Genomic DNA, 106610 nt, shown 5'->3' with positions numbered 1-106610 from the left:
GGTGCATTTGGATTTTTACATTATGTGACTCTGAATTCTAGAAAAATGAGCAAATGGTGGCAAAGCAGCTGAAGTGTCTTACTGTGATTCCAGAGCTCACGTCCCTGGCAAACCCATGCTGCAGGCTGTAGCAAGATCCTTGGCAGTATTGGTCACACTGGTTGGACAGGGCAGGATCTGCGATGCTGCTTCTGGGAATGTGCTAGGTCCACTGACCAGCCTAGGTTTGGCAAGAACTCCAGTAAAACTACAAAATAAGTGGTCCCTGTACGCTAAAACCTGGATGGAAAGGTAGCCCTAAGTGTGGAGAGACTGCTGATTTCTGGAGTCTGAGAAATGCCTTCCTGAGAAAGCATCTGTTCCTTTTAGAAGAAGGAGGGATTCTTTCACCCACCTCTAGACAAACCCCTTTCTGCGCTCGCTTTGGGAGGGAACTGAGGAATGTGATTTAACACCCTGCTGCACCAGCCGCCGTCAAATCCCGAGCGGCGTTTCCGGGAAGCGGGGAGCCGCCGGAGGAGGGCAAGGGAGGGAGGCACGGTCGTGCCACGGGGGGTTCCGAGGCGGAATCCCGGTGCATCCCCCTCCCCTCCCCGGGAGGTTGCCCTGGCTGCGTCCCCTCGCCGCAGAGCTCCTCCCTCCACTTCAGTCAGCCACCCGGATTTCTTTTTTTTTTTTTTTTTTTAATTTTCTACCTGCGAATTGTTTTTTCGTTTCTTTGCTTTCCATTTATTTGGAAATACAGGAGCGCAGGGCGGGCACCACGCGGTGCCTCTCCGCAGATCCCTCCGGAGAGGCGCTCGCAGCCGCTCCGAGGGCGCGGGCGGCTCCCGGCGCTCCGCGTCCCGGCAGCGGGCGGGCAGGGCCGGCTGGCGGAGGTACCTGGGCTGCGGTGGGGCCGGCATCCCCGCGGTGGGGCCGGGATCCCCGCGGTGGGGCCGGGATCCCCGCGGTGGGGCCGGCATCCCCGCGGTGGGGCCGGCATCCCCGCGGTGGGGCCGGCATCCCCGCGGTGGGGCCGGCATCCCCGCGGTGGGGCCGGCATCCCCGCGGTGGGGCCGGCATCCCCGCACCGGGGCCGGGATCCCCGCACCGGGGCCGGGATCCCCGCGGTGGGGCCGGCATCCCCGCACCGGGGCCGGCATCCCCGCACCGGGGCCGGCATCCCCGCGGTGGGGCCGGCATCCCCGCGGTGGGGCCGGGCTGAGGGGAGGGCAAGGGCGGCCGCCGCCCCCGCGACGCGGCGGGGGTGTCGCTCCGTCTCTGCCGCGGTATTTTGGGGGGATAGTTCGGCGTTTTCTCGCAAATCACACTCATCGTGTGAAGCTTTCTCATCCGGGACGGCAGTGAGATGAGGGAAAGCTTCACTCGCAATTTTGTGTCCATGCGCTTGTTTTTACTTAATTTCTCCCCCGAAAGAAGTGTGAACCCTCCTCGCAGGTTTTCACCATAGGGCTTAAAGTGCTGTGGATATTGGGGTTTTACTGCTATGGGATTTGTTTTGTGTAATTTTTTTGTTTGTTTGGGGGTTTTTTGGGATTTGTTTTTAGTTTTTTTTTCCCCACAGCACTTAAATCGTTCACCTGTTGACCTCGTCTGAAATAAATGGTAACGTGTTTTCTTCTCTCAGCTTACACCCTAAAGAAAGGTGCATGCTTACCCACCCTATAAACAAACAGGTCAGTACCTAAAAGAAGTACGTTTGGTGTTTCAAGTTACGTGGGAAAAGGAATTTCAGCACAGTCATTTTTACTGACGTGCATTTAACTTACTTAAAATGTTGGCATAAAGAAGTAGAGTGTGTTTTCCTTTGCAGGCAGGAATTCTTTTTGCTTGCAGGTAAGGTGAAGCAAATGATCCTTCTTGTGTGCTCACGTGTGGCCCAGTGTAAATTAGTGGGTGTTGGAAGTATGTGTTTATGCAGTTTCTTGCTTCAGGAGGATGTTCTAATAATGGAGGACAATGGGTTTTGATACTCAGTTAACACCTTTTATTTGTCTTTTTGCCAACAAGTGCACAATGATAGCGAGAGTTCCTTACCTTACAACTCTGTTTAAACTGTGGAGTGAGTGAACTTCTCTCTGGTATCTCCACAGATTTCACTAAATGGGCAGATGTGACTGTATTGCCTGGCGTGTGACACTTGGATCTGAGCGTAGCCACAGGTAAACACAGCCCTGTGATTCTGATCCAGTTACGTGGCAAGGCAGCAAAGGTGTCAGCTGTGTGAGGACTTCAAGGGGTCATAGAGTGTAAGGTGCCCTTTTGATACAGAGGCTGTTCTGTAAATCAGGATTTTCAGATTATCTCTGATGAAATTGTCCTGATTGGCAATGGGGCAAGATTGTATGAGAAATGTCTCAAGTGCTCTGCCCTTACCTTACATGCTCCCTCTCAAAAAAGATTTTTGAAAACAGAAAAATCACCTCTGATGAAGAGAAATCCCAGTACCAGGGAAACACATGGGAAATTCAACAAACCAAGGTTTCCATTTTCCATAAATGGGAGCAGAAAATATTTAATCATTCAAGATTTAAGTGTTAAGACTCTAATAGTCATTATTGCTTTGTTTTTTAGTAATGCTTTGGTTTTTCAAAGAGTCATTTGCCCTGCACGTTTTTTCTCTGATGATGACTTGTTTTTTTCCAGCACTGAACATCAGTGCTTTGATCCAGGAGTGACTGGTATATATTAGGTTGTGAGCATATAGTTCTCTTTCAGTCACATTATAATATTATATAGATCTATCCATGTACAATTGAAAGCTAGTGACTTTTTGTCCCCCTGAAGTATTTTATCCAGATGGTTATTCATAAATGTGTAGTTAAGAATCCTCTCTCTCCTTTCAAAAAGGAATTGATCTGTATAAATGCTTCTAATTACTATGTCCTGACATTAAAATATTTTTATTAGTATATTCTGCAATATGTTACACTATAGGTGTTAACATATTTTGTAATGGTGAAATAAAGATTTTATTTTATCATTTGTGCACTGTGTACACGATGTTTCAATGCCTCAGGAGAGTGAAGCAATGAAGAGAAGTAAATAGATCACCAATGTGGCTGTTAATTTTCTCTTTAAAATGACTGATGATTAGGATGATAAAGCTATTACCAAGCTAAGAAAGAAAGTATTGGAAGAGTAGATAGGCAGTAAACAAGAAGTCCATATGGATTTAGAAAAGGGAGCTAATGAATGTAAAAAATGATGTTTTGGAAGTAAGTTGTGTCAAAAGAGTTTCCAAAAGTCAATTTGAAATAGTTTTCACAACAGAAATAGCGAGACAAAGAAGGAAATCTGTAGCCATAGGTAAATCTCAGTGTGAAGCTAATCTTGGAACAAAACAAATTGCTTTCTTCTCCTTTGAATGTGAACACAGATGTTGGACCATGGCTGCAGAGCCCATGGGGTTTAGAAAAGGGAAACTGTATGAGAAGCATTCATTCTGCTGTCTCCCTCAGCTCTTGGGCTCTGGTTGGAGCTAAGGACAAGACCTTGTGTTGCAGGTACAATGGGGCTGACCTAGAGTGCTCTGGCCATGGACTGGAGAGCACCTTTAAGCTCCTGTCCTCAGCACAGGCTGGCACTGGTGATGCTGAAATAGCAGGGCAGTCCTGAGTATGTTCAACAATCAGTATGAAAGAATTAGGAGATGTGAATCAGGATAGATCACATCAGGCTACGTGGATTTTTCTGTGCCAAAACCAATGGTTTCTGGAATAACAAAGGCAGGAAATTTCTCCTTGTTGTGTTCCTCTGACACTTCTAAACTTGCCATATTCCTACAGTTGCCTCTTTCCTCCTCAATCCCTGGGGACCATAAGGATTTTGATATGTGGATTGTCAGTATTCTGAGGTGCTGAATGATCTCTTGGGGTTAAGAGATGTGTGGTCAGGGACATGGAAAAGGATGAGTGCAAGTTCCAGGAAACCTACACCACATTTGTATTCTAGGAAACTTTTCTAGAGGATATGAACATATAAATAGCCTTATTGTTAGTATGCATGTTTCATGCCACCCTGGCGTTTGTCCAACATAACTGTGTTAGATTTACTTAGATTTAGTAACTTTTCATTGCAAAATGTCTGAGTTCAAGTGTGTCTTTTACATTTTATGTGCAGTGCAGAGTGATAATAATAGGAATATGCACACACACACACATTTTATCAGCTGTTAGTGGAAAGATGCCTACATTAATGTTCTTAAAACCTCCTTTTTAATTTACTTTTATTTTTTTCTTGCTGAAGAAGCCTGTATCTCTTGTAGACATCGACGCTGCATCTCTGGCAGAAACATCCAGCTGCACTCGGTGGAGCAGCCGTGCTCAGGTGTGTGCCTGGCCCTGGTTGTGCCTGTGCTGCAGGAGCCCAGGGGAGTGCTGGGCTGCTGCCCACAGCCCGCCTTTGCTCAGGCCTGGGAGCTGGGGAGAAGGCACCTAGAGAAATCACAAATTGAAATCTGGCATCGTTAGCATGACAATACAGACTCAGCCCTCCCAGACAATAAAAAGTTAGTGGTTGCAAAACACCAGGCAGTTCTTGAGGAGGAGATGGAATTTCCACTAGGTGATCCAGTTGATGAAATTAGATTTTATAAGTTTCAACTGATTCAAGGCTTCATGCTTTAAGACAGAATCGCCAAATCCTTTCAAATTCCCTAAATGTTTCTCACTTTGTCATTTCAGGATGCTCACCAGAACCCTGAGTGTTGTTGCCCAAGTGTTCCTCCTTCTAAGCATAGTCCTTGTTATTGCTATTGCAGTGATTCAGATAAATCAGCAACAGATCCTCTCCCCAGGGCTTAAGGTAAGTCTTAGGCAACCTCAGGAAGGAGAACAATGTTTTCAATTTATATTTAATAATGTGCCTTTTAAAACTCATTTTTATGGAGTGATTCAAATGAGCTTACAGCCATAAATTAGTGTTTAATCATATCATCATGGCAAAACTGAAGCTGAGAGAAAAAGAGAATTGGTCAAGGGTCCAGCAAAGCAGAAAAGTATTTATTTCTTGATTCCCTCTCTGTGGCAGCTATCACACAATGTCCTTTTTTTTTTTTTTTTAATTTTGCTAGAGATTGGAAGTATTTTAAAATAATGTTGAAGTGGGAAATACCCAGAGTTTAATTTCTGCCCCTGAGCACAGCTGAGAAGTTTATGCTGACATCTTTGAAAATTGCTTCTGTGTCTCAAAAGCATTTGGGCTCTAATTATGCACTTGATCCTTTACCACGTGTTGAGACTTGCTGGATATTAACAGAAGCAAACTAACTTCTTTAAGGGGAGCAGACCACACTGCAAAAGACAAACTGAAATACTCTGAAGAGCAGGCTTTGCCTTCTGCTGTGGAACATGTGTGCAGGTTCTTCAATGAGAGATGTGCACAACAGAGGAAAAGCTGTAGAAAATACCCTTCTAAGAAACCTGGCATGTAGAGTTCTGGTTTTTTTCCCACGATCCTCTTGTTAGATTTTTCTTTGAAGTCCCTTCTATCTTTCCATCTGCAGGTGTATTTAACTGGATAGTTCACACACTGATAACAATAGGCTAATGCCTCATTGCACTTCATGGGATTATAAACACCTTTGGTCTTGTCTGAATCATTTGATGGTGTGAGAGTCAGACAATGGGATAAAACTGTAATTCTGATACCCATTTTATGTGTTTGTGTGGTGTGGCAGGGGGTGTGTGCTGGGGCCACAGTGCCTCAAGTATGTGCTCTGTCGAGCCCCAGTTGGCTGCTTGCAGTAGCCTCACATCCCACCCATTTCCATGCAAGGCAGGACTGGACTGAAGCCACTATCTAAAAGACAGCCTACACACCTTTTGTGTTTGTCATTAATTCAGTTTCACATCCAGAGTGATAAAACTGTTTACCTTACTCTTTGAGGCAGCATTGGAACCAGCTGGTTTAAGTGGGGAGGTTTGCTTACTGAATCACAGCAGCTTCTGTAGGAAGGCTGCTGTTTCCTCTACTGGGTGTGCCTTGGCTTTGGATTGGAGTTTGGGCTGTAAGCCTGATAATGCAGGTGATGTGGAGGACCCTGAGTTTGATTCCTGAGACACTGAGTTGTCCTCAGTGAATAATTTACGTTTACAAGAAATTCACAGGTAGAAGGAGGACCTTGGTAAGCCAATGAAGCCCTCCAGTACCTGGCTGATATGATGGAGCCTGGAAATGACAGTGTCCTGAACTTAATGGTTGATTGAAATGAATTATGGCAAGAACATGATGAAAGCAGATTTTTTTTTTAATGGCCTTGTTCTTCTGTTACTACTGTTTGTGTTACCTGTGGCATAAAAGCTCTTTCCCAAGATGTATGTTGACAGCATCCATTGTGACACAAGAGATAAATTATATGCTATGCCACTGGTGTTTTAAACTGTTGTTGCAAAATTGAATATTTTGGATCCTTGATTATTTGAGGACTGAAAGAACTCATGACTCACTGATACACACCATGAAGTGAGAAGAGTGATGAAGAAAATACAAACATTCTCAGTTGAGAAGTCTGCAATTGCAACAGTAGTGATGATAGCACTGAATGAAATAGGCCTTTATACCAGTCAAAAAAACCCACCCAAACTGTTTGTCTATTGCTGTTTTGTGAGCCCTAGAGGAAAAAAAACCCACTTCATTATTGTATTTCTTTAATTTGCCCCTCAAAGTGCTACAGTTTTCAATACCTAAATTTTTCATGTCTCTTTTGGCTCTTAGGAAGTGTTTTGCACTGTTTGTGGTGTTGCACTTGATTAAAAATTGTTCCAACTTATGTAGCTGAATTGAAGCATGCATCTAACATGATCCACTCTTGTGACCTCCATCTTCCCTGAATCTGGCTTAGCTTGTTAGCTTCTCTTGGCAGTTTCCAAAGTGATTGGAAGGCAGGTGATCCATCCTAACTGTGCCTTCTTTAAGGGTTTGTGCCTCTCTACATCCTCCTATTGGAATGATACTTAGGCTGAAAAGGTGATTTATCCTGGGGTTTGTACTTGCTTATCTGTTGGGATTACTACTCTTCAGGATGTACCTACAAAGCCATATTTCCATAATAAACATTTAGGTAATTTTATTTTCCCCCCTTTCCTTTTTCTTCTGGACTAGAAAACAGAACTCTGAAGCTTTTCTTGGTTAATGCTGTCTCCCTGTCTTGTCTGACTAATGTAGTCCATTGATTTGATGGTGCAGTACTTGGATATTAAGGAATCACCAGGCCTTTGAGATGATGGAAATACCCAGTGAGACAGTTGGAGGAAGGGAGGGAGAAAAAGTAGTTCTAGTCTTTAATAGCTGCTGGCCTGGGATAAGGGTTTGCCAATGCTCTCACAGTGGATTTCAAAGCAGGAAGGCATTGCTTGCCCTTAAGGAGCAGCCAAAGGTGATTCAACATGCAACCTGGACAAAAATCTAACATCCCTAGAAAATTTTAATCCAGACAGTTTGTCTTTGGCAGCCTGCTAAGACAAGGCTTATAGAATTCTCTCACCTTCTTAAGATATAGCACCCATGCAGTCATTTCTGGTTTTTAAGTTAAAGATTAATCTTGGTCATAACATGTGGCACAATTGTCAGTGGTCACCACTTTCTGAGGCTGCATGGGCCAGTTTGCACACAGTGAACTCACACAAGTTCTGAGGAACTTCATAAGTCACCTTGAAATGGGCCCAAGAGACCTTCTCAAAAAGAGCATCTCTTTTAAGGAAGGAAGAGGCTGTATAGGAAACCTAGAGGAGGAGGCGGGGGCGGGGGGGGAGAAAGAAAATTTTAAAAATTTTCAATCACACAAGTGTACTCACTGTAAGGATCCACTACTCTTTGGGATAGAAATCTCTTGCTTCTAGGAGGCTGGGAAATGCAGGGAAAGGAGGAAGTAGCTAAAACAGCCCAAAGTTAACTTAGGTAAAATACATCCATTATCTTCCAGCTCTCCTTGGGCATAGCTAGCTCTAGAAGTAGCCAAGTTAAAAGCTTATGTTTGGCACTTTAAGCTGACTGAGACTAAATTTAATTAGTAGACCTTAAGCAGATTGACCATTACTGTGCTATGTACCTCCAGGGTGCTCATCTTGCAAGAAGAGGAAATAACACTCAAATTATCTTTGCTAAAATAGTTACTGAAACAGAACCTGATGATGTAGTTTGATAGTATCTGTGGAAGAGTACCTGTGTTGTTTGATAGTATTTGTGGAGGCTTTAATCTTTTAGTGTATCAGGGTAAATATTGTCTGCATAACTATAAATGAAATTTTCATTATCTAACAATCCTCTGGAAAGCAGACTAGACTGGTATTGCTGGTATTCTTTGGGGCCCAGGAGTTTTTAGGATTACAGTAGAAGCTGGGAATAATCAGGTGTGGAAGCTGAATGGTTTGCCACCTGAATCCTTCCCAACTGGACTTTTTGGTCTCCCAGGGAGGCAGTGGGATGAAATGTATCAGCCTGCTACAGGGGCTCTTACTGCTTTGCAGACAGATGGAGGCTCTCATTTTTCAGTACTGTCAGGCTCCTGGGCATCTGTCTGTTTCAAAAGGAAAAAACAGACAGAAAAATGAACCCTATACTGTGTGACTCCTACCAATTAGGTGACTTTGGAAAAGCTAAATATTCTTGCAGGGATCATAAAGAGGACACCAAAATTGCATTTTACTTCCCTTTATGAGATTGCCTTCCAAGTTACTACAGTTTTCTCCTGCCATAAAATATGGGAAAGGGGGAAAGACTGGTCTGGTGAGCAGTGGGGTGGGATGAAGAAACCTGTGCTTTAATCCCAGAGTCCAGGGGACCTGGGGCAAGTTACTTAAATATCTCTCATTTATTTTATATATAATCATGGGGTACCATTGATTCTCCTTCCGTCTGTGCTGTCCTATGCTCTGGCACAGCCTCTTCTCAAGAGCAAACTCTCAGGTGGATTAAACCACTCCAAGGGAGAGGTTTATGGGGCAATTAGGAAAGAACCACACTTGTTACATCATTCATACTGTCGACTGTTTAGGTACTTTACCTCTTTGCTCATAGCTTTATGGATCCCTTGTGCATCCTTGAATCTAAAGCCTGTGCTTAGATATCAAAACCTTCTGTGTTCAGGGAATGGACTGGGATAAAGGAAAATGAACCTGCTCCAAAATCAGGTTTAACACAGTGTTATCTATTTGTCAGTGTGGGTTTTGAATCTGATGCTGAAAGGAGATGAGCATTCTCCATCCCCACTGAATTAATTATTGAAGATATGTAGTATGTTCCTTGGTTTGCAGCCAGGTTCATTCTGTGCTTGGATTCATGCCTAAGCGCCTAACACTCAAATTAATCTCTCTTGTAAATAATACACTGTGCATGCGTTTTCTAAATGTCGGGTGGTGCAGTAAAGTGCAGCTGCACATGGGCATTTAAGCTGTCATTGTTTCTTCATCTAATGTATTCTTTCTTAATCCCCAGTATGGAATAGTCGTTGATGCTGGATCCTCTCGGACTACAGTCTATGTCTATGAGTGGCCAGCAGAAAAAGAAAACAACACGGGAGTAGTGAGCCAAACCTTCAAGTGCAATGTGAAAGGTGAGCTCAAAGCAAAGTTCCTTAGTTGTTTTTAGCCTTCCCCTTCCCCTTGCCCTTCCCCTTCCCCCTGCTGCAGAGGGAAGACTGTCAAGACTATGTCTATATCTGTCTGCATTAGTTCTTTTCCTACTGATACAGTAAGGTGATCTAATCATTGCTCCAGAGAAAGGAAATTGTAACAAAATTTGATTTACTCCATGGCAGTGCATGATTGGTGCAGACAGAATTCAATCTAAAGACAGTAAGAACCTGTAAATGTTCAATCCTTTTGTTTCTTTCAGAATAAAAGTCATATATATTTTTAAATCACTTGGAATAAAAAGAGTTTTAGAATAACAGGAATCTTGCTCTTGTTAGATGTTAATTGTTAATTAAGCTTCTCCACACTACCGAATTAGTAGTAGATTGAGTAATATTGAGTAAAATAGCTAAATTGGCAGAACTATTTCTGACAGGATGTCATTGTTTTATCAAATATGTAGGTGTGGCCTCTGTCTCAGGAATACCTGTGTCTGTGCACAGCTAGAAGATGTCCCACAGGTACCACTGGCTACTTGCCCTGCCTTTTGTCTGAGGTTTTGAATTAATTCCTCACAGACAGACAGTCTAGGCTGACTTCTGATCACACTTTAGTATGGTCAGGCGTTTGTGGATTCCTTCACAGAAACTCCTAGTCAAAATCAGTGACATCTGACTCAGCTTTCAAAGTTATGGAAATTCCATGCATTTTGTGAAGACAGATGGCCAGGTAGGGGAGGGAAATCAGGTTTTTTGTTCTCTGATAATAACTGCAGTGTTCAAAGGGATTATTTTCCTTCTCTCTCAGTCATGATCTCGCAAAGTCTTGCATCCCTCTTTGTGTCTGGAAATAGATGCTGGAGATGTAGTCACAGAGTAGCTGTAGTAGGAAGTAGAAGGCAGTGGTTTCTTAACAGCACCAGCATTTCTATCTTCAGTATTAAACATTTGTGTGGACATTCTCAACAATTCTAGAACAAGCAAGTGTAGCATGAACAGAAGTAATACACTGTCCTTTCTCTAATGATTAAATGTCCTTACAAACTGCTGGAATGGTGGCCAGCCTGCCAAGGGGAGGGGTACACTCTGCTAACTCATGTCTTGACTCATTAGGAATGTTCGCCTTTAGGAATTCTGGTTTGGGAAAAACGCACAGAGAAACTGCATTATTCTTCTTCTCAAAAAAAAAAAAAAACACAAAACAAAACAGCAGTGCCTTGTGAATTTTCTTGAATTGGTTTAATTTTGTTTTAACTCTGGGGAACACAAATAAATTACAAAACAGAGGAGTCCAAATTGCTGTGAACTCTCTAGGTTCATGGCCTTAGCCAGGATCAGCCAAGTACTCCCACATCCCTAAGTGTACAAAATCACCAGGGTTCAGTCTTCTAGTCTTGGATAACTCTGCACTGGAGGAGACAGAGGGCTGGTTCATGGGAGATGTCCCCAGCTAAGCTGTGGGTGACAGTGGTGGACACATCTGTCAGTGTTTCTTTAGTGACCCTCTAACCATAGTCTTAAGCACTTAAACTGGGGGATAGCTCTGGGCATAACAAAAAACAGATTTTCACATACCTTCTGAACTTGAAGGTCAAGTGATCAACTACTCTGTGGTTTTTGTGGTGGTTTTATGACTTCATTTCTGCCTTTATTAAGTACCTCTGCCCTTGTGTATAGGAGCCAGTCCCAAATCAAAATCCTTACTTTATAGTGCAGTTAATCTGTTCTGGAAAGGCTCTAAGCATTGGCAAAGCAGGCAGTTGTCCACAAGAAGATGGTCATTGCCTTGTGACCTGCTCTGTCTGAACACTGGAAAATGGGAAATTGCAGCCACCAAAGGAGTGTGAGGCAATGGCAGCTGCTGAGGATGTTGCTGCTCTGTTTTCCTCTGGTAACAGCTTTCCTTCCAGTTTCAGGCCTAGCCTTAAGACTTTCAGAAAGTCTTACTTCAAAGCCAGGGCTATGAACATCTAATGATGACATGGTAGTGTTTATGTTTAAATTCACACAGTCAAAAAAGGCGTTTTGGAGTGTTGAGTCTGTAAAGGCTTACATATTTTTTCTTCTGTTTCTATCAATGCAATGTGACTGCACATAAATGGTTTTTCATTTCAATGAAGAATTAAATTAAGAATTAAGAAAGGCAGCTAAGAGCCACCTTTTGCTTAGCTTGGGATCAGGTTGTGCAAGACATGGCTGTTGCAGAGGCAGATGGAGTTCTAGCAGTTTTTCTCCATGCAACTTCCTCAGCTAGGGAATTTTAGTAAGGAATGTTTTATTTAAACCTAAGTTGAGCCTCAACAGTCAAGATCCTGATGGCCTTTGGAGTGTTAAGCAAGGCAGAACTTTGATGTTATTGTTCAAATAGCTATGCCTTATGCAGCATGGTGTAACTCTCATTCCTGCTCTTTGAAGGCTTCAGAAATTTAGAAAGCTGTTTACTACTTCATGCACCAGAACAGACTTGTACCTCTATGCATTCAAGAGCCATTTCTGTGCATCTTGAATTGCACAGGCACCACATTGTTTATTCCATAAGCACTCCTAGTTTTCAGCCATCCTACCTTTGTTTGCAGGGTGGGGGGGCATGGGGGAAATGTCTTTCTCTTAACACCTGTTTACTAATTGGGCTAATTTGTAGTTGGCAAAGCAGGATGAAATCTATCTCCTTGTTCTCTTTTAGGCCCTGGCATATCCAGCTATGAGAGTAACCCTGGAGCTCTTGCCAAGCCTCTTGATGACTGTCTGAATAAAGTGAAGGAGAGAATACCAGTTCATCTGCATAAAAACACTTCTGTTTATCTGGGGGCTACAGCTGGCATGAGACTGCTGAGGTATGGCAGAAATTTGAACTACTCTGTATGCATACTAGCAGAGCAATCTGTGAAAACAGAACGTGAAAAATGTATTGGATGCATTTTTACCCACTGGAAATTGGCCATCTTAAAATGAAATGGAGCCCAGCCAATTTAATTTAATAAACCTTTTTGAGAGGGAAAGTGTGTCTGCATAAAACCCCTCTGTTATGCTGTATTGATAAGAAAGTTGCTTTATTTTGGAGAAGGCATGAGTTTAATTTTCTCTTTCACATCTGTCATAAAATACAGTGTTATTTAAATAGATAATGTTTGTGCACATCCATGGCCAGCAAAGGCAGATTGAAGCTAGACACTGCATTCTGAGTGTGGATGTGATCTGATGTGATCCAGCTTTTTGGGGTCTGTCTGTGGCTCTAGCCCTGGTACAAACTGGCTTTATTATATTTGTTCTGTGGCTAAAGAAAACTGGAAGTGAAACTCCAGGGCTATTTTAACCAGAAGCTGTCATATAAACACTCAGTTCACTAAGAATAAAGGTGTATATATACACCCACCCATGAACTTGCATGATAAAGAGTGAAGTTGGTATATACTGAGGGAGTTGCTTGCTGAAAAAATGCTGGATACTGGTTCCCTCTCATAAGCTTCCCCTTTAGGGAAATAATGTCTATTTCATTTAGGTGATTGTAGGAGTTTTCTTGAATTGCTAGTCGGTGAACAATAAACATGAAATTGCCTTTCCAGATGCTCAGTGTCTCATGTTTTGTGAATTGCTTAGGTTGCAAAATGCATCGGCAGCCAATGAAGTCCTTGCAAGCATTCAAAGCTACTTCAGAGCACAACCTTTTGAATTTAGGGGTGCGCAGATCATAACTGGGCCAGAGGAAGGGGTGTATGGATGGATAACAGCCAACTATTTAATGGGCAATTTCTTAGAGGTGTGTGGAAAAAAACTGCATGATTTTCTCTTCACTGTTTCTCTCTTATAAATGAGAAGCTTGAGAGGACATCCCTGTTACAGTGTCATAGTTGCAACTTCTGTTTTCCTCTGAAGTCTCTAACGGGGTCTTTTTGTGGCAGTAATAGGGCAAACATAAATCAAAGAATATGTTGCTATGGGAATGGGATATGGCAAAGGTAAAATTGTTGATCCACAAAAAAGAGCGCTTCTCTAAATTACATTGGGTGTTCTACCTAAAACCAAAAGGTTAGATTGCTCTTAAATGCATTGATATGTTTAGTGTGACAGGTGTTGACTGTCTTGACAGTGGTGCCAACTAAAGATTTTTTATTCTGCTGATTTGCTGTCTCTGCTGCCCTGCTGGTGAAGGAGCCGCCTGGCTTAGGGGTCTCCAAATTGTTTGGCAGTGTTGGCTCACTTGTCTTAAGCAGACAAGACTGTTTGAAGCCCTGAAGGTGGTGAAATATGCCTCAGCTGAGCCAGAAATCATTCATACACAGCTCCTTTCAAGGCTGCTGAAAAGCTGCAGGCTACAAGCAGCGGGCTGCAACACCAACTGTCCTGTGCAGACCAAGTGATACCAATATAAACACAATCATGATGTTCTCAAACTTGGAATAGGGCCAGGCAGGAGCCTCAGAGCAGAGAGGGAGTCAGATGTGTTGGAAGATCCCTTTTTAAGTACAGGTATTTGGTGTGATTTCATTCAGAGCTGTACCAAGATGATCCACATTCACTCATCTGCATTTGTGGCAGGACTGTGCTGCCCTCAGCATCAACAGCACTTCTGCCAGACTGTCTCACCAGAAATGAAATGAATTTCAATCAGTACTGCTGAGTATTGCTAGCTGTCCTGACTGAATGGTTCCTATCAGATCATGGCCATTAAATAAGAAGGAATTACTTGTTGGCGCTGTGAGTGATAGCGCATGGTGAATGTGTTGGTCACTTGCAATGTTAAGAAAACAAATATTGGAATCACCCATTCTGTAAGAGTTTTTATCATTGTGTGCATTTCATGCAACAAGAATGGCATCATGATCTTCAAGGTGGTGTCAGTTTTCTACCACACAAATTTTAATAGTCCAAATATCAAATTACATATGGCAAATTCATAAAAACGGACTGCAAGACACTGTGAAACTGGCTTAGTCTAGAGAGTTCTGTGAAGGAAAATGTGTGGAATATCACTAGTAGAAGAGAGAAATTCTGACCTTTCTTGTGACAATGGGCTCACAGTCAAATTATGTGAGGGATTGTTTATGGGAGTTTTTCACTGTAGAATTTTATTTTGAGTGTATTTGCTAGCCTGTAAACCCCACTGTTTCCCTTCTTGTGTATACATTCATCTCATAATGGTCATTGGGTAAATATTGACACAGATAATCATGGGAAATCTATATTTGGCACTGACTATGTAGATCAAATTTGGGGAATATTTTGGGTAAAGGGAAAAATGCCATCTGAATGGATCAGACTGCAGTTTCACTGGAGGAAATGTGCAGATTAAAGGTCCTTGTTCTTTTGACTTTGATGGAGTCAAAGTCTGACTATTTTGCATTTTTCACGCTATTTTCAGTCTATCTCTGTGATCTCTTAGTATTCTATTCCTTTAATTTTCTTCTTTCTTTGAAATAAGTAAATATTGATACCATTTCCATCCAGATTTGTTCAAGTTCTCCTGGGTATCTGAACTGCAATTCCCTGTGTTCTAGGATAGACATTGCTCTGGCTAGTCGTATGCTTTGGCCATTGTGCTGTCCTATTGAGTGGAACACTGTGCTGCATTCATTCTCCCATCTTTAAAGATCATTTCACTCTTTGAAAGTACATCCCTCTTACATAAAAAAATCTGCACGTTTTCCCCATAGTTTTTTGTTTGTTTTTTTAAAGAGTGGAGGACAAAGAAGAGGGGGAAAGTTTCAAGAAGTAAAGAGTATGAAAGCTTGGGGGGAGAACAAAGAAATGACATTTCTAATTTGCCTTGTTTTTAATTTTACATGTAGAGAAACCTTTGGAGGACATGGGTCCATCCTTACAGAAAAGAGACTATGGGAGCACTGGACCTTGGAGGAGCTTCCACTCAAATTTCATTTATCCCTGAGGACCCTGAGGAGCACTTCAATAGCACCTTGCAAGTGAAGTTGTATGGTTACAACTACAATGTCTACACTCACAGCTACCAGTGCTATGGGAGAGATGAAGCTGAGAAAAGGCTTTTAGCATTGCTGCTCCAGGTCTGTTTAAGACCCTTTGCTATGCTGTTCTTGCAAGTGTTCAGTAATTTTCTGAGCAGGGTCTTGGGCTTGTGTTCTCTTCCCTTTGCTGGAGTTTGGAGACCCCAGTAAAATACATATGTCTGCAGTTTAAAAAGATTCCTGTAGTTCATGCCAAATTAGATCTTTCTTGCTTTTGACTAGTATTTATGGTTTGGGTTTTCTTGTTTGTTTTTGTTTGATTCTTTTCCCTGCAGAAATCAAACACCAGTGCCAATGTGGATAATCCCTGTTACCCTCAAAACTATAATACAGCATTAACGATGAAGGACTTCTTTGGCAGCCTTTGTACACAGTCTCTGAGACCAGCAAATTACTACCCAAACCAGCTTGTGAATTTCCGTGGAACAGGAGACCCAGGTCTGTGCCAGGAGATGGTTTCTTTATTGTTTGACTTCACTGCTTGCAGACACAGAGAAGACTGTCCATTTAATGGAATACGTCAGCCAAAACCTAAAGGGAATTTTGTGGTAGGTTTACAAACACAGTGTGCTTCTTTCTGAGCTGGCTTGCTCTTGATTTCTGTAGTTCTGAAAGTAAACTGTCATCCACTCCTTTTCTATAGGCTTTCTCTGGATTCTACTATACAACTAATGCTTTGAATTTATCTGGGCACTTTTCCCTAGATGACTTCAATTCAAGTATGTGGTTTTTCTGTTCACAGAGCTGGGCGCAGGTAAGAAGGTTGGTTGGTTGGTTGTTGGTGTTGTTGGGATTCTTCTTTTCCATTTTAAACCTCTAAAAGAGGGATCTAAAAATAATATGGACCAGCTATGTGTTCAGAACCTTTCAGAAGGTCTGTATCAATCCAGCATTTATTTTTCCACTGTGCTTCAAACCATGTAGTATTTCTGTCATTCTTAACACTTGGAATAGGTTTCAAAATTTCATTTCAAGTTCTAACCACACTGTAGAGATAACATGGAAATTTTAGAAATCATAACATCCTCAATCTTCAATGTGCAATTTTATGTTTATTTTCATATTTTACTACATAATCTATGTCACTTTTAGAGTCTTTCTGAATCCCTGTATCTAGTTGTCTGCACCTTTACTTGGTGTTTTTGAAAAATGTTACTAACTTCTAATTAGAACCCAAATATCCTTTAGTTACAAAACCCAAAGCATTTGCTTTTTCCATAATTAACTTGCTTTTTTTAAAAAAAACCCTTTTGCTTTCAGCTCCCATTTATGCTACCTAAATTTGAAGAAATATATGCTAGATCCTACTGTTTCTCAGCCAATTTCATTTATTACTTGCTTGTACATGGTTACAACTTCAATGCAGAAACTTGGCCACAGATACATTTTCAAAAGGAGGTGAGTAATAGTAATTTTCTATTACTGTCATTTTAATCCAATGAACTTGAGGAGGAGACATAAGATGCAGCAGCCTGCAAAAACAGAATGGTTGTAAATGGCCTTGGTAAATGACTGTCAAATGTTTGGCATAAGACAAAGCCACTTTTCAAACCTCAGGAGCAATCTCAGCCTGTTTTTCAGGGGTCTCAGCATTACTTGGAGATGCCACATAGATTCTTTTAAAGAGCTTTAAACAAAGATCAACCACTTGTGTTTTAAACATTTCCACAGTATTTTGCTCCAGGCAGTGATCTGCCTAAAACACCTCACCAGACAAGGTCAGTTTGAGCTAGCCCTGCTGAGCTGGAGAGCAGAACTCTGCTTTGCTGCCTCCTGGCAGAGCCTTGGAAGCACTGGCAAAGCCGTTTGGAGTCAGTGAGTGGTGATGAAGCAACGAGGACAGTTTTCATCCTTATCCAGCTCATCCATCTGTGCCATAATCTGGCTCTCTGGAATAAGAATGTATTTTGATGGGGTGTTGCCTTTCAGTTGAGAGAGAAGGCCTACAATATCTGTGTCATAGATGCATTTATTTTCCTCTTTGCTACTGCACAAAGTCTTACTCTAAAATCCTGTCCTGTCTCCTAATGTCCATATAGTTTGGAAATGCTTCAGCACTTGCATGCAAAGCCAACGAAATAATAGGTTGTAGACCTTCATGGTGTATTCTTAAATCCCCTTAGATGCAGGGGATGCTGGCAAGCTGTGAATGAGAAATCAAAAGCAATGTTTTCTGAACCATCATATCTTTTACTTGTGCACTAAGGAATCAAGTAGCATTTTCTTCCCTTATTTTGACCTCTGGTGGACAATCATTAGTAGCTCTGGAGGAGTGTCCAAAGTTGAGCTGTTCCATCAGGAAAACAGCATAGAGTTGACTTTGAGATCTCAATCTCCACTGGGTAAGGGGGTGGGGTGTGGATTTGTCTTGATATTTATATATTGCATTGTCCCCAGCCGATAGGAGCAGCTAGAAACAGCAACATTTTCTTGTATTTAGCCAAGACTATAAAAATACTGAGGAAAACAAACTCTCAAAAGGTGTATTGAAATGAATACCTTTGTTGACTAGATTTTACACTAGGGTAATCATGAAACTCCAAAAGGCAAGACTACATCCTCTTTATTAGATCTGCCCCTACTGAAATAGTAAGATCTAATGATGGCTGATCAGCTAAGCTATCCTAGCGATAGCAGCACAATCATGCTATGACTGGAGGGTGGGTTTTTTGTCTATGCTAGGAGTATACATTTCCTTTTAATTACTGAACCCAACCAATGAAAAGAACCTTGGCCTAATGCTAAGATCTAGGTGAGATCCAGAGCTACATGATTTGCAAAAATTGTAAGTTTTAAACCTCATGATGAGAGGAAGACAGGAGACACTTTACCTTTTGATCCTTTGTTTATCAAGTGCCAGGTCAATGACTTAATGAAAAGGACAGTGGAAAACTGGTAAACTCTGTTGCTCAAACTACAAGTGGGGAAAGACAGCAAAGCAGGAGGACCATGGAACAAATACAAACATACTCTCTTGGCTGTTGTTTCATCTATTTTGAAGTAGTTTTTAATTTATGTTTATTTTTTAAACGGAAGAGCCTAGTTTTGGTTCATTTGTGGGCACAAAAATAAACATGGAACAAAAGATGATAAATAGAGTTTCTGCTTTGGGGACTTTATTCTTACTTACTCTTTGTCCATGCTGGTGAGACTCCTTGTGGGTTGTTTTTGTTTGCTTGATCTCAAATAGCATCCTGGGATTTGGCTAAGGTGAGGGCCTAATTTTAGGAATTGGCATAGTAGTCATGGGGTTTTTTATTTGTTTGTTTAAAATGTGTTTCTTGCACAGAAAATTGCATAACTGGCTCTCTGCATATACACCACACATCTCTGTACCCCTCCAATACCTGTGTCTTGCTTCTTTAGCCCAGTGAATAATTTCATTACCATCCTCTGGAACTACGGAAAAAGGGCAATTTAAAATGGTTCTGTATATTCTTTGTATATTCCACTACAGGTTTCTCATTGCTAATTTAAAGTACAGTTGCCATTAACAGCAGTTGAGCTTTTGAAGTCTATTCTCTTTGAAAATTCCATGGGAATAGGACTCCTCTGTCTTCATTTCAGGTTGGTAACAGCAGCATAGCGTGGTCACTCGGTTACATGTTAAGCCTCACAAACATGATTCCAGCAGAAGGCAAGCTGATCCAGCTACCTCTGAACCCTTCTCTGTTTGCTGGGCTCCTCATCTTCCTCTCGGCTACGGCACTGCTGTGTCTCCTCTACCTCGTTTACTTGTGCATTGTGTCGTATCACCGGAAGAACATCCCTTGCGTTGAACACGTATTTGTTCCAGAATGAATGAACTTGGCTGAAGACAAAACAAAAATGTTATAGTGCTACTAAGCAGGACTTTATTTTGCCCCCCATTTTTTAAAAACAAAGACAGCAAAAATGACTTCTGAACCAGAAGCATAAATAGAGAAGAGGCACAAAGGAATCTGTGATATGGTGAAGTGCTTTTGAAATGTTTTGGTAATTGTTTCTGTAAACCTAATTTGTCCAGTGTGCAGCAGAGAAAGCATGGGCATATATGTCACTTTGCTTTATAAGGGATTGCTTGCCAGGTATGTATTATATTTTTTTGTTTGTTAACTCTGTGCTAACTGGAGCTCAGGCAGTGATGGATTTCGTCACAGTGGCAGTTGTTTAAGATAAAATTAAACAAGTAGCAGCTGTGGGATGTGGGAACATGGTAGCTGTCCTTGTGTGCAGTGCTGACTCTAAAATCCCTGAAGTAATCTAATTTCTGAAACTGGAACAAGCACTGGATAATAACAAGAACTGAAAGGAAGAGCTGTGGCAGAATTGTTTTTATTGCTGTTCCAAGTTGATTGATCCCCATCACAAGAAGGTATAATAAACTGTCAACACCTCTCCGGACTTTTGAGTCTGTCTTAAACAGACCTTTATCTTTTGGTACCATGGAGACTCCAAAACACTTCTGGTCTGATACATAAGATTTGTTTTGGAGGTGGAACAAAATGCTTTCACACTTTAGTAACTGAAGCTAAATTAAAATATCTTATAGTTACCTCCAGAAGACACTGGAGTTTTCAATATTGCTTTCTAACTTTCACGGAAATGGTTTTTATAGCTTCTCATACTGAAACCCTGACCTGTATACCCCACATACTGTTGGTCTCAGACAGTGGCAGTCCGTAGTGATTTGACATGTATGTATTATTTCAGCTGTCTGGACAGAGTCTCAGATCTGAAAATCCCATTAACATGTTAAGCCCTTCTTTCAAAGCCAAGAGGAACAGGAGGCAGTCTCCAGGCCAGCAAAACACCTTTTCTGTGTGGATTCAGGAACGTATTGCTGGAGCTGCAGTCATGGCTCTAGTGCCTTGGTCAGCCTCTCCACTGTCCTCCAGCAGCGCTGGGATCCACCTGGCAGATGCTTCTGCCAAACATTCTGACTCCAGAGCTTTCCTGCAAGTGCTGCTGCCTTCATGTAGCAAACAGCTGGCTGCCCAGCCATTCTTCACCAAACCTCACACTCCCTTAAATCATAGGACTCTCTCAGCTTCATCTATTCCCAGTATTGATTAAGGGATGGATAGGAAAACAGTGGCCAGTATTTTTACCCATAAATAATGTTTTATTTTCAGTCTTTTGTTTCTATGTCACCTTCTTATGTTTGGTTGTGGGGTTGGAGATTTGTTTTCTTTTTTGTTTTTTTTTTGTTTTTTTTTTTTCATAGGCTGACAGATGATTTGAAGGGAGCTAAATATCTTTTTAAATAAAAAAAAGAAAAAAGTGATTTTTCAAGCAGATCAATAGGGCTTTGTCCCTTCTCTATTGATATACTGCTAAGTCTTGTCAGTCTTACTGGAATAGCAATAAGGTAAAAGGTATTATAAGATGATGAAGAGCCCTGTGGCATCCAAGTTATATCTGATAAAGTGTAAAATTTACTTCAGAGTGCATGGACATTAAAGAGGCTGGCATGAGATATTTTGTGTGATGGTTTTGTAACTGCAGTTACAGGTGAAAAAAAACCCAGACATTTGGATGAGAGCATTAAAATGTTTTCTTTAGTTGCCAGATTTCTGTGGAAAATTGTGTTCTGGAATACTTACCCAACAAAACATTTGCTTTGTGAGTGGCAGGGCCATTTAGATGTGGTTTTACACAAATGGAACACACTTGGAAGTTAGTCTCTGTAAAGCTGGTAGCTAAAGAACAAGTAAATTTGTTCAAAAAACATTTGGACTTGCAGATGTACATGGATAGGCCCAGTATCTGTTCAAAGAATCCCCCCTGTGAATCACCTGTTCTTCTTTTTCAGTAGTTCCCTCTTGTCCTTATGTATACAGTCTCCCTCAGTGTCACAGGATACCCACCTGCCCCGTCACACCTCTCCTGGCAGTTTTAGATGGGAAAGCTGAGGGTGTTGAACTTCCAGCCAAGCAGCTTCAGTGACCACAGCCAACTCCTCCCCCGGGTGTGAGGTGGAACCAGATGAACAGGCCAGATCCCTGTCCTGCTGTCTAGAACTGAAAGCATCTCTGGGAGAGACAGGGAAGTTGACAACACTTGGGAATGTGTACAAACCAGAGGTTATTTATCTTTCTACACTATTCAGTGCCTGCTTACAAAGATTAATAAAATTGTGAAAAGTTAAGCCAAGTGTACTTTTCATTTTCAGCATGTCTTAGAGGGTAGTGCCCCCTCTACCATTATTTTCATGCTGGTAGAACAGCTATTGTTAATAGAGAGGGAAGAAATGCTGTTCTAGGGGGTGGAAATTTGCAAGATGCAAAACTGATCCAGGTTCTGAAGTGGACATCTCTCACTGTCTCCTGAATGCCATGTTCTCAGCAAAAAAATCCTGATGGTTAAAAGCAAGCCACTCTTCTTTTTTCAAATATACTATGTATATATAGAAAAGCTGCCTGTTTCACTGATCAGGTCTCCTTTCCTGCTGATAAGGCTTGAAAGCTGTGGTCATTTCACCCCAGCCAGCAACCAAGCCCCAGGCAGCTGCTTGCTCACTCCCCACCAGCAGGATCAGGGTGAGAACGGAAGGGTAAGAGCTGGAAAACTCATGAGCTGAGATAAAGACCATTTAATAGGGAAAGTAAAAGTCGTACAGACAAATAAATAAAAACAAATAATTAATTCATTGTTCCTCATGGGCAGGCTGCCGTTCAGCTGTCTCCAGGAGAGCAGGGCTCCATCATACATAGTGGTTACTTGGGGACACAAATGCTGTCACTCCAAGTGTCCCCCACTTCCTCCTTTATAAACGGATGTCTGGAACATCTCTTTGGTCAGTCTGGGTCACCTGTCCCAGCTATATCTCCTCTCAGCCTCTCATATACTCCCAAATTCCTTGCCAGTGTGGCACTATGGAAAGCAGAAAAGGCCTTGGCTCTGTGTAAGCCCTGCTCAGCCACCACACATCTCCGTATTACCAACCTGTGCTCAGCACAAATGCAGAACACAGCTCCGTGCAAGCCACTGTGAAGAAATGCAACTCTAGCAGCCGGAAGCGGCAGAAGTGCACAAGCCCTTAGAGCAAAGAGCATTGTGACTGAAGCATCGCGGTGTGTCCCACGCCTGGCAGCGCGGGCCGCCGGAGAGGGACAGCGTAACGCAGAGCCGATGGGGGAGGGCGGGAGCTGCGGGCGGCCAGAGGAGAACTGATTTGTCTGGAAGGGACCTCCCGCCGCCCGGCAGCCCGGCAGACGGGCCCAGGGACAGGGCACAGGACAGGCCACCCGCCACAGCAACGGCAACGCGCGCCCGCCGGGACGCCACGGCGCACGCGCGCGGCGGGGCCACGGGCGCGGCGCGCGCCCCCGCGGCCGCCCCGCCCCGCGCACGCGCAGCGGCGGCGCCGAGGCGGCTTCCGGGCGCCGGCGGGCCCGCCCCGCCTCTCCGCTGCCGCCGCCATCATGGTACGTGCGGCCGTGCCCCGCTCCGCCGGGCCCGCCGCGCCCCGCCGCGCCCCGCCTGCCGCCCGGCGCTCGCCCGGCGCTCCCGCCCGCGCCTCCCTGCGCCGGCACCGCGGCGGCGGCGGCGGGGAGCCCGCGCCCGCCTCAGCCCCGCTGGGCCGGGGCCGCGCTCCGCGTGTCGTGCGGGCTCCGGCAGGGCCGGGCTCGGAGCGCCGCCCGGCCGCGGCCCCTTTGCTCCAGCGCTGGGGTTTGGTGCAGTTCGAAAGCTTGAGAGGAGCTGAAGAGAACTTAGGGGAAGGATGGGGTAGGACTGTTTGCAGGAGCATGTGGTGATGGGGCGGGGGGAGAATGGCTTCAAGCCGAAAGAGAGTAGGTTTAGATGAGGTAGTAGGAAAAAATGCTTTACTGTGGGGGTGTTGAAGTACTGGAACAGATTGTCCAGAGAAATTGTGTATGCTCTATCCCTGGAAGTTTTAAAAGACCTGGTTGGATGGAGCTCTGAGCAACCTGGTGAAGTGGAAGATGTCCCTGCCCACAGCAGGGACTAGGTTGGGAGTAGGTGATCTTTAAGGTCTCTGTCCAACCCTAGCCATTCTGTGATTTTTCTGGGGAGCTCTTTTAAACGTTCTCAGAGCCTTGAATCTGAAGATGGCCTTGGCTGTGTTCTCACCTAACTCTGTCCATTCCTCCCCTCCCAGGTGTTCAAGCGCTTTGTGGAGATTGGCAGAGTTGCCTTCATCTCCTTCGGGCCACATGCTGGCAAACTGGTGGCCATCGTGGATGTTATTGACCAAAATAGGGTAAGTTGTGAGTACGGCCCCTGTGTTTCCTCCTTTCTGCCTTAACAGAAGCTTGTATGCTCAGGCTGTGTGTATTGACTTCAGTAGAAATTCTGTTTTCAAATAAGCAATTGATAGAAGGATAGGTTTTAGCAGCTGCTGTACTTGAAACAGCTTTAGGAGCACACTTTTTGCCCGGCAAGTTATAAATCCTCCTCTCTGGTGTGTTTCCTTTGTGTAGCAGTGGAAAAGGGATGTCAGTTTTGAGTCTAACACTTACTAATGAAATGGCATTAATTTATGTGTAAAGTGAATATTTGGGCTAGGGGACTATTCCTGCACCTATCTTAGTTTTGTCTACTTTTTTTTTATTCAGTTTGGTTTTTTTTTGTCAAAGGCAGGCCTTCAGAATTCTTTCTGTTTGAGTGGTACAGGCAAGATTTAACAATCTCTGCTTCTATCTGCATAATACGTGTTTAATTTTTGGATCAGTGTTGTCAAGATACTGTTCATACATTTTTAGGAAGAAGCTGTCTAAATCGAATGCAGTGGGTGCAAACCCCCCATATTTGTTTCCCTTTTTCAGGCACTGGTGGATGGCCCCTGCAGTGGTGTCAGGAGGCAGGCCATGCCCTTCAAGTGCATGCAGCTGACTGACTTTGTCCTGAAGTTCCCACACAGGTGAGCTGGCATCCTTCTTGTCCTGTGTGAAAAAAACTCCCATGCTGTCACTTGATGACTGATCCTTGCTATGTCTAGAAGGTTCAAAGAGTAGTAAAAATTTGGCACACTTTGCTATCATAGATGAATATATTTAGGTTTTCATTGCCAGTGTTGGCTGATAGCTGCTGTTCAGGAGCAAAGGAGGTCTCAGAGCAGTGAAGGCGTCTCAGAGCTCTGTGGTAGATGGTGTGGAGGAAAGCAGTGTCAGTGCTGCTGCAGCTTTGCTTTTGCTGCTGCATAAGTTACTACCTTCAGGCATTAAATGGGCTCCCTGCCTACAGGACAACACTGGAATTGCAGGAGGCTGAACTCATTCTGTTCTTTTAGCTTGGTTAAGGTGTGAATTTCTGTAATTTAGAATCAGAAAAGGGCAGTGCTTCTGATCCTGTAGCAGTGCTAGGGACAGCTGCTCATTTTAACAGTGAAGTAGACTGAGAGCAGATCCCAGAGGTCTGTGATCGGTGGCTTGTCACCTGTGGCCTGTCACATGTGTCCCCCAAGGTTCAGTGCTGGGCCTGGCATTGTTTAATGTTCTCATCAGTGACTTGGATGAAGGGGCAGATTCCTCCTCAGCAAGTTCATTGGTGACACAAAGCTGGAGGGAGTGGCTGATATCCCAGAGTGCTGTGCTGCCATTCAAAAGGATATCAACAAGTTGTAGAGATGGGCATTGGGAAGTTCAGCAAGGGCAGGTGCAGAGTCCTGTACCTGAGCACCTGTACAGGCTTGAGGCCAACTTGCTGGAAAGCAGCTCTGCAGAGAAGGACCTGAGTGTCGTGGTGCACAAGCTGTCCCTGAGCCAGCAGTGTCCTTGTGACCAACAGGGCCAATGGTATCCTGGGGGCATCACAAAGAGTGCAGCCAGCAGGGCGAGGGAGGTGATCCTGTTCTAGCGAAGTGACACCTGGAATGCTGTGTCCAGTTCTGAGCTCCTCAGGACAAGAGAGATGTGGATTTCCTGGAGCTCAGGTGACTGAGCACTGGAACAAGTTGCCCAGAGAGATGATGGAGTCTCCCTCATTGGAGATACTCAGCAACCCCTGGACACAATCCTGTGCCATGTGCTCTGGGATGGCCCTGCTTGAGCAGGGAGGTTGGAGTTCATGACCCCCATGTTTCCTTCCAGCCTGACCCATTCTGTGATTCTGGCAGTTCTAGCACAGCACTTACAGAACATTAATTAGGCCACAGATGCATGTGGCATTTATAAGGTGTCTGAAGTAATGCAGTAGAGTCATCTTTCCTTGAATGAAATCTGGGAGGCCAGCATCAGGGAGAACCTTTTTTAATAAAAACTGTGAATACGATTTTGTGACTGTTCCAATGCAGTGCTCGTCAGAAGTGTGTGCGACTTGCCTGGGAGAAGGAAAATATAAATGAAAAATGGTCAGCGACAAGATGGGCAAAGAAGATTGAGGCTCGAGAAAAGGTAACAGTGTTTAACTGGATGAGGAGTACATGTCCTGCTTCTGCTTTGTAAAATTAGGTACAGTCTAAAGGCTGCACATTTTCAATAGCAGGTTAGGCTTAAAGATAGACAAGGCATAGGTTTTTAACTTACCAGCTTAAACTTAATGTGTTTTAACAGTGGTTATGGTTTTGTTCAGTTATTTCTATAACAGCCTCCTTTTTCTGAAGCCTGGGATGGTGCAAAGGCTTTAAAATTGTGAGCTAGTTCCAGAAGTGCAGCTATTTTAGAGATGATCAGTTACTTTAGGAATGCTTTGTAATGCTGAGTTTTACTACTTGTATATATCTGAGTTTCGTGACTGATTCTTTTCACACAGAAAGCCAAAATGACTGACTTCGATCGCTACAAGGTGATGAAAGCGAAGAAAATGGTAAGTGTTTGAGTGCTGCTTCTTCATGGGGTTAATACTTGTAGCATTCACTTCAGAGTCACATCCAGTGTTAGTAGCTTGCTTACACAGCTGGCTTGGGTTATGGGTGTGAAATGCCTTGAATTTTCCATGCTTTTTTTATGTCACTACTTCCTCTTCTGTAGCTGATCAGACTTGTATAATCCATGTATGTGTCAGTCCTCCCAATTTACAGCTGGGGAAGGAATTGCCTGCTTATAAAATCAAATATTCTACATGGGTTGCTGTTAGTATTTTACCCTCTAATGAAAATCATTACACATGAAATATTGAGATGCCTGAGCTACCAGCCAGAATGATAATGTCCACTTGGTAGATTGGAACAGTTTAGGTGGAATTTGACATTTCAAATATAATACATGGTAAAGGGTGGTAATGAAAAGAGGCAGAATCTTAAAGCTTAGAACTTGAATTAGGCACAATATTTGAACTCCTGCTCTTTTCATTCTGATCAAGTGTTAACGTTTTGTTTGTTTGTTTTTTTTAACAGAGAAACAGAATCATCAAGCATGAAATGAAGAAGCTCCAGAGATTGGCTTCTAAAAAAGGCAAGAAGCCAGGGAAGCCAGGGAAGGCACCAAAGGGCAAAAAGCCAGAGAAGGCACCCAAGGCTAAGAAGCCAGAGAAGGCGCCAGCACCCAAGGCACAGAAGGCACAGAAATAAAATGAACTTCTCATTATGTATAACTGTGTCCTTGTTCTAGTTTTAAAATTACAAACACTTGATTTAAATTTTAATCATACGTTTGTTTTTATTTCTGACCAAGAGTGGTTGTCTGTCTCATTTTTAATGTCCAAGTGTTGGATTCTGTTACACCCCAGGAACATGCAGAAATGCTTTTGCCATGCTGTGCCCAGTGCTCTGTACCCAATTCTAGTTGAAATAATTGCATTTCCCATTATTTGAAGTAGGTCAGATCCTGACATTTAAAAGCAGTCTGTTAATGAAATTGGTTGGGAATGGACAATACTACTTGAACAGTCTTGAGTGCAAAATGTGTGAAAATAATCACACTAACAGTTCTGTATAAATTCAGTCATATGCTGAAAGGATGTGTTCTTGTTAGAATACAAGAATATCAGCGTTTTAAAGACTTGACAAATTGCTGTTCAAACACTAAATTATTTTCTAGAAAACTTCCCGGATTTTTTAAGTAGTGACCTGGAATACTTGGATGCTTCAGATGTCAAGCACCTTAGTTGCCCTGTAAGACAGTTACAGCAATTTGTGATGTGCTAACGAGATGGAATTTGTCGCCATGTATTTCAATATGCTTGCTTTTTGGAATGCTTAAGGGTAAGATTTTGTGTCAAGACCTGAGATTAACTCCAATTCCTTAAACTATGAAGCATATAATTTCCCTATTTAATCAAAACCATCAAGTAAAAGGGAACATGACCTAAAAATTAGTTCATCTGAAACACTGAACTGCTCAATTTAGTCTTTGCATTATAAAATAATGCTTACAAATCTCAGCGTCAGCATGCATGTAATTTCCTTTGTTTCCCCCTGTCGTTTCTTGGCAGGAGATAAATTTTCTTCACATTGATTGGAGAAATCTTGGAAGTCTGAGGTATCTGGTAATTTAAAAGCAAATTATTTTTTCAGTCAAATATAAGTTGGAGGATATTGTATATGTTTTAAAGAATGAAGGTTGTGAGACCTTTATATCGTTATATACATACTTAAAATATATGTTGTCAAGTACACTGATAAGCATATGTTGCTAAAAATGTGTGCTTTAACTATTTACACGGTTAGTGCTACATTATTTCAGCCAGCATTAGGCATACCCAAACACTTAGAAGTATACAGTGTTGTCTTGAGCTACAAAGTTCAAGCACATGGTTGATAGGAAGGGATATAACTGCTAAGTGAAAAAAAAAAAATAATCAGAAATTATGCAAATTGGGACTAAAAGCCATGTTCAAGTGTCTGGAGACCTTGATTTTAAATTGGATTTTGAAGTGATTAAATCCACCTACTCTGAAACTCTCAACTGGAAAGTAACTTCAAAGTTATATCAACCTGGAGGTACTTTAAGGTAAAAGATTTGTCCCTTAGGGTTCTTGATTTTTTTTATGTACTACTGTTAAGCTTGGTTATATAAGACTGGGGGAAAAATGGTAAAAAGTGCCTGTACAGAAAATAGATGTGCCTTCAATCATAAGGAGCTCAGAAATGCTTTTTCTGCAGCATTTACTCATTTTCAAAGGTACTGTCTTCCCCAGAACATCTTTGCCTATGACTGCAATTTATCCAGTGTTTTCATTCCTACCACTTGGCAGCTGCTGAGGCAGCTGAAACTTTTCTACGATATAAGGTGTACAGTAATCCTTGGGAGCTGGGATTGTCCTGGAGAGTGACCTGGTAGCAGTATAAAACGTGGAGAGTTGTGTCTGCCCTAGCACTTCTCCATGAGAGTGGGGCATAAAAGATTTAGGCAGTGCTGGGGAGAGAGAGTGTTCTGTGCTTTAAAAGAAAGCTGGGCTCTAAAACCACACCTAACAAGCAGTATTTCTGTCAAACTACTGTTTTTTAACAATTTGGCCAAAAGGGGGAAAGAGCAATAACAGAATATATCAGATTTTGGTACCTGCACTGTGCATTTCTGACTGGGTGTTCCATTTGAGCAGCATCTGCTGTTTTTTTCAGCAACTCATTAAACCTCTGTGAAACCTGCGTTGTGAGCAAGCCACCTTCCTTTCCGTCCACGGGCATTGTCCAGCCCTCTGGGCTGGTTTTTCCTTTTTGTAAAGCTACGGGGAAAACGAAGAGTGTAGTTGATTTCTGAAGGTTGCCACACGATGGCAACGTTAACTCTTCTAAGGTTGTTCCTAAGGCCAGACAATTGTGCTGCCTTCCCGGGCAAGGAATGGTGCCAAACAAAAAGGATGGCACAAACACTTGAGAGCACTGGACGTGCTTAGCCAATTCTTTACTTTGCCTTTATGGTTGACCAAGGTGTACTTTGCTGGACTATGGATATGCTTCTTATTTTACTTTGTGGAGCTGAGCATAAAGAAATGGCGTCTGCTGTTTATAAAGAGCTTGAAGTCCCTGTGTTTGTTATATCACTTCACACAGAATGTGCAGTGGGCTTGCTAGGGGCAGAGCAGGGCATCTGCCCTATCCCTGAGCTCAGCAGATAATTGCTGTATTTCCTAAACCAATACCAGTACTTGGCAAATCCAGTTCTAATCCCTGTGCTGAAAAGTCTGGGAGATGTGAGCAATTCCTGGAGCAGGATTGCACCCCTTGGCATGATCTGTAGTTAAAAGATGTTAAATCTGTTATTACCATGAACCATCCACAGTTCTGTGCCAACTGATTTGCTGGTGATGCATATTCTTGAAAAATGCTGTATTAGCATGCTTTTGTTTCTTGACTAGCATGTCTGTTACTGTGTTTGGCATCTGAATGTGTTTCAATTTTTTTCATTGAGCTGTAATAGACTTGAAAGAGAAATCTCTGCATTTACTGATTGACTTCTGACAAATCTGGTCTAATTTACAGCTCTATTTAGTCTTGCTTCAATTATAGTGCCCCTTAAATGTTTCCAGCCCCATAAGGTTTCTTTGCTTTTCTCCTGTGCACACTGATAAAGTGTCTCTGAAAGCTCCACGTGCCTGCCTTTTATCGACATGAAGGCATGCTAATTTCTATTCACAGCATTATTGGTATATGAGTAAATACAGCTTGCAAGGAAGTGGTAAGTGGAGCAAATTATAGGGATGACTGTGTGGTCTACTCATTTCAGGTCTTCAGCTTTTTGTTATTCCATGCTATAATTCTGGGGGGACGAAGGGGGGCTGGGTTGGTTTGTTTGGGGATTTAATTTAGGAATTTTTGACGTTGTTTTGAGTTTGAAGCTTCATGTACTATTGTCATACTCAGGTACTTTTGAGTTTGTACTGGGATTTCCTTCACTGAAGCAGAAAGATCATCTTTTACCAGTTTAAACATGACACCCCTGGTTGTCCTGCAGTCCTTGTCCCTACCTTGACACAGGCCCTGTGGGTACTAGTGGTGTACCCACTCCCTTTTCCCTGCAAAAGCTGCATTCCTGGGGGCTGTGCAACTTTCAGTTGATGGGAATGTGGCTTTCAGAAGGAATGTGGCCCAACTTTCACTTTGTGCAGCTCTCCCTGTATTGTATTCTTGGTTTAGATAAACAAAGAGTTACTCATCTTTTCTTTACTTCCCTTTCAGAGATGATAAAACTGAGTGGGCTCCAGGCAAGTCTTTCTGGCAAACTCTCCACCTCTCCCATAAGCTTTCAAACCACTATATGCATCAAAATTAGATACGTCTTCCACCTGCAGTCAGCAATTTGTACTGGTCACCAACATAAAAATTATGTCATTGCCACCAGCACAGAGCCACTTCCTCCTTCCTGAAGTGCATTGACCCAGTTCTTGTTATAGGAGAAGTACTTTATAGCATTTCCCTGGTGATCCCTGGTTGGAGGGTATTTTTCAGGATTATTTAGTTCTGTAACTGTTCCTCACAGATAGGGAGGAGAGGCCCTGACCTGCTCATCGTGGCCCTCAGCAGAGCTGAGCTCTTCCCTCGCATCCGCTTTGGGCAGCTGGGGGAGTGCAGGTGGTGTTTCAGAGCCCTGATAAAGGTTCATGTGGCAGAATCTTATCAGGAAGCTCTGCTCTGATGAAAATGAGAGATACTTCAAAAGAGTAGTGGTGTGCACATTTAAATAGCATGAAAGAATATTATATTTGAGATCGCCTGGAGCTTTACCTACAGACACACAGTGAGAGAGCAAAACATCTGAATATTTTTCACAATAACTCACCAGTCAAGACTTCTTATTGCCACTATTTGAGCCTCCTATTTACAAAAGAAGGGGCCATTGCTAGCTGTGTTATTGTCACAGTCAGGTGCTATGTAAAAATCTTCTAAAGGAGAGATGGAAAATAGGCTTGAGAGCTTTTTCTTTCTTCCTTCTCTTTCTCCCTGGAATCCCTGAATAACTTTACAGGGAGGGGTTTCTTCCTTGTTTATCTTTTATTTCTACTGCTTGTCTCATTCACATTGCACACGTGAGTCTTAGCTCATCCTAGAAGTCTCTGTGGATAATGCAAAAAAAAAAGCAGAGTTCATGGCATAATGAAATAAATGAATTCTGACTAGCTGAAAGTGGCATCATTTTTGCTCCAGTTGCTTGAAGGATTTTTCAAAGCCCTGGGAGAGGCTGACAAGCCGCTGCTGTTGGCAATGCATGCAGATCCTCATCCCAGATGTGAGCAGGCTTCCTCAACTCCTAGACACCTGGTTGTGACCTTGGAAGGAAGAATGTTCACACTGGATATGCCAGGTCTCTGCTGGCAGTACAGCAGGTCTAGAGTGGGAGGGAGAGTTGCATTTAAATGTCAGTGCAGGCAGTTGTGCCATAGGACAATTATTCCAACAGGAGACTTAAAAACATCCACACAATCCATGGTACAAAATAATTTCCAGCATGCTATAGAAAATTTGGGATTGTGGGCTGAAGGAAGTCCCAGTGCCATGCCACAGGATGAGAGGGCTCAGGGTCACAGGCACTGCCAACAGCCCTGGGTGGTCACTGCTCAGACAGCAAATTCAGTATCTTCATGGTCGTTGGAAGGAGAACATGCCTGACAAGCTAGACCCTGACAATCTGGCCTTTCTTTCTGGCCACCCTACTCAAAACTTTCAAGAAATTGAGAAATTCAGCTCCAGGGCTATTGCTTTTACCTTAGCAGGTGATACAAAGCCATTCCTGGGGGCATGGACAGGATGAATTCCCCATGCCGTTCAGTTCTCTCCTCTCTTCTCCTATGCTGCTCTTCTGGGGGTGACAAAGGTTCACAGCCCACTCCTGTCTGAAAGTTCCCAGAACCTAATCCTCTGATTATTAGAAACTTTCTAATTGTCAACCTAAATTTATTAATGACCAATTTATAACCAGGAGGCTCAACTTCTTGCTTTTGTAACTGCAGGGCTGTCAGGAAAGATTCATGAGCCCATATGTTGGTCAGACCCTATTTTCAGCAGCCACAATTCAAAGCTCTCAGATTAAATACTGCCTGATTGCTCCATGTGTTAATGCATACGCTTTCCTCCATCCTGGCATCACAATGACAGGACTTTCCTTAGTGCAAAGGTATGTACACAGCCAATAGAGTGTCTTTGTGGTCCCAACTCAAGCATATGCCAATACTCCTTCCAGGAAAAGAAACAGATTGCTGCTGTCTTTCTTTCTCTCTTTCTTTTTGTTTTTCTGGGGGGGGCAGCAGGGATGTGGGGGGGTGAAAACGTTCCATGCATCAGTCTGTGTTCATTTTCCCCTTGTTTTTATGTTATCCTGCAGGTTAGAGCTGGAGGTTTGCTGAGGTGCTCTGAGGAAAATGAAGTGAGATGCTAAGCTTGATGTCCTCTGGGCTCCTGACGCTGGCACACAGCAGATCCAGGAGGGCAGGCTCTTCCCCCAGGATCTGGCCACATGCAGAGGTAGGAATGGACCTCTGGCAAGTCTTGGAGAGCCACAGTCACACTCAGTGGGGAGGCAAGGCATGCAGCACCAGTAGCCACCAAAATTTATCTCAGGTAGCAATGCTCTGTGCTCCCACCTGGCATTGTCTGTGCTCCCTTTCAGGCTTCCTGGAAGCTGCCTACAGTTTTAAGCCATGCAGGGAGTTCTGGATGGTGCAGGAGAACCTGTGTTCATCCTAGCCCTGTCTGTGAGGTGCCAGAGCAGGCAGGGACGAGCTGAGCTGCTCCCTGCAGAGCCCCACCACACGTCCTTTTCTCTGCCCAAGCACCTCCACAGTAAGATGAACTTGGACAACTCCTGCTCAGGAGGCCAAGGGAATCAGCCATGAAGCTCTCTGAACCCTCAATACTAACTCTTAGTCTCTCTAAACTGAAGTAATTTGTGCATTAACTTTGGAACTCTTCAGGATTTTTTTTCTGTAATGATACAGGGTTTCCAGTGACTTTTCCTGGCCACCTTCCATAAAGCCACTAATGCCTTAAGTTTTATTTTTCATATTATCCAGATTCTGTACTGCGTTAGTATATAACTCTGAACTTCATATAAAGTGCTAGCAAATTCTCTTCACAGTTTAGTTGGACAAAACAATCCTTTTCCAGCCTGAGAACCAAGGACACCATTGCAGCTTCAGGCCCAAAAAGTATAAACTAGGAAAAATTGAGGAGAGCAAACTGGGAGGATGTGATTTCATAACCTGAAGCTGTAACTGGACAATTAACCTCAATATGTATATGGACAAAAGCTTATAAAAGTGTGAAAACTTGTGACCCATCGTCCTTCCTGGGTGTAGCCTCGGCCGTGCTCTCGTACTGCCCAAGGTGCATTCTCTGAAGGCCTTTTTAATAAATACCTACTTTATTCCTTTAACACTGTCCAGCCTCTAGGTAGCCTCTCAAGGTATCAGCACAAGTGGATGGCTAGGCAAAGCCTTTGTTAAGAAGAATGAGGAGCTATGAGTGCAACAACTGCCAGCTAATGTCAGTCAAACTCATCACCCTCCCGAGGAGAGCACGGCATCTCTGCTGGCAGGGCACCTCCAAAGCAATGGACACAGCACCATATGTCCTTTTCATTTTGCAAGTGGTGTAATTTACAGGGACTGCTGTACATATTTGATGAGAAACTGTCTCAACAACAGATCTCAAAATGAGACATCAGTGCTAGAGCTTTTATATGCGGTGGGATGGAATTGTTCTTCATCCAAAATCCCGTATTTTCAAACAGTGATCAAGCAAAGGATACACAGACACACGCACATTTATTTGCTAGTGAAGATTGCAGATGGTCCAGGATTAGTGGGAAACAAAAGAATAGAGATCTGAACCTCTTGATTTACATGGTGACAGTCAAAAAAAATAAGGTGTTTCAGATTCATTGGGGTGCTGGGGTTTGTATCTAGAAAGGACAAAGAGAGAGGAAGAAAATATAAGGCTTAAAAAGGGAGGATCCTGCCTTGGGAAGGACAACTGAAGAGGATAGAGGTGCCTGGGGTGAAATACAGATAGAAAGTCAGTGTTGAACTTCAAGCTGTTACAGCAGCTGCTGGGAGCAATGGAACCCAGTGGGATGGAGCCCCGTTGGGACACCCATGTTGTGCCACTTGGAAGGTTCACCCTCTCCCATGGACTTGGGAGGCCACAACATGGCTGAAGTTCAATTGTTTCCAAAAGCTGGTGGAGGATGGAGGCTGAGACCCTTGGTGATGCAGAATGGTCAGCTTTTCTTGGAGGAGCAGGCTAGGAAACAGTTCCTTCTCTAATAACACAGCAAATGTCTTGGACATGGAACATGGCTGGTAAGATTTCTTTTTTCCTGGCTGAACATGGGAGAGATTTAAAAATAGCCCTTAGGAATTAAAAAAATGAAAATATAACCCTAACTCATTTGACTCAGCTCATGTTCTGTAAAAACAATACTGTGTTCTGACAAGCAATTCAGAGTTTGTAGTGTTTATCTAAAATGTTAAATTGGAGGAATGAGTAATCACCTCTAAAAGACTTAATAACTCTTTGTCCCTTTCTCCATATGCTTGTGTTTGAGTCGTGACAACAAGGAGGATACAACAGGTATTTGTGTGAAGTATAAAGCCTGTGCACTCAGGGAACGTGTGGTTCCTTTGCAGATGTTACTGTTTCCTCTGGCATCTTAAACACTGCTTACAAAGGATTACTCTCCCTTCAGGATGTGACCTCTCTGCCTTTTGTCTTGAGTCAGACAAACGGTGACAGAGGCATCCCAGCAGCATTAATTTACTCTAATTACTGCATTGGGGTGTGCAGCTTCTTCAGCATATTTATGAAAATTCAATGCATTCCATAAATTACTTGGGTGGGCTTATTTTCATGTGAACAATGAGGAAAACCTGAGATGCACGAGTTGTTCCCACACACAGTGAACTGAAAGAAATCACCCACATCCAGGTTTTTCTCTGAGTTAGGGATTCTTGCTTGTCTCCTGTGGCGATACTGATTTGGTAAGTGGGTCATGGGTGCATGTCACACTTTGAAACAAGATGCAAAACTCAGTTGTACACCTTACCTGCTTCTTAGCATCTTCTGTGTCCCAGTGCCAGACCCAGTCTGAGTCCAAATCTCTCTTCATTCTTCTTGATGCCTATTGCCTTAATTTCCCATCTCTTTCATACCTCCTGCAAAGAAATGGTGAAATACCTGGGTTTCCTCTACAGTTCCTTAGTAAAGCATTGAGACCCATTACCAACAGATACAGGAGACAGTGGAGTGGGAAGGGAAGATAAATTTGAAGGCTTTCTGAATGGCTTGTTTTTAATCAGTGCTTCATAGGTATGATTTATCTGGGCAGGGTTTTGGTCTCAAATTCATTCAAGCTCATAATTATCTTGGCAGATGTGAAAAGTCATATTCATAGACCCTCAAATCCATTAGAGCCTCACACTTTTCTAAAAGGAAGAAAAAATCCTTCAGCTTTACTTTCTGAGAAGCAGAATAGCTTTCTGTTTCTTGACAGCTCTTGAAATCTGTCCCCTTTCCACTGCCTGTCTTTAGTTCCCAAGGGAGAAATGAATGCAGGTCCACTGGGACAGAAAGGGAAAGAATAAAAAATCAGCCTATTTTCATCCTTCTGCAGTCGGCATTTCTTTATGAGGACAAGCAAGTGGAAAGGCAAGTCAGGGTCTATGAAATGGAGTCAGGGTTATACCAGAAGATTCTCTAGTGCCTACAGTGGAGTCATTTGGGGGATCTGCTGTGGATGTGCAACAGCACCCACAGCCTTCTTTGGTCTCCATTGATTTCCTTGGATTTTGGCCTACTCAGAGAACCCTACGGAAAGGTCTCAGCTCTCCTGTTTCAAAATACTTGCTCCTGGCTAAGCTGGATCTGTCAGGAGATACCAGCAAATGGAGCCCCCCACACTGCTGTCCTGTGCCTTGCAATGGGGACAGAACAGCTTTTCCTCCTGGCTAAGTTCAAGGGGAGAGGGATCAGGCTCGGGAGATCTTTGGTACTGGAAATTGTAGGTCAGCTGTCCTGAGAACCTGGTGAGAGACGTGGTTGTTTTGGAGCCTCACATTTTGTCTGCAAGGTGGGTGCGGACCCACCTCCCTGCTCTCCTCCATCTCCCTTTGCTGCCTATATCTCTTAGGAGTTTCTTGGAGTGGGGATTGTCTCTCATCCTGCAGAGATGATGTCTGTCTGATTGAAGGATTGGCCTCAGCTAAAGTCAGGGAAACATCAGGGAAATCTCCTGTGGGTGAGTAGGAATGTCTGTAAGAATGTGATGAGACGTGGTCAGAGCATAGAAAAGAAAAAGAAGAGAAGAAAACCAACTTCCACTGTTCACATATTCACTAATTTTTAAGAATGCAGTAGCAGGGATGCTACATATGGGATCTGGGGCTATGCTGGTGGGCTTAGGACTATCCAGCTCAGGTACAAGGTAGTCACAGTCCTGTGGATTTGGGGAGTCCTCCTCAGAAAACTGGTTTACAATGCAGTTCCTTAGGTCTGCTTTTTAAATCTGATTTTTGCACAGTGAATGTCATTAAAAAGCAGGGAAAGGAGTGGGGAAATAAATTTTTTGAAATATCATAATGTTGGTTTCAAGGCCCACTAGATTTATCTTAGTGGTTTGGCCACCAAACACTTAATTCTGCCTGTCACAGCAGCCATCCAAGCCTGTTTCTCATGTCAAATTTCTCAGCTGTCAGGCGTGCATTTTAAAGGGTTATTTGTAGGGAGAGGCAATCCAGAGAGACCAGCCGGAGCGCTTGGCCTGTCACTCAAGGTTTGCGGTGCCACCACACTGACAGGAATCATTTTGACAGAAAATTGCATATAAATTGAATCATTTCAAAATTAAGAAAAGGAGATGAAAGCAAACGCTTCCGAAATGAGGTGCCACCGACAAGTTGTGATGCACAGGGTTCAGCCTCTGGAGCCCTGCAGATCCCTCCCCTGGCACTCGCTCTGTCTTCGGGCAGGCCATCTTTGTGCCAAGGCCAATAGTAGGTTATTGCTAATTACTTCATATTGCTAATTGCATTAGGAGTATTAGGTTATTTTCTGCCCCCAGGGAACAGGCCTCAAGGGAAGGGTTTTGGGATGTTCAACGCTGCAGTGTTCAGGACAGGTGGGGGTCAATGAGGCTGATGGTGGCAGTAAGGAGGGGATGCAGAGCTTGGTTTCTGCACCACTTCCTCATGCCCAAGGATGGCATGGGGTGGGGTGTGCTGAAGCCAAAAGCAGGCACACTGCTTTGGTGTATAACCTTCAAACCAATTCTTTTCTTAGCTAATGTTTGGAGTAGCGGTGGAAGGGATAGGGAGATGTACCATATTAAAATAAGATGCACTCAGTAAAACAAGAGGGCATGAAGGCCCTGGGGCACTGGGACTGGCACAAGAGCACACTGGGCAAGAGCACTGAGTTGGCATAATTGTTTACACCCACCAAGCTGCACCACTTTGTGAAATATCGCTGTGGACTGTGCACAGTCAGTGAGCTAGAATGGGGCTCAGGGACACAGGAGCCTCCTCTTGGGTCTGCCAGTAACCTCCCGTGCTGCCTTGGTCAAGTGACTTGGCCCAGTTCCCCTCAGCCTCATCCTCTTGTCTTTTTAGACCACCATTTCTTCATTATAGCTCACAACAGCCTGTACTGTGGCTTTATCAGATTTTTTAAAAACACAAATATCAGTAAAGAATGATGCTGATCAATCTGGTTTGTTTTATGGTTTCCTGGAGAAGGTGGTTGCACATGTCAGGGAGCTGGAAGACCCCCACACCTGAGACAGAGGGTCTCCTCCTGTCCCCAAGCAGGCTGGTTGGGGCTGAGCTGGTGAGGGGCTGGAGCAGTTGGCAGTGTCACCTGCCATGGTGAGGCACTGATGGGTTTTGCTTGGCCACAGCCCAGAGCTGGAAGGGGAACGTTATATGAAAAATAAATGCTTTGCAGCCTGGCAGCTACCTGTGTCTCCTGCTTGGCCATGGAGGGCTCTTGAAACACTCTGCTTTCCAAAGCAATGCCTCCACAGCCTGTTCTCCCAGAGGCCTGAGGAAATGGTACCTAGGATTCACCCTACACCAGGTGCTGGGTCGGGGAGCTGCACTGGGCACGGCAGGGCTCAGCAAGCTGCAGTCTGCACTGCTGGTGTGCTGAGAGTCCTCTTCCCCTGTGCCCCTCTCCTGGCTGCCTGCAGGCACTGTGTGCCCCAGAAGAACAAGTGCCTGAGCACCCTAAAAATGGTTTTATTGCATTAATGCCTTTTAGGCAGATAAGAAATCTTCCTCCAGGTCTGTGTCCACTCCAGGCACTGATGTGGCACAGCTTTTTGCTGGACCATTACTGAAAGGCAAAGAAATGCTAAAAAAGACCTGCAAAGAGCATTTCCTTGGGCACTCATGTGCAGACCTCTGGTTTGCTTTCCTGGCTCTGGGGGCTCTGTAGCCCCTGGGGCTCTAGTTGGCTGGCACTGGGGTCACTGTGAACAAACGGGCTTGGGAGGAGCACGTGTGCCTTCATCTCCTTCTGGCTCAAATTTGCCCTTGGTATTGAAAAAAAAAAAAAAAAAAAAAAAAAAAAAAAAAAAAGCCAGCAAAGAAGCAGCAGGAAGGGCTTTTATTGTGAAAAAGAGACTTTTCAAATGCCTGTTCCCCCTTCCCAGCCTCTCCTCTCCCCTCCCCACAGGGAGGTGGGTCTGGGATGAAGCAGAGTTTGAAAACTCGCAGCTGAAGTTTGAAGGGTGTCCCCCCGCCCAGGGGGAAGCGGGGGCGTGTGGTGACAGGAGCCCGGGAGCCCCTGCCATGCGGGGCTGGGCAGCAGGGACAGCGGGCAGCCCCGAGGGGCACCCCTGGGTGACAGCCCCCGCCTGTGAGTGATGGCCTGCGGAGAGGAAGCGGGCTGATTAGTTGCTGGATTTTTTTTTTTTTTAACCTGCTATTAAAAAAAAAAAAAAATTATATGTTCTGTGTGGGCTCCTGGTATCGTATGGAAGTGCCACAGGCGGCGGCACCCGAGTCAGGAGGTGACCGTGTGCCGTGTCGCCCAGAGGCGGTGAAGCACATGAGGAGGAGCGCATCGGCTGCTGCTGCTGCGAGACATGGTAGGATTTAGGGTTTCCTTGCTGAGCTGATGGTGGGGAGCAACGCTGGGTTTGCCCCATGGGATGTGAGGTACAAGGCGTGTCCTGGATGTCTCTTGTGCCGGACCACTCGGAGGGTCAGAGCCGGGTGAGGCAGGCGAGGCAGGGAGCTGCTACAGCACGTCTCTGTCCTTAAAAGCATTGGGATGGGCCGAGCAGATTGTACGAATTCGCTAGGGATGCACAGAGCAGATTGCCAGGATGCCCCTGAGGGCAGTGCCTGGGGCTGCTGTCAGCCCGGGAGGTGACCAAAGCCACCTCTTTTAAGTGGCCGGGTGGCCCTGCCTCAGGCAGGAGCGCAGCGCGGGGTGCGGCAGCCAAGTGCAGACAGACATCGTGACTGAGCCGCTCTGTGCTTTCTCTTTGGTCCTGACAAAGCACAGCACTTTCACCAAAAAGCCACAGAATCGGCCAGTTTGGCAAGGGAGAACTTCACGTCCCTCCCAAGAAATGTTGTTCTTCCCCAGCATCAGAAGGTTTATCCACATCTGTAGCGTGCTTCAAACCTTACAGCGGTGTTTCATGTAATCTAGTTTTAGTGCTCCAGTTTGGAACATCCCTTGGCAAACCCATCTGAGGAAGCATGTGCCAGCTGAGCTGGGATGATCCCCCCATGCCCCATTACCCCTGCCCCACCAGGGGACAGGGGTGTGTCATGCCAGGGAGTTTGCACTGAGGCAGAGGGTTCTGTCCCTGCTTCACACTTCAGCCCTTGCCAAGCTTATGTTGGGCAGGGATTGCAAACCTATGATGGATGAGCAGAGGAGATGCTTGGTGCTGCTGCCAGAAACTGGTAATTTGTGTCACTGAAACATTTTTATGTCCTCGAGAATGTGCTGATGACTCCAAGCATCTCTGGGGACAATGCTGCTACGCCAGCCTTCACTGGAGTGTGTGTGTTTGTGTACAGGGAACACTAGTGTCATGCTTTACACTTTCCTACAGTTTGCATAGGCTGCTTTGGGTTTCTTAACTAATGAACTTCAGGAGCAGGAAAAAATACAAGACTGGGGCTTGTGTCACCTATTTTGGGTTTGGAGATAACACCTCCCTGCCAAAGGGAAAAGCAAGGCAACTCTCCCCATACCAGCCTTTAGTCTGCAGTAACATTTTTCTGTACAAGCCTTCACTATGAAGCCTTTCAAAGACAGGTACCTGGTGTGGTCCCCTGTGTGAGAGTGGGGTATTCACTTTTTGCCAGGGTTTTCATTTTGTCTTGAAAAAGGAAGGTCTGCTTCTGCAGTTCTTTCCCTTTTGTGAGCTCCTGTGTTGATTGCTTTGTTTTTGCCTATAATCTGGGTTTGCTCTGGGCATCTGTAGGCAGACAGGGGTGGTCATGAGGAATAAATCCAGGCTATGCTCCCAGTTGATCATTTTGTTGCTTCATTTGTAGCAAAACCCCAAACAAAATGCTCGAGATGATTTTTGACTCCTTTCAAAATCACCGGGAGGGTGCCCCCTCGCAGAAAGGCAGAGGGATGCCAGCCGTGGGATCCCGTGTTGGTATGGAGAGCACGCTTGCAGCCGGCTTCTTGTTGGATCCGGCCGCTGCTCATGCCTGACCTGCCTCAGCAGAGAGTGTTGGGGATGACTGCATTACATCTTCTTTCTTCTGGCTTCAAAATCCACCAGAGAGTAGTTTCCAGTTGCTGTTTGCCTACTATGAGGCACTCTAAATACGAGGGGCTGATTACACTGTGTTAATCCTCTGGCATAGATTCCAAATGCCTCAATTACCCCTTCTTTTCCAAAGCTCAGTAACTCCAGTCCACCTGCAGCTACTTGCCTTGCCCTGAAGGAAAAGCCCCTCTTCTGTGAGCCTGGCTGCACCAATGCTCATACCACATTTGCTCTGCTTGCTCACCCCATGGATTTTGCTAGGTGAGGAAGCAGGCTGGGGGGTGGCTGCCAGCAGGCTTTGCCCAGGATGGGGTCTGCGGGATGCAGGCAGCACTCAGAGCCAAGCAAGCAGTTTTCTTCCCCTTTTTTTCTCTTTTAGATGTAATGGCTTGACAGGAGGAAAAGAGGGTTGCCTTTCTGCAGCTGAGGCTGGGGCTGGTATGAACAATTCTGTTTTGAAGAAAGCCCACAGGGCTGAAAGGCCCTGCTGTCCTCCTCCTCCTCCCTCCCCTTTGGAATCCCACGAATGCACTTTTCTGCTCTCCAGGAAGGGAAAAACCTGACAGTCAGCTCAGGGAAACCCAACTGTCTGACTTGGGCAACCTCCACTGAAACTCCAGCAAGGGAATCCAGTGCTACTCCTTGCCAACACCCCAGAGAGGCTTTTGTGAGCCCTCACTGGGCACCAAGCAAACATTTCTGTTCCCTGGTGCTGGTCCACCAGTTAGAAAAGAAAACTGAAAATAAGGAGATCAAAATCCCTCCTCCCCAAAATATATAAAAAACATGACACCCGATAAAATAAATAAAACCAAACCAAGTGCCAAAACGTGTGAGAGTTTTAGCAGCATTCCAGGCATTCACAAGCAGAATTGGCAAGCTCATCATGAGCAGGAGGAAATAAAATGTGATTTTATTGTAATGTATTCCTCCCCATATTAAATACAGCCCAGACCACATTGCAAGAGGAACATGGCTTTCCAGCACCTCTGCTCTTTGCCTCTGTTATGTGTAGAGAAGCTGCAGCAGCACAGCCCCTCTGGGGATGCCAAACCAGAGCTGGTGAGCAGCCCAGAGGTGCAGCAAGAGAAGCTACCGGGGTGAGGGGAGTTGTGAGGAAGAGGGTCCATGACTCCCAGATTCCAGTTCTTACATCCCTGGGTCTGGACATCCCAAAGGAGTCAGCTCCTAAGCTATGGTCTGTGGCTGGAACCCACTGAGGAGCAGGACTTTCAGTTCCAGAATGCCACAGGAACAAAGCATATTCTTCTTCCCCAGAAGTAAGTCAGGGTTGGAGGCAGTCTGTGTGTGGGACTTGAAGGGAAGGAGCCCAGCCCACGGGCCACAGGCTGCTGCCCTCCTCCAAAGCATCCCCTGTAGAACCCCTCAGAAACAAAGGCAAGACTGTTCAAAATGAGCGGGGCATGAGGCGCAGATGTTGCACAAAGGCAAGCCACATCTGTTTCACTGGGGAAGGGGCCCCCTACTTGCTGGTTCAGCAAGCAGATGGGAAAGCTGCTCTGAAAACTTACGGAGCTGAGTGTAACAGGCTGGCCAGGAAACTGGGACAAGGGGAGGGGGAAAAGGGAAACCTGGCAGGAGCCTGCACAGCAGTGGTGAAGGGAGGGAGCAACAGCCTCCCAAAACTGCTGCTTTCCTTCCTTGACGTCTCTGCCAGGAATTTCTAGGTTGTGCTGCTCTCATGTAAGTGTGAGGGTCAGGAGAATGAGCAGAGGGATAGGTGGGAAGATGAGGAGGACATCCCTTGTCCCCTGAGGATAGTAGGACAGTTGTGCATTCAGGGCTGCCCAGGTCCTCACTGTCCCCTGTGAACATGGGATGCTGCTTCAGGTCCTCAGTGATCTGGATTATTTGGGTGCAGGTTGATATCACCTTTAGTGGTGAAAAGTAAGGGAAATATTTGCACATCCAAATGACAGCAGACCTGTGCATCTCAGTCATGTGTTCTGAAAGACTTCCATCAATTTCCTGGGAGATGTGTCTCCAAGAAGTAGAAGATCCAGCTAAGAGCAAGAGTCTGCAGTAGAAGCCCTGACTCTGAACTTAAATAAGAGAAAGATAAGGCATCTGAAAGCTATTAGTTTGCTTACTTTAAGCAGAAGTGTGGCACCCTGGAGAGTATTTATTTTTGTGGTGCTTTGTGTTGACTTCTGGGATTAAACCAGAGTGGTCCCGAGCTGCACTGTACATAGCACCAGGATGAAAAACTCTCTGTCCATCCCACACAAAGCTGAGTATTTACTGTCTGCAAGCTGAGATTTACATAGTGGAAGTAAGGAGAATTATGAATTTTTCCTTTTGCTCAGAGAAAATCACATGATTTTGGGGTAAGGACGGTGTCCTCACAGGGCAAGCAAGTCCTTGGCAGTACCCTGCAGGGCTTTAGTCCACACCAGGTGCAGGACAAGGTGTGTGTCTCCTCTGGGGCACCCCAAGCAGAAGCCCTGACCTTGAGTGCATCAGCTGCACCCCATGGTGTGGTGTCCTCCAGCCAGGGGCTGGACATCTGTTTCCTTCAAGGTGTGTCCTCTGTCTCCTGCTCCAGGTCTTCCTTCTTCAGAGATACTGAACAGGACATTTGGGTTGCTGGGAGTCTTGCCACTCTTGTAAGCTACGCCTGGAGATGGCAAAAAATTTACAAACCTGTGTTTCTGCTGTACTTCTTTGGTGCCTAACTCAACTGGGAGCAGACAGTGAAATGGGAATAGCACTGTTAAACAGAGCAGTTTGCAGCTATGGCTGAAGATTTTGTTTAAAATGGTCCTTTGGATGATGGATGTGTGAGAAGGAGCTGTGCTTAGCCTATGGCAGAGAAGAACCTTTAGGGCAAGGAGCCTCCCAAAAACTGGAAATAGTCACTCAGGGTGGGAGGTTTAGAGCAAGAAAGAGGACATTTCATCCCTGGGAAGCAAAAAGCTCAAGGGGCTGATGCAGGGCCTGGAGCCAAGGACATGCCAGGTTATTACTAGAGAGAGGCTGTGGAGCTTGAAGGTTTCCAGGTTTTTATAATTTGCTGCCCCAAGGCCATAGTGATAACGGGGAGCTGTGAAGGCAACATTATTTGAGAAGTTAAAGGTGGTGTGTTGGCACCGTCCCTTTGAAGCCGGTGCTCAGACTGAACAGGGCCAACACTGTTTGATCCATTTGTGCTGCTGCCAGAGTGCTGCCCACTGCTAGTGCAAAGCATGCTTGTCTTGCACTTAGGCTATAAATGATCCCAGAAACATTGCAGACTATCCAAAATTTAGCAAAGTACAGCATGCTTTAAGGTTTCATCCCAGGCAATTAAACTTGGTCATTTTATGGTTTGGTTTTGGACATGTTGGTGGGGAGGTTTGTGTGTCAGCTCTGAGGACTTTGCTGACTCTGCAGGGAAGGATCCAGCACCATGTGGTGATGTGTCACATTTCCACCTCCTGAGCTTCAGCTGACCCAGTGTTTGCTGTGACTCTGTTTCATAGGCTTTATGGGAGCAGCCCCCTTTTCCACCTTCTCAGTTCCTGGTTTGAGCTTCCCAAGCCATTTTTTTCGAAGTGGGGCTGGAGGAGCACCTTGAGCAGATGAGCATGGCCTACCTGCCACATCCCTGTCCTGGAGCCAAGCAGGATGGTCTTCAGGGTGTCTGCAGTGTGCTGAAATGTAGTGGGGTCATGGTTCTCCCCTCTGGAAGGGCATTTTTGAGGACACAACCCTTCATCTCTGGAGGATAAAAACTCAGACACAAAGCTGGTGTGGGTCTGCTAGGAATTGCAGTCACTTTGATGGATCTTGAGGCCGGATGAAGGGTTGTCTTATTCCTCATGCCCCATGGCTATGTGGGTGCAAGTGAGTGTTGGTGGAGCTGTCCCCATGTGCTGGGGGAGCACAGCAGACCTGCCCTCCTGGGGAGCCACTCTGAGCCAGGGCTACCTTTGGGACTGGCAATCATCATTTAATAGCTGTCTTTAAATTCCCACTCTGCCAGCCATCTATCTTCCCTGAGCAGGATAATAGAGGGAGGCATTTACGCATTTGAATGATGGGCAACAGATGCTGCCAAGCGTTTCCTTGCCTGGAGTCACTCCGGGGATGAAGAGGTTTTGTCTCCTTCCATGTCCCCTGCATGGTTATAGGTCTCCAACCCACATGCCACGCCCTTAACAAACCAAGAAATCCTCCTGCACAACATGAAAAGGAAGAGGATGATCCAAGCCCGGATCTGATTGATGTGCCCACTCTCCCATTGCACCGCGAGCTGCTGCGAGCACCATGTGTGGTTGCAAGGCTCTGGAGACATTCCCAGAGGTGGGGGGCAGGCAGAGGAGGTTTCCCACTTGTTTTTCAAGCAGTCTTTGTTAAAGCTGGTCACGGCAGGCTGCACCTCCTGCTGCCCAGGCGGTTTTGCGGTTCATTGGGCGGGCAGCGAGCGCGGAGCTGAGAGGGTGAGCACAGCCCTGTGTGTTGCACCCCCTCAGTGTGCACCCAGATAAATGCACGGGCCTGCCTTTAACCTGCTCATCAGCAGGTTGCCTTTGGCAAAGTCCTCTGAGATTGGGAGTCTAGGGCAGGCAGGTGGCCAAGAGTGGTGTGGCCATGGCTGAGCCATCCTGGCTCCTTTGGGCACCTCTTTGGGACAGTGGGGTTTACTGCTGAAGGTGTCTTGCAGTGCCAGTGCAGGGGCAGGAGGACTCTTTTGAATGCCAGAGGAAAGCAGGAATCAATCCAGTTTTCAACAGCCACGTATTTCCGTGGCATCTTTCTAGTCTCAGGGCTGTTTCTTACATTCTTGGATAATGAAGTTTGGAGTTTGTTTTTCTTTTCTTTCAAGCTCAACAAAGCCAATTTGATGCAGTTTGAAAAGAAATTGAAAACAGACTTCTCTGCTTCAAATTCTGCCAAGGTTCAAGCATCCTGGGAATACAATGTCAAGGATAACCCTCCCCCACCTCACCCCCAACTAGACTTAGAAAGTTTTATCTCCTAGCGTTTAAAGCTACACAGCTCTCCACTGTGCCACAGAGCCTGGGCTGTGCTGTATGTCCCTCTGATGAGTGAGAATATATATTATTTACTTATTGGCATCCTGGAACAAGTAGTACCTCTCTAAGCCTTTTTATGGATTTTGCCTGCTGGGAAAAGGACCTAATTTCTGGCGAAGACCTGCTGTACTGTCAGTATGTCAGCCTGGCAAAACACAGCTGTACGTATGGTTTGCATCTCGGGCTGAATCAAAGCCACAGCTTAAACTGCAGCATTTTTTTACAGCATGGGCTCAGAGAAAGACTGTTTGGAAAAGTATTTACCCAGGGCTTGTAAATACAGCATTATTTCTGCAATGCTTTATCACCTAGGTTATTATTAAATTTGCAATATCAACTGCCATAAATAACCCAGAGGCTGTACTTGCACCTGTTTTGCTTCTTTTTATTGTTGATGTGGCAGGGAAAGCCTGAACGGTGCTGGGGAAGGGAGCCTGCACTGACCCTTGACCAGCTTCACAGCCCAGGGTTTTGGGTTTAGGGTGGGAAAGCAATGGGTTTAACTTGTGATACACAAACCCGAGCTCACTGACAAAGAAGACAAAGTGGCTTTGGACAATAGTGATTCCTTAACCACTTGGACTGTAAACTTACTTGACATTAAAAACCCAGCAATTGTTGCCATCCATTTGGCATACTCTGCTCTCTGGCTGTAGGTTAAAAAGGATTTTTCCTGCAGTGCTTTGAAAGTACTCCATGTGGCTCCTCCATGCATTCTACCCCCAGGATACTGGAAATTTTGGCAGACAGGCTTTTTAAATACCCAGAGATGGTATAAGCAACCAGAGGGTTATTATCAGCTGGATAACAAAAACAATCACCCTGAGAATCCTCCGGGCTGAAGAAAAGGATTACAGGGATTTTTGGTGAGAGTGGGATGGGCTGTGTCTCTCCAGAAGGGTGGGACAGGGGAGGTGCTGGAAAAACATGCCCAAGAAAGCACAGATTGGGAAGGGACTTCGCTCAATGCAGATAGGAATACTGAGGTTTACAGTTAGCCCTATCCTTTGGGATTGAGTCCATAGATATAACTGCTGTTAATTTGGCATACTTTGAAGCCAGAGGAACAGATTGTGAGACACTTACAGTGATGATTTGAAAGGAGTGTGGGTATCAGGATACCATAATCGGCCCTTTATATGCCACAGAGTTATTTTACTGCAGTTAAACTAGAATTTAGACATTGCACCTCCCCTAAACTCTTGATCAGGAGGCCAGACATGGATTGCAGGTGTTTGGGAAAGAATGTGTGGCTTCACTCTGCAGAATTTGCTTGAAATCTGGGGCACAAAGGTTTTGAGTATCTGAGCTCAGGTGTTGCCTGTGTCACTTGGCATTGGCTGTGGTTCCACAGCAAATCATTATCCCATCCAAGTAGGAAAGAGCTAGAATCACAACCAGCTGCTTGATAGAAGTCCTGCTGCCCCTCAGGGTTCTTAGGGGTGCTCACACTCATCCTCTCCCCAGAGAGGCACCTAAGACAATGATTTAACCAATGATTTAACCATGTAGTTTGATGTTTGGGACAGTTAATGCCAAGCCTTGAATAACTCTGCTGGTGATCTGGGACAGGACATCCTTCTCTGGACAGTCTCACCCTGGACTAGGTCCTTTCCACTCTGGGAAGAGATAAAGCAGAGGTCTCCTGGCAGGTCCCAACGACCTGTTCCAGGCAGCCCCTGGTTCCTGGCAGAGGCTGGTGTAAACCCTGTCTCAAAAAAAGCCTTCGGCCCAGCAGATATATTTTGCTGCACTACATTGTGTTTCTGGGAGAGAAGCAATTAAGTGAGAGCTATAAAGGTGAATCACTCCAAGTGCATCATCAATAGCTCTTATAAACTGCATTAAATCTGCTCAATCCTTGAAAGGGAGGCATGGAAGGAGCACCCCTACGGCTGAAGCCAGTGAGTTGGTGGCTCCTCTTACCCACCTCAGCTGATGTAGTGTCTGCAAGGGGTGTGCTTCTCACCAGGGGGCTGTCTGAAGCAGCCTCCCCAAGCTGAGGACGTGGAACCTGATGGATTTGAGGATAGTGCTGTGTCAACTCATAAGCTCATGCACTGGGGTTGCCTGGGGCAGCTGCTCATGGTGCAGGAGTTGTGCTGGTGATGGGTCCCTGTAGTCAGTGGGAGCCTGTGGTCCTAAAAGCCCCACAGCTGGAAATGCTTTTGCTTGCCCAGCTGCTTTCTGGAAGTAATTCTGTCTGCTGGCTCTCACCTCCCCAGCTTTATAGCTCTTTTTTTCAAGCTTTTCCTCTTATAAACAGTCTCTTATCCCTTCTTTGGCAATATATTGTCCTGCTGTGTCTGCCATGGATATGTTTCTGCTTCCAAAATAAATAATTGGAGAAAAATCTATCCTCTTGACCATTGCTTTGACTTCCAATGTGGGTTTGAGCTGCTTGCAAAGCCTGTTGAAAGCAGAGAAATGGGGCCAAGGTGCTTTTTGTGCCTCCAGCTTCCTGAAGTGTGTGAGGCTGTCCTCACAAGTGTGTGAGGCTGCCCATTCCTGAGTGAATGAGGCATGGGTGCAGCATGGTCCAGGGACTGGATTGGCTTGGAGAATGTCTGCCATCTGCCAGGGATGGGGCCTCCACAGCTTATCTGAGCAACCTGTTCCAATGCCTCAACACTCTCAGAGTTAAGAATTTTTTCCTAATATCTAATCTGAACCTCTCTTTCAGTTGAAAGTCCTTTTCCCTTGTCCTGTCACTCCACATCCTTGTAAAAAATTCCTCTCCTGCTCTCTTGTGAGTCCCTTTAGGCACAGGAAGGTGCTGTAAGTTCTCCCCAGAGCTTTCTCTTCTCCAGTCTGAATAACCCTGGTCCTCTCAGCCTGTCTTCCTAGGAGAGGTGTCCAGCCCTCCAGGAGTTTGTACCCTTTTTTTTAAAACACAGCCAGTCACAGGCCCTGACTGAGACTAAGAGCTACCTAGCTTTTGCCAGATACAGCGATGGGCAGAGCTCCAGAAGCCTTGTCTCAGCACACATTGAGATATCTAAATTATGGGTTCAGTGTGCAACCAGAATAGGAGCCAGTGAGGGTCCCCAGAGTAAGGTCTGAAAAGTAAAACCTCTTAGGAACTGGAAAGTGTTCACATCTAGACAGGAATTTGCTCTGGTTTGGTTTGTTTTCTTTTCATTTCTTGAATCTTTAAAGTGAACTATTTGACCACAAGAAATTCATTGCCCATAAGGTCATCCTCTACCTCAGCACGACAGATATGGCAACCTCTGTGTGGGGAGTGAGCCCTGGCTCTGATTTGCTTCTGAAGGGACTGCAGCTAAATTCTGGCACAAATCATGGCACAGTGGAATAACAAGCAGAGGGGCTGCTTCTCCAAAGCAAACCCTACCGAGGGCTCTGCCTGCAGTAACACTCCAGCATCACTCCACCTTTCTGTCCCCGCAGGCCCAGCGACCGTGGCGAAGGACGGGGATGAAGCCCCCAGCCCCAGCAGCTGTCGGGGTGCTGCTGGCCCTGGCCCTGCTGGCTCTCACCCACCTGCCCCCACCACTGGACCACTCCCTGCTCCCGCTGCCGGCCTCGTCCCCCCCAGGGCCCCCGAGGGAGGTGGCTGCCCCCCTGTCTGGAGGACGAGCCTACAGAAGGCACCCCATGCCCCGCACTCACCTGCAGCAGGAGCAGGCTCCTGGCTGGAGCGGGAGGTGGAGGAGGCTGGAGAGGGACGCTCCCCCTTGGCTCTCTGCTGATGACCTCCAGAAGATGTGGCTGCTGTCCAGTGGGCAGGTGGTCTCCAAAACCCGTGTTCCTGCCCACGGGCAAATCATGCGAGTGAGGCTGCGTGCCGTGGGGGATGCCAAGGGAGATGCCAAGGGGGATGTCTTGCCGGCCAGCCCGGAAGGAGACTGCCAGGATGGGTGCTGTGGGCTCATCAAGCGCCCTGGGGACCTGTACGAGGTGCTGGCCTTCCACCTGGACAGGGTGCTGGGGCTGAACCGCAGCCTGCCCGCCGTGGCCCGGCGCTTCACCAGCCGCCTCCTGCCCTACAGCTACACCGACGGCGCCCTGCGCCCCATCATCTGGTGGGCTCCTGACCTCCAGCACCTGGAGGATGCCAACAATGACCAGAACTCCTGTGCCCTGGGATGGCTGCAGTACCAGGAGATGCTGCAGCCCCACAGACCAATGCTGGTGGCCAGGGACACTCCCTGCTCCAGCATCCCACACAGCGAGTGGAGCCGCCTGGCCCTCTTTGACTTTCTTCTCCAGGTAGGTGACTGAGGCCACCTGTTCCATCAGCTGTGGCACCCGGGTTCCCCTGCACCTGCATCTATATTGCCTGACCATGGTCTCCTGCTGCTCTGCGGGGTCACATCAGCTGTGGTTTCTTGGGATGTATTTTCACTCTTCAGCTGATGGGGAGCAGCAGAACTTTGTGCAGAAGCACTTTGGCCTGAGTATGGTCCATGTTTGGGACTTGCAGGGGAAACACCGGCAGGTTATGGTGAATCTGTCCTCATGTGGGCGAGCTTTCTGCTGTTCATTTTCTGCTGGCAGAGGCCTGGGACATCCCTAAAAGAGACATCCCTAGGGTATCCCTAGGGATAAGCAGCATATCTTGCACCAGCCCCATCACATCCAAACTCTGGGATGTGCTGCTGGCATTGGAAATAAGGAGCCGTGCCTTGGACAGCACTGCCTTCCTCCTCCTCTGCATTAATAGCACTTAATCTTCTGTCTGGAAAATCATAACCTGCTGCTATGAGGGATTACAACAGTATCCCAGAGAGTTACCAGGTCTTGGAGGGCAGCTGTGAGGAGGCAAAAGTGATTTCTGTGGAGAAAAAGAAAGCCTTTTTAGGCACCTGGGGGCTGATTATCAGACAAGAGAAAACTGCCTGAAAGGACAGGTATTAATACAAATAAAAGAAAAAAGGGAAGAAATTTTAAACCCCCAAACTACTAAAATATGTTTTCCTTATTCTTTCTCCTTTTTTTTACAACTATGACTGGCAGAGGTGGAGCAGTTCTGTCTGAGCTTGAAAATATTTTAGCTGAAGCAGCCAGAGAAATGAGATGATTAACTAATCCCCTTCCCTTCCCTGGGCCAAAATACCGCTGAGTGAGTGGAAAGGCTGAGACTGCAGGAGAAAGTATCCAGTTCTAAGGAGAGTTCTTCCTCAAGGGCTGAAGCAGTGCAATGATAAATTCAAGGGCAATCCACAGGTTCTTCTCAATAATTCTAATGGAATCCTCCCATGCAGACCAAGTCACATAAAGGTAAAGAGGATATTATAGAAGTGGATTAGCATCTTTCAGAAATGGCTTTGGCATCCCACAGCCTTGCTGGGGAAGGAGAAGTTGGTGAGATTTGAGCCCTGTTGTACATTGCAATTGAAATCTTGGTAGTTTTCTTCAATTTCTCTTAAAATTTGTATTTTTCTATGTTAATTTATATTTGTATTTGCCGTAAGGGAACACCCCATTATGTGCAAAGTTTTAGTGGGGGCAAAATGCCAAGGCTGGTAGAAAAAAGGCAGCTGCTGATGGCTTTGTCTTGCACTTAAAGACAGACAAAACCAAATCAGCTCTGCAGCCACATCCCTGCCCTGGGACACCTTCTTCCCAGCCAGGGGGAGAGAAAGAAAAATTTCCCTAGGGGAAGCTGTCCCAGGCTGAATCATAACTGGAAAAACCTATCAGACGCAAGGGGATGCCTCAGGATGGGCATAAGAGGGGCTGAAGGTGAGCTTCTGGTAATGTTTGATCTTGGATGGGATAAAGTGTGGTTCATTTATTTGTGTTCTAGCAGTAATACCAAAATTCCCATGGATTAGAGCTGTTTAGGCTCTGGAAGGAAGAAATTAATACCAAAAAATCAGGGGAGGGCCAGGGGAGGGAGGGCTTGTCAGCATGTCAGGGCATTCTCTGCATCTCCACAGCCATCTGGTCCCTCTCCTGGGGCTCCATTTAGACACCAGATCTGCCTCCACCTCACACCTCTGCGGGTTCAGCACCAATCCACCTTGGTTTCACAGGTGCTTGTGGGTGGGTGAGTGGAGCGCTGAGCCTATTTAATGTCTCTGTAAGTTCTCTCAGGTTGTCTTCACCTTCTGTGCAGCCTGCAAAACAACATAGCAGGTGAGAGAAAATGGTGTGCTGAGCTCTCCAGTAGGCAGACCGAGGAGATGCGTGGAGGAAATGTGATATTTTCTTCTACTTCCATATGTTTTGTGACAAGATGCTCAAGCACATTTTAGCCGGAGTGTCTCCCAATGGAGGCATACTGACCTGAGTTCTTCATTAAGCCTCAGAAAACAGAGGGGATTGAGAGGCTTCAGTGTGGGACTAATCCTTCTTCTCAATGGAATGACCATGGAGATCACAGTTTGTGTTTCCCTGCAGCATCTTCTCCAGTGCTTGGTCAGCGTTTGGTTCAGACTGAACTCTGTGCAAAGCACAGCCCATTATAGATAGCTTGTGATAATTACCACGGTGAAGGGAATAGGCAGCCTCAGTGGGTCACTTGGCTTCTATCTCATTGTCACCTGTAGACCCCTTACGGATCACCTGAGACCTGCTCCAGCCCTCCCAGTGGCTCCAGGAGCCACTCTGCACCCCGAGCTCTGCCTCCTGGGCTGGCACCAGCAATGCCGAGCAAATCAGCGAGTCAGACAGTTTCATGCTGCAACCAGAAAATATATTTATTTTGTACTTTATATATTTTTAATATATATTTCATATATATTTAAAGGAACATATATATACATGGGTTTTTTGTAAACAGGCCTCAAGATCGGGAGGAGGTGAGGCAGCTCCCCTACATGTCAACACATGTCATGTCAACACACAGCCATGGGAAGGTCTGTTGACAGCCAAGGTCCTGTCTGCCCCACAAATCACCCCAGAGGATGTACCAGCTGCTTCTGACAAAGCTAAGGAAGCTCCATAAATACTGAGGCCAGGTCTGGCAGAGATTTATGTCTTTTAAAAGCCCTTCATCCCTCCAAGAGTGTGGTTGAAGCACTGGAAGTTGTCAAGCAGCTCCAGGGTTTCTGTAGGGAACTGGGATGGGAAGCAGGAGGTTTGACAGCCTGGACAACATGGAGCCTTAGCAGCACCTGCAAATGATTAAACACAAATGTAGCTGAAACAAGTCACTGTGGCCCTACTTAAATGTCAGGCATGCTCTGTGTATTCACGGACTGCTTTTTCCCTTGCTGATACTTTTCCATTCATCTTTCCATTGAGAGCTGCTCAGGTTACCATAGGGATGGATGAAAGATTGCACATGTGACAGCAACCTGATGAAACCATCATACAGAACATCAGGACTTGGAAAAATAAATTATTTTTGAGGTTTCAGACTCTAGGTTTCCTTGGGTGCTTTGTTGTTTTTTTTTTTATTCATTCATCATTGTGTACATCTTCCCTTCATTGCAGCTGGAAGCACAACGCCTTCAGTCTGTGCAGATACAGAATGTGGAGGTCCCAGGTGTCTGAATTCTATCAGAAAAGCCTGTCACCATCACCTTTGTCATCACCTTCTTCATGCCAAAGAGGTTTTGCACGTGTGCTTCCATTAGTCTCACTCACCAGTGTATGCAGCTTTTCCATCGTGCGTCTCCTGAGGATGCCTAGAAATGTTTCATTTTCCTCTGTACAAGAACAGCTCACAACAGGACCCCCGTGTCCCAGGCACATGTCCCTGTTAAGATCCCCAAATGTCTCCTGCAGGTTCATGACCGCCTGGACCGCTACTGTTGTGGGTTTCAGCCTGATCCCTCTGAACCCTGCGTGGAGGAAATGCTCCACGAGAAGTGCCGGAATCCAGCAGAGCTGGTCCTGGTCCACATCCTGGTATGTCTCCCTGCTGTCCAAGGCCTGCTCTGGGGCTAGCATGGAGGTGTCTGGGAGGTACTTGTAGGACTGAGATGGTGGCAAAGGGAATGTAGGTCCCATGGTGATGCTGGTCCCTGGTGGGAGGTATGCCCAGGCACGGAGGGACATAGACATTGTCATCTGTGTTCCTCCAAATACTCTCAGGCTTTCCTACTGCATTAAAAAGCAGCCTAAAGCCCCACACTGGTGACTCTGCACTGAGTGAACTTTTCCTTGCCATCCTGCTGGCAGGTCCGGAGGAGTGCACCGTCCCGCCTGGTGTTCATCGACAACGCGGGCAGGCCACAGCACCCTGAGGAGAAGCTCAACTTCAGGCTCCTGCAAGGCATAGACAGGTAGGAATGTGCACATGCTGAGCAAGGGCTGAGCTGGCACACAGGGGATGTTCCACAGCCGTGTGTGTGCTCACCTTCTTGCTGATTCTGGCCTCCTGATGGGGCATCCCTCTGAAGGGGGATGGATGTTCTGGATGTCCCCAGAACAGGGTGGCTTTCTAGGCTCTCAAAAACATCCCGCGTGTCCCTGTGCTGAAACTAACTCTTTATTTTGCTCTGGGTGGCTGATGGCAGGCTCTAAAGCCTATTTCCCCTCTTTAATTGTCAGCTGAACAAAAATAATGAGTAATCAGGTATTTCAGCATTTCTTGTGCCATTGCCCATGAGGCATTTTGGCATGCTAGAGGCATGATTTGGAATTTGGGTTTACCCTGCATGCTCACCATGGGTAGAGTTTTAAGCAGAAGGTTTCCTGTGTTCCTCTGGGAAAATAGGCATTTCCTCTTGAAGCATCTTTGCTCCAGTGCCCGGCTGCTCCCTCCTTCTCTGCTGAGCTTTCCCTGGATAACCCCTTCTCTCCCTGTCTCTTCTGCTCCTCCACTGCAGCTTCCCAGCAGCGGCAGTGGCCACGCTGCGGTCGGGCAGATTGCAGAGCCTGCTGCTGCAGTCCCTGCGCCTGGACCGGCAGCTCTGGGAGAGCCAGGGGGGCGCCGAGGGGCTGAGACCCCTGCTCCAGACCATTGACAGGCGGGCACAAATCCTGCTCCGCCACATCCAAGAGCACAACCTGACTGTGTTTGAGGACTCGCCACGCTGAACCAACCTCCGGCTGGCTCACGGTGCCTGCCTTGCTCACCCAGCAGCCGTGGATGTACCTCATGCCCTCGGCATGGACGTTATGAAGCTCCGTGCCGGTGCTTGGCTCTCCACAAAGGTGTTTCCCCTCACCTTGTAGGATGACCTGGAGAAGCAGATGGAACCACAGGGAGTGGGAAAAATGGGGAGGAGAGGTCTCCTAAGACAACCCACAACTGCTTGAGAAAGGCAACAGTCATCAAGTTATGGTCTCAGCATGGATTTTCAAAGGAAGGGTGCATCCGTGAGGTTTTTTGGATGCCTTTACTCACACACAGACAAACACACAGCAACTATGATAACTGGAGTCTTGGACAGTGGAACGGCTGACAGGGACCCTGGAAAGAGTTAAAGAAGCAGTGGAAGAAGTCACTGGCAGCCTTTCCATGACTTGTACTGGGCTTTTTGATGATGCTTTCACAATTTCCAAAATATCCTGGATGGAGGGGCAGGGAGAAAGCAGAGGGGAGCTTTCTAAGTGGATTGAACAAAGACAAGACACTAGAGCTGAGCTCTGCCTTTCCCCCTGCAGAAGAGGGGACCTGTGCCTGGGAGAATGTGAGCCACTGCCTGGAGCTGAGACTAGGCAGGACCTTGAAGCTCAGCTGCCCTCACATAGCCCATGGTACCATCCCCAGTGAGAGCCATGTGCTGTGTGCCATGTGCCGTGATCCATGCATGTGCCTTGGTAGGCCTGGGCTGCTGCCAATGCTCTCAATGTCAGATTTGAAGGTTTAAATCTCTTGTTCACTCTTTGCCTTCACTGTCAGGGGATTAAAGGCAAAACTACCCCACTTTTGAAAAGAACTCCTGGCTGCTCTCCTGGGTGTGACTGCATGTAACTCTTCCCCAGGCTTGCAGAAATATGTTTTAACAAAAATGCCAAGCTATTTTAGCAGAAGGCAGTCGAGTGTAAAATGCTTTCTGAGCATGCTGGCACCTCTGGCAGAACCCATCCTGTCCCTGTCACCCCTCAGGCTCTTTCCCAGCAGCCCATTCTGATGAAGCACAGCAGCATCCCAACTAGGCAGGTCCTCAAGTGTCAGGGCTGAGAGACAATTCAAAATCAAAATGAACAGGAGGAAAAGAGATGCAGGGATGGGTTCCATAATTCCCCACAGTGTGCTCCCAGCTGAGTCATGCAGTCAGTGTTTGCCTGGAGCAGACAGTTCCTGGCCTGTGGGTTTATGGTTTGCCATCAGAAGGTTTATTAAAGGCCTCCATTTCTCCAGTGTTAAAGGCAGAGCATCCATTGCTTCAGGCACTCCAATTCACTTGTGCCTTTGGAAAGTCTCAGTGAGACTTGCATGGATACCCAGCTGCACCATGGTGCAGCTGTCCCATTGCAATAGCTTTGGAGCACATGGCCACCCATGCAGTGGGAGAGGAAAGGCTGGGTATGGATCCCTTCCCTGCTCCATCCTTCTCAGCACTATGTCAGTTTGAGAATCTGCTTTAACACCCATGCTGATAAGCACAGACAATTACCTTTTTCCCCCTTTTCCCTCTTGCTGAAGAGGGTGAAGCGAGACGTGGGTGACATGAATCAACAAGCAAGCACGAGTGCTCTCAGGAATTATCAGCAGCCATCATCACAAGCACAGCAGCATCCAAAGTGCCATCAGCTTGTTCCTGGAGTCCTGCCCTCCAATTAGCCAGGGAGGGCCTTTCCCCCAGCACTCTCTCCAACCCCATGAATTATCACCCTATTTGCTGTGCCATGAGAAGGATCATGGTCATGGAAACCCTGCTAAAGCCAGAATTATAAGGATTTATTACTTGGAGATGAGCTTAGCTTGTGAGCTTGAAAGACAACAAAATAACTCATTTTGGATCCTATGAAAAGCCATGCCCAGGCTTTAGTAAAAGATACTATATGTAACAAAATTAAATCCAAAAAATATGCTGGGAAAAGCCGTGAGGTAACAAGAGTATTAGTTACAGTGTACAGCATCAGTCAGAGTCTTGCTTTATGTCATTGAAGTGAGAAATTTCATGAAAGGAGAGGTTTTCATCCCATGTAAGCCAAGTTCTCAGCAAGAATCAAGAGACAGTTGGGGATCTGCGCAGCGGCCAAAGCTGTGGACATTGCTGAGCTGGACCAGCAGCTTTTGCCTTGCCTCTGGTTGCATCTGTTCTACCTTAACATTGCACAAGGTAGTGGGGTTTTTTGCATTTCTTTAGTTGTAATGTGAGTTTGCTGGCTAAACACATGTGGGAACATCTGTAAGTAGTTATACATGTGAAAAAAATCCCTCCTGATTTAACAAAGAGCCATGTATGGATAAATGAGAGAAGCAAAAGCCAAGATCTTGCTGGGACTGATCATTAATCTTCTTTAATTAGTCCATTTTTCCATGGGCTTGCCTATGTAACCAGCACAGGCTCTGAACTGTGGTCATGGCTGTTCAGAGAGATTCTGTGGCCTTGCCTGCATCAGCCTTTACCATGTCGAGTTGGGTTCAGTTTGCTCCAGCTCTCAGCATGTCGTATTTCCTATGACAAACTTACTGTTATGGTTGTAACTACTTTATAGTTGGAAATACTCCTGTGGGGCCATGCTTGACAAACTAGATTTCATCTGAGCAGGGATGCTGTTTTACCAAATTTTACTGCACGTCATCACAGATCGTACTGGGGTGTGGTTGCAAAAACAGATGGTCCAAGCTGGCTGCAGGATGGCTTTGTCTTTAAGAAGGCAGCAGCAGCAGCAGCCAAACAAGGGAAAAACCAGTGGAGAGACCAGAGCTCCTTGATGGGGGGAATCTCTGAGGCACCCTCCTGCTCACCCTTGGCACCTTGGAATGTGCTCCAAGAACAGCATTTGGGAGCACAGGCACACACCTCCACGGAGCTCCACCCAGAGGGAACTGCTTCGTTCCGCAGTGATCCCAGCTACACAATCTGTGTTTCACAGCTCTCTGGCTGTGCACAGCCTTTCAGCTGTCAGAAAATAGGGCTGGGGGCTGGAAGGCGGGGCCAGATTGGCTCCAAGCTGCCGAGCACACGCACTCACACGTGAAAACACACACCGTGTCTCTGCTCCTGTTCAGCCTGATCTTCATGCCCCAAAGCTGGTGATCCCTGGCACCCCCAGCAGCCTGCTCCAGGGCTTTGCTGGCCTCACTCTCTGTAAACTAAATGTCCATTTGCTGCACTTAAGGGCCACTTCTTGAGCTGGACACAGGACACTAAGTAGCCTTTCCTGCAGCACCACATGGACCTCGTGGAGCAGCCCCAGCACTCACTGAACCCACCCAGTGGCCAGGGGTGACACCAGTGGGGTGGCACTTGGGGCTGAGATGATGAACCACCCTTGTGCTTCCTTCCCCTTAAGCGTGGGTTGTCGCAAGTGGCACTCAGAGACCCCACAGGGCGCTCTGCAAAACCCACCCAAACACACCCCTGTGTTTGGGAGCATCCCTGTGCTCTGCAAAACCCACCCAAATGCATCCCTGTGCTGCACAGGGGAAGCATGGCTGTCTGCTGCCTGAAAGGCATGAGCTAGCAAGTAAATCCAAATTCATTGTTAAATCTCTGTATATAAAAATAATCTGGCGTTTAGAAAGCAATTTATTTATTCTTTCAGTACGTACTTAAATATTTATGTGAAAAAGGGAAAAAAAATTCTGCTCTAACATAGGATTATTGTTGTAGCAATGGTCTTTGAGATTAATGGAAGTAAATTAGCCTGATGTTTTATTTACATCCAGAAAAGCAATAGATAAACTCTCCTTGTGATGGATTTTCTTCATTAGCTGGGCGAACGCCTAAGGTACAGCTCTTGACATTGTTTCTTCCATGTGGTTAGACAAACAGTTTATCAAAAGAGTATAAAATTGTCATGAAAAGAAGCAGATTAATGGCCAGTAAAGTGGAGATCATTGAATTTATGATATAAGTAGCAGTATCACTGGAGCTCAAGAAATGGCTTATTAGATAAGCACCATGAACACACACAGGGAAGTGCTGAACCCGCCCTGGATCTGCCGCATTGTTGGCGGCTGCTTCCCAGATCCCAGTGGGGTGGTCTCCACACTGAAGCTTCACCTCCCTCCACCTTCCCTCCCTTTAGGTTTGGGTTTATTCTGTAACTCTCTCATTTGAGCTTGCAAACATATTATTTCCTCTCAATTAAAAACTTAAGATTTCAGAGATAACTTTGTCTTCATGTCTGTGCTGATGTAACCATTTCTGCAACTTATTTTGGCAATTTTGGCTGCTTTTACACCAGGGATAATCATGTTAATATCAACAACCATAATGTACAGGTCTTATGATTCTTTGTAAAAAATCCCCCAGCATTAGCAGTTTATGGATCCCATATGGCTCCTGCAGCAATTACCGCTGCAAGGATGACTACCTGCCAGATAAGGCAAATGGAAGAAAGGAGACAGGGAACCTGGGAGAAACTAAACATTCCTGGGGATGGTAGAGGGGCTGTGTTTGTGGGTTCCTGAGATGTCTGCCCTGCCAGATATGGGCTCAAGTTTTCAAGCTTCAGAAGAGGGATTTTGGATACATTGACGACTAAAAGCCGTTAATTTAACTGGTGCCATCAATCTTGGTGTCCGAGTGCTGTCTCCAGCAGGTGGCATTGGCTCGACAGGCTGTCTTTTCCCAGGGCTTGCCAAGAGCGTCTTTAAAGTTTCATCTCTGGACTGGCAGATTTCAGGCTGCTAAAGCATCATTAAGTTCCTAATTCCTTTTCAGCCTAATCTGCCCAGCTGTACTTTATATCTCTTCATCAGCACCACCCTTTCTCCCCCATTTCTCTTTTTCCTACAAAAATCTAGATTTATGGAAGCATAGCATTAGTCCATGTTGCAAGCAAGACAGAGCACGCAGCTGCTTGAAGAACAAAATGCCACAGCACCCAGGGCTCTTCCCACCCTAGTGTGGACCCAAATGTGGACCCAGGTGCACAGCAACCACAGGATTTTTGAATTAAATGGTGGTCAAGATCAGGAGATTTTCTCTAGTCCCTGGGATGGATTTTAAAAGGATACATCTCCTAGAGCTGTGTGCATCCAACTGGCAGATAGCACAAATCCAATCATGCTCTGGGGCTTTGAAATCCACTGGTTTGCAAGCAAGGCAAGCCAAAGATGGGAACAGCCTCTCCCAAACAGGAGTAGTTTTCTACCCCCAGACTGCCACCATGGCATCCTTGGGAATTTCCCTGGGTTTTTTGCTTTGCTCCTGATTGAAGGACCAGCCTCACGTTTCCTCCTCTTCTGAGCTGAGCCAGTTTTTATCCCCCTGGGCCACACCCAGCATCACTAATCCAAGAGGTGACGTGGGTGCAAAGGGGTTTCTTGCATCTGGTACCCTGGGGCCCTCCTGGGAGCCACTGCTGCCAGCCACAGGCAGAGTGCTGCTTGTGCCCCCTTGCAATGCTGTCCCTCCAACTTCTGACCCTGGCTTGGGTCTGGATACCACATGAGTTTTTTTTCCCCTCCTCAGCCTCTGTCCAAGTTCTGGGTTAGGCAGTCAGACTCACTGTTTTACTTCCTTTTGGGATGGGAGGTTGTTGTTGCTGATGCCTCTGCATCACCAGGCAGAAGGAAGGCTCATGTGGCAGGAGAGGCAAGGACTGAGACATCAGCTCTTTGGATTCAATCGGTGAGTTGTCTTGCCAATACCAGGAACTAGTATGTCAGTCTGCAGAAGTATTAACACAACAAATGGGCTGCCTGGCCTTTCCCCAGCTGTCTGGAGGAGGCAGCCTGTGGTGATGCCTTCAGGAAGCACCTGAAAGGGGTGGGTGAAGGTTTTTTTTTCCTATTAGGTACTCAGCCCTGGAAAAGCAAAGTGAAATTCTCTGTAGATAACAGTTCAATCCTATCCCCAGTCAAATCATATTAATATGGTGGGGTTTCAAACCAGGTGCAGGGAGGATCCCAAGGAAAACTTGACCCTGCATAGAAATGGAACAGGATGTGCCAATGCAGGGGTATTTCCCTGGCAAGAGGTGAGCATGACTGCATTGTGGTTCTGGCCAAGCTCTCTGCTTGAGCAGGTGTGGTACCACCTCTTCCAGTCCTGCTTTTTGAGTGAATTTTGCTCCCTTGGATTTAATGTTTGGCTGTATCTAAGCAGGGATGTAGTTTTTATTGAGGACGAGGTGAGTGGATAGAGTGGTGCAGGCTACACTGTAAATGGATTTGGTTTTAATTTTTCATTCTGGGCATCTGGGAAAGCTTGGAGTAAGCAAAGCGTGTTACATCCCAGGTCTCTTTATGTACATAAACAATTGGAGGTTTATTGCCTTGACCTTCCCTGAGACAAGTTCTTGGCTCTTCTGAGTTAAATCTTGGGGGAAAAAAGGGATCAAATAAGCTGAGCTGCAGATTTGGGCTTCTAGGAAGCACATCTAGGTGCCAACAAGATACCAAATTGGGACAAATCTTTTTAAATGGCTTTTGTTCAGTTCACTGGGGTCTGCCAGCTCTGCTCCTTGCCAGCAGCAAATAGTCTGGGAGCAGGGAATTGGTGATTATATTAAATTTAAGGCAATTCAGCATGGTTTTACTTGATTTGGAGTGTGGGGGAGAGGTGGCACAACATCTCTGCGCAGAATGGACAGGTTAGGTTTATTGTCTGAGCATGAAGCATGGCATCACATGGAAAGAGCCATAATTAGGTGTTCAGGAAGAGTTCATCCTGCCCTTTTGAGTCGAAGCTGTAAACTAAGAGGGCAGAGATCAAGGACTTCCACCGAAGGCCAGAGCAGTTTGCTGAGGAGCTTAACTGAAGGGTTAAGTGCCTGTGTGGGGGCACCAAATCATCTGCAGCCTCTTCCTTGCCTTTATTTTTACTCTTCTTCCAGAAACAGGAAACAACCAATGTGTGGGACATATCTCTACTTCAACTGAGCATGACCTTTTCAAGCCTGATCACAGTTCAAGAGGTGGGGGAGAAAAGCTCCAAAAAAAGGCACAGCCGTGCTTCTGTGGTGACAGCCCCTGGGTGGGCAATGTGGCTTCATGTCCTGGGGCTCCACTCCAGCCTGGCCCCACGCTGTGCACAGAGAAAATCTGCTCAGTCCTTCCCTGCCTCTCCCTCCTGGTGATGCTTTTGCACTCGTCTTTCTAAAAGATTTCATCTTCCTGAGGCATTTTGATTGCTCTAGGTAGATGCTGCCCTTTTTTGCCTGCAGCGTTACCCCTGCCCTGCCCTGCCTGCTGGAGCTCCACAGAACAGCCAGGCATTGTCCTGTTTTAATTGCTTTTGCCCACCTCCTGGCTTGCCCTCACATTAGCTTTAGGAGATGTGGGGCAGGGGAAGGACTTGAAAAAAGGAAACATTTGGGTGCTGAGAGGCAGGGGAAGGAGGGTAAGCAGGTACCTGCTGGCTGGGTGGGAGCAGATGTGTCAGTGCAGGCACCTGCATGGATATGGGCAATAATTTCTCTGTCTTTGCAGAGCTATGGTCTTGAAGTTTGCCTCTTTTATTCTGTAGGGACCACTGACTGCAGAAAACAGATGCCATCTGTCCACCGTGCCTTGTAAATCAGATTTTAATCATCTCAGGGAGAGGTCTGTCTCCAGCTGAGTGCTGCAAACAAGGTCTGCAGGAGTTACTCTGCAAAATTTACATTTCTGAGATAGGTTAGTGATTAGGGCTCCAGCTTCATACCAGGGAGGCTGAAATCCAATTTCTTCCCCTCTCACAGATTTCCTGGCTGTGGGTGGAAAATAGCTTAGGCCATGCCTGAATTGATCAGGTAAGTGCAAGATCTGTTTCTCAGCTCCCAGCTGACCTCCCTCCCCACACGCTGACTCTGAAGCACATCTGCATCCAGCGTGGGCAGAGAGGCTCCCATGATGAAGGACACCACTGAGTCAGGACCAAGAGAGGCACCTCCAAGATCCACTTTTGCTCCATGAAAACTGAAGCCATAGATTGCAGAGGTGCTGGTGTTGGAGTTGCTGTCTCCTCCAGCAGTGCCTGATTCCCAGCAGCCACAGGCTTGCCTGGGGGATAACACGTTTGTTCCAAGGGCTGCTGCAGTAGGTTGCAGTGGGCAGTGGGGGAGAGAGCCAGGGAGGGAAATGGCACAAGATCTGATTCTGGTCAGATCAGGCTGTCTGATCTGACAGCCCTTACACAGGTCTGTAAGACAAACTGTGTTCCTACAGCAATAAAAGTGCACTGCTGAGGATGTTCATAGGCACAGGTGAACTGTCCTTGTCCCTTTTTTCAAATCATTATATATTGCAAAATCATTGCAGGTATTACAGGGAGGCTGCAAAGCAACCTCTTTGTGATTAAAGAATCAATAATTTGTTTTCTTCTTCCTTATATGAAAACAATACCATAAAATCATGTTGGTTTATGAAAAAGGCAATACTCTCCAAGCACAAATAGCAAGGCTGATCACAGCCTGTCCATGGGGAGATACAGCTCTTTTGTGCACTGCCTCTGTGGACTTATTTTACAAAAAAGAGCTTAGCAAAGCCTCTAAAACCATGGTTATTTATTAGTTGGCATTGCCAAATTTTGACCCTGAGGAACTCACAGGGGCAGAGCAGATGGAGCACAGCGTTACCTGCTGGAAGCTTTGAAACAAATCTCTGCCTCTTCTCCTCCATCCTCAAAAAGGAGATCTGCCAGGCAGGATGGCTCCTCACAGCTGTCTCAGGTCACTCATTTCTGCCATTTTACAGAAAATAAGTGCATCTTCCCAGACTGTGTATCATCACATCACAAGAGGGTGGTTACAGCAGTCATATCCTGGGACAAGTCAAGTCCTGTCAGCTCAGCAAAACCCAAATCTAATGGTTATAATGATGCTACCATTAATGTTTTGAATGCGATGCCATTAGAGTTTAAGCTCTTGCAAGGGTGCAGGAGAAGAAAGGTGCCTCCTGTCAGCATCTTCTGACATGCTGCAGAAGCAAACCTGTATCCTTGTTTCACACAAGTTGGGGCAGCCATCATTCATTTTGCACAAAATCTTTTTTTCCCCACCTCTGCAGTGCAGTGGAGATTGCAGCTGGGCCACACATTGATGAACTGGATGGGGTGAGGACGCAAAGGCAGCAAAGGCTTGTGTGGAAACCATTTAATGGGGAATCAGTAAAGGAAGTGCCCCCTTGTCCCCCACCTTCCTGCCCCCCACATACCCTCAGGGAGTTGTTCTGCATGGTATTTCCATGGAGGTGCTTTGCCTGGAGCTCTCTAAAGGTTTGGGCTGGGCTCATAAGGCTGGTATGAGGTATCTGATGAGCAAATTCTGGAACTAAGGGCATCAAAGCTTATTTGTAAAAATGGGATAATAAGGGTTAGTGTGGTACCCAGCTAATGGGGAAAGCCCAGGCTCCACTGCATAAGCCCCCCCACAGTGCTGGGATTCATTTTAATCAGCACTTAGATAGGAAGAGAAAATATACCCCATCTTTTTTCCTTAAAGATTAAATAATTCATTCAGCCAACACCCTAATGAGGCACCAACAGACATGTAAGGAATAAATATTTTAAAAATAATTAACTTAAACATTAAAAAACACCTCCATCTCTGTTCTGTGCATAGTGTTTGGGGAACTAGGCTGGAGTGGGGAGAAGGTGGAACAGCCCCTTTCCAGAACAGCAAAGGAGACTGCAGATTAAACCAAATCTTGAGCTGGTTTCTAATGAGTCTGCTGCAGCTTTTCCAGGTTAATCAAAGAAATTAAAATCCTTGGGCCAAACAAGTATTTCCATTCAGGTCTTGTTGTCTTCCTATTGCCTAATCTTTCCCCCAAATCCTTATTCCTGATCCAGATGCTCAGCACAGTCTCAGTTATGAGGACACTGGGACTGAGGGGGTCACATGTATTTCCAGGTGAGGCTGTGTTACCCAGAGGTTGTTGGAACCATCACCTCACTGAAGCCCAGGGAGCCCTCACCAAGGCTGGCTTTGTCCTTTATTCCTCCAAGAGATCTTTCACTTGTGGTCCTACTACAAGCACCATGATTTCTCCTTTCTTTCTTCCTCTGCAAAGGAAGAGAATATAAAGATTAAATTCCATTGAGAAATTAAAAAATCATAGGTCCCTTGAGACACAAAGTACAGCTAAATCCAACTCCTTGAGCAGGGAAAAAGATTTTCTACATGTTGGGGGAAGTTTGGCAGGTAGGAAAATATTTCTCAGCTGAACTCTCCCTCTGGTTTGGATTAATAGCTTGGACCCAACTTCACTACTCCCATAACAAATAAATCTTAAACCATAACTAGCCCAAGAGAAGAAATAACTGCTGGATGTCTTTTCAATGCTGTATTTTTTTCCTCTGTAAAGCATTCCTCTTTTAAAAGCTCTCTGGCTCTTTACAGCTTATTTTCCTTGAATTTTATAGAGATGTAGGTACCAAACACATGCAGACAACTAAGCTTCCAGGTGGCAACATACACGAGATACATGTGGCAAAAAGTACAAGGCAAGATGTTCCCAGCAAACAATGTTTAATTTACTGCTTGTGAATGATCCATGAGGAGACCCAGACTTTTTTTTTTAACATATTCAGCTATTAGTCAAAATTATTTGACACTCTGCAAGACCCCACCACCAGTGTCCACAGCCCCTCTGTCACAGGCTTCTCCTGCACAAGGGGATGTAGGTTTGCATGCTTCTTTTCCCATGATTTTGGAATCTTCTCCAGCTCCAGAGAGCACCCTACATTGAGATTAAGTTTCCATTGTGTTGGAGTACTGGGGAAGTTATTAAATAAGAACTCAATGTGTAATTTGCACTTCTCTTAAACTAATAAACAATAGATGTTCCTTCAAAGGTAAAGGAACACCTAATAAAACACTCACAAGCTCTGTCTTTCAACCCCAATAAAATCCCAGCCAGATGCCAAAGAAATCCTTAAACCCAAGCATTGACCTTGATGTTGAAATGTCGGCCCCCAAACGTGAGAGGAATATGTCCATTTCCTCAATGTGCCTGGGAAGAGCTAGAGTTTGAAGGGCTTAATCTTTCACTTTTGTTATCAGGTAGAACAAAATGTTTAACCTAAAACCTGGTTGTCATAAATCAGGTCTTTGAACGCCTGCAGAGAAGTCCTTGAGCAGTTCTCAGCTCCAGGTGTGGAATGATTTTGGACATACTTTTATCTCCATTTCAGCAAAACAGAATAAAACATGTTCTACTCCACCTTTTTTTTTCAGTCTCCTCAAATGAAACCCTTAGTCAGGTGTCTTTTTTAAATCATTGCACTCTCTCTGAAGATGGGAGGAAAGAAAGTAAATGTGGAGAACAAAGGGGAACATAAGTGGCTGCAATGAGATAACCCTCTTGCATGTCAGAGGTCCTTTCTCTGGGTTTCAATTTTCAAAAGAGCTTGAAACACCTCAAGGAAGAAATAACTCTGATAAGTGATGGGGAGCAAGGCCAGCACATCCACAGATTCTCCATGGTTCTTTGACTTGGCCAGGAAACAGTGGAAGAGGACAGGGAAGCTGCCACCAAATGCAGAGAGGCTTTAATTCCACTTTTGCAGAGTCCAAGAGCAAACTTCTGAGGTGGGAGGTGATGCACCAGTCCCATCCAGACCTGGAAAAGCCTGGCCTTACACCACTGGTGCAAGCCCACCTGGCCCTTTCTCTGGCTTGCTGCTACTCTGCTGGCACCAGGGGAGCGGCTGATGAGAGCTGGCAGGAGCCTGGGCACATGTTTGAAAGCCGGAGAGAAACGGGAAAGATGTGGCATTAATTATGATGGCTTGGGACCAGCTGGAACTGTCAAACTGAGTTAACTGAGGAGAAAATGACTCACAGATCAGGGATAGGGTGTCCTGGTGGGCTTGGCAGGGGACACCAGATGAAAACCACCACCATGTGGCCAACCTCATGCTCTTTTCCAGCCTCAGCCCTGGAGCATCACCCTGGTGTCACCATGGATGCACCCTGGATAATGGGAAAACAGAGTGGGCCCACTGTCAGCAGCATTTTCTTTTGAAGCCATGCCATCACATATAGGATCCCACTCTGGCAGACTTTGAGTTGCCTTCTTAGCTAAACTGGGAAATTATTTACCCTGAGCCACACCTCCAAGTGAACAATGGCAACTTGGTCTTGGTGGTGCCTGGTCTCAGGCAATTAAATTAAGCTCAGTGAAGCAGTCCAGAGCCTCATGGCTTAGTGTGCTGTAGGACCATGGCTTCCAGTAGGCAGGATCTTGAAAGAAACACTCTACATCAAGGTCTGAAATATTTGGAGCTCTTGGCAGCTGGAGAGCTGTGCTGGGGTAGCAGCAGGTGTACAGCAGGTGAGCGTAGAGGTACCAGTGTGGTTATTTAAATGCTTTAAATGGAAACAGACAAAACACTTTAAAATAAATTGCACTGGGGTTATGCTTCTTGTTGCCTCTGCTTCAAGCTGCAGATTTGCAATCAGTTTGCATTTATGGATAGCTTACATTTTTAAAGCATTTCAAAACATGCATTTCCAGTCTGTTTAGATTTCGTGGAGAGGAACGGGCTCCCCTGTGAGTCAGGCAGCTTCAGAGTTAAACAATAAACAGATCCCTTTCACAGTGACTGTCAGACTTCCCCTGCTGCTGTACATCCATGCAAAGGTAGGTAGGCTCCCAAGGCAGTGCAGGTGGGTGTAGTCCCCTCTAGGGCAGAGCCCCAGCAAAGGTGGCTGTGCCTGCAGCGCTGCACACAGGCTTCATGGAGCTCCACGTTGGTCTCTGTCCCGGTAAGCAATGACATTCAAGAAATTGATTTTTGTTTATTCTGCTGCAATCCGTGTGGTTGTTTACATGAAGGATATGAAAAAAGCTATCTGACCAGAACAGGGATAAAAAGGGAAAAGCTCCATGCAGCTTCACCTGGACACACTGACTGCACCTGGCTGTGTTCAGGCATGTTTGCTTGCTCCTGAAGCTGTTGATCACCTAATGGTGATCTGATTTTCCTACAGATCATGTGGGATTGGCTGTAAGATACTCTTTAATTCCACCAAGTGGAGAAGGTTTCCAGGTAAATGGCTTATCTGGCCAGGAGCAGCACAAACCAAGGTGCACTACTACTCCCCATGGGTCATTTTGTGGGTCTTGATTTCCCCTGAAATGTTACTGCTTTGAAACAGAGCTGAGAAAGCAGAGCCAAAATCCTTGCTTAGAACTATGCAGCTTATTTATGTGTGGTGCTTACCCAGGTGGCCCTCACCTGAGCTACTGGTGAGGATGCATCAAACTGGCCACCAATATGCTCTTGCTTTTCATGGGATAAGGATTAACTCAGCAGGAGCAGGGTAAGAGCAGGGGTGCTCACCTTGGGAAAAGCCACATCAGCAGCTGTGTCCATCACAGCCTGGCGTTACACACCTACCACCATTCCCTACACTACTGCTACAGGAAGTGTACTCTGCTGGTCAGAGTATTCCCAAACCTGGGCTGTAAGAAATAAGTTGTTGCTTTGGTGTGTTTTGTTTTGGGGGTTTTTGGAGTTTTTTTGGGTTTTTTTTTTGTATTTGTTTGTTTGTTTGTTTGTTTTTCCTGAGTAGAACACTCAAATTACGTCCTTTCTCAGAAAAGTGATGATGCCTAAAAGGGAAACATGCAATGTAGAGAATGCAGCTAATTGCTCTTTGGTAGTTTTCTTTCTGCCTACCAGCTTTGCAGCACAGTTTTGGGAGGAAAAGGCAGCCCTGAGACTTCCACTTAAAATTTGGCACTGGGGACAAGCACTATCAGGTCAGCCAATATCTCAGCCCTTCCTCTAGCCTGGGAAAAGGAAAATGGCATAAGTAAACCAGTGTCTAATCAGAACTTCTTCCTCTAGACCCTAATCAATTGTTGAAAATCGTGTCAAAACCAGTTTTGAGTGTAAAGATAGCACTGGAATTTACATATTTCATCAAAAATTCTCCCTAATAGAGTTTGGTTCTTTTGTTTTACTTGGTTTGGTTTTGTTTGTTTGGTTTGTTGTTTTGGGTTTTTTTTGGTTGTTGTTTGTTGGTTTTTTGTTTCTGTTTTTTTTTTTTTTTTTTTTTTTTTTGTGAAGGAAAGAAAAGATGTCAGAGAAACAAAATATTTTTCACAAAAGCAGTTGGGACATGTGACTGGTGTTTGGCCCTTTGGAGCTGCATAGCAATGGCTCTTTGTCCACTTTATCCAAGGACAAGCATCTTCCAGGCATCAGCAATAACCAGATTATGTCCTACAGAGTCACCTCCTGCCCAAAATTTAGCAAGTGAGAGGTTGGAAAAGAACAAGAATGCTAAGCATCTGAAGCCTTCACTCGAAGACAACCAAATCCCATTCTTCCCCCTAAGCAAAGAGCATATCAAATTGCTCCTCTGAAGCACCATCACCCTCCTGAAGAAGGAATTTGGAGAAAGAAGAAAGGAAAGAGATTTTTCACAGCTGTCTGGCTCTGAAACTGACAAGTATTCATGTGTGGAGGAAAGCACCTTTCTCTGTCAGAAGGAAAGAGATGAAAAAGAATGCTTATGAAATATGGAGGGCAGCACTGGGCAGCACTGTCCTGCAGAAGCACTGCTGTCAGGGGCTTCCTGGCCACAGCTGGAGACACACACGTGTTTTCTCATGGAGCTCTCCCCCTGCTCCCCTCTGCCCAAAGTCCAGCTCAGATTTTTGATCTTCTAACGGCAAAACAGAAGATGGAATCTAAAAAAGAGCAAATAAAAAAGACAAAGTAATGGAGAATGATATAAATCTTTGAAACAGAGGAGCAGGATTGGGATGAGGACTTGTACAAACAGCAAATTTTGGAGTCATGTGCCAAAACAAAAGGCTTTGATCTACAGTCCTCCATTGGTGTCTCACCTAAAAAATAGAGATCTTCCAGTAATTTACTCCAGATTACTCCCCCACATGCCACTTCCTTCTCCTCCATGTTTCTTGGAGTGAGAATCCCACAAAAAAACAGACACATTTCATGAAAACCTCGGCCAGATGGCCACTAGTGCCTCTACCCCACTAGGCAGCTTGAGCAGCAGCCTGAGCTTGTCTCCTCACCCAGGTCTGTCACACCTTGCCACCCCACAAGCAGACCTGGCCCCTGGGGCTGGCAGGTGGGGAAAGGTTCTGGTTGTTAGCACAGGTGAAATCACCCCAAAGCAGGAGACCCATCAGAGCCCACGGAGCAGCTGCTGCCCCAGTACCTATTTGTGGATAGCCACAGGAACCCAGCAGGACTGAAAAAGCAGAAACATCACACCGCTAGGAACATCCACAGGATAACACTGCTGGAAACCCAGAGCAGGAAAACAACAGTGCTGCTGGGGATGGAATGCCTGCAGACTCGCCCACCTCCATCCACCTTACCCACACGCTGGCTGGCTATTGCTAGAGGCCAGGAGAACATTAAAGCAAGGAGAGACAAAGGAGCAGGGAGTCTCTAGGGCAGGGAACAGAGATGTTACCCTGAGTGGATCTGTCGGTGGATGCTGCATTATGCATACAAGGACACGGCTAAACCCAGAAGGTAAATCGGGCAATTGGAGCGAGCTGTTTGAATGCACACCCAACAAAGGGAAACTCGATTAAATTTTAAAGGCAGCACACTTGTAAATGGCAGGACTAAGCAGCATTTAAAGGTGGCGACTGTTGCCAAGTTATTTTGAGCAAACAGGAGGCTATTCCATGCATCTGTCTGAACGTGCCAACAATTAATTTAGTAATCAGCATGTTCTGAAGGGACAACCTGAGAGGGTGACAAGCAGGGCCAGGCCCTCAATCAGTGCAAATTCACCATGGCTCTCTGTGTTGCAGCCAGCCCCACACTAGCAGAGGGTTTGGCTGAAAGCCCCTCAGGAGGGACACGCTGGGGGAGGTGACTTGTCTTACATAGGGACGGTGATGTGCCTCACACACGTGCAGATGGTGATGCTTCTCATACCACCCACAGCACAGATGGACTGTCAGTCATCACATTGAAAGCCATTCCAAAAGTGTGCCTCTCCCAAGTCCAGCAAGGGAAAATTAAGTGCTCTTTTATCCACTAAACCAATCTTACCTTACACCAGCATAGACACCAGAACCAAAAATATTATAGAAATAAGTCTGCTATTTATACAGCTCAGCAGAAGAGATACAGTAATAAAGATGCTGAAGTCACTGTTTTGTTCAATGCAAATTAAATGATGGTGTGCTTATAGAGTTTCTTTCACCCAGGGATCCCAGAGAGCAACAACCTCCTTGCTGTGGACCTGAACCAACTCCTGCCCTAAGGAGGCTAAAGGCTTGTGTCAGGGCCCTTGCCAGTCCACCTACACCAAATGTGCCTCTGCCTCAGAGCTACCGACACCAACAGCCTAGAGGGTGTTGAAATTAATAATATCCTAACTGTCTTCACTTAATTTGGGTCCTGTGAGGTGTTGGTGTCTTGGAACAAGCAACATTCACAGATCCCAGAGCACTGGATATGCAAAGCCCTAAGAGATGGTGGCAAAAAAGTGGCTTGAAATGGAAAGAAGAATGAAAATTTTAAAAATCAGCAGACAGCTTTAACAAATAATCCTCTTGTACATTTACTTTGAGTAATGTATTTAGCTCTTAGAGATTGAGGTGGTAAAACCAAAAAAGGTACTTTGCAAAGTCCCAGGTTACTGCTCTTAAGAGTTATAATTTCCTTAAGAAAAGGATCTGTCAAAAAAGAATCAGGAGAGGGGAGAGGAAGGAGACAGAAACATCTCAATTTGAATGCTGCAGACCCAAGTATTTTGATTAACTCTCTCCAGTCACCTTCTGAAGCTGCAAAACCCACCCTGGGTGACCAACCTGGGCTGCAACCAGCCGATCACTGCCTGCCCCTACCACCATGGAGGCATTACCATCAGCCTGCAGCTCCTGCTCCAGCACCTCGTGGGTCCAAGCCCTCCATTCAGTTCCTCTTCATCCTCACAAACGTCAGTAAGAGCCCTCCCACAGCCGCTGGCTGGTGCTTGCACTTGGGCTATTTAGAAGGAGATATGAAACTGCAGCCAGAGGGAATCCTCCTGGATGATCCATCTCTGCAAGCACGGACAAGACCAGCAGCAGTGAGTTCAAGACCAGCATCTTGCACTGCCCCCAAAGGGTTCTGGATTTAATCCCAGCTACTTCTCTTCTTCCAGAACAGCATGGTCAGACAGCACTGGAGGGCATAATGTATTCCCTTTGGGAGCAGAACCAAATGATGCAGCAATAGAAACTCCCAAGTCTTTTGCACAAAGCAACTTGTCAATAGGAGTCCCACAAGCTCACACAATGAAAAAATAGACTAATCCAGCTCCAGCCCTGCCTTCCTGCACATGAGAGATGCAGCCTCAGCTCTCTGCACAGAGAATCTGCATTCACTATAGGACAGAACTTCAAATAACGTCAGGCAAACATTCCTTCTGATCCGTCAAGAAGTGGCATTGACAAAGAGGAAGGCAAAGAGCCCATGGGACACAGGAGGTCTGGGCCTGAGAAATGCAATGGGCCTACAAAGCACTGATGGCAAAGTTTTTAAAATAAAAAAAATTTACTGTGGAAAGATGCCAGCACTCCAAAGCAGTTCTTGAGGTAGTATAAATCACCATAACATTACTGTGCCTAATTTATGACAGCTACAGGCGGCACCAGGGACTCTCACTGCTGTGTGCTCTGGCAGAAGAGAAATTCAGGTATAGTAGTGAGGTGCCAGCACAGACACTTTTACACTGGGCAGGTGTTGGAGGCAAATGGCAACATCACCAGCACAACTTCAGTGTTCAGCTGTCTGAGAATTTGAAAAGGAAAAAGCCTTTTTTTTTTCTTTTTTTCCACCTCATAAAGTACTCATAGCACTGATGAGGAAGACAGAACCTGAGTGTACATTTTTGGAAAGCACATTTGATTATCTTCTGGAAAAAATTAGTCTCTCTCTGAACATGAGACTGCTTCATGCCAGAGTAAAGAGCACAGAAACCCACATATATGATATTTCATTGCTCTGTAGCCAATTTTGTTGATTAGTCATTAGGATATGAGAAGAAAATAGTCAATGTGCTGTAACCAATCTGCAAATGTTATAAAATCTGCAATCATATGGAACTAATTTTAAGTGAAATGGGATGATCTACAAATTACAGGCATAGGATTACTACAAAAGGCATGGAGAAAACCAGGCAGGAAGGCAACAAGCAGATCAATATCCTGCTGAGGATGAACAATGGTTAGGAGAACACAGGCAGCTCACACACTCAAAGAAAATTATTTTTGAGAACTGATACAAAATGAATGCTGACTACATTTAAAATGTCCAAAGACTCATTCACTACCAAATAGGATACCAACAATACCACCTTTGCAAGAGCCTGCAGGATGGCCACTAGCCAGCAGGATGGCTTGACCTTCAGCTTGAATGGATGTGGGGATGTGGGACTGCTGCTAAACCCTTTTGTGAGTGGGAGCTCATCAGCCAGCAAATTCCTGGGGAGCTACAGGTCCTGGAGGCTTCCCTGAACATCTTGCTTTCACTGCCATCCTTTAGGAAATTTTTCTCACCTCAGCTCTGACATACATGGTGTGGCATGTGCAGCCACATGGAGACTTAGGGGCACAGCTCGAATACTCACTTCAGCAAGAAGCCCATTTTGTCCTAAGAAAACGACAATGGGAATATTCCCATGCCCCTTTAAAATGACAAGGCAAAAATCATCAGCTGGCAAGGTTAAAATTGCAAAGCAAATGCAGACTTCGGGACTTGTGTTCTGTTTCTTCCCTTCCTTTAAATCCTTTAAACACATTTGAAAACAGACATAATGAAAACTAATTTACAGAAGTAGCACTTGCCCAAAGGTCTGATGTTGTGCTGTATTTTGCTCATTTTTCAATCCTGTTTCTTGTCCAAATTTATACAGCCATTTGTACTCCCCCTCTCCTTAGAACCCATATTTATAATCCTGCCTTGAGATGCTCATCTATCAGCCCAGAAAGCAAGACAGTTATCGTATTCTTCAAATGTCCATCCAGACCTTGGGAGGAAGGTGTGGACTGGGAGGGAAAGGAGAAAAAAGCACTCTTCCTTTTGCTTCCACACTGGTTATAAACTATAGAGGATGCTAATATCTATCAGGGAAACATCTCACTCTCCTGCCCCTTTCCTTTTCCCCTCCTCAAGAACTTCACTTGTGACTCAGAGCCATTTTTCAAAGACAGTGCCATTTAGGGTCTCCAGCTAAAGCAGATCTCCAAAGTAGTCAGTGTGTTAGCCTGGCAATGAAGCCAGGCTCTGATCTCAGAGAAAATGAATTTAAGTCTACAGTAAACTACTCCCCCCACTGGGAATAACAGAGGTGTGAGTGTCATCAGCCTGATCCCTGCCATGTTCTCTGGCCAGCCCAATTCCCTGGCATATCTACCTGTTTCCTGCCTGACTCTGCTTCCTTCCACCAACATCCAGGAACACCTGTGCACAGAAAGCTTCCCTATGCCACCACCTGCCTATTCCTATTCCCCAGCAAAGCATGTACCTATTAGTAGCTATTATCAACCGATTATTCTGATGAAATTAAAAAAAAAAAAGATTTTCTTGAGCAGATTGCTGTAAAAGCAATCTCTTCCCCACCAGTTCTCCCAAATCACCCCACTCCTTTCTCACACACCTGCACATAACTCACAAAATGAAAAATCCTAAAGCACAGTAAATTATTTTACCTACTCCATCCCTTCTACCTCTTATCTGTTACTACAATCTTTTGCAATAGGGGTGCATTAAAATCTGATTTTAAACATGAAGCTGTAGTCTGTGGTCATTCTCTTCAGTCAAAATATAAACATAGGAAGCTACAGATACACATTTTATCACAGCAATGGGCAAATAATAAAATGCAGAAAAGTATTGAGGAGGTTTACAGCAGTTTAATGAAGGCTCTCGTACAAAATCTTGAACTCAAAGTTACAGTCAAGAATTACGGAAAAATATAACTCACAGTGAAAAAGCTGATGAGAATTGCCCACTTAGCCATGGAATTAACTGCGCTTTAACGCTGTGCTTAAATAGTCATCACACAATAGGAGCAAATTTAAATCACGACCAAGGTACACACAATTCACTTCCATTCTGTTTTCAATTACATGTATTCAGCATGTCATTTAACCTCTGGAAGTTACTCTGAAGAACACAGAGGTTTCTCTTTTTTTTTTTTTTTTTTCCCAAACACTCACTGGAAATAAATACCATTGAAAGAATACATGTGGAGTGCAATAAAATGGACACTTAGGCACTGGTACAGTCTAGTCCTCTTCAGCCCTCTACAAACTACAAGACGAGGTTTTAAACCACAGATGGAGTCGAGAGCAGATTAGAGCTGTACAGGTAGTGCAGCAGGTTATGTACTACACAAGAGCACATCTGCAAAAGGTCCCAGAAGATTTTTGTTGAAGATGCAGCGTATCCACACCAGGTATATCGTGAAGGGCTTAATGTTTTCTGAGAAGGTGTGATTCTGATGGGACAATATATAAGGCATGTAAGTGTTTTCCCCTTGCTCTTGTATCCATACTTCGTATTTTACTTCTCTGACCTTGAGATACCTCAGATTCCAAGGGATCTGCCAGGACACAGCAAGTTTAGCTTCACTCGTGCCCTGGACAGAGGCCTGGCACTTGGCATCCCTCACTTTGCCAGGGTAGAGGCTACCAGACCATTTCTGCTTCTTGGGTCCGGGCTTAGATTTCACAGTCTGCCTAATCACGTGTATGAGAGACGGGATGTTCACCTTTGTGTCCTGGTAGGCACGGAACAGCCACTCCGGGTTGCGGCAGCAGAGGTGCCGCGGCACCTCCGTGCTCTTAATGATGCGCTCCTGCTCAGCTTTGTCCAAATGAGCAATCCCACCCTGATCCCAAGGTCTGTCCGGGTAGGCTACGGTGTCTTCCCTGTCCATGTTCTGCCAGGCAATGTACTGCAGGTCCATGCCAGGAAGGGTTGCCAGGGTTTTGTAAGGGGTGTAGTGTTCGGGGTTGATAGCATATGGGAAGAGCTCCACCACGGTGGCCCCTCTTGGCAGGAAAAGCGACATGACTAATTGGGCCCCGTGCATGCTGACCAGCATGGATGCATTGCTGATCAACCGGACAATGTCAGAAAATGAATGCTCCTCCAGAGAGACGGAAATGGTTTTCATCTGAAACTCCTGAGCAAGAGCCAGGATTAGTTCTGCCTCATTTAGGATAAGTCTGTTGATTGTTCGACTGAAGACTACAATGTACTCCTCACTGGAGCTTTCCTCCAGGCTGATGTTCAGCTTCTGCATCATGAATTTGGTGAACTGCCTGATCTCATTACCAGAAACCAAGATGTTAGCCTTTGGCCCTTGTGGCTGGACAAATCCATACTGGTACCAGGTGGTGATTTTGGATAGTCCCACATAGGATTTGGTAAAGCAGAGGAGCCGGCCCAGGGTTTTAAGCTCCTCCCGGAGGAGCGGCTGCTTGTTACTCAGTAACTTGTAGAGGTCAAAGTGAACACCTTCACTCCACCCTTCCATGAAGAAGAGTCGTGCCTCCAGATCTAAGTCTGAGAATTGTTGCATGGTGTAATAGATGGGGAGGAGGTCATCATGAAAGACGTGCATCAGGTTGTCTGGGTTGAACCTGTTGGCAATCAGCGCCACATCAGGCACAAAGACTGGCTTTGGCATAAACTTCAGTGCAGCAGCTGGCAGCTCCACAAAGTTGAAGTACTGGGTGTTGTGATCTTCCACAGAGGAGAGGTCGAGCAGAGCCGGCTGGAACCTCCGGGAGCCCAGGTTGGGCAGCATGACGGAGGAGTTGCTGTGAAAGTAGACAAACTCCTCAGCCTCGGTAGAGTAGCAGAGGGACTCAAAGCGGCAGATGCGGTCAGTGTGCATCCTGCCAGTGCACACCATCCTGGTACCGTTCTCCACCAGGGCCTGCAGAGCTGCGTGGTAGTCAATCTGAGCCTCAGACAGCTCCTGAGACTGGCGCATGAGGACCAACTCCTCCTCCACCATGGCGGCATGATCGCACAGTCTGATGTACTTCCACAGCACGGCAGCGAGGATGGACACGAGCAGAGCATTGAACACAGCTGCTATGTTCATTCTGTAGTTAGATCCTAGCAGGATGACAGGTGGGGAATGCAATGGAGAGGGAACACATCATTAACACTCTTTGACATGGTGAGGGCAAAGACCTGTGGAAAATAAGAGAGGATCCTTTAAACATCAGGTTTACAGCTCCATCATAAATCATATTTTACAGACTATTCAAGAGAGTTTAGGCTTCTTTCAGTAATTTTTTTCCCTTCCAGGGAATGAGGAGAAAGAACAAAAAAAAGTGACAAAGCTCTCCCTAAAACTGTAAAAAAATATAAAGCAAAAAGAACTGGGAGCTGCTCTACAGGAAGGCTCCTGTCTCATTTTCATTTCTATGCTTTTGAAGAAGAAAATGTAAAAGACTTTAAGGATGAGCTGTATGAAGATCTGTTAGAAAGAAAAGTATGTTTTCTGGGACTCTGGATCACTCTGCTTTTTGCAGACCACTTCCACAGTGTGAGGAAATGGAGCACTGCAGTCACTGGGCCACCTGCAGAGGTCTGGGAGCCCCAGCTCCTCCTCCTGCTCTGCACACCTTCAGTGTGCAGGCAGCAATAGCTCGAGGAGTATTGCCAGGACAGATTTCGCTACACTCCAGTGTGCAATGTGAACTAGTGAACATCACATTCATTTTATCCAGGGGTGGGGGAAGGACTTGCAGGTCTACAGACTGCCTTGAGGGAGAATCCCCAGTCACTAGGGTGTTGCTCTGGCTGCAATCCAGGATCGAAGCCTAGGAACTGCCATTGTCTTCCAAAAGAAATACTGGCATGGAAGAGAGGAGAGCTATGCTCTTTATGAGAGGAACTGATGTGTCATTAAAGCAATCAGACCTTCATTTACTGAGAGTCTGGTTTGCACAGCACAGCCAGCCCTTATACAAATGATAAGCTAATGCATTTAAGGGTTTCACTGTTGGCATTTTCCCATTCCAACCTGAGAACCTTTTCTGTGCTGCTCCAAAGCCTCCCTGATTCCTCTTCTGTTACAGCCTGATGCCGTTTTCCTTTATGCAGAAACACTACTGGCTTATATCAGAGTATTGATTATAACTTCAGCTGTGAACTTCAATTGAGATATTGATTCACCTACAGAATTTATGGGCTTCAATTTTCATTATGCATTAAGATTCACTGCTAGTCAGGCTGTAAATAATTGCCCCTGTGACTCATGGGGAACTTCAGGAAGGGAAAATTCTGATTAGTATTTACCTCACTGGATTGTTTCTAGCTGCCATTTTTAAAGGTAGCAATTTTAAATTTCTTTTGGTACAAGTTTACCATTGGGGAAAAAAAAGCAATGTCTCAAGCACATGTTCTGACATCCCAAACATCCTTTAGCATTTTAACCAAGAGACACTTCTTACACGGCAATGTGGAGGAAGTTAGCCAGGCATACTTGGGACCAAAGCAAACACCTCGTCTACTGCCAAAGCAGTTCCATTTGAAAAGAGCTACTGCAACTTAAAAGCTTGATCCTGCGACTTGGGATTGAATGGAGAATCATGGAACTCAATGAAGTCAAAAGGGATTCCTATACCTCATAAGATTTCAACAGCCTGAGGGGTCTGTCTTAGGAAGAACTGAAGGTGTGTGGGAGTCTGAATAATGCCAAAGAATCAAGTGTTAGATGTAAGCCACACAAACTCAAGAGGTGATCTCTGGGGATCTGAGCAACAAATTAATTTCAATTTCTCAAATGAAAGAGAAATGACATAGATCTCCTTTGGCAAGTGATCTGAAAAACTGCTTCATTTAGAAACTCCCTAAAAGCAAGCAGCAAATTAAAAATGTGTTATTTTGATTTCAACCATGGAAAAAGAGGAAAGGGACCTAGAGTGATCATCTGATTATCAGGGCAGGATCAACTCTCCATAAACCATGCCCCAAAGATGCTTCTCTATCTCATTCTTAGTACTCATTCATCTCTTCAGCTAGCCTGTATCAAGAGAGGCATAAAGGACTTTTCTAACACTAAGCCTTTGTTTCCACCACAGCAATTTTAACCGGCTCTTGTCCCAGGTGCCACAGACATCCTGCACAGAAAAATGATGGTTTACATTACATCTCAATCTGTCCTCCTCTGTCAGTGGGGGTGACTGCTGCTCCTCATGGCTGTGCAACTCTCAACCAAGGCTATTCCATGGATAGCCTGGAAGAGAAAGCCACTGGGGACAGCAGTACATCACTCAGGTTCTGCTAATGCAGTCAAATCAGTTTTCAGGAAGAGAAAATTTTGATGGGGACAGATCCTGAATTATTTTATTGGTAGCAACTTTCAAAGCTTTATTTTACTTCTTCAGTGTCTTTGAAAAATGTATAATGATATCATCCAATTCTGTACATAACCTCTCCACTACAAACCTCTCATCTTGTGAGCACAGCTTTAAGTGACTTCAACAGCATCAGCAAGAATGGATTGAGCCCAGCAGCCATGTGCAAAGCCTGCTAATCAGTTCATGGAGGAGACCTTTAACAAGCAAGCACACCCTTAAAGGAAGGCCAGCCCGCAGGCATTATGAAATTTAACGTCTGTCAGAAGAACAAAGCACATGCAATTTCAACAGAGTCAATGCAAGTTGCAACAACTTGGCAGAGGGAAAACCATGATTTCTCTATACTCCATTATGGCAAGGAGAGTGTGTATGTGTGGGTGTTTCAAAGGCACAGGAAGCCCACAGTCCATAAAAGCACCACTGCTGCCACCTGCATTTGACAGGCATTTGGCTGGTGTGGAGCTCTGCCGACCATTACAAACCCCTTGAGCCAGACAGGTCTCCTTGAAAACAGCCTGTTCAGATGTTTCACCCCTGATTTGTTCTCTCCCCTCCAGCCCCAAGGGAAAGGCGTAAGAGGCACTTCAGAGATGCAGCCTGATGGATGCAGCCAATGTTCAGAGGTTAGCAATTCTCATTTCAGACTCTGCCACAGCCATACCTGCTAAATAGCTAGGAATGAACAACTCAGCTTTTTAGTAAAAATCACATCAAGGCCCTCTTCTACCTCTTCCCTCACTGCAGCTCTTTCACTTCCCTGCACTTAGCTGAAGTGAGTGTATGTGCTTTAGCAGGTGTCAGGAATATATGTTAAATGCTAGGAATGTTAAAGTAATCCATCTTCATTTCTGTTCCTCATTGCCAGCTCCTAAATCCTGGTCCATGCTGCTTCAGAGAAAGCTGCTTTTGATGGAAGTGAACAACGGGATGTGGACAGGAAGGGGTGTTGCAGGCAGAAATGAAAGGAGAATTTCACAGGTACTCAGAGAACTGTCTTAATTCTTTGCCTGTTTTCCCACATTTTATCATCCACTTTTTTTAAATCTGACACTTTCAGTGAAAACAGACCTTCAGGAACTATAATTTTTGATACCTCAGGGAATGATAGAGCATAAATAGTAACAAACAATCCCACTGTTTGCTTTTACATACCCAAGAGAGGCTGTACTGAGGGAGTAAAGCCAAGCAATCGCCCTCCATATCCCCTGGTTCCTCAGTCCCCCAAGCTGAGATCAGTCATAAAGTGCTGTCAGCAGCAGTAGACCTGGGATAAGAAACTTTCCCAGGAGGCAGAGGTAACACTGGAACAGGTGAAAGCATTTAGTTTTCCACCTGAAGAGAGCTGCTTCACAATAAAAGAAACTTTCATTACTAAATCTCCCTCATGAAATGGGTCTAGAGTTGCCACTCCCACTGTGTCATCAGAGAACATCCTAAGAACTGAAAGGCACTTGCAGAAGTGGCAGGTCAGACACACTGCTACTTTTCTTAAGAGCAGTTCTGTGCTCTTTCTTTCTATATAGAGGGCAGTCCCTAGATCAATCACCCCTCAAGCTGCCCACAGACCGCCTCCTTCCCATCCCTACCACCTTCATCCACCCTCTTGCTTCCCAGTGACACTGGGATACCCAGGGCTCTGCTCCACGTGAGTAATACGCCCCAGTTACCAAAGAAATCGATTGGACTGACATTTTTTTACTCTCTGCTTTGAAATGCTAAAGTACCACCCTTCAGCACCAGGAGACACGGCAACTGATAGACCAGAGCCAAGCCAGAAGAGACATGCATGTAAAAGCTGCACAGATCTTCTTGCTGCCAAGCTGGCAGAGGGCAATGATGCCCCATGGGAGGGGATGGGATGTGCCCTTGAGGACTCCTGAGAGGAGTGGGCTGCAGGGGAGCAGAAAGAGTGAGAGAGGGATGTAGAAGAGGCAGATTTCCCTGGCAGTGATGCTGACAGGGCAGAAAGCAGCAGTCTTAGAGCCAGACAAGGAGAATTCAACAAAAACACTGCTGTGGGGACAGCTCAAGACTGTGCAGTGGAATTAAGAACATATCCTGAGGCTTGCAGCTCGGCCACAATGGATGCTGCTCCAGCAGCTAAGAGCCTGTGGGAGTCACTCTATTTTTGGTCAGCTCTTCTTTACTCTTTTTCCAAGAGTTCACAGGCATGAAGAGCTTACCCCATTTTCTTCCTCCACCCCCATTCACTTAGCAAAAGCATCACTGTCTCATTCTCACAGCCCAGCTACTTCTCCTCTAACCAGCACTGGCTGCTGGTGAACAGGTAAAGTCTTCAGGAATATTCATCTGGTTTCTTCACCAGACACTTCTGGCAGAGCCCTCCAGTGTCTTGCAGGTCCATAACACTCTCACGCAAGTTTGGACACAGCAGCACCTTCTGCCTGTTAGCTACAGGTTATCTGATGTATTAAACATCCTCAGGAAGTGGTAAGGACATAGGAAGCATAGATGGAGACACTGTTCTCCATCTCCTGTTAATGCCTAGGAGATCAGAGTGGGCGGGATGAGAGAGGAATTTCCACTAATAGGCAGTTGGCACAAAGATCTGTTTGGATTCATTTAGGAGATGAGTTCTGTTGTTCTTTTTTTAATTGTGAAGCTACAGTAGGATGAATCACTAAAGCTATTAATATGATGGACAGTGTTCCAAATCTCCTCTCCATTTTAAAAACCGTAATTGAGGTAAGAAATGGGGAAAAAAGCTACAAAATCCACATAAAAAATCCCAACTACAAAAAAGACAAACATACACTACTAAGACCCCCAAAGGGGAAAAACCAAGAGCTTGATTATGGAGAACAAGGGTGAACAGGATGACCAGCATGCCTAAAGAGGGGTCACTTATTCCTGCAGGTATTAACAACATGAGAAGTGCTGTTTTTGTCTGTTTAGACCTTGATGAACTGTTGTTACCAACTGCCCAAACATTTTCTAGGCCAACGTTCAGCTTCCCATAGCTACAGCAGGCTAAAAAGCCTCATGAAATGGGAAACCAAAAAGTATGAAGAGACACATTTCCAGAGAGCATCACCACTCTGTGCACAGAGGGAAATGCCTCCTCATGAAGGCCAACATGGCTTTGGCCCAGCTGGTCAGCTCCTGTGCACAGCCTGCCAGTGGTGGCAGGGTGTCCAAACAGAACCATCTCCACAGTTCCCAGAAACACAACACAACTGGAAGTGGACTGGGGCTGCCCCTGCCACAGGACAGTGAAGGAATTAGGGCAGAGTTTCATGGGCAAGAAACAGGCTTCTTGTTATGGTAGGTAATGGTGGGAGGGGTAGAAGCAGATATTCCCTCCTAAAGGACATTTTCCCCATCAGCACTCCCTACCCCTGGATCTATCTCTTGCTAGACTGGCTTTCCAGGACCAGTACAGGAAAAGAAAAGCATGCAAACGTGGCATATTGCCCACCCCCTGCAAAATGTCTTCTGTTCTTTTTCCCATCCCTGATGCAAGAGGCTTAGCTAAGGATTCAGTGTATGTAACACATGCAGTTTTAAATACCTACCTCATTCATCCTCAAAACAGAAGTTGCTAGAAGGCAACTTTCCCAATTGGAAAGAGGGGGAGTTGGGATTCAGCAGCCAAGAATTTGCTTTTATTCTCATCTCTGTCACAGATTCCCACAGAACTACAAGCAAGTCAATCCCCATAGTCCAAAAAGCTGTTATCATCTTATTCACTCTATTTATTTAATGAGATACATATATCTTTCACAGTACATAGCACATTAAAGGAACGATGGTACAATGAATGATTGATATACTGGAACATTTTCTTTGTAAAAAGCAGCCAACTGTAGAAGTGCTGACTTTTTAAACAGAAAAAGAGCAGATTCTTGTAGAGGGAGTAAGCCCAGCAGTTAAAGATAAAAATATCATTATTGAAGCCTGATACAAAGAGGGGACATTAAAAATAAGAATATATTGACTACATAGTCTGAAGAAGAATTTTTAAAATAGAGCTTTATTCAGAAAAAAATTTCAAAATATAACAATATATTTTAAAAGCCCCTGTCTTATAAAAACCTTATCTATAGATAACTGTGATCAAATTTAGGTCCATCTTCAGTTTTTATGGTTCAGCATAAGTGAGGAATAGAAATCAAAACTGTAAATCTTTCTATATAAGACTGCAGCCAAGGAGACTGAGGCTCTGTGCAATGGTCCCTATGCAAAAGTAACTTCCACATGAACAGGAGGAGATTGCTGGCTACATGACACCTCCCAGCTGTGCTAATGGATAGAAAACCCAAGTTTTCTGCAATTTAATTTCCGAGTCTGTGAGAGCTGGGACAGGAAGAGATCCAACCTGACTTGCTCAATGACTACCAGCCATTGATTTAATATTTGTTGATACTCCTGTCTTCATCTACAAAATAACGGGTTAAAAAAAATTCCAACACTAAGCAGTCAATGCATAGAAGCAAGCCAGAAAGCTGAGCAAAAAGTATAAATCTAAAAAAGAATATTTCTTGGGCTTTTAAGATCTGCATTTCCATGTTCTCCATCCATAATGGAGTATGAAACTCTTTCCCCATTAAAAAACCCAGATCTCAAGAAAATTCCCTTAAAAAAGATGCATTTTTGATAAACAAGCTTGAGGTGAGAGATATAAGGAAAATGAGCTAAAAAGGTGATGAAAAAGAAAAAAAAAAGGTATTTCTCTCAACCGTCAAGTCTTGTTCACCTTCTGAGAGTCCCAAGCCTAAAGATGAAAACCCAAGTAACACAAAAAAACCATGGCTAGACAGAGGGGAAAGCTTAACAGGCAGAGTTCATTCCAGCTGATCTTTGTTCACCTGAGTGTCCTATTGAAACCTATCTGGTTACATTGTCATTAACAGCTGTCATATGAGGAAAAAACCTCTCGTTCTGTCTGGTCTCTTGCTTTTAGCCTCTAAACAAGATACCTTTGTCAGAAAAAAAAAGTGTCAAGAGAGCAGAAGTTTTATCTTACTTTAGTGGTCTGCCTAAAGCAAAGACAGAGCAGGGGTGGCTGAAGGCAAAATTTACTAATGCTGCAAAACTGAATTAAAAAGAATACAATCCCAAAGTACTGAACAAGACGATCTTCAGCCAGTCCAACTGTGCCTCTGGGGTTTAGCTGCCATTTGTTATTCTCTGTATTTTATCTATCCTTTCTTTCTGTGTTCTCCAGCAGGCAGAATTCTCCTGTTATTGCACAGGAATAACCTGTGTTATTTGGGTACTGGGACTGGTGCTTAGCAGCACTCACAGCCTGAGCTCTCCCTGCTTTCCATCAGTATGGTGCCCAGGACCGCTCCTGTGTGCTGCAAATCCTAAGCAGGAGCCAAAATCGTTCAGAGCACAGCACAGCCAATAAGAACAGTGACAATTCCCCCTTGGTTACCACAAGCTCCACATTAGCATGTTTTTAGGGGAAGGTAAAAAAAAAAAAAAAAAGTAATCCCATAGCAGCACGTGTCGGGCAAGAAATACATTTCTGCAAACCTACAGAATTTAGTCCATATCAGAGATGTTTTCCCTGTGTTTCCCTACGAGACTTTTGTTTAAAAATGATAAAGCAAACCACTAGTCAGACAAAGAGGGACTACAAAGACGTGGGATTACAAATGAACTATTGACTCCCTCCCCACATGTACACACACACAGAGGAGGGTGTCAGTGTGAACTTGCAAGGAAGGGGGGAGCGAGGAGATATCATCGAAAGCATGCCAACCTCCCCCCTCTCCTCAGTACACTGCAACCAGGACTGCCAACAAAACTGAATTCAGAGCCGTATGTGATCAGCACAGCAAACACAGCACAGTTACAATGACACCCAGCAAAGAAATACAGGAATTCAGAGCATCTGCAACCTTTTTAGTCTTGGAAGTGCTATCACTGGTAGATCTGTGTTTCAGCACATGCACGCATACCTGGTGTTGCTAAATAACAGGAAATGCTATCCGGTGCCTCTCTTTCACAGGAGAAAGAAAAAAGAAGACACCTCAAAGCTATGCTTTGCAGGGGAACGAGCACCCTCCGGTCCTCTTCTTTCGTCACCACAAAGAAAAGGCAAAATCCCACCTAAGAGCTCTCGCACCGTAACCCGCGCCCCACCGGCAGCCGGAGCTACCTCTGTCCCCAGGTCTGAGCATGCTCTGTCTGCCGGCAGTGTCCTATCGCTCCAGCTGGCTCACCTCAATTTGTTAGCCTCCCAGAGGTCAGCCTTGCATGCAGGATGATTTGCTGCAGTATTCCCGCAAATCCCCGACGGGCGGCCACACTGAAACAAACACCACCGTGCTGTTTCACGGAGCTGAGCATGTCTTGGGAGACAAGCAGCGAACTGCTTTGGGGAGGGGGGACACACGCATTTTAGAAATCCTGCTTTTGAGGATCATTAACGCCACTGCTACTCCGAACACTTCACACAAAAGAAGAAAACAATAGGAGAGAAGGGAAAAAAATGTCCCTTGCTTGAAGACCTGAAAGCCTTTCGTCGTGCTTTCTAGTAATTCCCTTAGCACCAGGAAAGCAATTTCCCAGCTGTGATGGTCAACAAATGGCTTAGAATTGAACAGGGCTGTGATTGCCCTCCTTCAGAGACCCGGGGAACGGTATTTTCATACGGAAGTTATTTTTTTATGGTAGAAACAATTCCTAAGCACAAAGGCACAGAAATTATCCAGGAGCTTATAAGACAATCTCCTACTGCGCACAAGCTCACAGAGGAGGTGAGTGCCTTACACAAACCTTCACAGCAGAACTTGAACCTGTGGGGGCTGAGCAGCTTCATGAAGATGGCAAACCAGATAGAACTGAGTGGGAACTCTTCCAGTTCTTATCCCACAATGGCATCTACATGCAGATCATAACCCTCCAAAAGGCTCATGGTATGAAGTCACACCATTAAACACAGGAGTGAGACCCCAGCCCTGCAGGGACACTCCTGCAGAGTGATCACAGGCAGATCACAAACAAACATATAAGGCTTTGCAAATGTGTTGATAGTATACTTGCAGGACACATCTTGTTCAGTATCTGTCTGTGAGGATCTTCCCTTTGAGACCTAACAGGTAAAATAAGAAGGATGAAAAAGAAAAAAAGTTCTCTAATACCTTCTCCCACATGCTCAAGGCAGACTTCAAACTACATCATGAGCCTACACCTGTCCTGAGGGGATCTCAGAGAGACACTGGTCCATCACATCTGCCTGGGAGAAATAAATAATAAAGAAGAAAAAAGAGAAGTGAGCCCATCCAGTGCCCTCAGCCTGTCCTACTGGGAATAAGGAAATCCAAAGTCACCCTTCTCTTTTTAAGACCATCTCATTGTCCCGTTGCACCTCTGAATACAAATATATTGCCTTGTGCAGAACAAGTCTGATATTTTTCCTCTGAATTTTGTAACTCTAGGAGTGGACTCAGATTTAGAGCTGACTTCACTTGAGAAAATACATGTTGACTTGGTGTTTTCTGCACATCAGAAAGCTCCACAGCATGACCTACCTCCCACTGATGCTAACAGGAGCCTTTCCACTGACCCCACAGATCTTGGTTAGTGACTTTGTCAGTGGGACCCCTGATAACCTACACACACCATGTTGGTCTCTGTCTTAGACAAGCTTTTATTTTACTGGAGAAGAAAGGATAACATATACAGATTGTTCTTCTATTTATGAATAAGCTTATTCTCTACCGCTGGAATGAGTTATATTAATAGACTTCTTAGGTACAATTTATCACAATGCACAGAGAGTTTAACCCCAGTCCTGAAGAGGGTTCTATTTGTTAATCAGCCACACCACAAAGTACAAAACTACATCATTAAGGGGTGGGGGAGGAACAATAATAATTCCAGCAACTGTGAAATAATAACCGTCCATTACTATTGCACCATAAGGCACTAAGTGTGGCAGTCCTGTGCTCTTCACAGTCAGCACCTACTAAAAGCTGGTAAGGTTTGAATAGGAGATCTTGGCTCAGAACTAAGAATTTGATGACTATTTAATATCCCTCATGAAGTTGCAGCCTTCAAAAACAGCACCACATTTTAGAACTCCTAAAAAGCAGTACAGCACAAACAAAACCCATCAAGCTAGCAAGAAAATCTGAATAGATCCCCCTCGGTTTAGGGCTGACAAAGAGCAGGTAAATAATTATTTACTGAATCTTTGCAGGGCACATATATGTTGCAGGGGTGCCTGCATCACTCTGAGTCACAGCATTTATTATTTATAGTCCCAGAAGGACTCTCTATAAGAAATTATTCCTCTTGCAGTGCTTTTGAACCAAAAGTGCATTTCAGTTTGAGAGCACAAAAAAAATTATGCCTGAACTAACAAAAAAAAGTCTTTGTACTAATAAATACAAAAAGCACACAAAGGAAGCATTTGGTTTCTGGACACCAAGATTGGGACTTCACATAGAGAGGATGACATTTTGATTCTGTAGAAGCTAAAATTAGAACTCATGCCAAAAGGACCAGGACTTCAGCCAAATATTGAAAATTCCTAAGCAAGAATATACTTTGATAGGATAAAAGGTATTTTTCTGAAGAATATCTCAGGGGCCAAACCCCACTTTGCTTAAGTGCTTCAAGAATGACATGCTCCCAGGCTTAAGAGATGTAGGATGCAAGTTTTAAATAAATATTAGGTTTAAAAAGGTTTAAGTATGATCAAACATATTTGACACACATACACACACACTCAGGTTACATGTCTTGACATCAACCAAATTCTTAGGTATTTATTCTCCTCTCATATATGAGCATGTTTTATACAAATAAAACATATACTTGCCTGCTATCTGAACTTGCCACATACTAAACTACTCAGTCTAATAAACCCCTCCATCCCTATTAGGAACCACCCTAGCAGCATTGCAGGGACACACTGGCCTGCTCCTGCAGCTGTATGCAGTGTGTTGGGGGAAGAAAGGTGTGGGAGAGTCACCTGCCAGTTCCCAAGGCAGGAGATGGCTTTGGTAGCTGTTCTGATTCAAGTTAGGTGTCACTTGTGCTCTTTCAAGTTCCCATTTGGCCATTAGTAATGACAGGTCAGCAGGGTGACAGAGATAAATCAATTCCCTCTCCTACAGCTTTGCCAACTGCACACCTGCAAATGTAATTAGTGCCAATGTGTCTGCAAGGGAATCTGAGACAATTCATGCTCATAAGAGCATTTTGGTAAGTCAATGATGTTCAGCAAGACTGACATGAGAAGCCAAGGATAAAACATTGCCTGTGAGATCCCTGGGTAAGGCACCACCCTGGTTGCTCTGCACCCTTCCCACAGTTGCTATTTATTAACTGCTTTTGCCCAGGCAACAGGAAGATCTTCTGCTCTCTCTCAGATGACACTTCAATACTAAGCCACAACCTTACCTCAAGAAACACATCTCCCATTTTACAGACAAGAAGACTGAGCCTGTCAATGAGATCTGGGTGGGATACACCACACCAGCATTCATTAATAGGGGAGCACCTTCCTGTCAAAAATCTACCAACAATCAAAACCTCTTGTGTATTCCAAGGTTGTATTCATGGGCTTCAGACTCAAGACAGAAGCTGGGGCCTCCAAGACCACAGTCAGAGTAAACATGGTAAAGGACAGAGAGGAGTAAGTTACCAGGTCTGTCACCGTTGCTCTGGATCTGCTGGAGGAGTAGCCACAAGCCTGACATGCCCTGCTTCCCACATACTTTCCTCCCATCTTATATTCCCACTGCACTTGCTGTGCAGAAGGTTCAGGGGCCTCCTGCATGCCTGGGAAACTCCTCCTGGACCCACAACTTAGCCTGAAGCTGGAGGCCATGTCAGAATTACTTGTCCTGGTAATTTTGGAGGAAAAGGAAGAGAGCCTCTTTTTCTGTCTGTTGAGACAAACAGGGTAGTCATAACCAGCAAGTCTCACAGATGTCTTAGTGAATTAGGATTTTAATATCACAGCAAAATACAGATATTGAAAGGAAAAACACCCCGAAGGTGAACATCACAGGTATGGAAGAGACATAACAGAAATACAAAACACTGACAGGAACTTTGACAGATCTATAGGGGTGAACAGATGACAACTGTGTAGAAGTATCCAAAGGACAAGGGCTTAGGATGTCCAAGAATTTAACTGCCTTCACTGGATTATGCACCTGGTTTGCAAGTGGGCTGCAGCTGTTCCAGAACTGATAAGAACATCTCAGTTTACAAGCAGGATTAAGGAGGGCTTCAAGGATCGAGGTCCAGGACTTGGATGGCCTTTATGGGTGCCTTCCAACTCAGAATATTCTATGATAGAACTGCTGCCTGAAGCTGCCTTTGTTCTAACCTTCCAATTTTTCTATGCTGAGAGACTTTGTGCTTTCTTAAAACCTTGCAAATCCAAACCTACAAACCAAAGTCCTAGTACTTCATGGAAAGAACTCCACAAAGAAGCAGTAACAGCATCTACAGTCTTGATCAAAACAGCACTTTTGATTTAAGCTGGAGCATGTGCTTCAATTAGCCAGTCTCTGACAAATGCCTGGAAGTAGCTAGAACAGCAGCATGACAGGAAAATAGTTCAGAGCCAAACTAAAAGAGAATCTAAATCAAATCAGGGGAAATAAAAAGGTTTACTGCCATTTTGAGTCCCATTATTGCAAACTGATTGTTTTGCCTCCAACGCCCCCTTCAGCCACACCTGTATAACATATCCTCACATTTTAAAGGATGCAGCCAGAATACAACCCAACCCTATTCCTAAAACAGCAGTGTAATATTAACAATAGGTAGGAGCAACACTATCACAGGATACCCTCCCCTGCAGTGTAACTTGTTAGACTGATGCTAAGGGAGCACAAAACATCTGTGTTCTGAGTGGGGAGGTGTTGACAGTCACCTGAAATTTCAGAGCAAAGCATTAGGTCTCACAAATCTTAAAATAACTTATACAGGAGGTAAAAAAACCAAACAAACAAACAGTGTTTCCTGACAGCATAAACCATAAGACTTAAAAATATCTGCTGGCCAATTAAAAAATAACATAACAACTTGGTTTTGGGAATACTTAAAAATCCCAGTCTGATATTCCCCATGGAAAAGAAGAATTCTTACCTCATCCCTCATCTGATTACAGTATGATCAAAAGGCCCAGAAGAGAAGTAGTAACACATGGCTGCAGGTCAGGCATTTACTGTTGCTCTGAGGGCTACTGCTGCTACTGACAGGAGGGAGAAGAAAGCAAATGAATCATCTTTCTCAGCTTCAACATGAACCACTGCACACAACAGAGAAAGTGTGATGGATACACTGAAATAATTGTAAAAGCCCATTTACATTCCTCCAGGTGTCATATGCAACCATTTACAGTTCAATACCTAAGAAGAGCTGCTTCATGCCCTCAGCAGCTTGAAAATTCATGGAACGACTATTGAATTTAGGCATATTTATCAAGGGCACAGCAGCAAGAGGAAGAAGTCCAAGTCTGACCTGATGGGAAATTTTTGTATTAGATTTGCTGTTGTATTTATCCGAATAGTAATAAACAACCAAGGTGGTTAATTTTTTGCCCCATTTTTTTCCCTACCAACAAATCAAGGTATCATTTCCTTACAAGCCCTTCTTGTGACACACTTGTGTGGATAACTAAATGATATGACATTCAATATACACAAGAAGGTGAAAGTTTCAGAGAAAAAGCAGTTAGTACCTGTTGAAAGAGGAACACCTGCAAAACTACTGACATAGTTGCTATCCACCTATAAAGAAGACATTTAACTATTAGAGAGTGTCCAGAGAAGAGAAATAAGGATGGTGAAGGGTCTGGAGGGGAAGCCTGACCCTTCGATGATGGGAGATTCCTTACCCAACCCTGCCACAGCAGCTCATTTCTGTTCCCTTCCTTCCTACCAGCATTATCTGCTGCCTCTGTTACACCAAATGCTGAGTCAAATCTTTGGCAAAGAGAATCTCTTCAAGTAACTGAAGTGTAACCTCACTGTCACTGAGAGAAGAGCAACATCAGCCCAATAAACCAACTGCTGTTCAAGACAGCTCCATTTAAAAACATCTGCCCTTATTCATTTTGCACAGCTCTGGATCCACGTGCTGGTATTTGCAAAACCAAGAATAGAGAGGTCTTTCAGCTACTTTACAGAGTATTTCAAGACATCAAGGGCTCTCCAGACAGCTTCCTACATCAGGATGTGCTTTTCCATCTCTAGGCTTCTGCTGGCATTGATGCAGCCATCCCCAGAGAAGCCACCTAGCACAGGGAGGGTTGGAGCAGGGCTGGACCCTCTCAATAGTGAAGCATTCCTAAGATGAGCCATTGTAAGGACATAAGGGCTGTCACACCCAGCAGCCTCAAAGAGGAAGGTCTTGTGACCTTGAAGACAAGACTAAAGTATACATATGTATTGGCCTTAGGCAGTGAATCCTATCCCAAGTCTGGAGAGGTCAGAGAGAGAGGACATTTACAACCTTCCTGCCTTGGCTCATCCTGCTTCATCCCTTCTGTATGAGAATGATGTGCTTATAATCTAGCCTGGAAGCTGACAAGAACAATCTGCTGAGGTAGCCAACCCTTCCTTCCAGGCAAAGGGATTAAAGCTACAGCACAAAAAAGTTTCTCTTGCAACTATGAAGACCCAAACCTGCACCTGTGTTCCTGCAGCAAATATGTAAAATGAGAAAGCCCAGAAGTCAGGGACTGAGGACTGACTAGGAAACAGCCATCTTGCTGAGTAACTTAGTTACACAAAATAACCACCATTTCTTTACCATCGAGGTGATGAAACCAAACTAAACCCCAAAATACACCGAAATAAAAACCCTCTTGTCTCATTTAATACACTTAAAGCTTAAAAATAAGTATGCAACACAAGTCTTGTGTTCCAGTGGGACAATACATGCACATAAATTAAGCAAGGACTAGAGAACTTTGTGTATAATAGCTTGCCTTGTGACCTCTGTGCTAAGTGTATATATATATTTGTATATAATACATATGTATGACTATTGCAAAATTCATATAAAAGATTACAATTAAGACAGACATTACATATTTCTCCTATGTTTATACCCACATAAAAAGATGATTAGTCAGTGATTTTATAAATCCAAATATGTTAATTTCAATGAGCTGCTAGCTTCCCAGCTTTAGCTTTAAACTTTGACACAACTGTAACAGAGTCAGAAGCCAAGATGCTGCAAAGCCTTATATAAATGTGTGTGGAACTGTCCAAGGCAACCTTACAGGAGAAAGAAAGGTGAGAGCAACTCCAATCTTCATTTTCTATTAACTCTCAGGTCTCTACATGAACATGAATAACAACCTAAGTAGTAAAGAACAAATGGCCAGAAGCAAGGAGCAGAGGTAAGAACAAATCATTAAAAAGTGATAAGCACCAAGGGCCCTAACTTAGCTTAAGGCAATAAAAATGCAGACACACAGGGAAAACCACATCATGCCTCCTCAAAATGAATCTGGTCATATAGTTTTAGTGCTGAGTAAGTGAACTGCCTCAGTGCAACACCACAGTGTCTGCTAGAAAGGACAGTATTTCATCTGTGTGCTTAGAGGTCTGATAACCTATTTTCCCAGGTGTGCCTCTCTCTCCTTCTAAAAGAGAAAATTACACAGTAAATTAATCTTTGTGAACCTTTTTATTTTTCACTGCTCCTCCTCTTCCCTCCCGCCACTCCTCCTATCCGTTATGAAAGGTAAGCAGGAATATATTGAAAATAAAATTGAAATCAATGACAACAGCAGGAACAGCCTGAGTCTGGTTTGGCTCACAAAAGTGAGTTTATGATACGGTTGAGTCAGTGCAAAAAAAGAGGTCATGAAAGTGCTGTCACACACCTTTCTGGAGAGAGCTTTCTGTCCACTTAGCTACAGATGAAAGCCTCATCTGCTCAGGGAAACTAATTTTCCAGTGCAAAGGGATTTCAATTCACAATCCACCACCATCCCACTGAATTTACATTACATGTGGCCAGCTGGGAGAGAGAAAAACAACAGCAAAGTAAGATATGAAACAAATCACAACTCACTCATTTCCAATAGATCAAAGGCATACCAGTGAGTGTTCTGTGTGATGGACTGGGGTCGCTCCGTAACTACATCTGACTGTCTGCTTGCCAGAAGCACATGCAAAACCCCACCACATCCAGGGAATCATTGACAATACTCAGTGTGTTCTTCTGTAGGGGGAGTGCAGTCCCTACACACAAACTCAGAAGGGTTTTTTCCTAGGACAGAAGGGACAGAGACAGTTGATTTCAATTTCTTTCAAGACGTTTCCAAGGTATGTTACATAGACTGTGCTTAAGTATTTCATTGGTCACCTATGATTCAAAATTCACATACAGCTTAAAACTGCATATGACTCTCTGAGCTTCAAGAAACCAAGGTCTAAACTCTCAGTTGAGTACTACTCTTAGAACAAGACATTCACATTAGTACACCAGTGAAGAGAACTGAACCACCAAGAGTGTACTTCAGCAAAGAATATGCAAAATTGATCCCTAAAACATAATGGGTGAATTTTTAGTACCAAAAGACATTAAAAACTCACAGCATAGCTTTGAGAAGAATGTAGCAGAAACATCCCAGTCTGGTGTATAAGCTCTGAGAAGGGAGAGCAAAGATTCCTTTTCAGCATTAGCTATAAACTTCACAAGAGGAATCTTTAAAAATCTATATGGTTTACTATCAGAGAACATAACTAGATGAGTAAGAAAGATCTGTGTGCAAGCCCACTTCATACAGGGGGTTCATTGAGCATAACCACGAAATCCATCGTAGTTTCTTGATGTCATTAAAGCATTGTCCTAATGCACAACTCTAAGCTGAAGAAAGAGCTGGTTCTCTGAAACAGAAGTAGCCTATGCCAAATTTACACAACAAGGACTTCCAGTCAAGAACTCAAATCCTGCAATTCAGCTGCTCTTTGCTTCTTCAGCAATAAAGAAGCCAGCACATCAGACTTTAAAGACATCTTTCCCTGCAAATTACATGGTAACAATATAAAACAGAGATTGTATCACACCCACTGTCTCTTGAGAGCAAAAATACATGTAAAATCAAATTGTTAAGGAAAAACAGTAAAAATATGGAGAGGCAATTAACACCATATACAAAGAAATCTTTGCAATTGAAAACAAATGATCTGTTTTCACTGAAAACAACACTTTCTCAGCTGAACTCAGGCAAGTAAGCTGTGTGGTACAAAAGCCATCTTTTCAGAAATACAAGAAACCCCTTCTGTTATGATATAAACTCTTATTCCTCTCATCTTTAATCACAAGCTCCATATATGCCACCTCCACACAAGAAACAAGAAATGCTTATTTAATATCTTGTCCCCTTTTTATGTACATGTGGTCTTCAGAACATCCAGCAGCTGAAGAAGGGGTTCCTGGATGCAACTGAGCAGAGAAGTTCAGCTGCCAGTGAGTACCTGCATCTCTGCTGCAGTTTATATGGCAGAATCAAAGGGCAGAGGAGAGGAGAACATTTGCATGTGTGCTTTGAAAGGAAAAGGTGAAACATTTTATAATGGAAAAGGGAAACATCAGTTGGTTTGGATGTGAGAATTGTGCAGCATAGCCTCTCACAGGTATGACGAAGCAAGCTTTGGAGCATAAGATGGTGAAAAGGCAATGAAAACTGGAGGCAGGATGGCAAAACTTTGTGAAACTTTTCAGCTGACACTGGAAAATCTTGAAGAGATGAAGGGGCAAATTACTGAGCTCTTTGCTTACATGGCAGTTGTAAGGAAAACTTCCAAGTTAACTCAAAATAGTCAACTATACTTAAACTTAGGTGTGTCACTTCTCAAACCTAAACAAAACAACCCAAAAGAATAAAGAAGACCTAGGACTAAAATAAAGGGAAGGAAGAGAAGAAACAAGTAGGAGGGGAATACACAACAAAAAAAAGACACACTTGGACAAAAGATATACAACAGAAGGAGGTGCAACCTTCAGAGACTGCTCTAGGGAAAAAAAAAAATACCAGACAGATAGATTATCTTTTCTATCTGTATTTATCCATAAAACACCAAGAAATTTCCAGTCATGAGCTCGAGACCTCATTGCACTGTATGACGTAAACAAAATCACTTAAAACACAGGAGAAGAATGTGAGAATGTCAGTGCCAGCCACAATGCTGTTGGATCAGCTGGTGGTAATTCAGTGAAACCAATGCTATAAAATCAGTGCATCAGGAAAACTCAGCTTCCATCTCTCTTTTACAGTCTCAAGGAAGCAAGTGGGATGACATCTTATTCAGTACCAAAAAAACCCAAATAAAAACATTTCCATCTGTACACAAAAATGATATATCACCTCCCATTTAGAAAACTAACTTAAATCCATGAGGAAAGACATAGATGACTTCACACTACAAGGAATATGTGGACAGCAACCAGAGCACTGCATCCTCAGAAAGCACACATGACATCAAATACCAAGAAGCAAGAAATATGGCAGGAAAACAAACTACAGGGGAGGAAAGAAAAGAGTCACTTCCACTAAAGGACAGCCAGAAAAACAACCAGATAGAAAAAAGATCATAGAATATGCTAAGTTGAAAGGGACCCATCAGGATCAAGTCCAACTCCTGGTCCCATGTAGAACATCTTAAGAATCACCGTATGTCCCAGAGCATTGTTCAAATGCTTCTTGAGCTCTGTCAGGTTCAGTGCTGTGACCACTTCCCTGGGGAGCCTCTTCCAGTGTTCAGCCACTGTTTGGGTGAAAAACTTTTTCCTGATCTCCAAACTAAACATTCTCTGGCTCAGCTTCATGCCATTTCCTTGGGTCCTGTCACTGGTCATAAGAGTGAAGAGATCTGTACCTGCCCATCCTTTTGCCCTCCTGAGGATACTGAAGACCACAATGAGGTCTCCCCTCAGTCTCCTCTTCTCCAGGCTCCAGTGACCTCAGCCACTCCTCACCAGGCCTCCCCTCCAGACCCTTCACCATTCTTGTTGCTCTCCTCTGGACACTCTCTAATAGTTAAATGTCTTCTTTACATTGTGGCTCCCAAAACTGCCCCCAGCACTTGAGGTGAGGCTGCCCCTGTGCAAAGCAGAGCAGGACAATCCCCTCCCTTGCCGGCTGGTGATGCTGTCCCTGATGCACCCCAGGACACACTTGGCCCTCCTGGCTGAGTTAGGAATTACTGAGAATTTCTACATATTTCCCTGCTTGCAAGGGAGCAAAAGTCATGCACTCCTATGTAACATCCTCAGTCTCTTCTAGTGTATACCTTCTAAGCTGAGGTGCTGCATCGCCTGCTACAAACAAGGCTCTCTGCTCATGGTTTACTCCGCTCACGGGCAGAGTGCAAAAAGTGAGTGGAGGGATGCACTGTAAGGTATCAAACAATTGGCATTTCCATCTGCATCAGTTCACACTGTTGTGTGACAGTAACACAGAACAGCTAAACCTGCACTACCTTCAGACTGCTCTTCAAGGGGACAGGAAAAGGCTCATTTTCTTATCCCACCTCAAGCCACTAAAACAAGTCAAATCTCCTCTCATAGAATGAGCTTTGCTTACCCCACACAGCATGATGCCAGGTATATACATCTAATGGAAGCAATGCTTTTGCTTAGATTTAAGGATGTGCTTAACTCCTGGCTGGATCTGCACTTTCAAACACATCTCCTTGTAGGCCAAGGATTTGCATTCTTACACATCTTTAAACTTTCCAGGACATGGCATTTATCATTCTGACTGTGATAAAGGATGGCAACACCCTGCTCATTTATCTTGCTCTCAACACACTGCAGAAAACAAAAATATAGATTTTTTTACTACAAGGTGGAGGACACTGATCTCATTCTCACTCTCTGATAATTTAACTATAGCATAACATCATCAGATTTAAATCAGAAGAAGGAAGAAAAGGCTTGAAGAAGCAAAACCAAAAAAAGTGGGGGAAAAAAACCCACAAAAAAATCTGTTTACAGATCACATCTGAAAAGAACATCTCTATTAAACATGATTTCAGAAGAATTGACAAGGATAAATCCACATGCAGCTCCAGGTATTTCAGCCTGAATGTGGAAAATACACATTATTCTGAGTTTATGAAGGGCCTAGTTTTATCAGTACTTTTAATATATACTTTCTTGGTTCATTTTAGACATATTGCAAGATTTTAAACCAACAAACTTGGGTGCTCACTGATTTTTAAAGACAACAGCTCCCTATTTTTTAACATGTTTTTGAATTATGTGTGGGCTGTGTACTTCTTCAGACAGAGGTACTCTGAAAAATTATGTTCTACTTCCATTCAGGTGCTTCAAGTAATCTCCACCCTCCCACCTCTTCATCACATGAAGTAATGATGAAGACTGCACGTCAGTCATGCTGCAGACTTGTTCAGATGCCTGAAACCACACAACCCGTGTGTTGAGATCCTCATCTCAATTATTAGAAGCAGAATTTTTTCCTACAGTGGGCTAGGCAGGTCCTGAGGGGGTGCTGACTGGAACACATCCTCCACAGCCAACATTATGCCAGACTGCATCCAGCTCCTCTCACAAGTTTCTCCTGATGGGATTGCTCTCCCTCCTGACTTTCTCTTTGATGCCTGGCTAAGTGATTTTGGCTGCACCTGTGGTCTGCAATACATTTAACAAACAGCATAGTGTGCTCCATGACCTAGCTGCTCCAGAGCCACATGCCTGTGGGAATGCTGCCTAGAGCATTAAGCCCACTGCATGTGCTTGAGCGCACACAGCCCATTTTGGACCCGCTTCATTACCCTTTTCTCAGCAAGCTTGCCTAGAGTTAATTTAATGCATTTAAGGACTGAAGACCAGCTTTGCCACCCTGCAGTGCTATCAAATATGTTACAGGCAGAGGATTTGGCCATATTCCATCTATGGGGTTTCTTTCAAAGTTCACTTCTTCTGAAAATAGCTGAGCTGATGCTTGAGTAGTATGAGAACAGTGCTCCATCCACCACAGATCATTGCCACCATGGAGAGCTGCTGCATCTTCACACTGACTCTTGCATACCCAATCCCTTCCCTATCAGAGGAGTGGGATCTTTTCCAAGTCTCTTTATCTGATACTTTAAAAGTATGCTACAAGACTGGAGTACACTACAGTGGTCCCTACATTCAGGTTCTACTGGCCTGGTCAGCTTAATATCATGTTCCTCTTGACTGCCACAGAGAGCACTTGCAGTCTCCAGTCCAGGAAGTAGTATCAAGGACTCACAGGAGTAACCAGAGGCAAGTAAATGCTTTCCAGCTTCTTCCTCAGCAAGAGTCCCTTGAGCTTGGGGACTGTCATCTTAAGATCCAAATTACCATGGAAGAAAGCTTTTTCCTTTTCAAGGGTGACTTCCAACTTTATCAACACTTAGGTAGGATGTAATGAGCATGAGCCCTGGTATAACCAGGACAGCTTTGAGAGAGAAGGGGGCGAGACTGTGTTCAGAGCCACACCTGGACGTGCCTTTGCAGTGCAATCCCACCTCTCTCTACAAACAGGCTTCCTCCCAACCCATTCAGAAATACCTGTAATATGCTTTCTACCAGTACTATATAAACTAAAAACCTTTAAAGTTCAAACACAAATCACTTACTTTCTGATCTAGCCAATTGAAAAATGATGAATGACAACAGGTTGTGAAATTTACCTTGTCACCAGCATATAATTGCTACTTGGAGCTTCATATTGTAGCAGGGAAAAAATGAAGAACAAAACTGAAGTGCTTATGGCTTATTTGGATTCTGGTTTACAAAGCACAGCATTATCTTCATCAGTGTGTGAGGAAATGCAATTGCACTGTGGATCTCTACATCAAAAACCATCTATCTTAATTAATTATTTGAGTATTATACCAGCAAGAAAAGAATTACTGTAGTTATTTCAGAGTTGCTCATTGCTTTTATACATGTGATCTACCTGCAAAGGTTAATATGAATTTGTCAAAAATCTAAGTTAATTTTAGTACAGAATTATTATGGTATTAGGATTTAGGATTAACATAATGAGATACTATGATTATTAGGATACCTAATGGTATCCTAACAAATATAAAAATATTTTGAGGTCTTTCTAAAGAGGGCCTAGATAAGGACTGAGGAGTAAAGGAGGAAAAAAGCCTGCAATTTAAGTAGGTGTGAGATTGTCTACAGATGGAGAGTTAAGGATAGAGAAAAACTAAGGCGCCCAATGTCAAAGAAAAAATGAAATCAACAACAAAGCTACAGGCAGACTTCCAAGACCTTCCAAGTGAAATTACACAGTTTAGGTGCACTTGGTTTAAAGTTCACTCATTCACCTTTCTTCACTAAAAAAGTCATCTATAAATACCAGAAATAAAAGCCCACCAATCAAAGGCAATCAAAGCTACAATTTAAAAGCTAGCTCTGGCCCTCTGTTCTTCCCTTCAGGCTTCCAACTTCCCATCTCAGGACTGTCAGTAGCTGTCAGCAGATCATATGAGAAATTCATCTGAACATACAACATAACTTGACAGGCAATACATCAGAAAACCTAGATGTGACAACAGCAAATTCCACCAGATGGTCCTGGATCATATCTATCTATTAAAAAAATTCTGACAGAAAAAAAAAATTCTAACCACACATAAGCAGAGCTTCTGAGGAATGGAAAAAAAATCTGGTATATGCACTGTTTCACCCTTTCTCCTAACCATTCCAGAAAAGAAAATACACAACAGCTCCAGCTTGTCCTCAACAGTTTGTCCTGTCATTAATATCTATATGAATATTTCATCCTCCTCTCCAAAGAAAAGATTTCTAAATAAAGATGCCTCTCCAATAAAGGCAGTATGCACTACTAACAATGTTGCTTTTCAATTGAGAAAATTCTGTCAATGACTCTGGAGCCTGGTCTTGCTCTAGTACCAGCCTGATCTCCAGGAACACCAAAACCATGTGGTTAGCTCTGGGAGTAGCTGCGAACTTGAAGCACATTCAACACTCCCCGTTTGTCACCTTTCCCATCTCCCTGTTGCTCTGGCAGGCAGCAGATTCTGTTTGGGTTCAGGCGGCCTACAAACCTCCTCAGCCTCTGCAGCAACTCTTTTAGGAGAGACCTTAGATTGCCTTGTCCACTGTCAGTCACACAGGTCAAACACTGACTGTCCAAACCTACCCTCAATCCAGGTAAAACAGCCTTTGATACATGTGAAGTACAAATCACATTCCAGCAGGCACAACCTGCTCCAGCCTCAGGCCCACATGAAACAGTGCTGTGGCAGGCACAGGGTCAGGGTACTGTGCCACCCTCTGAGAGATGAATACAGTCCCATGGCAGAAAACTCCACGTTCAGAAGCAGCTCTATGGCTATTGCACTGATGCTGTCAGTGTTCTTCAGGTGAGCACCACCAGCTTAGCCACAGCAGCAGCTCAGCTGTGACAAAAGTGACACGCCTACGAAACGTAAATCAAACTGGAGCAGGCTGTCACTGCTCAAGTGAGACCCTCAGGGACACCATTCCTCGCTCCTGTTCTGCTCCTGCCTTCTACAGCTGTGTGCAGATATGTGTTTTGCTCTGTGAGAAGTAGTTGTGTGTAACTGCAAAAAACTATCATGTGTCCTTGTCCTCCCAATTACCCATGCTTGGAAGTAAAAAAGTATTTAGTCAAATACATTTTTAATTGGTAAAGCAAACAGACATGAATCTGAATGCACAGAGGGAAGGAAGACAGTGAAGGATGTGGCATTATTTTATCATTGTTTAATAGGACAGGATAGTGTTCCAAGTCCTTTGGAAATCTGACAGTTGCTTTGAATACAAAGCTGTGACTGTGGTAGAAAACAGATCTACTCCCTATCAGTGCACAAGCTGCACTCCACAGCTCTGGGCTGAGGTAATCTCTCTTCAGGCCAGTGTGGCAAAATCAGTTTCCACCAAGAAACCAGACTGATCCTTTAACCAAGGAGTAGTTCTGTATATCACACAAACCTTTTTTCTTCCCCTAAGGACAGCTCCTTCCATTATAGACTCTCCTTTGCTGTTAATCGAAGTGCACCCGTTTCCTGAGAGAGAAACACCTGTGTGTGGGATTACTCCAGTGCGCTGTTTATTGTCTCCATCTAATCCATTTTACAATTATCACCTTTAGCACAGAGAGAAAGCTACTTTTACATCATAGACCTGAGAACAAAAAGCTTATGAAAAAAACAATTTTCCCCTCCTCCCCAAACTTCAACAAGGACTATACGATTTTTCAATATGCTTTTGTCATTTTGACATAAAAGTCAGTGACATTTTCAAGTTTTGTTGTTGTGCACCAGTGGGGTTTCAAAAACTGCATAAGAACATAATTACATTTACAGACACTTTTGTCTGGAACTTAAATGTTGCAACAGCTATAATAATCTCTTAGAGATAAGAAAATAAGCATTTAGCTCAAAATGTATGTTCTGATTAAACTGAAAATGGACACCATCTTTTTACTGGACTGCCTTTTGGTATCTAGAAGATTTTTCTATAAATACTAGACTATGATTTTTCAAACCATCAACTCCCTACACAGAGAAAAATACACATCTTACTATTTAACTGTTCTTAGCCGAAATACTGTAAGAGAAGACATAACATGTATTTAATAAAATTAATAGAAAGTCACTTCCTCCCATTCTGGTATTTAATTATATCTCATTAGAAAAGCAAAAAATAGTGCAAATCAAAGTCTATGAATCAGCTGTTTACTTTATTTATAGGCATTTATATAGTGCTCATCACCATAGCAACCAGGAACCTTTTCTTCTTCTTGTTCAAAGGAAAAGTTGTAATTTCAAAATGATCCTTTGGTGTCACAGTGCAAATAGGTACTTAGGTCTTTTGCTGCAACTCTTTAGGCAGGTGGCTGAAGTATACTAACCAAGTCAAAGGTACGAGGAAAAAGACAGAAACAGAGAAGGAGAAATAAAAGAAAAAGAACCATGAAACAAGTGAGAAGGAAGGAAAGAGTACAGGGCTTTCTTATGAAAATCCACAACGCACCATGTCCCACAATAAACCATGATCACCCCAGTACTTTTAACCTGTAATAACAAGTGTCTGGATCATGGAGAACAGTCCAATTAATGAAGACAAATCAGCAAGTTCTAAATTTATGCTGAGAGCACTGGTGAATATTCTTAAGCAAGGATTTCTAAAAAGATAGTAGCTTAAAAATGAGGCTGCGGAGGGCTGTCTCCCTTTTGAGAAGCAGAGAAGTCAGGAGCCTCACTTTGACTACTACTCTTTTCTGAGCCCCCAGCAATTAGGATTTATCAAATTCCCACAGAATTAATAGACCTTTTTAAAAATGCCATCTGCTCACAAAACATCAAAGAAATGTGTAAATTAGAACACTGCTTCTGCATACACCATTATAGAGTGAATTACTAGGTATGTCCTGCAATTGCAGTTTCCTCATGATACTGCTGGGAACTTCTTTTCAGACCCCCAAAAGAGACTGAAATTGGTTTTTACACTATTTCATCTGGCTCCTTCCCACCATTGTATAGATGATACACATACATGAACAACATAGTATTTCAGATTCTTTTTAAAGCTAATGAATTTCTAATTGGGACAGAAAGAAAGAAAAAAAAAGATATCTTTGGCCTGTTGTCATTTTGTTATATAAGAGACATTATCATGAAGATTTCCTCAAGACACTGATATGTGAAGTTATTATTTTCAACTCAGCATTTAGCTTGATCCTAACTTCCTCATAAGCTAATACTGTCCAAAGCAGTTAAATAAGGAGTGTTCAATTGTTACTAAACTAAACATATAAATCTTTACTCAAGACTGGTGGTTATTTTCTAGTCTTTTTTTTATAGTGTATTCTAAATAGGGCAGAAGCTGCATGTATGACAGCAGGAAAAGTGACAAGTTCCTTATCTGGAAAAGCACCAGCAGGAACTGTTATCAGAGCAGACCAGCTCTTTTAAAGTGGATTGATGAAGCTATTTTTAAAAACACCTAATAACATCACAGAGGAGACTCTGATCTCTGCAAAGGTGAGCTGCACAGCTCGATACTCCTGGGAGGCAGCTAATGAAACTGAAGCTTGTCATGCACAGGCTGCGTCCAGTAATTGGCTTTGAACACCCGCAGCTGAGCCTGCCCCATGCTGAGCTGAATGCCCCACTCACAGCTTGTGCCAAACGCAGGCAGAGCCCGGCGCTGTCTGCCATGACCAGGAGTGAGTGGCCCTCACTCCCCTGCCCATGCCACCAGGCAGAATCTGCATACTTGGAAGGCAAAGAAAGAAGCCTGCTTTCTTCCAGCCCCTCACACCTACCACTTGGCTTCCAGGACAGGGAGAGAAAGGTGGCAAAGTGGTGCCGGAGCAGGCGGTGTGCTGATGGAGAAGGGAACACATTCTACCACAGAAGGTGAAGGAAAGTGGGGGAAGACCTAAAAGGAGAAGGAAGAGGGTTCCATGTCATGTCTTCATCCAGCACAGCAGAATCACCAACAAATGCTAACCCTCAGTAAGTGCTCTGTGCCAATGGCACAACATCCCTTAGAGACAGCCACTGGCTTCCCCAGGAAGGCAGCCAGCAAAACAGGGGAGCATCACTCATCTTCCCCAAAACTCCACTGACTCTTCCTAGCCCACTCTTCCTGAACTTTGTGGACCTACAGATCTACTCCACCTCTCAGTGTAAACTTCAACACTGAATTTTGCAACCACCCCGGACCACAGCATAGGAAAATACTGTCCCACAGTGTGAGAAGACTTTGTCCTTTTGAAGAAATTTTATCTGCATAGCTAAGGATATCTGATCTGGTTCTCGTTCTGTGGTTTAATGCTCTCCTTTGCACCACCTTCTTTTTCATGATTCTTCCTGCCTCCCACTACTTCCTAGAAAAATCCACTCCTTCATAGCCTATATACACCCTGACTGGAAAAGTAATTTTAAGTAGAAAGCAGTTTCTTCTGCTGAGAAAAGTCATCTATGGCTCTGATCATTTCATAGTTTTACTCATGGAAGATCTCTAAGTCTCTGTGTTTTAAAACACCTCCTAAAGACCTTGCTATGTTAGAGCACAGGCCAGATACATTAAAAACTCTGGGGAGCAGCAACTGAATGTGGCTTAATGTCATAGGGAACCATTTAAACCCACAGCACTTATGGAACACTTTAAAGCAACAATTTTTAAGAGAAAGGGCGTGAGAGAAAGGGGAATGAGAATATTCAATTTCCAGATGATTGAAGCAAGCCTCAGTAAGTTCACAGTGAGATGCAACTCAGGAGATGGGAAATTTAGCTGGAAAGAGATTTCCATATAGTCAATCCATTTTGCACATTGCTTAATAGAGAGTGGGCTCTAAGTAACTAGTTCCAAAACATTCCCAGGCATCTAGAGTGCATGTTCATGGCACACTTCACAAGTGTTTGAAGCTGAACTCCAGCTTTGATGACAGCTAATTAAAACACAAAAGTGAGACTCCAAGTAAAACTGCCACCTTGCAATCATAAACCGTTCAAAATGCACTCTGGCAGAAAAGCAGACTGCAAGGCAGCTTTCCTGTATCTAGTTCACACATTTGGTATCTACCACGCTTTTGAAAATGACATTGCAAAATAAACACCCTGTCTTACAGCTGATGTGTTTAGCATAAGTCAGATTTGTTTCAGGGAGAACGTCCTTGCAGAGAATAAGAGCTCTTTTGGTTCCCAGCTAAGTCAAGGCTTGAGCTAACAAGCCAATCAATCAGTTCAAGCATTTTGAGATTGCTCTTAAAAGGAGCCGTTTCTGTTTTATTACCACAGTCAGCAGTCACCGTTTAAAAGTCAGCATTTGTCAATAGTTACCCCAACTATGGCACTGGTGTGAAAACGCTGATACGTTCCCTTGGCTCGAGCAGTTGTTCAGATACAGTCCTTACTCTCATCACCAGAGGAGACTGTGCCTCTCCAATTTATTTATTTTTCTAAACATGAAGCCTTTACCTTCATAGCCCATTTGAACGCTGGGTTAATTGAGGGGGGCTGTAAGGAAGCAAGGGGACCCAGCAGACATTGGTGAGCCCACCCTCGGAACATGTGTGTGCAATGCATCCAGAGCTGACACAGGCAAGAGAAACTTTTCCACCATGCTTAGTCAGCACGCAATAATTAAGAAGGTGCAGGATGTGATAAACCCGGCATCCGTATCCACTGGGGCCAAACTCGCAAATTCATTGCTAAGCTTTCAAAGCGGAAGACAGGTGTCGGGGGGCTAGGGGGGGTTGTTGTCCCAAGGCACTCAGCCATCAAGGAAAACTGTCAGGAGAACATAATTACATCTTTACCTGCCCCAGCAGGCGTCAAACCTGCAGCGCCTTTGACCTCTGGGGAGGTTATGAGAGTCGGAAGCGAGCAGCTGCCGGCACCGCTCAGCCTCCCCGCGGCGGCGGGGCCGGAGCGCTCCCGCTGCCGGCCGCGCAGAGCTGTGCGCGGCCGCGGCGCCAGCCCCGCTCCGGGCGGGCTCCTGCCTCGTCCGTGCCCCGCCAAGGGGTCGCCGCCGACCACGAGGGTCGTGGCCCCGCTCCCTCATCACCGCTCTCCCTTCGGGACAACAGCGACCGCCACCCCCACGAACCGCCCCTGGGGTGCCCGGGCCGGCCCCTGCCCCGCGCCGCCTCACCTGCCGCCCGCGGCAGCGACCGCCCCTCGGCCCGGCCCGGCCCCGCCGCCGCCTCGCTCGCCGCGTGTGTCCCCGCCCGGCGGCGGGCGGGAACCGGGCGGGAACCGGGCGGAACGGGGCCTGGCAGGCGGCGGCCGCGCATGCCCGCTGCGGGCCAAGGGCATTGTGGAGGCTGCAGTTCGCGGCGCCCTCAGGGCTGTGTGTTGCTTGGGCGCTCAGCGCGCAGCCTGGGCCCGCTCCTGGCCCAGCGCACAGCTGCCCCCGGCCCTGCCCGGGGCTGTTCCGCGCACAGTCTGCACCCCGTGCCAGCTCCCGATCCTGCTCCCACCGCAGCCCGCCGGGTTCCCCTCCCGGCTCTCTTACCAGCCCGCCCAGCCCTTGCCTCCTCGGCCGAGCGGTTTCCTAGAGCGCTGTGCTGTTCCCAGCCGTCTGCATTGCCCACCTTCAGCTCCTCGTCTTTCTCTCAGATCTCCTTCAGCCTCCGCAGAATCATCGAATCATCAAGGCTAGGAGAGACCTTCCAGATCATTCAGTTCA

General features: G+C 45.0%; 4 protein-coding genes and 1 long non-coding RNA gene across 32 annotated transcripts; 3 read left to right on the top strand and 2 right to left on the bottom strand.

Moving 5' to 3' along the window:
- Positions 1 to 413: 413 nt before the first annotated feature.
- ENTPD3 (ectonucleoside triphosphate diphosphohydrolase 3) lies at positions 414 to 21102 on the top strand. 8 transcript variants are annotated; one of them, XM_085569532.1, is made up of 13 exons: positions 414 to 878; positions 1631 to 1679; positions 2097 to 2165; positions 4252 to 4332; positions 4689 to 4809; positions 9439 to 9556; positions 12258 to 12408; positions 13172 to 13331; positions 15361 to 15591; positions 15828 to 16100; positions 16196 to 16306; positions 16813 to 16950; positions 19120 to 21102. In XM_085569532.1, exons 5-13 carry the CDS (start codon positions 4690 to 4692, stop codon positions 19351 to 19353), a joined length of 1536 nt encoding a protein of 511 aa, XP_085425658.1. In that variant the 5' UTR covers positions 414 to 878; positions 1631 to 1679; positions 2097 to 2165; positions 4252 to 4332; position 4689; the 3' UTR covers positions 19354 to 21102. The 8 variants fall into 8 exon arrangements, with proteins under 8 accessions (XP_085425658.1, XP_021381575.1, XP_021381572.1 ...); XM_021525900.4 differs by lacking the exon at positions 4252 to 4332 and having other exon boundaries at positions 414 to 648; XM_021525897.4 differs by lacking the exon at positions 4252 to 4332 and having other exon boundaries at positions 414 to 648; positions 1568 to 1679.
- Positions 16195 to 22805, bottom strand: LOC146768208 (uncharacterized). The gene is made up of 2 exons (XR_014952098.1): positions 22480 to 22805; positions 16195 to 21566 (listed from the first exon to the last, which is right to left on the bottom strand). It is a non-coding gene; the product is annotated as an uncharacterized LOC146768208 (long non-coding RNA).
- Positions 22806 to 22924: 119 nt separating this feature from the next.
- On the top strand, positions 22925 to 27027 carry RPL14 (ribosomal protein L14). The gene is made up of 6 exons (XM_021525896.4): positions 22925 to 22961; positions 23657 to 23758; positions 24324 to 24418; positions 25790 to 25889; positions 26248 to 26301; positions 26831 to 27027. Exons 1-6 carry the CDS (start codon positions 22959 to 22961, stop codon positions 27002 to 27004), a joined length of 528 nt encoding a protein of 175 aa, XP_021381571.1. The 5' UTR covers positions 22925 to 22958; the 3' UTR covers positions 27005 to 27027.
- An 11866-nt stretch (positions 27028 to 38893) lies between these two features.
- On the top strand, positions 38894 to 65946 carry GASK1A (golgi associated kinase 1A). Of its 9 annotated transcripts, none has more exons than XR_014952082.1 (7): positions 38906 to 39455; positions 49565 to 50386; positions 53855 to 53977; positions 54251 to 54354; positions 54901 to 57306; positions 62614 to 62720; positions 62828 to 65946. XR_014952082.1 is itself a non-coding variant. In XM_085569473.1 (5 exons), the coding sequence occupies exons 1-5, from the start codon at positions 39453 to 39455 to the stop codon at positions 62856 to 62858; spliced, it is 1083 nt and encodes a 360-aa protein (XP_085425599.1). In that variant the 5' UTR covers positions 38894 to 39452; the 3' UTR covers positions 62859 to 65946. The 9 variants fall into 9 exon arrangements, 3 of the variants coding, with proteins under 3 accessions (XP_085425599.1, XP_085425603.1, XP_021381586.4); XR_014952079.1 differs by having other exon boundaries at positions 54901 to 62062; XR_014952088.1 differs by lacking the exon at positions 54901 to 57306 and having other exon boundaries at positions 38896 to 39455.
- Positions 50728 to 106210, bottom strand: POMGNT2 (protein O-linked mannose N-acetylglucosaminyltransferase 2 (beta 1,4-)). Of its 13 annotated transcripts, XM_085569404.1 has the most exons (6): positions 106074 to 106200; positions 103738 to 103853; positions 93509 to 93680; positions 93292 to 93428; positions 90540 to 90645; positions 74956 to 77274 (listed from the first exon to the last, which is right to left on the bottom strand). In XM_085569404.1, exon 6 carries the CDS (start codon positions 77180 to 77182, stop codon positions 75446 to 75448), a length of 1737 nt encoding a protein of 578 aa, XP_085425530.1. In that variant the 5' UTR covers positions 77183 to 77274; positions 90540 to 90645; positions 93292 to 93428; positions 93509 to 93680; positions 103738 to 103853; positions 106074 to 106200; the 3' UTR covers positions 74956 to 75445. The 13 variants fall into 13 exon arrangements, 11 of the variants coding, with proteins under 11 accessions (XP_085425530.1, XP_085425552.1, XP_085425541.1 ...); XM_085569426.1 differs by lacking the exon at positions 103738 to 103853 and having other exon boundaries at positions 106074 to 106146; XM_085569415.1 differs by lacking the exons at positions 90540 to 90645; positions 93292 to 93428.
- Between the last annotated feature and the right edge of the window lie 400 nt (positions 106211 to 106610).

Source organism: Lonchura striata, chromosome 2 (genome assembly GCF_050655825.1).
Source record: "Lonchura striata isolate lonStrDom1 chromosome 2, ASM5065582v1, whole genome shotgun sequence".
NCBI classification, from domain to species: domain Eukaryota; kingdom Metazoa; phylum Chordata; class Aves; order Passeriformes; family Estrildidae; genus Lonchura; species Lonchura striata.
The sequence above is the reverse complement of the archived record's forward strand: the minus strand, read 5'-3'. Positions and strand labels throughout refer to the sequence as shown.

What these genes read in the sequence shown, in the direction of transcription:
- ENTPD3 (XM_021525900.4), top strand. Translation starts at nt 2,107, where the DNA reads ATGGGCAGATGTGACTGTATTGCCTGGCGTGTGACACTTGGATCTGAG. An exon ending in TAATGGGCAATTTCTTAGAG is followed by an intron (nt 13,332 to 15,360) that starts GTGTGTGGAAAA and finishes TTTTACATGTAG; the next exon opens with AGAAACCTTTGGAGGACATG. An exon ending in GTTCACAGAGCTGGGCGCAG is followed by an intron (nt 16,307 to 16,812) that starts GTAAGAAGGTTG and finishes TTTTGCTTTCAG; the next exon opens with CTCCCATTTATGCTACCTAA.
- RPL14 (XM_021525896.4), top strand. An exon ending in GTCCTGAAGTTCCCACACAG is followed by an intron (nt 24,419 to 25,789) that starts GTGAGCTGGCAT and finishes GTTCCAATGCAG; the next exon opens with TGCTCGTCAGAAGTGTGTGC. An exon ending in AGATTGAGGCTCGAGAAAAG is followed by an intron (nt 25,890 to 26,247) that starts GTAACAGTGTTT and finishes CTTTTCACACAG; the next exon opens with AAAGCCAAAATGACTGACTT.
- GASK1A (XM_021525911.4), top strand. An exon ending in TGGTCCTGGTCCACATCCTG is followed by an intron (nt 53,978 to 54,250) that starts GTATGTCTCCCT and finishes TCCTGCTGGCAG; the next exon opens with GTCCGGAGGAGTGCACCGTC. An exon ending in CTCCTGCAAGGCATAGACAG is followed by an intron (nt 54,355 to 54,900) that starts GTAGGAATGTGC and finishes CCTCCACTGCAG; the next exon opens with CTTCCCAGCAGCGGCAGTGG.
- POMGNT2 (XM_021525890.3), bottom strand. Translation starts at nt 77,182, where the DNA reads ATGAACATAGCAGCTGTGTTCAATGCTCTGCTCGTGTCCATCCTCGCT.